Below are 141201 nucleotides of genomic sequence, written 5' to 3'. Positions count from 1 at the left end.
GGCAGGGGGTACTGCCTGCCTCTGAGAAGCCAGGGGTGGGGCGGGGGCACATCCTCTAAGCCCTTCCTCACTTCTTACCCCATACCCTCATGTGGAAAGAGCCAGCAACTGAGCCACAAATTTCCCCACCCCCCGAAAATCTAAGAGTCTCCAAGGAAATACAGCAACATGGCACAAGGGTTTGATGTAAGTTTTAACCTACATCAAAATAAAACATAAATATATGTAAAGTAATATATTCAGTTATCAACTCACACATAGTTTTCTTTTTTTTTTAATTTTTGTTTTGTTTTTGAGAGAGAGCACTAGCAGCAGGGGAGGGGCAGAGAAAGAGGGGGAGACACAGAATCCGAAGCAGGCTCCAGGCTCTGAGCTGTCAGTTCGATGCAGGGCTCAAACCCACGAACCGTGAGATCATGACCTGAGCCAAAGTCGGACACTTAACCGACCGAGCCACCCAGGTGCCCCTATAATTTTCTTATCTACAAAACGGGAAGGGCTGGTTCGTTACGGATATTTGTGATTCTGGGGTGCATTTTAGCATTTCTGGCTGATCTCCTGCCCTGGGATGCCTTTCCTCCACACCTCCCCCCACTCACCCCTTCCACCCCCCACCCCCCCAGTCCCTTCCTGACATTTACACCTCAAGTTCAAGCTCACCCCTCAGAAAGTACTTCCTTAACTGCCCACCAACCCCTTGTACTCCACACGCACTGACCCTTACCCAGTATCTTCTTGTATATTAGTTTATCTCCTTCCTTCTAGAATGTGCTGCCCGTGAGCACAAGCCTCTTGCCCATCTCTACCGCTGGCCCCCTCAGCAGCAGAAGGGTGCCAACACTCAAAATATATTGGACACAGTCTAGCAATTTTCCAGAAGGGCCAAGTGCCGCTGCAGATGGGTGGATGCCCCACGTCTCAGCCCGACAGCGTTTTCTGCGGAGCGTGGCGTGGGCGTGGCTACCGGCGCCAATGCCTTGCCCCTCGGAGACGAACTCCCCCTCCTGTGTATTAAGTTCTGGGACCGTTGGCCGGATGGCTTCAAGGGGCTCCTTACAGGCAGCGCTGTGTTAAGCTTTCTCAGTAGAGGGAGCTGGAGGGCCACGGAGAAGGAAGAGGCTTCCCGCTGCTTCCAGCCTCCAAGTGGTCTGGGCGGTGTGGGGACGTCCGCCACACCCCGGGACTGGTGCCCCTGGGGGTGACCTACGCTCGCCCAGCAGCTCCGGCGGCTCTGGCCTGGGCAGACCAGGAACCTTCCTGCTGCCCGCTGGCCGAACTGCCCCTTCTCCTGCCAGATCTGAACTCCTGAGTCTGTCCTTCCGTGGTGTTTCCTGGTGACTCAGACTTACTCTCTTATCACAGGGCCAGTGTCCTTTCTATTAACTGTGCCCTGTTTTGCCCACCAGGTGACTTCTGTCGCTTCACTGGACTCAGATTTCTAACCACAAAGGTCCTGCCCCAAAGCTCTGCTCAGGGAATGTTAAGTTGTTCTCTGCCCAGAGGGGGGCACGCATTTGGCCTCAGGGCAGAGCGACTGACCCCACACTGGGCCACAGGTCAGCTGGTGGGAGACAACGCATGGCCTGATTAACAAGTGTCAATCAACTAAAATAATCCTTGTCTCTCTCCAGCATTTGGTGGGGAATACAAACATCGGCCCGTCTTTATTAATTTTTTTATTTGGGGGAGGAGGGAGAGAGAGACGGTCTTAAGCAGGCCCTACGTCCAGCTCCACGCCTCGAGGGGGGCTCCAGCCCACGACCCTGGGATCACGACCTGAGCCGAAATCAAGGGGCGGACACCCAACTGACTGAGCCATCCAGGTGCCCCAATCGGCCTGTCTTTAAAAACAGACTAGTCATGACAGTAGCTGACCCTTAGGGGGCATTGGGGAGGTGACTCCCTACCGGATTCCCCTCTAGGACCGTACTTGTATTAACTCGTTTAACCATCACAGCGATCCAGGGATGCGGGTTACCATGATCAGCTCCATTTTATAGACGACGAAACAGAGGCCCAGAGAGGTCGTGTAACTACATCCAGGTCAACAGACGGGTCATGGCAGAGCTTGGGTCTGAATGTAAGCCGTGGGGCTCAAGAGGCCGCGTTCTTCATCATTACGGAAAATCAAAACGTGTGCCCGTAAGACAAGAGTATACCTTTTTAAAAGATCGCCCTCAATTAAATAATCCCGTTAAGCACATCACTTGAACATGATGGACTATGGAGAGGGGGCAAATGGAGATGGGGGGTGAAGACAGGAGAGAAATGAACACATTAACAAATAAAAAACAGCGAGAGAAGGGGCTTTCAAACGCGTGTGCACAGTTAGCACGCACGTGGTGATGGCTGTGATCGGCCCAACCCTATGTGCGTGGGCCGGCGTGCAACACATGCCCGCGGTTCGAGACGGCGGTGACAGGGATGACGCGTGCTTGACCACAACCCAGAGACCGTGTGGCGGGAAGCGGCCTGGCCTTGACCAAGTAGTGCAGGACATCTCTTCGCTCTTATAAAAGCAGAACGGGTAGGATGTGAGCTCCACGTGGTCGGGAGCTATCTAGAACACAGGTTGGCGCGCAGTAGGCTTACTATTTACCGAATGAATGACCTAGAGCTCCAGGAGCAACCCCCCCGCCCCGGGAGCTCACGCCGGATGGGGTGGTCGAAGACCCGCCATGAGGCGCACCCTCCAAGAGCGGGTGGACGTAGCTGTCCACGTGGATAAGGAAAAACCCACATTTGAGTCATCCATCTGAGGCAAGTGCCTTGCCTTTTTCCAATTTCGAAATTACGTCTTTTAAAGACCACGTGTTTTTACAATCCTGTCGGGAATGAGTCCATCAGGTGTTCGAATAAGCTGCTTCTCGTTCGTTTCCCCGCCCTTCGGAGGGTACCCGATATTTAACACCGAATCAACGCAAGGAATCGATTTCCAATGCTGATGAGAAATTGGCATACATCAAGCAAGGATGAGCATCTGAGAGATGGGGCTGTTGGCTTTGCCCTTGAGTCAGAAATAGGCCCTAGGACCTCACAGCACCTGTTGCTGGAGCGGGCCCGTAATTAATATGTGTCCCCATAAGATGCCCTTAATAAAATCTTCAGTGAAACGTATACAAGTCAAGCACACAGGAGTATTAAAATTACCTTCCGCAGACGAAGCACATGACGAGCTTTCTAAAGTTAGGGCCGCATCAGCACAGCAAGCCACACCCAGCACTAATTTTTTCCGTGTGGCCTGACGGGAAATATTCCCCAGTCCTTTCTCTCCCTCTCATGGCTTCAGTTACATCAGAAAAGATCGACTTCCGATATCCCGAGAGGTCTTTTCTAGCTTTTCCAAGCGGCGGTTTGAACCCTATGGACAACGTTCCATAATTGCTGAACATCTGGCCTGATATCAGTTTCTTGGGGATGAGAAGAAACAGTCGCCTTAGCCAAGGTCCCAATCTTGAGTGTCAGAAGCTAATATCTATCAGTTTCCTTTCAGACTCATGCGGTGCATTGGGATGCCTGGGGGGCTCAGTCAGTTGAGCGTCCGACTTCGGCTCAGGTCGTGATCTCGCGGTTCGTGAGTTCGAGCCCCGCCTCGGGCTCTGCGCTGACGGCTCGGAGCCTGGAGCCCGCTTCGGAGTCTGTGTCTCCCTTTCTCTCTGCCCCTCCCTCGCTCGCACTCTGTCTCTCTCCGTCTCTCAAAAATGAATAAAAAGGTTAAAACAATTTTTTTTTAACTCATGCAGTGCATACAGACAGGGCTATGTAATTACAATCAAACGGCGACCAGAGCGTGAGTCTTGAATTACTCGTCCTGGGACAGACAGAGCTATTTATAATCACACTGAGGCTGGGGAATCGAGTAATTGTGGACCAGGATGAATCTGTGGCTCAGGGACTGACATGTAAACGGGCAGCTGCCAGTTACAGGCAAAGAAGCCCACACCACCCACAGACCACAGGGCAGAGGGACACCTCGCACAAAGGGACACACCTCCTCCGGGAATTGTGTGGGGCCAGGCTTTCGGCAGCAAACCACCAGCTACTCTTGGCAGAGAGAGGTGAGCCTGGAGAGGGCACGAAGGCCTCTTTTGTTTGATTCCCTTGCCGGGTTGAGTATGTCAGCTCCTTGCAGAGGAGCAGAGGAGTGGATGCCCAAAGAGAAATTTTGGACAGGGCAGAGGCTCCGGGGTGTGAATAAAATCACTCTTTTTATACTAACAGGGCTGGGGTGTATTTCCGAGGAGGGGAAATTGAGAAGTTAAATAGGCAAACGGTTTATTGCTCGGAGTAGGGACTCCGGGATGAATGGACGGACTTGCTTGTCCCATTCATCCAGCAGCCAATCAGGGAGCAGAGGCCCCACGATGCTCCTGTGAGGTTGAGATTGCAAGGTGGTTCAGGCGCTGAGCTTTGGGGTCAGACGGGTCGGGGTTTGACTCCCACCTCAGTGTGAGCCTATTCAAATCCCCGAAATTTGTCTATGAAGTATAATGTATCTGGAAAAGTTTCCGTCCCCACTAACGTAGTCGATCGGTCCAGGATTTTTGCCTTAAAGGTCGCTGACATTCTGGCCCCATGGAACTGGGGTTCCCCTCCCTTACGCTGCGTGTCAGGGGAATGACAGCTCCTCCCAGACCCTGTTGCCCCATTCACATTGACATTCGGGACCCTTTCCTGCCTCCTCTCAGCTCTTTGTTCCAGATCCAACTTGTCAAAAATTGCAGGGGCCCCTGGGTGGCTAGTCGGTTGAGCGGCCGCCTTCAGCTCAGGTCATGATCACACATTTCATGGGTTCGAGCCCCGAGCTGGACTCTGTGCTGACAGTTCAGAGCCCAGAGCCTGCTCGATCCTGTGTCTCCCTCTCTCTCTGCCCCTCCCTCACTCACACTCTGTCTCTGTCTCTCTCAAAAGCTGAATGAACATTTAGAAAAAAAAAAAAATTTAATTGCAAACCACAGTGGATTGTTAGCCAGTTATCACCAACACATTCATGTCATACGACCTCAATTTCCTCAGGACTTTTTCCACTTAAGTCCGTCCAACACATATTTATAAGGTGCTAAGTTAGTTTCCTATTGTTGCTGTAACAAAGGACCACAACTTTATGGTTCAAAACAACACAAATTTATTCCTACAGTCCCAGGAGTCAGAAGACTAAGATCAGGAACACCTGGGTGGCCCTGTCGGTTAAACGTCCAGCTTTTGATCTCGACTCAGGTCATGATCTCATGGTTGGTGGGTTCGAGCCCCGTGTCAGACTCTACGCTGACAGTGTGAAACCTGCTTGGGACTCTGTCTGTCTCTGTCTCTGTCTCTCTCTCTCTCTGCCCCTCCCCCTCTCCATCTCTCTGTTTCTCTCTCAAAAATAAATAAATAAACTTAAAAAATGTTTAAATAAATAAAAAATAAAACCACTGTTGTCATTATGGTCACAGACTTAAAGCAAAAACATGAGCATAATGATGAACATATGAGGCATCTCAATAAACAAGAGGAAACTGTTTTAAAAAAGAACACAGTGGAAATTTTAGAACAGAAAAATACAGTGTGTAAAATAAAATACTCATTGGCTGGGTCTGGCCGAAGGAAACTGAAGAGGGCCTCCGTGGCCTAAAGTGATCTAATACACAAATAATTGGAGTCTCTGAAGAAGAGAAAAGAGATATTAGAGCATAAAAATTTTTTGAAGAAATAATGGCCAAATGCTCAGCCATAAAAAAGAGTGAGATCTTGCCATTTCCAGTGGAAATGGACCTAGAAGGTATTGCGCTAAGGGAAATAAGTCAGCGAAAGAGAAATATCACATGTTTTTGCTGATATGTGGAATTTATGAAGCAAACAAGCGAAGAGACAAACCAAAAAACAGACTCTTAGGGGCGCCTGGCTGGCTCAGTTGGTGGAGCATGTGACTCTTAAACTAGAGGTTGTGAGTTCAAGCCCCACGTTGGGTGTAGAGATTACTTAACAATAAAATCTTACAAAAAAGCAAAAAAAAAAAAAAAAAAGTCCACACTCTTAACTACAGAGAAGAAGCTGGAGGTTACCAGAGGGGAGGTGTGGGGGTAAAATAAATAAAAGAAATTAAGAGTATAGTTATCGTGATGAGCACCGAGTACTATATAGAATTGCTGAATCATATTGTACCCGTGAAAGTAATATAGCGCTGTACGTTAATTAGATTTCAATAAGAAAAAAAAGAAAAGAAATAATGGCCAAACTATTTCCAGATTTGATGAAAACAGAAACCCACAAACCTTCAGAGAGAATAAACACAAACATTCACCCCAAAGGTACATGATATCAGATTGCTGACAACCAGTGATAAATAGATCATCTTAAAAGCAGCCAGAGAGGGTACCTGGGTGACTCAGTAGGTTGAACATCTGACTTTTTTTTTTAAATTTTTTTTAACGTTTTATTTCTTTTTGAGACAGAGACAGACAGAGCATGAATGGGGGAGGGGCAGAGAGAGAGGGAGACACAGAATCCGAAGCAGGCTCCAGGCTCTGAGCCATCAGCCCAGAGCCCAACGCGGGGCTCAAGATTGTGACCGCGAGATAGTGACCTGAGCTGAAGTTGGACACTTAACCGACTGAGCCACCCAGGCGCCCCGAACATCTGACTCTTGATTTTGACTCAAGTCATGACCTCAGGGTTCCTGGGATGAAACCCCTACATCAGGCTCTGCACTGACAGCATGGAGCCTGCTTGGGATTCTTTCTCCCTCTCTCTCTGCCCCTCCCCTGCTTATGCACTCTCTCTCTCTCTCAAAATAAATAAACTTCAAAAAATAATAATAATAAATAAAAGCAGCCAGAAAAAAAAAGATCCATCACATAAGGGAAAGCAATGATAAGATATATGAACAGTCTCTCTTTCTCATCAAAAAAAAGGAGGCCATATGTTAATGGAACAACAACATTAACAAAAAAAAAAACAACACAGGAAAAGAATCCATCAACCTAGGATTTCATATCCAGAGAAAATATACCATTGAGAAAAATGAAATAAGAGCCTGTTCAGGCAAACAAAAGCTGAGAGAGTTTGTCACCAGCACACCTGTACAACTAGAAATATCACAGAAGTTTGTCAGAGAATGAAATGGTACCAGGTGGAAGTAGATGTGCTTGGAGGAAATACAGAATTCCAGAAGAGGAAAAGCGCGTCAAAAATGAGGGTGGGTTGGTGCCCCTGGGTGACCCAGTCGGTTAAGCGTCCAACGCTTGATTTTGGCTCAGGTCATGTTCTCACAGTTTGTGAATTAGAGCCTGGGGTCGGGCTCTGTGCTGATGGTACCCAGCCTGCTTGAGATTCTCTCTCTCTCTCTCTCTCTCTCTCTCTCAAAATAAATAAATAAACTTAACAATTTTTAAATAAACACTTTAAAAAATGAGGTAGGTATGGAATATTTTTTTCTCTCTCTCTCTTTTTTAAATATCTGTGGAAAGCAACAGTTCTAACTGTGGGGTTTGTAACATTTGAAGAAGTCGAACCTAAGGAGTAAATGCCAGCCGCTACGGTGCAGGAGGAATTACCCCCAAGGAGAAAGGAAGCTGGCGGTTAACATGAGGCGTCAAGGTCAAGGTCGGAAACAGAGCCCCCTCACCGCGGGAGAAGGCCGCCTGAGGTGGGCTGGCTGCTGCAGACCTGGGTATTAACAGTGCATTTTCAGAGAAGGTGCGCAAGCCAAGTCTTGAAGGAGAAGTCAGCCGGGATGGGTGACAGGAACGGGGGAGACCGCCTGGGGACAGCTCCACGCAGAAGGAACAGCATGTGCAAAGGGCCCAAGAATATGGGCGGAAGCATTCATGCGAAAAAACTGTGCACATTTTGAGGGCGCCTGGCTGGCTCTATGGGTGGAGTGAGCTGCTCTTGATCTCGGGGTCGTGAGTTCGAGCCCCACGTTGGGAGAAGAGTTTACTTAAAAATAAAAGGAAAAAAATGTGCATAATTTAAGTGTGTACTAAGTGTGTGTGTGCGTTACAAAAGTTCACCCACTTTCATTTAACTTTTCGGTCAACATGTCTTCCCTTCATGGAGCTCGGTCTCTTCCCTCTACCCTCTTTCCTGTCCCCCAGAATCCCCAGTTTTCAGCTAGATGGGGAAACGGACAAAAATCCTCACATTATGAAGCAGTGACGTCCTAGCAGGTGCATATCGAGGGCCTCATGTGCTAGGTTCCGCACCCCTGTGTTTCACGTGCACCGTGACTTTGATTTCAGCCCCGCGACAGCCCACGACTGCTCTGTGGGTGGGTACTATTATTGTCTCCAATCCTAAAGAAAGAAACTGTGGCCTGGGGAGGTTCGGTAGCTTGCCCGAGTCTTGCAGCCGGTGGGGGAGGGAGCTGAGATTAGGACCTAGGCAGTCTGGCTCCAGGGTCGAGGCTCACACTCTTAGCCATTAGGTCACGGGGCTCTCCTCGCAGAGCTAGGGTGCTGTCGTTCATGCTGTGCATCAGACACAGCCAGCGTGTGCGGAAACTGTAGAGAAACATCTACCTGTGCATCAGAGAGAGCTTCTCAGAGAAAGTGGCACTCTGGTTGGGAAGGATGAGTAGGAGTCAAGGGCAGGGAAGGGAGGAGTAGGGGAGGGGGCATCCCAGGCAGGTGTGTTTTTTTTGGGGGGGTGTCAGTGCCCAAACCCAGAAGAGAGGATTTTGGATGGGATGGACCAAGAAAAAAAGAAAACGGGGCGCCTGAGTGGCTGTCGGTTGAGCGTCTGACTTTGGCTCAGGTCATGATCTTGTGGTTCGTGGGTTCAAGCTCCGCATGGGGCCCTGTGCTGACAGCTCAGAGCCCGGAACCTGCTCCAGATTCTGTGCCCCCCCCCCCGGCCCTGCCCCTCCCCTGCTTGTGTGCTCTCTCTCTCTCTTTCAAAAACAAATAAACTTTGGGGAAAGTGGGTGATAGGCACTGAAGAGGGCACTTGTTGGAATGAGCACTGGGTGCCGTATGGAAACCAATTTGACAATAAATTATATTTAATATAAGATAAATAAATAAACATTAAAAAAAAAGAAAACAGTTCTCACCGGTCACAGATTGAAACAAATCCGTTGGCCTCTTCTGCTCAGGAGTAGCTTTTGAGCAAAACTATCCTCCAATTAGTAGGCAAAGAAATGTCTGCGACACGCTAACTCCCCTTCCTTCTTTTAAGTTATTTATTAAAAATGACTTTTTTTTAACATTTATTTATTTTCGAGAGAGAGACAGAGACAGAGCCAGAGCATGAGAGGAGGGGCAGAGAGAGAGGGAGACACAGAATCCGAAGCAGGCTCCGGGCTCTAAGCCATCAGCACAGAGTCCAATGCGGGGCTCGAACCCACAAACTGTGAGATCATGACCTGAACCGAAGTCGGACGCTTAACCGACTGAGTCACCCAGGCGTCCCAAGCTCCCCTTCTTTCAAGCCAATAATTGAGTTCTGGAGAGACTCAAGGGGTCAATAAAAAATTATTGGGAGACTGTTACATTCCAGAGACAGAGCTGGACCTAGACACGGCCATCGTTCTCTTAGAGCTCATAGCCTGGGGTGGGGAGAGACCCACAGCAGAAAACAGGTATATCTAATGCGGTCTGTATGTGCTAGGACAGGGACGTTCCCTGTTGTAGGCTTGATTCCTCCAGAGGCAAACCTCGAGACAAGAATTTGATCTAACCGTTCAGTTGGGAGGTGGTCCCACGAAGCACTGGTGGGGGGGACAGAGAGACAAGATAGAGAAGGAAAGGAGCCCTTGCATGGTGCTTGGTTGCCACGGTGAACATCCAGCTCCTTCCCGCCAGGGCTGTCTGGGTGACTGTGTAGTACGTGCCCCCAGGGTGTCCTGCCAAGGGGTTAGGAGCTGGGTATTTATCACCATCTCCCATCCACCACTGACGAGGGGCCGCTCCGCACACGCCTATAGCCGGCACATTCAGATAGCCCTGTGCTCTGGCTGTGCAAAGCCCTGGGACAGAGAAGCAGGTGCAAGAGTGAATGCTGCCTTTAGGCGACATAAGGAGCTCACGAAGGCTTCCTGGAGATGTTAGTGCATAAGCCTAGGTCATTCAGGTAAGAAGGAGGAGGGAGCAGAGCATCGCAGGCAAAGGAACATTAACCATATTTATCGGGATTATTTGTGTGAGTGACGTATTCCCCGCTGGGTGTAAGTTCCTCTGGGGCGTGATTAGATCTTCCTCAGCTAACCTTTCTCAAGTATGTGTTCCTTTTGTGCGGGGCTAGAAAAATCTAAGGTCAAGAAATATGAGACCAGGTATAAACGGGCCACCTGGTCTACCCCCGTTCTGGCCGCAGAGAGAGATGGTCACCAAGACAGAAGGACAGCCTGAAACTCCTGTCACCACACAAAGTTTGAAAAGGTTTCCCTGTGTGTAACTTTGTGTGAGAGAAGCCGCACAGTCTTTTCTTTACCAACTTCATTTTTGTACAAAAGAAAATATTTTTATTTTTTTAAACTAAAATGTAGAGAACGTGCATTTTCTAAAGGATTACATTTCACATGTTAATTTAACCTATTTTGTAAAAATATCAACAATATGCTATGGACACCATTTATAGCCACAGACCTATTTCTAGAAGGTTCTGGAATATCATATGTCAGATTCCTTTGCCTTTTCTTAACCGTATATTTATGTTAAGACCTTCAAATGAGGTCGATATAGGTAAATTGTTGCTTTCCATTTTCTTCAGTCCTTTGAATAGCTCTTGCGTTTTCTTTAAAATAGGCAGCAATTTCCCCCCACACACGTGCTCACGCTACGGCAAAGGCAGGAATATCAGATTTTGCCATGATTTTGCAGATCTAGGCCAGTCCTTTATTCTCAGGGCCTTCGATGTCTGAGGGCAGGTTTTCTTGAAGCAGTTCCCACCGCCCAGAGGCAGCTGCGACACCTACATTATACTGATGTCTGGCGGCCACTGCGAGGTCGTGGGTGGTAACAGCTCCTCAAAATGAAGAAAGACGCGGCGTTGTTTTCCCTGAGTATGCTGAACTCAGTTTTTATTCCATTTTTAAGGCTTCTTTTTAAATGTTTTTAAGGTTTATTTATTTTTGAGAAAAACAGAGCATGAGCAGGGGGAGGGGCAGAGAGAGAGAGAGAGAGGGAGACACACAGAATCCAAAGCAGGCTCCAGGCTCCGAGCTGTCAGCACAGGGCCCGACGCGGGGCTCGAACCCACGGACCGCGAGATCGTGACCTCAGCCAATTTTTCCTCTAACAATTTTCACCTCTAACAATTTTTCCTTTGATGGATGTGATTTTCGGTGGCAAGTCTGAAAACTCTTCCCCTTAGACCCAGAAGATTTCCTGTTTTTAATTTTTTTTTATTTTTTAAATGTTTAGTTTTGAGAGAGAGGGAGGGAGAGAGAGACAGAGAGAGAGAGAGAGAGAGAACATGAGCAGGGGAGGGGCAGAGAGAGAGAGACAGACACAGAATCCGAAGCAGGCTCCAGGCTCTGAGCTGTCAGGACAGAGCCCGCTGTGGGGCTCGAACCCACGAACCGTGAGATCATGACCTGAGCCGAAGTCGGACGCTCAGCCGACTGAGCCGCCCCGGCGCCCCCCGTTTTTAAGGCTTTGATCAAGATGCATATCAATCTCTCCAGCAGCTATGTCTCCAACTGAATGCTGCTACTTACGACGGGCCTGACCGACGCTGGTCATTGAGCACTGTCCTGGGAGCAGCCACAGTGGAAGAAATAGACGGATGGGAACCTCCCACAAACTGACCTATTTACCTTATTCTCACAAATCATCTTCAGAGCCTCGGCTCTTTGGTGTTCAGCAGGGGGCGTACGAAGGGTGGCAGAAGGGGGCACAGGGTTTATGATTTTTTTTATCCATATTCATCACCTTAAAGAAAATACTCTCAAAGTGGCACGCCGCAGAAAACAAGCCGGCCATCACCTGCCTTAGTCATTGACGTTTCGGCTGTGTGTGTCCCTCTCCGGCCATTGCCCCAATAATCCCTCTCAGAGAGTGGGCTGGGAGAACTTCTGGAAGGTGCTCCTGAACCACCTGCAGCAGAGTCCCGTGAGGCGGGGGTTCAGGTGCGGAACCCTGGGTTCCAGAAGCTGGAGCTCAGAATCGGGCTCCCTGCGATCAGGACTGGGCATCTGACCCCCTGCGGTCACCCTGGTGGATCCTTAAGTACATTCAAAAGTGAGGACCACCACGTAGGGGCTCTAACTCAGGACCGGGGATGGTGTCTTGTGGAAACTCGGGAGACTATCAGCAGAAACCCTCTCTCGGCCCGGAGGTCTGTAAGGCGATGGCCCGCGCTGCCCATCTCCCGGGCCCGCCTGTGCACGGACCTCCCCGGTCACCCGGAGCGCCCGCCACCCTTTAAGGGCAGCCGGGCTGCGTTGGGCATCTGCGTGCAGCGTCGGCTGCTGGTGACAGAGCCCTACCTCCTGCCTCCGAGCTGATGGCACAGAACACCGTGTTCAGGCCACACTGGGCCCGTCACCTCGTCTCCACCTTCATACCTGGCAGGTGGCAACGCCCCACACACTGCCCGTGGGCCTGCTGGCTCACGGAGAGTACCGCCTGCAGGCAAGAGGTGATGGAATCAGGGACACAGGCGACAGAGGCGGGGACCGAGCCGGGCTGTGTGAGGACATCTGGGCCAAGGAGCGTGCCCGCAGGAGCGTCCTCCCCGCCCGGGGAAGACTCCAGTCTGCTAAGCAGCTCTGTTCCCCTGGCTACCAGCTCTGTCTGATTCCCCTTGGCACAGACCCTTCCGGTCACGGGAATTTGGGGCTCCCGGTGGCAGGCCAGGAGCTCTGCTGTTGGAGGTGCGGGTGGGGGTCAATGGCTTCTCCCCATACTAGGCAGCTGAACGGCGGTCTGCAAGTGGCTATGGCCCGAGTCGCCGGTCCCCTGAGCTGGGGAGCAACCCAAAGGGTGCTCCCGGACCCTTTTCAGGAGAGAAGCGGCGAGAAGGCGGTACCCAGCCCGGGTCAGTCCGTGGTGTCCCCGTAAACAATCAGTCCGGGAAGGCGGGCCGGCCCTCCCACCTGTGTAACATCCCCGGCAGGCCCCGCGGAGGCCGGCCCCGCGCCGAGTCCGAGCGCTGGCAGGTGCAGGCCGGTTCCCCTTCGCACATTGGCTCTGCCCTGGTCGGAGAAAGTGGACCTCGGTGCTTCTGGCCGCTCGGGAGGGCTTGGCCTTCCCCAGTGTGGTAGGGGCAGCGGGACCATGGAGACCCCTGGGATAAGCGGACACAGACACCGGGCACAGATGTCGTGTCCAAGAAAAGAAGGGTGTCCACCATCTAGCTGGCTGAGAGAGCTCTGGACGTTCCTTGCTCCTCGCCCTGACTTCTCCCGGCCAGAGAGAAGGGGTGGGTAGCCCCTTCAGCTGTGGGATCTGGGCGCAGCCCCTCACTGCCCTGTTGCCACCCTCCCCCGAGGGCGGACAGTGGCCGAAGTTCCATCCCTCTGTTTCTGGGTTCCAGGCAAATGATAGATCCCGTGCACCCAGGACCTTGCCAGGCATCCTGGAGAGGGAGGGTCTCGCAGCCCCCAGGAGCCGGAGTCCGCCCTCGGAACTCCTCAGGTCTACAACGCCAGGGAGAATCAATCACAAGCCCAACGGGCACTTCCTGGCCATTAACCGTGCCCCAGCCCCCATCTGGGCATTCGGTCTCTATTCTCAAGCCGTCTCTCTGCAAAGGCGTCGCCTCCCTCTTACATATGTGGAAACTGAGTCTCAGACAGGGGACTGAACTGGCCCAGCGCCACCACTGGTTAGTGGCACGGCCCCACTTTGAACCCAGCTGCATCTAAGTCCCAGAAGAAGGCGGCGGGGGGCGGCGGGGGGCGGGGTTCATCCGCACGGGGAGCCAGGGTGTGCAGCCAGAGACAGACACGGCGAGGAAGTTGGAAGCACGACGAGGAGAGTCCCAAACAGGTCCCTGGCCCCCTGCCATGGGTTGTGGCCCGTGTTTATGGCTGCTTGCGATAGGATATCTCCTGGCCACCGCTCCCCACCCCTGCCCAAGAAGGCCGGGTCTACACAGCCACGCTTTTCTCCTGCTTTGTTTATTGCTGGATTCCCAGGGCCTCAACTCCTGTCTGGCTACCGTGGGCACTCAGTAAGTACTGGAATGACTCCATCAGTCAGTCACTGGGTGGCTGACCCAGACGGGCCAAGAACTGAGCTGACGAAAAACCCTGACAGTGCCTATTTACTCTCACAGAATTAATCCAAACGGGTGCTCCCTGCCGTCATTTTGAACATCCCTGCATAATATGTCTCCCACATGCACACACACACACACACACACACACACACACTCTTCAGCAAAAACCCCACCCACCCACTTCTTGAATTCTGGGCAGTGAAAAGTACAGGAAGGGTTTGGGCTTTGGGGTGAGAAACTCGTCAGTAAATACCAATTCCTTCCCATTTCTGCATTACCACTCCCAACATCTCATTGGGAAGTTTAAAATTGTGTCTGCCTGTGATACCTCTCAACACTGAAAAGGTGAAAGAAGGGTTGATGGTTTTTTTGTGTTTTTTTTTTTTTTTTTCTTCTCTGTGTATTTTGAAATCGGCTCAGCACAGTTTGGGCAAAATCTCTGTCCGTCTGCTGCCCGGCCGGGCTTCACTCAGCTGAACACTGCTCAGTCAGGGTTACGTGAAGCTGAAGAAATAATGGAAAAGGCACAGAAAACCTCATCCCAACCCACACGGCTGATCATTTTCCAAAACAGCATTCTTGCCAAATGGGCTTTTGGCTTGATTCGCTCAAACGACTTTCTTGCTCGCTGCTTAGAAGAGGCGTTTTGGCAGGAAAAGGGATCCGCGGTGTGAGTCTGACATGACATTCTCATTCTGATCGGGAGAAGCAGGGTAGGAAAGAAAGACTGTGAAGCAGGGAAAGTTCGTCCAGCGTTCCCTTGTGGGCACCTCTCCCCAAGCGCCTGTCCTGTCGCCCAGTGGCCCCAGGCAGCCGGCCCTCTGCCCCCGGCCGCCCACAGCCAGCTGCTTGCTTTGTACGTTCACCCCACAGGCATTTGTGTTTAGGACTTACAGTCAGCCTGTCCGAATTGCCGCTGTACAAACGGTGAGGTTGATGTTATTATTATACCCATTTGACAGATGAGGACACTGAGGCTCGCGTTCAGGAGCTTGCCTGAGACCCCACGCAGAGCCGGGCTTCCTACCAAGGCCTCTGCTCTGCTCCATCTGCTTAATTCCACCAGCACTGGAGCACTTCCAACCTTGAGCTGGACCGGCCCGATCTCGTCCCTCCAGAGCCTACAGTGGTCAAGGCGTTGGTCTGATCGCCCCTCTGCCATAGCGAGGGAGTGAAAAGATAGTCTCCAGAAGCATCTGCATCATTGGGGGCCATTTGTCCTTCATGCTGAGGGGCAGGGCTCCCAGAAGGAGATTTTTCTGACTACTTTCGACCACCACACATGCACCCCGGGGCCCCTGTGTCATGCGTAGAGTGACCACACTCGTCATTCTAGAAAATCTACGACAGAGCTTTTGTCCTTGCTTCCTTCAGAGGACCATTTGACAGACAAGGCTGGGGGGGGGGGGCAGGCACTGCATGTTTGGGAGGGGGGAGAGTTACTCACGTGCACTTGAGACTCTAAAGTTTGGCAATCGATCCTGTAGGAACCCTCAGGAAGCCACAGTTTCCAATGTCCTTGGTTTCATTGCTGTTGGTCACCATTAACATTTGCTTTGTGGATAATTTCGGCATTTATTTGGTTATAAAGGCCTATCGGTTTCCCACATAGCTAGCTATCCGGCCCAGAGCACTGTGACCTTAAAACCACTTGGAGCTTGATATGGAAAAGCAAGCCAGGGAAAATGGTCTTCATTTGGAGAAAAGAGGAGGGGAACAAGTAGGACAGACGCGTCCAAGGCAGAAAGGGAGGAAAGGGGCGACAACGAGAGTTCCAATTCTTGCAAGTAAGAATGGACTCCTGCCTGCCAGGGCGAGGGGCTGTCCGTACCAGCTCTGGCCACTGGAGCACATCTCTGCGGGAACCAGCGGCCATGGGACAGGACAGAGACAGCCCTGGGGGGAGGACAAAGGTGGCAGGGTGCCCAGGGCAAGTCGCAGCCCCTAGGAAGAGAGGAACGGCTTAAATCGACTGCGTGCAACTTTTCCCCACGGAACGTTTCCTTCCGGACATCTGACTCAGAAGCCAGCAGCAGGAGGGATTTTCCTGGCTGAGCTGGAAGTTTCAGGACCAGAAGCCACCCCCCGGCCTCCAGCCTCTGCCATATGGGGGCTGGGGGTCTTTTCTGTCCCCACAGCTCAGGAGCCCCTGCCCCACCCTGATGCTGGGGTCAGTTGGTCAAAGGGGCAGGACCGTGTCGCACACGAGACGAGGCCAGGGTGCCCCAGCCCCAAGACAGTGGTAGTGCCTGTCCCTGGGTTGGAGACGACAGCCCAGAACCAACCCCCAGGCAGGATTCTTGTACAAAGGTCCTGGGGCTGCCTTAATAAAGCCAACCGCGAGTCGAGCGGCTTAAAACGACAGAAATTTACGGTCTCTCAGTTCAGGAGGCCAGAAGTCTGAGCTCAAGGGGTCAGCAGGGCTGGGTCCCTCTGAGGGCAGGGAGGAAGCATCTACTCCAGCTCTCCCCCAGCTTCTGGGGCTTTGCCGGCAGTCTCGGGGGCCCCTTGACTGGAGACGCGCCACCCTGCCGTCTGCCTAAGGCGTCCCGCTGTGGAATAACCCGGGCCTCCCGCCCAGAGCCACATAAACCTCCACGGGCCCAGGGGCCCCTGGAGGACTTCGTTTGTCGGTCAGGCTTCTCCCGTTGAAGCATCTGTGGAGGATGTCACCAGCCTCTGGAGCACGGAGGCCTCGCTGGGCTCCTCCGGGGTGGGGGACCCCCCTCCCTGCTCATCCCGGGGCAGCCTTCCCCCCCACCAGGCCACCACCCCCGACTCCCGCTGCAGATTCCAGCAGGCAGCGGCACCCCCCACCCCGGGGGCAGCCCCACCACAGACCTTGCCTCCCGGCCCCTGAGTAAGGGAGTCTGGTGACCTCCCTGGTACTCAGCTCAAGGGCTTTGCCTAGCTTTTGCCACGTCGGCCCCAAATCGCACACCTTCTGTGTGAGCAGTGGCTTCCATGAATAGCACAGTGTCGGGGCGTCCGGGTGGCTCAGGGGTTGAGCGTCCGGCTTCGGCTTAGGTCACGATCTCACGGTTCGTGAGTTCGAGTCCCACGTCGGGTTCTCTGCCGTCAGCGCAGAGCCCGCTTTGGGGCCTACGTCTCCCTCTCTCTTTGCCCCTCACCCGCACACTCTCTCTCTCTAAAACAGATTAAAAAACAAAAGCAGAAAACGTTAGAATAAATAGCACAGTCTGGCAGGCCGTACAAACACATGGGTGACCGGAAGGTCCTGGCTGTGTGAGTTAGCAACGCTCGGGTGTTCGTTGACTGCCCGGGGACCCGGGGAGCCCACCGCGTGTCCTGAAATTGTTGTCAAGTCACAAAACTGGGAGTCACACTGCGCCATCATCTGGTGAACCTGACTTCACCAGAACAGAGGGCCCCGTGTGCCCTGGGTCAGCAGAAACAGGCAGCGGCCAGTAGGCGGTGGAAAAACCTCGCCCAACGGGGCCGATTCCCCTGGGTGCCGGGACCCGAAGCCCCAGCAGCCTCCCCGCGCTGACAGCCTGGCACTTGGGAGAAGAATCCAATCAGATGTCTAAGCAAACCTCCAGACTTTTCTCCTCGCCTTTAACCATGCCCACAACCGCGGCCTCTGAGGCACCTGGGCTTTCCGTCTACAAGGGAAGGTTTTCTGAGTTTTTCTTTCTGCACACAAGCCTCACGGAGCAGACCTGTGTCCTGATTTCAGGCGTGTTCTTACGGACAATTTTGTAAATGATTCACAGAATAAATTGTGCGTTTTCCCGGCGCCCTTAGTCCCGGGGCTAATGTGGTAGGAAGAGGGCCAGGGAAGCAAGGGCACATTGGAGGAGCCCCGCGTGCCAGGCCCCGTGTGCCAGCTTTTATGGGACAGCACACCGCGTCTGCCTGTCCCATGGAGGGGGTACGATTGTCCCAACTCACAGAGGAAGAAACCGAGGCCCAGAGAGGCTGGCACCAGGATGACCTAAGTCGTGGTTGCCTTCCAAGTCCACGCCCTTCCTAGACCCCAAACGGCCATTTATAACACGGTGCCGAGCACATTCTCGCCTCCACACCCTTAGAGAAAGGGACACAGCAAGTCAGAGGAGCCTCCCAAAACCAGTGTCACTACTCAAGGCCAAAGAGTCAAGAGCAGAAAGCAAATGCATGTGGGGAATCGTGATGAAGGGAAGTGAATTCTCCCCTTACAAACCCGACTGTGGGGTTGTCTCATGGAAAAGGAAACGGGAGGGGTGCCTGGCCTGCTCATTGGAAAAACACGTGACTCTTGATCTCGGGGTCGTGAGTTGGAGCCCCACGTTGGATGCAGAGATAATTTAAACAAATAAAACTTGAAAGAAACAAAGAAAGAAAGAAGAAAGAAAGAAAAAGAGAAAGAAAGAAAAAAGCAAAGGAAGAAAGAAAAAAGCAAAGACAGAAAGAAAGAAAGAAAGAAAGAAGAAAAAAGCAAAGGAAGGAAGAGAAAAAGAAAGAGAAAAAAGGAAAGAAAGAAAGAAAGAAAGAAAGAAAGAAAAGGAAACAAGAGAGGAAGGCTGAGTTAAAAGAAATCCCAGTGTGTCCAGTTTGGAACAACTGGGACTATGACCAGGAGGACGCAGAGGGCCTGCGGCTTTGTGCCAGGAGCCGAGGTGACAGATGTTTCCCGCAGCAAAGCATTCGGAACTCAGTTGAAAAAGTGCGACAAGAAGAAAGTAGCACGTCCAGTCACAAAACCGGTTTTTCTGGCATTTTCTCACTATCTCAGAGTGTGATCGGTGGCCCTGGGGACAAAACAGGCCTCCTCACTCAGCTGGGACTGATCGTCCACAGGCTAACCCCTGGCCACCAGCCGGTCCTCTGCCAAGGCTCTTGCTAAAGCCCCGTCCTGACTGTCCATCCTTCTCCCCTCCTTCCTGGTCCCTGGGGTGTCTCTGGTCCAGCAGCCCTGCTCCTCGCTTGCGTTCCTTCCTGCGCTAACCCTGCCGTCTCTCCGGGAGCCCACATGGGCTCCTGGGGTCCCTGGCGCCCCGTGTCTGCTGAGCACAGGGCGGGCACCCCATCCCTCCTCCAGGAGCTCCCGGCACACAGGACCGTGGCACTCAGCGTGGACCCCTGGTCACTGTCCGGTACGAGGCTCGTCATGCTGCTGACACGACCCTGCCCCCACCTCCGTGCCTCCAGTAGGGAAAAGCTGGGACAAGGATTTCCTTAAATGCCCCAATTACACAGCTGTTCTCATCTGTTCTCCATAAAGATTTATCCAGAAAGACTCCACTTCCAGCTCCTAAAGGTGAGTCCAGCCAGGCCACACTCTGCCACCTTTGGGGTCACAGCTCCGTCCTCGGGGGCCACGCCCGGGAGACTGGGGCCACCCGAGGCTGTGTGTGTATCAATCAGCGTATTGGCTTCCGTGTGTTAGAAAGACCACCACAGGCCGAAAACGGGGGCACTTGGGCCAAGCCACCAAACCAAGGCTTCATACCTAACCTAACTGCACTTCCGGCCCCTTCCAGAAGCGTAGCCTTAACCAGCCAGTCAGGAATTTTCAGTCCCCATCGCTGAGGTAACCGGTCTCCTAGGTCCTCTCCATCCCTCCCACCCAAAGGGAGCTAAGACCCCAGGGCCAGTGACCTTGCCGGAACGATCCTTTCTTTTCTTTTGCTAATAACTTCCACCCCACACCCCAGAAAACCCATTTTGTAACTAATTGCTGCCGAATTCTCGAATCGCTTAATAAAGCCAATTAGCTCTTCAAATGTACTTAGCTGAATTTTGTACAGCCCCGGGGGCTGGGGGCGGGGGGGGTGTAGTAGGGCACTAACTACATCCAGAATCCGTGATTTTAGACCAGAGACTGGGTCTTTGGTAGAAAGAGCCAGAAAATCTACAAATTCTAGCTGTGCCATCTACTAGTTATTTGTGAGTCCAAACGGATCGCTGAGGCTTACGTAAGACTCCGTTTGCCCAGTGCGGAAACCAGAGATGATCATTTTTGCTCTCCTTCCCTCCCAAGCTTGTGAAGACAATCCAATTATCGTGAATTGAATATGGGCTCTTTTTTGATGTTGTTGAATCTAAAGCACTGTGAGCATGCAGGGTCTCTTTTTCTCGCCCTGAGGTAAAGGGAGACTCGGAGGGATGGTGTACCTAGAGCCCCCGTCTAGTGCCAGGTTTTGTGACCGTGATGATGTCGTGTGGATGACTGCCCAACCCCCCAGAGAGAGCTTCTCGTCTATCGATCAATGGCAACCACACATCTTTTTTCAAATACGGGATGTCTGAGAAAAGCAAAGCGTTTATTAAATAAACGCTCATAAATGTGTCTATAGACACTATCCAGAGTCTACCTATTTCTACGTGGCTCTTGTGACAAAGAATGCCATGGGGCTGGAACCTTCTGTGACCTCTGAAGACCAGTCAGGTCTGGCCTCAGGGGTGGAGGCCAGGGGGAGGCCACCGTGCCGTCCAGGAGCCGCCAGGTGAGGTCAGGAATGCCACTAGAGGCTATGGGGAGATGGGATGGGGATGGGGTAATAACCAGGAGAGGGGGTAAGGTGGACGAGCACGCAGGGGACACAGCAGAGTCCCCTGGGCCCTGATGGATACCATTATCCTCCAAAGACTGGACCCCCAGACGCCCCTGAGCTGGGGACTTCCCTGGACAGAGGACAGGAGTATCCAGAGCCCCTGGCTCGGCGAAGGTCTGGAAGCAGGACAAGTTCTGAGACACCTGTCCTACCTCAGTGAACACCTGTCACACCTTTAGGCTCAAAGTCCTAGGAATAGCTATTTGCCTACCTTCTGCCCTGATCTGTGAGCCAGCAACTGCCAAACCTTGTCACCTCTCACTATTGTTTTCACGGATCCCACTCCGCCAGATGAATGCAATTATGGTGTCACCTTTGCATCCTGGAACACCTGCCAGGAGGGAATAATGAAGCAGGTGACACCTGAGAGGGTTGCAGGGTCAGATGACAGTCCCCCTGGGAGCTAATGACTTTTGGACAATTTCCTGGGGGTGGAGGCAGGATGGGCTGCTGGGGGTCTCCTGGGGGGACGTCAGTGCACAGCGGGGAGGTCAAATCCCGCCCCAAAAGGCCGATGGGTCATTAACCCAATTAGCATGATAAGCTGGTATTTCTATATGGCTCAGAGCCAGGCTTTAAAGCCAATGAGACCCCCCTGAGGGGTGGGGCGTGCACTGCAATGGCCCAAGTGCCCCCTTTCCCAGGGAAATTGCACCCCAGGCTATCCAGGGCCACCGGACTCCATCCAAAGGGGGGTCTCCAAGTTTGGCTCCTCTGGCCTCCAGTCGCTCAGGGTGGAGAACGACCCCGTGGACGCCTGCTAGTGACGAGAGCGGGAGGTCTCTCTTTGGGGAGGAAAGAAAATAAGCAGCTTCCTAGGAAATGTGGAACCCGGTTTCTTCAACTCAGCCCTGCTCTCCAGGATTCAAGGTCCTTGGCCACTTGCTTCTGGGAACTTACTCACTTGCCTAGAAATACGCCCTCTCTGTTGTTCCTTGAAAACAAAGCACGGAAACATTAGAAAAATCCTTTCATTACCTGGTACAGTGCTTCACATGAACACAGCCACGGGGGACAAAAACGCCCGGGCTTGTAGCCACGAACAAAGAAGGATTCATCGACCCTTCTGAAAGAGACGCACACAGACACAGACCAGTGCACGCCTCCTTTTTTTTTTTTTTAAATATATTTTTTATCTGGAAGATAAATATATTTTATCTGGAAGAAAAAGTTTACCTCAGGGGAGGAAAAACCAGTTGGGGACTGAACTTACTCAAACCGATCTGATAGCCACATCCATATTTTAAAAAGGAACCTCATGTGGGGCGCCTGGGGGGCCCAGTCAGTTGGGCGTCCGACTTCGGCTCAGGTCATGATGTCGCAGTCCGTGAGTTCGAGCCCCGCGTTGGGCTCTGTGCTGACGGGTCAGAGCCTGGAGCCTGCTTCGGATTCTGTGTCTCCCTCTCTCTGACCCTCCCCCGTTCATGCTGTGTCTCTAAATAAATGTTAAAAAATAAAAATAAAACGATGCTGCAGTGGGGGCGCCTAGGGGTTCAGTCGGTTGGGTGTCTGATTTCGGCTCAGGTCATGATCTCGCTGCTCGTGGGTTCGGGCCCCGTGTCGGGCTCTGTGCTGACAGCTCAGAGCCGGGAGCCTGCCTCTGATTCTGTGTCTCCCTCTCTCTCTGCCTCTCCCCTGCTTGCTCCGTCTCTCTCTCTCTGTCTCTCTCTAAAATAAAAAACATTTTTAAAAATTTAGAAAAAAGGGGGAGCCTCATGCATAAGCACCCTGGCGGCCCCAGGAAGGACCCCTGGAGAAAGGGAACAGCCACCACTAAAGCGATTTCCGGGAATGGGCCCTCGTGTCACTGCAGCTCATTTGTGCTGTTTCTGCAGTTCCGAAGGCGGAGTGCAGACAACACCCGGCTGGCCCCTCCAGGCGAGCAGACCCGCAGGAGAGAAAGTACCGGGCCTGGAGACCTGGCCCCCCCAAGCCTGCCCATTAAGAGATTGGAAAGGGGCAGCAACACTTGCAGACGACACGGGGTCCTGCCCTGGGTAGATGCATCTTGAGCTCACGAACACTAAGGTTTCCTCAAATGCAGCATTTCCGGTGAGCTCAGCGCCAGGCCTGCTGATGGTGAGCCGGGGGCGTGTGGAAGGTGGGCCTGGGGGCAGCGGTGGACGGCAGGGGGGCAGCTGAGCCCTTCCACTGCGGGGCAAAGGGTGCAGCTTGTCGGGGAGGACACCACCGTGTCCCTGCGGTGTCCCCTGAGAGTTCCAGATCGTGACCCCACGCGTCCAGAGAGAGTCAGACCAACGCGTCTCTGCTGGTTCTGCTTTGGGCAGACTTGCTTTTCTGCGATCGAGAAGCATCTGCCCCGTCAGAGCCCATTGAGAGTCAGCGTCAAGGGGCCCATGGCTTACAATCAATCAGCAGATCGTCTGCTCCTGTGTCGGGTGTGTGTGTGCGTGGTGTGTATGTGACGAAGGAGGGCAGAGGTTGCTGTGGACTGGGGGTTGAGAAGCCTTCCCGAGGGCATTGGTGTTGAGCAGAAAGAGAAAGACGAGACGTAAGAACAGTTATTTTAGGCTGCGGCCACCGTGCGGTCTATCCCTGGGAGAGGCCACCTTTAGGCGACAGGCTTGAGCGCCGGAATGTGGAGAGGGCCACGGCGAATGGCCACGGCGAACACCCGGCTAAATACAACCGGGCCCATCCGGCCACCGACCTCAAAGTATCCATAAGCCCTACCTGACCGATGGGCTACTTATACCCAGGCATAGTTGCCATAAAGGGAAGATCCTTCTTGTCCCCAAAGTTCCTCATCTTCCCCCTTTAAATACGGTCCCTCCTCTGCTGTCCTGCCCCCCAATCCCTTGCGGTCCCTCCTCTGCTGTCCTGCCCCCCAACCCCCTGCCATCCCTCCTCTGCTGTCCTGCCCCCCAACCCCCTGCCGTCCCTCCTCTGCTGTCCTGCCCCCCAATCCCTTGCGGTCCCCCCTCTGCTGTCCTGCCCCCCAATCCCTTGCGGTCCCCCCTCTGCTGTCCTGCCCCCCAATCCCTTGCGGTCCCTCCTCTTCTGTCCTGCCCCCCAATCCCTTGCGGTGTGTTCAGTAAACTTCTGTCTCCTTGGTTCTACCTCAGGTGAACCTACGACCCCCTGGGCAAACCGGCTTCCACCCGACTGTCACCCCACATCTGGGGACCCCCGTCCACGGAGACACACACCACATGCCTCACGGGCTCTATTTGCCCCAAGCACATTTTCGCAGAGCCTCCTGGGATATGTTGGAACTCCAGAACAGCCCCCAGCAGTTAACCATGTCCAGGGAAGAAAAGAAGGCAAGAACGAGCAGCCACCATCAGGCCAGGAGGTTGCCTTAATGGCATCAGGGACAATCCATCAGCCTCCGAGCTGGTTCCAACGTGCAGACTGGCGCCACACGTTCTTGAGTTACCAGTGTAGGATCTAACCCCCCACGAGCGCTCAGATCCCAGACCAGCGGGAGCCAGTGGGCTGATGGCCCCACACCCTGGCCAGCCCAGGGCTTCCATCATGGGGACCTGGACTCTGTCACCTTACGATGGCCTTTGCCCCAATTCCCGGCCGCACGCCCCATGGGGCAAGCCCCTTCTTGCACATGCATCATCCTTAGCTGAGCACGTGCCCCCGTTTGTCGTTTGAGGAGACACTGCTCTGGGACAGTTCCCCCGTGTTCTCCTTCGCTTGTTCCAGGAACGGCCTTCCTTGTCCTATTCCTGGGCTTGGATGTTGTGCCTTCTGGCTTGAGGAGGCGAACCCGGCTTCGGGTAACGGCCGGACTCGGCCGTGCTTCTCAGGAGGGGAGAGAGCGAGCCGGGCTGGCGCTGCTCTCTGGGAGATGTAGACAGAGGTAGTCCTGGCCGGCAGGAGCCGAGGATACCTCTGCAGAGGTGACCGGGGCCCAGCAAGGGGTCTCCTCACCTGTAGGGCGATGGTGCGGGGACCTTGGGCCTCTTGTGACAGTGGGGACACATAGGCAGCTCCTCTTATAGAGTAAGAGCTCCACGGTCACTAGCGAAGCCCTTAACGATACTGTTCACCATGCCTCGCAATATTGTTTTCCAGATATCGTAGAATACTCATGCAGTAGAATATTTTATTCGGGCATTGGAGTAATTCATTCTTCCTCTCCTCTACAGACGCACAGATACCGGAGCCCCGGTGCCTTCCTTAAATGGGTGTAGGATGTTACATTGTGCAAAAGGCTCTCGGCACGAGATCACCCCGCACCAGGTGCCTCCCCAGGGGTTACCGACTTAACCCCTCTGCCCCATAATTTCCTCTTCTGGGACACCGGGTCGATGGTTTGTAAATGACGCGGTAAAGGCGAGGCCCTCCAGTAAACGCTGGCCAGCCTCCCAAGCCCGCCTCCGTCGCACGGGTTCTTGGCTTTACTTCAGATGTTTGCACGTAGGGCCGGTTGGCCTGGTTGATAGAAGATACCCGCTCGAGCCTCAGAACGTGCCAAGGAGTGAAAAGCGAAGAAGACAGCTGGGCCACGTACGGGACAGATAAACAGACTGGGAATGGGCCCATATGCAATGTAGTGCGTCTCTGTTTTCCCCTTCTGCTTCCTTCCCGGCAGGATTTCCAGGCACGCGGCACTCTGGGTACACGTAGCATCTTCCTGTGTTCTCTCCCGCGGCAGGTACAGTCGAAAACCTTGTACCCGGAGATTCCATGACCAGACCCCCTCACAGAGCTTGCGTATCTTAATTCCAAAAGAACATAAGGACTTTTTATTTTATTTTTTTTAATGTGTATTTCTGAGAGCAAGAGAGAGAGAATGCGAGCGGGGGAGGGGCAGAGAGAGAGGGAGACACAGAATCCGAAGCAGGATCCAGGCTCCGAGCCGTCAGCACAGAGCCCGACGCGGGGCTCGAACCCATGGACCTCGAGATCATGATCTGAGCTGAAGTCGGACGCTCAACCAACTGAGCCACCGAGGGGTCCCAAGGACTTTTAAAAGATTTTTTAAAGTATATAAAGTATACTTAAAGTGTATAAGACAAATGTATATCATATGAGAAATTGTCAGAGCGAGAAATAAATAGACTTAAAAGAACCATGCCTTAGAAAAGTGTTTCCTGGGCCGCCTGGGTGGCTTGGTCAGTTAAATATATGACTTTGGTTCAGGTCATGATCTCACAGTTCGTGAGTTCGAGCCCCCCATTGGGCTCTGTGCTGACAGCCTGGAGCCTGCTTGGGATCCTCTGTCCCCCTCTATCTCTGCCCTTCCCCTGTTGGCCTACCTCTCTCTCTCTCAAAATAAGGACACATTAAAAAAAAAAAGGAAAAGTGTTTCCCATACAGAACCTGTGAATCAATCGCATTTGTAGGAACGTGTAAGAGAGGAGCTAGAGAATACCCTTAATATTTAGGGAGAAAGTGGTGAAAGATTGTATCACTCTTCCCCCCAAAATTAACTTTCCACGCCCACTCACTTGAAAATCACTTAAGGGCGCCTGGGTGGCTCAGTTGGCTATGTGTCCAATTCTCGATTCCAGCTCAGGTCAGGATCTCACGGTTTGTGGGTTTGAGCCCTGAGTCTGGCTCCGTGCTGACAGTGCGGAGCCTGCTTGGGATTCTCTCTCTCCTCCTCTCTCTGCCCCTCTCCCACTCCCACTATCGCCCACTCTCTCAAATAAACATTTAAAATAAGCAAATAAAGAAATATTTAAAAGCAAATCACTTAAACTCCTATGGCGTTAGTTATTTATTTATTTTGAGAGAGAGAGAGAGAGAGAGCACAGGAGAGTACAAGTGAGGGAGAGGGTCAGAGGGACAGAGAGAGAACTTCAAGGCTGGACCACGCTCAGTGCAGAGCCCCGCTCGGGCGGGACTCGATCCCGTGACCCTGGGATCATGACCCCAGCCCAAATCAAGAGTCTGACGCTCAACTCGCAGAGCCCCCCAGGTGCCCTCCCCCCCCAAGACGTTATGTTTAATAAAAGTTTTATTTACCAGGATATTCTTGTTAACATCTGCAGGAAGGAAGGGAGCAAGGCTCCCTCAGCAAGATGTCCTCAGCTTGTGCTTCTAGCCTTTTCTTGATAGTCTTTTCTTTTGTTCTCCTGCCAGAAGATGAAGAACAGGTTCCAACCACGGGTGCTGGGTCCAAGGTTCTGCCTCGTTCTAGAGTAGAGGGCCTCGCACCCCACCAGGAGGGATGCGGCCTCCCACTCCCGAGAGCAGCCGGTGGTGCACCCAGCACAGCCCACAGGGGCCAAGAGGACTTCTAAGGACCACCCGGGGAACACGATATGCTGGGACTCCAGGAAGCAGGAGAAGACCTGGGGGGATCTGGGGACCCCTGTAATTCCTTCCTTCCTTCACTAGTTCAATAAATATGCGCTGAGCACCTCAGCGTGCCAACCTCTGTCCTGGGCCTTTGGGATGCGTTGTACACAGAACAGGCAAAGACTGCGGCCCGCGTGGACCTTATGTGCTGCGGGAGGGAGGTGTGCCCCAGAGAGAGACAGGGGACGGTGGATTGCAAAGAGAATGAGGGACTCATCTGTATGGTTTATTATAAAGTGTAAGCGCTATGGAGGGAAAGGAAGAGGGAAGGAAAGGAGGGAGGGACAGGGGATAATAGGAGGGGGTAGGGGAGAGTGAGGAGGGAGGGAAAGGGTTAGAGGAAGTAAAGGAAGGGGGAGGGAGGGGGAGAGTAAGTAGGAAGGGAGAGGGGTGAGGGGCAGGGGTGGGGAGGAGGAAGTAGGGGGAGTAGGGAGAGGGAGGGAGGGGGTAAATTGAGGAAGTTGGGAAGGGAGGTTGCCACACAAAATGGCAGGGGAGCCTCAGGGTCTGGGGGCCCCTGGGCAGGGTGGGGAGGGGGCTGGCTGGCTGGGACTGGAAAAGAGAGGGGCACCCTCTGAGCAGGGCCTGTGGGAAGTGAGGGGGTGACGTGTGGGGGTCGTCACAGGGGCAGGTCCAGAGGGAGCGGAAGAAGTCCCCACTGTGACCGCCATGTTGAATTGGAGGTGTCCCATTGGGGGCAGCGGCCGCGGGGTCTCCGTGTTGGGAGCTGAGGCAGAGACGGCTGGGCTGAGCTGGTGACTCCTGCTCACTGATGGGCTACTTCAAGGCCACCTTCTTCAAGGTTCTGGGAGAGCCCCACAGGGCGGACCAAGTACCGCTTGGAGCCGGCATCTCCTGGGCTTGAGGCCCGAGGACAGAGGGAAACCGGGGCAGGGGTGGCAGACAGTCAGGAGAAAAGAGACCGGAGGCGGGATGGTCAGCCCTGGATCAAATGCTACCGAGGGCTCAGGTCAGGCGGGAGCCCCCAGACTCCATTCTGGGGCGCCGAGCCAAAAATGATTTTCATAACCTTGACTGTCCTTCCCTGGGTTGTGCAAGCCCGTCCCCAGGGTCCACACGTGGTTTCCATCAAGGGACTCCATCAGGCTCAATGTCCCATGTGGTGACAACGGGTCCTCAAGGATAGGAACTTAGTTATTTAGCCTCCACCTTCAAGTACAAAATGCCCCGGCCCAAGGTTATCACCAAGAGCTGGAAAAATAAAAACACTGCAGCCGTCACTTGCCGGAAAGGCGAGTTCACCACCCAATGGCGACATTCGGAAATAGAAAGCAGCCAGCCTCCAGCCTTCCAGAACCAGTAGGGCAAGATTGTTTCCATTTCGTGACTGGAACGCTACTGTTCCCTGCCCTTGTAAAGTACAGATGCATTAGAGGATTTTCTTTCAAAACCAAACCCCCACTGTCCCAAGTGACCCAAGGGAGGGATGTCCAGGTGAGAGCCCCAGGTGCCCGGGTCTCTGGGAGCGGCCACTCTGGCCCCTTTCTCCACATCAGGCAAGAGTATGGGTGGGCCTTTGCTGGAGATTGGATGGCTGAAGGGAGCAGCTGTGTACCTCGTTGGCTTGTCATTCAAATCCTGTGACTATGGTTTAAAAACGAATACTTGGGGCACCTGGGTGGCTCAGTCGGTTAAGCGTCCGACTTCGGCTCAGGTCATGATCTCATGGTCCGTGAGTTCGAGCCCCGCCTCGGGCTCTGTGCTGACAGCTCAGAGCCCGGAGCCTATTTCAGATTCTGTGTCTCCCTCTCTCTCTGACCCTCCCCCGTTCATGCTCTGTCTCTCTCTGTCTCAAAAATAAATAAACGTTAAAAAAATAAAAAAAATTAAAAAAAATAAAAACGAATACTTGCCGTCCCGCTGTGTAAACAGGCCTCCATCCTGCTCTTTGCAGGAAGCATAACTTTCCTGTGACTTTCTTGTTGGCTCTGGACTCGGCCCCCACCCACCTGAGGGGAAAGAGCCCCAACCTTCCAGAAAAACAGCAAACGAACCCCACCCACCATAACTGACCCAACCCAGCCCTGGTCAGCCAGGCTCCAACCCCACCCTCTTCTCCCAGGGCTTCCGGAAGGTGGCTCCTTCCACAGGACCAGGCCCGCACACGCCCAGAAGGGTACATTGAAAGAGTTTCTGGTAACCTTTTTTTTTTTTTTTTTTTTTTAAAGTAAGCTCTATGCCCAACATGGGGCCTGAACTCATGACCCCGAGGCCAAGAGTTGTATGCTCTACCGACTGAGCCAGCGGGCTCCCCAAGTTTCTGGTAATTTTTCATAATGACATCACTGAAATCCTAGGTTTTTAAATTAAAAAAAATTTTTTAAATATGGTTTGGCCTATGTTTTCCTATCACCATCAATAACAACAACTGTAACGGGGCGCTCGGGTGGCTCCGTTGGGTACGCGTGTGACTTCGGCTCAGGTCGTGATCTCACTGCTTGTGAGTTCGAGCCCCGCGTCGGGCTCTGTGCTGACGCCTCAGAGCCTGGAGCCTGCTTCGGATTCTGTGTCTCCCTCTCTCTCTCTCTGCCCCTCCCCTGCTCATACTCTGTCTCTCTAAAATAAAAAAAAACGTTAAAAAATTTTTTTAAATAAACAAAATAAAATAATAGCTAAAGTGCTTAAAATGTGCCAGCCCCGTGTGAGATGATTGGCATGTGTTGTGTCTTAATTTCCCAGTGTCCAACGAAATAGGCTTTATCTCCCCCCTCGAAGACGGGGAAGGCCGCGTCAGGAGGCAAAACAGATTCAGAATTCAGTCCCAGTGTGACCAGGGTGGTGTCCCTCCCTCTTCAGATAACCTTCCCCACCCTCCCGGCCACCAGCCCCACCCGGCCCTGCCCCACCCAGGCCAGACTTAGGCCTCTTCCTCCTCCTTCCCCCATTTCCCACCCCCCTCCCGCCCAATTAGGAGAGCTAGGTGAAACTTCCAGCAGTTTGGTTCTCCACCAGCCTCTTCTGTTTCAAGAATTCTTTCTCAAGCGTCACACGACTCACGTCTTCTGGTCATATTGTCCACAGCTGTCCAGATTCAACCGCAAGCTCAACGCTACCCTAGGTCACTCTCGCTTGTACACCTCCCCTCCCCGCACCCCGTGCTGTCCTCCCCTCCCTCCCGCGGGAAGGACAGAATCTGGGACCGATCTCTTTTTACCTTGGGTGCGTTCTGCGCCTGTCTCCCGCCACTCGGTATTCGAGAGAGGAGCCCCTGTCGTGGGGCACACAGTGCAAACAATTTCCTGTGTATCTTTGGAATTCCCAAGTGCCTTTTGAAATCACCCCACCCAGACGTTGGGGAACCCTTGTGGTCTGACGTCTGCAGCTCAAGGAACTCTCGTAGGTGTCTTCACCTCCGCCAGCTTCCTTCTCCCTGGACTTCTGCAAAGTCAAAGACAAGATCTGGTGGGTTTCCCTCGGTCGTAAATACTGCCTTTCGTGGCTCTCCCTCCCCGGCCCTTTTGCTCTGGGGTTGTAACAATTCCCCAAGTTACGAGAGTTATGTTGACCGGCTGATCTAGCACAACGGGCTTCAGCTCTCTCCTTTCTGCCTGCTGCTGTCCCTACTCAGCTTTTCATTTCTTCTCAAACATTATGCCTCTTTCTCCGAAAAACTCTTCTTGGAGCTCCAAGTGCCCATTCTTTTCAAAACAGTAAAATCTCGGGGCGCCTGGGTGGCTCAGTCGGTTGAGCGTCCGACTTCGGCTCGGGTCACGATCTCGCAGTTCTTGAGCTCGTGCCCCGCGTCGGGCTCTGTGCTGACGGCTCAGAGCCTCGAGCCTGCTTCACATTCTGTGTCTCCCTCTCTCTCCGCCCCTCCCCTGCTCATGCTCTGTCTCTCAAAAATAAACATTAAAAGAAATTTTTAAAAAATAACAAAAAAAAATAATAAACACAGTAAAATCTCTTCTTTCCTTCATGTAATAGGTTCTGAGACTTCCCTGAGGGGGAAACAATGTTAGCTCAAAGTTAGCTCAGGAAGTATTGGCTCCATGGCCCTCTTTCAGCCAGACTCTCCTCGTGAGTCTGGGAGCTTCTCATTGTCTGCGCACGTAAGCAAACGCTAAGACCGATGCATCTGGGGGGCTAGCCTGGACTCTCTCTGTAACCAGTGGGGGTCTCCAGGGGAGGGCGGAGAATGAACCTGGGGGTGGGGTGAGCTGACATGCTTCTCCTTGGAAATGGTGCAGAGACAGCATGGAGACAGGTGGGCAATGGCTAAGAGCGGCTGCCATTTTGAGCCCAGCGGGTGGTCCTGAGCCCTTGACTCTGCAGGCAAAGGCTGCCGGCCACCCTGTGCGCAGCACTCCGATGGGACTTCTGATGTTTCTACTGAGTGCTCCCATAGCTGCTCCAGATCTGCCCACCCACCCTTCCAGCCTCCCTCTGCTGATGGGACTCCAGGCATGTCTCTAAGAGGTCACAGGGAAACACCAGAGAAGCTCTTGGCAGGGGCCAGACAAGCTTGGGCCTTTCGGGGCTGCCCCAGCCTCCCTCCCCCTCCTTTTTGTTATGGGATCCCCATGTGACCTGCAGCCCTGTCCTCTCCCCTCTGGGTCCTGGCTGTTCACTAAGGGACCTGCCAGGCCAGGAGTTGTACCCCCATCCCCCAGCAGGCAGCCCACAGGGGCAAGCAGGTCAGATGTTAGGCTTGGCTACTTTAGGTACAGGGAGGGCCCTGCCTCTTTGTGGTCTAGGGGACCACCTGCCTTCTCCTCCAACCCTGCCCGGACCACCCACCGTGGGCCGTCGTACCCTGAGCTTGTTGGTTGGGGATGGGGTTCTGTACCCCGACCTTGAGGGGGTGGTTTCCAGGCCACATTACTTCTCCTTCCAGCGGAGATGACCCAGATCTGACTGACACTGGGAGCAGGGGGGGAGGGGGGCAGAGACTCGCCTGCCTCTTCTCCGCACCTTCTTCCTTGTTTGTCTCCTCCACTGCCTCCCTTCTGCACCCCTATTCTGTGCTCCGACAAACTCATAAATCCACACAGAGGACAGTCCCGTTCTCCAAATGGCCCCTGTCCAAACAGATGCTCGAATTTGTCTTCCTCCAGACTTTCACTGCGAAAGGGACGCAAAGCGGCTTTCAGAAGCTGACCAAAACAAATACGACACAGTAAAGAAGACGTCGTCTGTGGCCACCAACCCGCTTCTGATTCCGCCACTCAGGGACTCCGCCTGCCTTGGTGTTAATATCAATGAATCGTGATGATGTAAAATTCCAAGTACGCAGGAGAGCTGTGAACTCCGGAAGGATGTTCTGTGGCATCTGTCCCCCCACCCAGCATCACCTGTGGGATCCCAACCAAACCCCAGTCTCCAGAATGAGGACTGGAAGCGGTTCCCAGAACAATGGGAAGGACGGAGCCCCGTGGTTACAGAGAGGGAACGAGGCCATTCTGACCAAGCCCTGGAGCTGAGGAAGGCTGACAGCTCGGGTAGGCACCCCCCAGATCCCAGAAACACACAGCCCAGGGGCAAGTCTTAACATCCAAGACATTTTCGGGGAAGGTAAACGTTGACTGATCCCTACCTAGCGAGTACGCCCACATAGGTTGTTCTGTGCCGTTGACTCTCACGATGGTCAAATACACACCTGAGCAGAAAGAACCATCATTTCGTGAACCACAAAGAAAAAGATATGTTACCATTACCCCATGACATGAGGCTTTCTTATCACTTAGGGGTTTTGTTTTGTATCTTTGAAAGAGGTTTATAGTCCTACTTGGCCATTCCTGTGTGAACATAAAATATAGGTGAAATAGACTGGTGAGTTATTCCTTTCTTTAAATTTTTAAATGTTTATTCACTTATTTTGGGAGAGAGAGAGAAAGAGCTTGAGCAGGGGAGGGGCAGAGAGAGAGACAGAGAGAGACAGAGAGAGACAGAGAATCCCAAGCAGGCTCCACGCTGTCAGCACAGAGCCCGACGCAGGGCTCGAACTCACGAACCGTGAGATCATCACCTGAGCCGAAACCGAGAGTCAGACACTTGACCTACCGAGCCACCCAGGCGCCCCAGGATAGTTGGTATTTAAAGGGAAGCCTGACGTGAGTCTTATTTCCTCCTGTGCTAAAATGTGCCTGATTCGTCCCTTTGAGAAGGGAACCTCGTCCAGGTAGAAGAACCCAGGCTTCGGCGGCTGGCGAAGGCTTCAGATCCAGCTCATCGTTGTCTGCTGGGATCTGAGGCAGATCCTCAGCGCCCCCCACCGCGGCACGGACACGGGACGCCTGCCCCGGAGCGACAGAGGACGCAGTCAGCGCCCAGGACGCGGCGGGACCTCAGCGCCGCTGTCCTTCGCTGTCCCTCCGAAACGGGGACATCTGCCCTGCCTGCTTGTCACTGTGCAAGAGTCACATCGCTGCGAAAACTTAGCGGCAGTGAGTGGGCACTGAGCACACGGAAGGAGCCGCTGTGCACCTGTCTGGACAGCGCTGGTGAGTCCTACCCTCTCCACGCTAAATGCTAACTGCTCCCTCTCTGTGCCCCTTGTCCCCTCCTCATGGATTCTTGCAGCAGCCTTCTAATCGGTCCTCCTGTCTCTGGGCTCACCACCACCCATCTCTCCTCCACCTGAGCTGGAGTCGTGTTTCCAAAAAGAAAATGTATTTGTGGTGTGACCTTGCTAACCTGTCATCTCTGATGGAAGGGGCTATTTGTCCCATGTGGCTCCAGCTCTGATGTGGTCAGTGGCACAAAGGACGGCTCAGCATGTCTGTTAAACGAGCCACGGGGATGCCTTCTGCAGGATCACCTGGCCCTCCTCACCTTCTGTACGCTCCCCGGGCCCGTGTTCTGGGGTCCTCTCCAGCTGGACCATCCTGTGGTCTCTCAGAAAGGTCACATGATAAGGAGCACAGGCTGTGAGGTCTCCAGAATCTGAATCCCAGTCCCACCACTCAGCAGTCAAATATCAACTCCGGGGGCGCCTGGGAGGCTCAGTTGGTTGAGCTGCTGACTCTTGATTTTGGCTCAGGTCACCATCCCAGGGGCGTGGGTTGGAGCCCCGTGTTGGGCTCTGCGCTGGGCCCGGAGCCTGCTTTAGATTTTCTCTCTCCCTCTGCCCCTCTCCTCTGCTCGCACGATCCCTCAAAAAAAAAAAAAAAAAAAAAAAAAAAAGAAAGAAAGAAAGAAAAAGAAAAAAACCCACACAAAAAACAGATCATCTCTGCCTCCGTATCTCATTTGTAAAATGAGAATGATCATGGTGCCTGCTAACACTTATTATTAGGAGTATATATTTCACTGAGAGGACTGGCATGTTTTCTGCCAACCGATACTATTTTGAAATAAATCTCGTTTCATTCATAAATATTGCAGCATGTCTGATCTAAATAATATCTGTTAAACACACACACACACTCTCAATGCCATTACTCTAAAAATATTACTCTAAAATACTCTAAAAATATCAATAATAGTTCCATAACATCATCCAACCAGTGTTCAAATTTCTCTAATTGTCTTACAAGTAACTTTTCCTTTTTGTTTAGTCATGAGCCAAAGAAGATCCCTGTGCTGCAAATGACTGATAAGGGTCTCGGGACTCTTTTGATCTGTAACAAGACTTGGCAAACTTTCTGCAAAGGGTTAGACGGTAAACATGTTAGCCTTCGAAGCCACATGGTCCCTGTAGCAACTACTGAAACAGACACGGCTACGTTTCAATAAAGCTTTATTCACAAAAACAGGCAGCGGGGCTGAATTGGTCCCCCGATGTCATGTGCCAACCCGCGACGTAGAGGCTTAATCAGATTCGGGTTCGATTTTCCGGCGAGAACATTTCACTGGTAGCATTGTGGACTTCCACAAGGAAGCACGGAATGCTGGGTGGTCCCTCTGCTTTGTCTGTGAAGTTCTCAGCCAGGGATGCTCAGTGCCCAGATCCGTTACCCCCTTAAGGGCTGCTCAGTGACAGTGTTCCAAGCCCATCATCTTTCTTCTTCGTGCATCAGCTGCAAACCTTCTGTGAAGAGAAGTTTCCCCTCATCAATTATTTGGTTATACTGAGGTGTAGTTTGTACAGGAAAGTCAAGACAATAGATGCGTGATTCTTTTCCCTCTCTGCCGGTTTTTTTTTTTTTTTTAGCTTATTTATTTATTTTTTGAGAGAGAGAGAGAGAGGAGAGAGATTGAGAGAGAGGCAGAGAGAGAGGGAGAAAAAGAATCCCAAGCAGGCTCCATGCTGTCAGCACAGAGCCCGACCCAGGGCTTGGTCCCATGAACCCTGAGGTCATGGCCTGAGCCAAAATCAAGAGTCAGATGCAGGGCGCCTGGGTGGCTCAGTCAGTTAAGAGTCCAACTCTCAGCTTCGGCTCAGGTCATGATCTCGTGGTCCCTGGGTTTGAGCCCTGCATCAGGCTCTGCGTGGACAGTGCATAGCCTCCTTGGGATTATCTCTCTCTCTCTCTCCCCCTTCCCCTGCTTGTGCTTTCTCTCTCAAAATAAATAAATAAACTTAAAAAAAAATCCCCCCCCCCCAAAAAAATAAAGGAGTTGGATGCTCAACCGACTGAGCCACCCAGGAGCCCCTCTCTGCCAGTTTTTGAAAATAACGCATTGGGTTCCTTAGCATGTTTCCAAAATAATCAATGTACTTTTTCAAAGAACACTGTGATCGAATAGGTTTCAAGATAATTGAAGTGTTTTGAGCCATTGCAGTTACCACTTCGGATGCTGTTTGAATCGTCCAGGCTCTGCCTTAGCTCTGGACAGAGCCTCCAGAGCCGTTGATTACAGCCTTGCTTCCTGGTAAGACAAGACGCTCCAGGGTCACGATGCTCAGTTTCGTCCCCAGACCTGGGATCAGCCTTCTCTGGGGAGCCACCTTTTGCTTTACGGGGAGAGGGTGGGGGATGTGATATTCAGAAGCCCTAATGTAGGCACTACAGATGTTCATCGTATGTAGGCGTTTCCAGTAGACACAGCAAGGCTTCTTTTTTTTTTTTTTTTTAAGTTTTATCTACTTATTTTGAGAGAGAGAGAAAGTGTGAGCAAGGGAGGGGCAGATAGAGAGAGAGAGAGAGTCCCAAGCAGGCTCCACACGGTCAGCACAGAGGCCGATGCAGGGCTCGAATTCACGAACCATGAGATCGTGACCTGAGCGGAAGTCAGATGCTTAATAACTGAGCCACCCAGGTGCCCCAAGGTTTATTTATTTACTTTTTTTTAAGTAAGAACGACCTCAGGAGTACCTACTGGAATTTCCAAATCAATTCAGGACCACAAGTCTCCAGATCTCTTCAGTCGGACACCTTATTCCCTTTCTCCCATGCTCTATTTCCTGGTTCACCTGGGGAGCTTTTAAAACCAGCCGTTCCTAGGGGCGCCTGGGTGGCTCAGTCAGTTAAGAGGCCGACTTCGGCTCAGGTCACGATCTCGCGGTCCGTGAGTTCGAGCCCCGCGTCGGGCTCTGTGCTGACAGCTCAGAGCCCGGAGCCTGTTTCAGATTCTGTGTCCCCCTCTCTCTGACCCTCCCCCGTTCATGCTCTGTCTCTCTCTGTCTCAAAAATAAATAAACGTTTAAAAAAAAAAAAAAATTTAAAACCAGCCGTTCCGGAGGCCGGCCCCAAACCGACTGCCAGGTGGGATCCCACAGGTGCCTCACGGAGCAGCCAGGCTTGGTGCCCAGGAACCAGTGCTCGGGGCCGCCCGGGGGCTGGGTAGGAATAAAGCTGGAGACCTGTCTACAAGCCCGTCCATCCAGGAGTGAAGCTCTGTTAGGGTGAGGAGTGCAAGGAGGTAGAAGTAGAGATAAGGAGGCAGACAGCACCTTCCAGAAGGGTGGCTGCACAGGGAAGGAGATAAGCCAGCAGCCTTCACAAGTGGGGTCAAGATGGGTTTTACCAAAAGGGAAGTGGGGGCTGTCTGCATGTTTGTAAGTTTCTGAGAAGGAACCATGAGGCAGACAGAAAAGGAAACCACAGGATACTAAAGAGATGAGCTGATAAGATTCCCCTGGGCCGTAGGGGGTTGGCGTCTTGCTCCGTCTGGGAGGCCCTGGGAGAGACACAGGGAAGGGCCCTTTGATTCTCCGAGTATGGTCTGACCCTTTCAGAGGGCCCTTTAGCTCAACGCTATTTTCATGATGACGGTAAAGTGTTACTCGTCTTTTTCACTTTCCTTCGGTTCTGCGGGCTGGGTGGAATTTTCCAGAGGTTTCCGAATGGACGGAACGCAGAAGCGTATATGAGAATCCAGCTGCCTCCCGTTAAGCCAGATAAAGAGACTTGCAAAAATGCAAAATAATCATTCTTCTCACTTTTTGAAAAAGTTCGTTTTCGTTAAAATGGTATTTGATGGGGGCACCTTGGGTGGTTCTGTCGGTAAAAGTGTCTGACTTCGGCTCAGGTCATGATCTCAGAGTCTGTGGGTTCGAGCCCCGCGTGGGGCTCTGTGCTGACAGCTCGGAGCCTGGAGCCCGCTTCGGATTCTGTGTCTCCCTCTCTCTCTGTCCCTCCCCTGCTCACACTGTCTCTCTCTCTCTCTCTCAAAAATAAATATAAAAAAAAAATTAAAATGTTATTTTATGTTGTTGTATAATGGGTTTGTTACATTATTTTTTAAGTGCATTATTGCATATTGTTAACATTTGTTTTAATTCCTAATTTGGTAATTATTGATAGGTATGATCTACATAAACAAAAGTTCCTGGGGCGCCTGCCTGGCTCAGTCCGGGGAGCGTGCCACTCCTGATCTCCAGGTTGTGAGTTCGAGCCCCACAACTCGAGATGGTCTAGAGATTACTTAAAAATAAAAAGAAAATCTTAAAAGATTTTATTTTTAAGCAATCTCTACACCCAGTGTGGGGCTCGAACTCACAACCCCCAGGTCAAGAGTCGTATGCTCCACTGACTGAGCCAGCCAGGCGCCCCTAGGGTCCTTAGTTTTTAAGGGAGTAAGAGGGTCCTCAGACCCAAAAGTGTGAGAATTGTTGGTATAGAAGGAGCTCAGAGTTAGTGCTAAGAACCAATGAACGTCAACAAACACATCGGTGACAATCTTCGTGACCAAGCAACACGTATTCCTGGAAGGAATCCTTGGTGGGCTCCTTGGGCAGGAGGGCAAGACCCTTTCTCACCCTCAGCTGTGCCAGGCATTTCTGGGTGAGGACGTTTGCTCTTTGCAAGGAGGGGTGGGCCAGTCTCACTCGTAGGCCTCGGTTTCCCCACCCAGAAAGTGTGGCTGAAATGGTGGCTCTTACAGAGATTCTTGGGGAATGCTGGGATGCTGCAGGGGTGTGAGGGGTCCACCTTCTCCCTGCCGCTCACCAATGCTTTGGGACACAGCTTCTTTCTTAGAGAAGGGCTTCGGGGAGTGCGTAAAGAACCCCTAATTAGCTCCGGAATGACAGGCCTGCCACATAAGGTTCCAGGGAGAACACCTGGGAGGCAAAACTATTGTTTCCCAGACCCAGGCTGCACCCTCGTTGTGAGTAGGGGTCGGGTCCAGAACCGCGAGACCATTCGTAACAGGGACGGCCACGGGGACAGTCATCAGATGCCGTCACTTCAGCCCTATTCGTTTCTGAGAAGACCGCTCCAGCGTCCATGAAAACTACATGAGGTCCCCTGTGACCAGATCTTAATGCGTCTGTTTCCCCGTAAACTTAAACTGGTGTTTTCAAAGTGAAAAGCTCATGAATGCTCACACTAGGCGGGGGCCGGAGTCCCACAAAGGACACACCTTAATTAGACTTGATTTTCAAAATTTTCCCTGGTGGTTTTTAATTATGAGAGCAAATGTCTCTGATGTTGAACTTCCAGTCAGGTAGCCCCTATGCCAACGTCCTTAATAAATTGCATGTGCTTTTTTTTTTTTTCCCCCAAGGTTGTGTTCTTCCGACAACTGTCTGCACTTCTTTTTGGACCCCCTCAAGACTGGACACCAAGGAGTATAAATAATCATTCTTTAAAAATTATACTTCGTCTACAACCTTGAATTCGAAATGTGAATATATGAATATAATAGCTCTGGAATTACTATGCAGATTTATGGGGATATCAATTTAGGTTATATCACAGGCCCTACTAGGCCTTTCTTTTTTGAGGCTGGGGATTTGTTAAAGTTGGGATACAGTCTGGGGAAAATGTGATTTTTATACGCACAACCGAAGATCTCTGACATATGGGTCTCTTGCAGAGCGAGACCTGATTCTAAAATCGAGAAGACAGGAATAAAAATCAAATCTTGGCTAGAAGTAGCTGGAAATTACAGCGAGGAGCGAAGCTTTGCTCCAACCTTCCCACTGTTTGAAGACGGGCTTGTTTGTTTTTTAAAACAGCCGGCATATTTCAGCTGGAGGAGGTAGAAAAGATTCGCCTGCTCCTTGTTTCAGTGGAAATCAATGGACCTTAGTTTGTGTAACTGTTACCACCCCCCCCCACCCCCACCCCGCGTTTAGTACCTAAAATAAAATAACCCTCGTTGCTGGCACTGCTGAGCCCCTTCTTTGGTCTTGGTGTCTGCGGCTAAACAAGTATTAATTAGATAATCCGCCGGGAGCTGGCGGAGGGGGAAGCGGAGGGTTGAAAGGCAACGTGCAGCTTTGGCGGCCCTGATTTTTGCATCGTGACTGCAACTCGCTTGGTGGACTGAGGGAGTCCTGGGGGAGGTGAGGGAGCAGCTCCCGCCAGCTTCCCATCTGCATTACGGACAAGCGTGGGGCGGAGAAGCCCAAGCCCAAAGCCAGAAGCGGACACCACCTCCCGGGCGGTGACGGTGGGCGCCAGGGGGAGCCGAGGCTCGGGCAGCCAGCAGAGGCATCCAAGCCCCATCCCCTCCACCCCCAAGATTCCTAGGGAGAAGTCTCCAAAGCTCTCGCGTCCTCCCTGCCTCCCCCACCCCCGCCTCCACTCAGATTTCTTCCAAATCTGCCGGGGGGCCGGAGTGGGGACAAGGAAGCGGGAGTGAGCAGGCATGGGGGTGGGGATGGGGGTGGGTGTTCAGCGCACGGAAAATGCCCAGAGAGGCAGCCAGACTCCGCCGGGCTGAAGTGCTGCGGGGAGGAACTTGGCGAGGGGAGGCGCTGACTCCTGGTGACGCTCGCGGCTCTTTGACAATTCCCCACTCTCCTCTCTGACCCTCCACTCACCCCCCCCCGCCCCTGCGGGGCCCCCTCGCGCGCGGGGTCCCGGGGCCAGTTCAGGCCCTTGCTGCCCCTTTAAGGGTTCCCGAAACTTTCCCCCTGGTATCAGATGAGCCTCGTCACATCCGTTGGCCGTAGCAGCGGGGCGCGTTCCGAGGAAATTCGGGACTCGAGTTTCCCGGGGAAGAGGCGCGGCCCGAGACGAGCGAGGGCGGGCGGGGCGCGTCCGGGGCGCTCCCGCGGACCCCGCACTCCGCCGTGACCTTGGCCGCGGGGGAGGGGCCCGGCCCCTGCGGGGCAGCCGCCGCCCGCCAGAGGGGGCAGCGGCGACCAACTTGCTCAAGTTGGCGGCGCGGGCTGGGGCGGCTCCGGCTCCGGCGCCTCCTCCCGCTCCTGCAGTCCTCCTCCCGCGGTGCTCCTCCCAGCCGCCGCCGCCGCCGCCGCCGCCCGCCCGCCCCGTGCGCGCCCGGCCCTGCCCGCAGCCCCGCGCCGAACCTCCGAGCCGCCGCCGCCGCCGCCGCCACCGCCGGACGGGACGGGCCGGGCCGCGCGCGCCCCCCGGGCCCCGCCGCGGGCATGGGCGCGCAGGCCCGGGCGCTGCTGCTGCCGCTGCTGGCCCACTGGCTCCTGCGCGCAGCCCCGGCGCCGGCCCCCGCACCCCTCACGCTGCCCCTCCGCGTGGCCGCGCCCACCCCCGGGCCCGGGACCCCCGCCGCGCCCCGCGCCGCGCCCCGAGCCGACGGCCTGGCGCTCGCCCTGGAGCCCGCCGGCGGCGCGGCCAACTTCTTGGCCATGGTGGACAACCTGCAGGGGGACTCCGGCCGCGGCTACTACCTGGAGATGCTGATCGGGACCCCCCCGCAGAAGGTAGGTTGGTGGGCGCTCGCCCGCTCCCCACCGCCCCTGCGGTCCCCCAGGCTGCAGCCGCGGGTTTCCCGGGGGGCCCGTGGGGGGGGGTGGGGCGGGGGGCGCCCGGCGGTGCCCGCGCGCGGCTTAGCGTCGCCCCCGACCACACGCCGGCAGGGCAGAGCTGGGGGGCGGGGCGGGACGCCGAGGGGCCCCCGCCGGGCCGGGAGCGGGGCGCGCGCCCTGGGGACGCGGGGCGGCCGGGCGTCCTGCCCCGGGGCGCTGCCGAGGGCGTGCGCGAGTGTTTCAGAACTTGTGCGTCCTCCGCCCCGAGCCGCCGGGCGGCGAGCGCCTCTAAGGGGCAGCCCTCCTGGCGAGCGGGCAGCCGGCGCCGTGGGCCTCGGGCGCGATGCCGAGGCCGCCAAGGGGCTCGCTTCGGGTTCCTCTTCTGCTCCCCACGATCCCCCCACCCCCATGCTGTCTCATGGCCACGGGAGCCCGTGGCCGGCCCCGGCGGCGCAGCGCCCGGGGAGAAGGCTGTGTGCGTGCGCCCGGCGGAGGGGGCCGCGTGGCCGCGTCCCTCTCCCGGAGTTGGCGCGTTGGCGTGCTCTCGCCGGTCCGGCCGCCCAGCCTCTCTGCACCGAGCCCGGCGGCCGCACACGTGGCTGCCGAATGTATGAAAACGCAGTCCGGCGCCTGCGGAGCAAACGGGGGCTGAGCCAGGCTGCCGGGGACCGAGTGGCCTCCCGAGGACAAAATAAAAATAAAACCGAGCGGCATTCTTTTTCTCTTAATCTGATTTTCATTTATTAGCACTTTTTTTTTTTTTTTTTTTTTTTTAATTTTGTAACGAGAACCCAGTGGCCCCAGGCTCGGTAATCTGAAGAACAGGAAAATTTCAGGAGTCGAGTTGGCTCTCCTCCTCCTAACACATTACCTAATCCAAGTGTGATGTGAAGTCAGGTTTTTCTTATCAATTGAGTACAGTCTCAAGATACTTTATTTTTATTTTTAACGTTGTCATTTGGGTTTTAATTCAGCTATGATTCCCCCATAAATAGAACATACTCATGACTTGGGTGTAATTCTAATTAAATTATTCAAGACTTTTCTGAAGAGGAAAGATGCGCCATGCTAATTCTTTTAAAAAAAGAAACTCTGCAGAATAACTTCTATACTTGCTTAATTAGTTTAAAAAAAAAAAAAAACAAAACCCTTCAGAAATGTGTTCAGCTCAAAACTTTGACTCTGCTTTTTGCCTTTCGTCTAAGTGGTGGCTCCCGGGGTGGATGGTGGGGAGGGAGGAGGGGGAAGGAGTCAGCTGAGGAAGCTTAACTTGACCGCAGAGGCTGGTGCTGGTCAAAGCCACCACGTGAATACTCCAGCTGGTAGTGGGAACTTTGTACTTTTCTGCCTTCCCAAGATTTCTCAAGATATTGACGATCAACCTCTTTTGTGGCCTAAGGATGATGTTTTGGGACCGGAAATGACTCTCCCCTTGGGAATGTGTGCCTTGAGGGCAAGAGCTCCTGTTAATTTTTTGAGTGGAAAGGAATTCTTTGTACTGAAGAAAAGATGAGGGCAGTTTGGGTGCTGTGATAAAAGGGGGTTTGAAGTCTGCCTCCGGGGACTAGAAAGGGGATGGGGGAAAAAAAAGTCTCAAGAAAAGCTTAAAAAAAAAAAAAACAAAAAAAACTTTTCTCTGGGGCTCTCACAACAAAAACTTTCATAAATGATAGCTTTTCTTTATTAATTAATGCAGTGACCTTTCCTTTATTTTATTATTTTTTTAAGTAAGCTCTGGGTCCAACGTGAGCCTTGCACTCACAACCCCGAGATCAAGAGTCGCATGCTCTACAGGCTGAGCCAGCCAGGCGCCCCAGTGACCTTTACTTTAAAATGATGAAGTTTAAATAACAGGAATGTATTGAATGCCTCGTGTTTGTATCCTTACCTTGGCCAAGGGAGTAGTTCATTCAAGGTTATGTCTCAGTTAAAGATTAGCATGTTTCCAGGGAAGGCTGTTTTTAACAATCCAGATTTAATTTTTACATTTGACGGGGAATGAAATATTCTGTTCCTCCTTCTTGGCCTGATTTAGTAATAAGCTGTTTTATAGCAACATCCGTGTGTACGATCTTTCCAAATGCCTACTATAGGTGTTAGTGACAAGTGCACTGGGATTCATTTCTTCCCTGTCTCCTCCCGAAATGTCTCTGGCCACCAGCAGGGTGTTTGCAGCAGGCCCTGGGGTGACTTCTGAACTTGGAGTGAGGTTTCCTGCTCTATTAATGGCCAAGAGTTATGCATTTATTCTCTGCTGATTCTCCTAAGCCTAAAATAAAACTTGCTTAGGTGGAGAGAAAAATGAAATTGTAAATTCAAGCATTAAATAACCAAGAATTTTTGGAGAAGTAACAGTCGCAGATCGTTCGGAGGGCTCCCCTCGTGGCAAGCAGCCTGCTGCGTGTCTCACGGGTGCTCTCCTTGGGGGTTCTCACAACCACCTCCCAGTTCTGATGCCCATTTAGGGGATGGGACAACAAACCTGAGGAAGTTGAATGGCTGGCCCAGGGGACGGGACAAGAAAGAGAGCCAGAAATCGGGCCCAGGTGGCTGGAGTCCAGAAGCTGAGTTCCGAACCACTGGGCCCCTGCCTACCTGCTCCCTTTCCTTCCCGCCTCCTTTATTTTACTTTTCCCTTTTTAAAGTTTGTTTATTTTTGAGAGAGAGCAGGGGAGGGGCAAAGAGGGAGAGAGAGAGAGAGAGAGAGAGAGAGACAGAGAGAGAGAGACAGAGAGAGAGAGAGAGAGAGAGAGAGAGAGAGAGAGAGACAGAGAGAATCCCAAGAGGGCTCTGTGCTGTCAGCACAGAGCCCAACTTGGGGCTCAGACTCACAAACTGTGAGATCCTGACCTGAGCCGAAAAAGCAAGAGCCAGACGCTCAACAGACAGAGGCACCCAGGCACCCCTCCGTTTCCCTTTAAAAAGAAAAATTTGGCCTCCAAGTACCCTCCCTGTCCAGCCAGAGCTCCCTGGACCTTAAACCCCAAGGTGTCAGGGACTTAATAACGTGACCAAAGAGGGACTCCAACCCCCGCGGCCCCTTCGTCCTTTCCCTTCCTTCAGGGCGACATGATGAAGAGTTGGACCCAGGTGTGCCTGGGGGAGAGCCACAGGTCAACAGGAACCAGAGCCACGCAGGTCCCTGCTCTCCCAAGGGAGAGCCAACTGTTGGACACGCGCACACGTGCTCGGTCCCCGCATGCCTTAATCAAGAACTGGAGGGGGGGGGGTCTGTCGTTCTGCCTGACACTCTTCAAGACATCACGGGCATCTGCCCCGAAGCCCATGGGAGAGCAGGACCACATGGGCATGGGGATGCGGGCCAGGTGTTGGATACCATCATGTGACCTCGTTTGAACAGTAGAGAACCCGCCTCTGCTTGAACCATACGGTTTGGTCGTATTAATAATAATGGCATGCTAAAATGATGATAATTATAGCAATTTCCATTATTTAAACAAAAAAAAGGCTTCCATGCTGACACGATAAACCCACTGGAGATGCTAGGGGGTCTGCAGCTCTGTACCTGGTAATGGCCTCAAAAGGCCTCCGGGGTTTCTGTTGAAGGATTGTTCTGTCCTCTCTCCACCAATAGGGATGAAACAGACAGAAATACGATCTTCATACTTAACCATTCGAATGTAAAGAGCTACAAAATTATTTTGGGGACTCCCATTTTAATCACGGCATGTTGGCTTATCACTTCTTAGTACACAATTGTTTGGAAGACTTTGGATTGAAAATATGTGCCAAGGATATGCAATTTAGGAGTTTGTCTTTTTTAGAACAAGCAATCCAGTGTCCCTGAATTACATTAAGCCTCACTGCAGGCAAGGCTGGAAAAAGGGATGGGCACCGAGAATAAGTGTTGTTGTTTTTTTTAATGTTTATTTTTTAGGGAGAGAGAGAGAGAGAGCATGTGTTTGTGCGTGCAGAGAATAGGGCAAAGAGAGAGAGCGAGAGAGAGACAGAAATCCAAGCAGGCTCTGAGCTGTCAGCATAGAGCCTGATGCGGGGTTCAAACCCACAAACCGGGAGATCATGACCTGAGCCGAAATGAAGAGTCGGACGCTTAACCCACTGAGCCGCCCCGGCGTCCCCCGAGAATACATTTGCTGGAACACAATGAGATGGTAAATATTACGGACAATGACGTGTCTGGGGTTAAAAGAACAAGAAAGTCAAGGCTAGGTTCCCACCAGCTTCTGTGAGTGAAAGGTGCCAGCTCCTGAGCTCTAGAGAAAGAGTTATGATCCAAGTCCTCCTGCGGAAGATGGAAAGGCCAGGCCGAGACATCTGCGCAAAGCACCTTAGAGGGACCGTCTGAGAAGTCGCTAGCAACTGTTAATATTAATAGCCAACCTTTATTTCAGGCTCACTGGATGTTGGGCCCCACGCTAAGCATTCTGCACAGGTCACCTCCTCTAATCCTGCAAACAGCCCTGCGAAGGGCGGGTAAGTGACTTGACTTAGTAGTTTTCAGATGGAGAGAGCGAGATCCCGAGAGGCCCAGCAATCTGTCCGTGGTCCCACTGGTGAGAGGCCCAGCTGGGGTATCGATCCGTGGGGTCTGCCCAGCTCCCCGGGCCACTACCCCTCTTTTGCATCTGGACTTTCAAAAAAAATACCTGGGTTTTGCGGGGAGCCTCCAGGACGCTGTGGCATCACACACTCGTGACCGAGGACAGGCGATCGGCCGCCCTGTGCTGCCCTGCTCTTATCGGTTGGCGATCTTTTTGAGTTCTTAGTTTCCTGCAGCTGCTGTGACAAATGGCCGCAAACTAGGTGACTTTAAACAACAGAAATACATTCGCTCACTGCTCTGGAGGGCGGCCATCCGGAATCAAGGTGTCGCCAGGATCCCGTTCCCTCTCCTGCCTCCCCCAGCAGCCAGCCTCTGCCTCCGTCTTCACAGGAAATCCCCCGCCGTGTATGTCTCTGTGTCCAAATTTGCTGCTTCTTAGAATGACACCGGTCATCGCATTAGGGTTCACCCTGATCCGGTCTGACCTCATCTTAGTGTCTTCACATCTGTAAAGACAGGCGCCAGGGGTTAGGATTTCTACATAATTTTTGTGGGGGAAACCGACTGAGCCACCCAGGCGCCCCAGCGGGACACGAGTTTTAATCCAGAAGTTCATTCTGAGTTTGTCATTCTGTGTATTTTCTTTCATTCTATCCCATGTTTCAGTTGCCAATAATTTTATTTTTATGTATTTATTTATTTTTAAATGTTCATTTATTTTTGAGAGAGAGACAGAGTGTAAGCGGGGCAGGGGCAGAGAGAGAGGGAGTCACAGAATCCGAAGCAGACTCTGGGCTCTGAGCTGCCAGCACAGAGCCCGACGCGGGGCTCGAACTCTGGAACTATGAGATCATGACCTGAGCCGAAGTCTGAGGCCCAACTGACTGAGCCACCCAGGTGCCCCAGGACTCAACATATTTTTTAAACATTTCTTGTCACGTTGCACAAATTCTCGAGTTGCCAGAATCATTGCCTAACTTGAGCAAAGTCCATTTGTGTAAGCTCGGATCGCTGGTATTTTAAATACCTATGACTAAGAAATACTCATGTTGGGAACAACAAAGATGTAAAAGGCTTGAAAGCTTGTATTTCATGTTTTAAAGACTATAAGGCATGTGTCACCCGTCTTTATTGAACATATTAGATACAGAATACACACCTTTCACTTGTAGTACTCCTACCTGTCATATCTAGCCCTTTCTCAACTTCTGACTTCCTTTGTTGCAGATAGGTGGGCTTAACCTCCTTTGGGCTTCCTGCTTCTTCCTGGAATGATTGCTGGCGTCTCCTAACTAAAACTTGAAAAGGGGAGGTTTAAGGTTAGCTGGCGAGATGAGTGATTTCTCCACGGTGGTAGTCCATGCTGTGTTGAACCCGAGGACAGGAGTTTCAAGGCGGTGGCTTTTTCCCTTCCCTGTGGCGCCTGGCAGCCCTTGGGTTTATTTTATATCACAGACACGGTATGAGCAGGTCAAGCCTTTGGCCCGGGTTTCGGGGTCCACCTAGGCTGAGCGTGGGGGTTGGTGGGCGCTGACTTTTGCCCCAGCCCCAGGCAGAGTGCAGCAGGAGTAGCTGGTGCGTCCATTGCGATGATGTTAGAAATAAGCCCACCGACCCAATCAAAGGAGGGATGCGGAGGGGCGCCTGGGTGGCGCAGTCGGTTAAGCGTCCGACTTCAGCCAGGTCACGATCTCGCGGTCCGTGAGTTCGAGCCCCGCGTCGGGCTCTGGGCTGATGGCTCGGAGCCTGGAGCCTGTTTCCGATTCTGCGTCTCCCTCTCTCTCTGCCTCTCCCCCGTTCATGCTCTGTCTCTCTCTGTCCCAAAAATAAATAAAAAACGTTGAAAAAAAAAAAAAAAAAAAAAAAAAAAAGGAGGGATGCGGAGACTCAAGCACAGTGAAGCGAGGCTTTAATCAACGTTCTTGCAAGAACAGGTGTCTGATGGACAGGCACACTCAGGGCAGTTACAGCAGACAATTTATCTCCTCGCGTGCAAGTCCCTCCCCTGGTTCCTCATTGGCTGAGCACTACAGAGGTGAGGCCCTCCCTGGTTCCTCATTGGCTGAGCACTACGGGGGGTGGGGGGGTGGGGGGTGGTTACAGCCTTACCGGGAAGTCGCCTATGCCCACGGAAAGCCAAAAGTGGTCTGGTTGGAACAAACGTACATTCCCTGAGGTGACACAGAGACTTTCAGTCCCTCCTCCCTTTGTTCTTTGGTGCATGCTCATTGCAAAGCCCCCGAAAATAAGCCCGTGAGACAGAGGGGGGAAGAAGAACCAGAAGTGAAATGTCTAAGGGTTTGGGACTCCATTGTGGGGAAGGGGGGTTGTACATATTTCCAATAGGTTATAAACCTACTATTTAACTAGACAGCATGGCGTTTATTTGGTATTTCTTTAAAAAAATTTTTAAGTTTATTTATTTAGAGAGATAAGAGAGAGACTGGGCAAGGGGCAGTGAGAGAGTGAGAGAGAGAATCCCAAGCAGGTTCTACACTGTCAGTGCCAAACCCAATGCAGGGCTTGAACTCACAAACCGTGAGATCATGACCCGAGCAGAAATCAAGAGTCAGAAGATGCTTAACCGACTGAGCCACCCGGGGGTCGGTATTTCTAACAATGAATCCTCTCCCTTCTCACAACGATGGGCACTTCTGTCTCCAACCCAAGAGCCTCCTTGTATGACCAGCAGTGAGGCCTCTGCTCACACTTGGCTCCATTGCCATATGCCATGGATTCCTCCGCTCACTCTGTTCTGCTTGCCCAGCCTGGGTTCGATGTTGACCGGGGCTCATCGTATGCTAGTGACCGTGGATACTACCTGGAAACAGAATGGCTGTGAGGCAGGTGGATGGCCCCGCTTAGCTTCTGTGACATCGTGTGTATTTACGTCTACCCGTATTTACAGGTAGAGTATGAGTAAGGGTGTGTGCCGGTATCCTGAGCTCCTTTCCTGAGCCGTGGAGAACTGGTGTGTGATGCATGGCTGGATTGGCCACCCCTTGGGGGTCCTCTTCTGGCCCAAACGGACGATTTGATTATTTATTTATTTATTTATTTATTTTTTGCCCATTGCTGTTCGGTAGCTTTTTTCGCCCCTGGGATCCCCAAAGAGGACAAAATGCTCCTGGCTTGCTGGTGTGACCACATTCAAGACACTCAACTAGGAGGTTTGTTTATCAGTTTGTGCACACCAGCCAGCACCGGTCACAGGTTGGACGTTTTGGGATCTTTATTATATGGCACGTCATATACCTGTACCTGGTAATACACAATCTCAGCACTGCCGTTTTAGGAAGATAGAGAGCACTGTCTGAAGAGTAAAACGGTGCTGCCCTGGGCCAGCTTCATCATTCCAGGGAGCCGTAAAGGGCGGTGGGAAACTTCTCTCCTTCCAGCACCACGATTTATACCTGGCCTCGCTAAGGCCAGGCTCGCGCTCCCCGGTGCCAGGAGCGCCTCCAAAGCGCACGCGCGCTGAATAAGTGGCCTTATTGGCGGTATGTGGGGGGACTGCTTCAGTTTGCCAGCCCTGCAACCCACCCCAGAAACAAACAAAAAGTCAGCCCACAAGCCAGGCCCTCAGAAAGTGGTGCCGTGGAGGAAAACGGGGGAAGGTACCGAATCAAAAAGTTTTCCCGGGAGCAGAGAGGTTAGGACAGCCAGGACCCTGGTGAGAAGACACGCTCCTCGGGGAAGGTAGGTGTGGATTCCAGAAGCCTCCGTGGGCATCCAGAGCCCTTTCCACTACATCAGGCCGCGCCCGGAAACCATAAGCTTTTTTCAGCCAGACAGGCCGCTGGGGAGCCGGCAGGAGCTGTGCAGTCATTTGGGAAGCAGGTGTTTGGGTGCTGACCGTAGAGGTGCTGCTTGCCAAGTGCTGGTGTGGGAGAACCTCTCAGAGCCTCAGTTTCTTCATCTGTAAATTCGACCTGGTGACTTGAGATCCCTTCAGAGGCTCTAACACGCAACGTTTACAATCTGTTTCAGTTCTGAGCGCTCGCGAAAGCTCTAATATTCAGCTGTGTGCAGTCACCCGGGCATCTGTTAAAAAGCAGAATCTGGCTCCGCACCCTGGGGGGAGGGGAGGGCACGGGTCACAGGTCACAGCTGGCCGGGAGGGACTAAGAGTGCCTGGTAGGGCTGGGTCGAAGTAGTTTCCCAGGACCCAGCCCCCGTGTCATGGTTGAGTCCTCTGCATTTTGCCCCGTTCCCCTGGTCCCCCTTAAGTAGGCACTCGGCCCCAGCCCGGGGACGCTGTTTGCGAGCGGGACAGAGGCCAGCTTCTCCTCTGCGTGGTGGTTGTCTGCGTGGAACCTGGAATGAGTCGCTTTTTTCATCTTCCTAAATGTTATTTGGTCAGTGTCTCCTCTGCGGGTTCAGCAACCTCAAGCAGACTGCCTTCCAGAAGCCTCCTGTGTTTGGCAGGTTGGAAACGAGGAGAGCGTTTTCTCCAGGGACCGTGCTCTCACGGCGCGTGTGCTGACGGTGTCCTTTTTAACTTTTCAGTCTGTCACGGGGCAATAATTTGTAAAGCGATAAAAATGAGTTAGTAGGAGAACAAAATGGAAATTAAAAAGTACGTAAATACAAGCGCTCCTTTTTCAGTTCCTGGGTGCAGCAGACATCCGGTTTCCTGGTTGGGCTGATGTCTGTTTCAAGGCTTCCTCTCCCATCCTGTGGCTACCTCGTTGCCGATCAGCCCTAACTGTTGGGCTTGTGGATCGGGCAGTCTGGGGAGGCCAGACTTCTCACTGATACACGAGTTCCAGAAAGCTTGCTCTGTAAGACGCGGGGCAAGTCAGAAGTTATTAGAAGTGGTTCCAGCCACTGATTTTGTTTTGCTGTCCCTCCCTTTAGTGGGACGGTGGTTATTTTTGCTAAAGTGGAAAGGGAATATGGTGGTGCTGGTTTCTGTGCTTCCCAGCCCCTCTCCAGTGGGGGTGGGAAGAGAGCTTTTACACCTGGCAGCAAATAGGTCTAACCCAGAGGTTTTCTATCCCAGGATGTTGTGCCTTCTCGGGGACATTGGGCACTGTCTTGAGATGTTTTTTGGTTGTTACAACTTGGGTGTTGCCACGGGCATCCAGTGGAAGCCAGGGACGCTGTTGAACATCCTGCAAGGGAGGCACGGGACGGCTCCCCATGGCAGATGATGGTCTGGTCTGAACTGTCACCGATGCCAAGGGTGAGAAATCCTGGTAACTTGGCCTGCCACCCGCGCCGGCCCGGGAGCAGTGAGGGGAGAATGCCCACGAGAAGCATCTGCTGTGGGCACGCGCCAACAGTGGCTGCTCGTGACGCCCGTGGACCTCCCCTGATCTTCAAAGCCCTGTCTTGTTCCAGCACTGCGGGTCTCCTCCTTGGGCACATTTATTGAGTGACTGCTGTGTGCCAGGCCCTGTTCTCTGGGGGGGCGGGGGCGGGGAGTGCAGTTTGGCTGCGGCCAGCAGCGTGGGAAGACGTGGAGGGAACCAGGTGAGGCCAGGCAGGCGAAGGCAAGGGCTGTGCACTGGGCAGGGTCCCTCACCGCGAATGCACGTGGGCCCTGGGTGCTGCCGACGGATGCATCGGCCTTGGGAGTAGCTCATCTTTCCTCTATTTTCTTTTTTTAATTTTTTTTTTAATTTTTTTAACGTTTATTTATTTTTGAGACAGAGACAGAGCATGAACGGGGGAGGGTCAAAGAGAAAGGGACACAGAATCTGAAACAGGCTCCAGGCTCCGAGCTGTCAGCACAGAGCCCGACGCGGGGCTCGAACTCACAGACTGCGAGATCATGACCTGAGTCGAAGTCGGCCGCTCAACCGACTGAGCCACCCAGGCGCCCCTTTTTTTAAATTTTTTTAATGTTGGTTTATTTTTGAGAGAGAGACAGACAGAGCATGAGTGGGGGTGGGGCAGAGAGAGAGGGAGACACAGAATCCGAAGCAGACTCCAGGCTCCGAGCTGTCAGAGCCTGACGCGGGGCTCGAACCCACGAACTGTGAGATCATGACCTGAGCCGAAGTCCAGCACTTAATCGACTGAGCCACCCAGGCACCCCTGTCTTTCCTCTATTTTAAAATTGCGCTTTGGGGTTAGATTTTATTAGAACAGAGTCCTTAGAGAGGCAGTGTGTGTGTGTGTGTGTGTGTGTGTGTGTGTGTGTGTGTGTGTATGCGTGCGTGCGTGTGCGTGTGTGTGTGCGTAGGGAGTGAAGAGTGGGTGGGGCGAGCTAACCATGGTTAGCCAGGAATTTCTGAATTAAAAAAGAAAATTACGGGGGCGCCTCGGTGGCTTGGTCAGTTACGGGTCCGATTCTTGATTTCAGCGCAGGTCATGATCTCACGGTTCGCGGGGAGCCCCGCGAACGGCTCTGCGCTGACAGCACGGAGCCTGCTTGGGATCCCCCCCTCTCCTCCCTCTCTCTCTCTCCCTCTGCCCCTCCCCTGCTTGTATGCTCTCCCTCAAAATAAATAAATAAAACTTAGAAAAAAAAATTTAAAAAAAGAAAGCAAAATGACGCTCAGCATGCCCAAGGGAGGTGGGACGCCAGACGACCGTTGCTTGTTTTCTAACAGTGCCTTCGGTCAGGTTCCCCAGGGACAGATGGAGCTAAGCGTGTGGATGGGTGCTGTATTTGGCAGGTGGTCCCGGGATTCATGTGTAGAGGGTGGGGGAGGGGAGAAGGGAAGGGGAGTGTGCGGGCAGAGGTTGCAGGTGTGGGCAGCGGTACACGAGCCCCCTGAGGGTCTCTGAGAGGATGCCCAACGGACTGGGGGTCCCAGGTGAAGGGCAAGGGCGCTGGGCTCCCCCACCCCCACCCCTGCTCCTGCAGGTGTGTGCCCAAGGCTGCTCCAGAGTGGGCGAACTAACGGCTAACCTTTGGCATTTGTGGTCCTACAGCTGGTTAGAGCAGGCCTCCAGGCGGTCACAGGGGCCGCGCACTTGGGGCTTTGAGGGTCAGATGCACGGAACTGTTGGCTCAGCACGGGGTTTGCTGCGGCTGCTGCAGCCCTCCCACTGGAGCTGTGGCTGGCACCGGTTAGGCCAATATCTGGGCAAGGAAAGAAGGAATACGGTTCCGTCAGTGAATGTACTTGAGGGCATCATTTCGGCCTTTCACAAAGCAGTTTGGAAACGCTGCTTTAAAATCCTAACTTCCTAAAGCGCTCTAGAATCTAACTCACGGAAGCCTCTGTGAGTCAGTCCAGAGTGTGCTTCTCATTGAGACGCGTACTTTGAACTTTTTTCCAGAAGAGGAGGATGTGATGTGTGGGCACTGAGCAAGGGAGAATGCTTGGTGGGGGGGAGGGCAAAGGGAGATGATGTTTTGAGGTTAAAAACAACCACAAAACCTCCTTTGAAGGTCGAGTGCTCTGAACCCGAGACTTCAACACTTTTGCGTGCCAGGTGCCTTGCGATGTCTGAAGGCAGTGAAGCAAGGGGTACAGGACAGGGTCAGGTCCCAGACACCCTGACACTCTCGTGAAATCCACAAGCTTACCGAAGCCTAACGATTTATCATCCAGCTGTGCACGTATAGCGTATATAACACCAATTAAAAAATTTTTTCTTAACGTTTATTCAGTGTTGAGAGACAGAGACAGAGCTCGAGCAGAGAAGGGGCAGAGAGAGAGGGAGACACAGATTCCAAAGCAGGCTCCAGGCTCTGAGCTTTTCAGAACAGGGCCTGACGCGGGGCTTGAACTCATGAACGGTGAGATCATGACCTGAGCTGAAGTCAGACTCTTAACCAACTGAGCCACCCGGGTGCCCCACCACCAATTCTTTTCTCTTTTCTTTTTTTTTTTTAAGTTTATTTATTTATTTTGAGGGGTGGGGGAGGCGGGCAAGCAGGGGAGGGGCAGAGAGAGAATCCCAAGCAGGCTGCGCGCTGCCAGTGCAGAGCCCGACGCGGGGCTCGAACCCACAAACTGGGAGCTCATGACCCGAGCTGAAATCAAGAGTTGGGCTCCACTGAGCCACCCAGGCACCCTGTCTGACACCAGTCCTTGAATGTACGCTCATTTCAGAAATACCTAAGATATGTTCTGTCGCCCTAAAGTCTGTAGACATATGTGCATTTTGGCCCCTTACCCCTGCGTGGGACCTGGTAGTTTCTGTGACCCCATCTGCCCCACCCAAATGGGAGAGACTGGTGGTCTTTGGGTGGGTGGGGTTGCAGGCCTCGAGCTGGGCTCTTTATAGAGGGCGGAGACCATCCCCACCTTCCCCTCCACCTCTGAGCTGGTGCCTCGCTGGCTCACTCACTAGCTCACTCACTAGGGGACCTGTTCATCCCAGTCCTGGGTTTGTGAGCCATGCCGCTGGCCGGACAAGTGAAACATCCTAGTGTTTGTGTTCAGGCCTCCAGGGAGGCGGGGGCCTGCCCAGCCTCCGATCTCAGCCTCACGCTCCACCCCAGCTCTGCCAGTGCCGTGCGTGGGGCTCCCAGTCAGCGGCACACATTTCCTGTGGCTGCCTGGGGGCCGGCCCCACCTCAGGTCCCCCCTGCCCCCCGCCCCAGGAGTGAATACAGACCCAGCCGTTCTGGCCCCTCCAGCCGGACAGACAGCATCCCTCCGCAACCTGCAGGGTCACCTTGCCTTCCACACGGACGCTGTTGCAGCTGTGGTTTGTGATTCTCTGTTTTTCTTTCTTTGAATGTTTATTTATTTTGGACAGAGAGAGAGAGAGGGACAGAGCACGAGCAGGGGAGGGGCAGAGAGAGAGGGAGACACAGACTCGGAGGCAGGGCTCCAAGCTCCGAGCTGTCAGCACAGAGCCCGACTCGGAGCTCGAACCCACGCACCGTGAGATCATGACCTGAGCCGAAGTTGGACCGTCAACCGACTGAGCCCCACCCCCCCCCCACCCCCCCCCGGCACTCTGGTGTCTGATTCGTTGTAAGCGAACCAAGTGTGAGATAGTGAGCTAAGGGAGATACCGGAAAAGCGGCGTTCTGAGGTCTGGTTGTCTGAAATTTCATGGCAGTGTGCCTTCGAATGGCTGTTTTTGTTGGTTGGTTGGTTGGTTTTTTAATGTTGGGCACGCCGTCTTTTCGGTCTAGAAGCTCAGGATGTTCAGTTCTGAGGGATTTTCTAGTTAAAATGTCCGCTCTCTTTTTGGGGGGACCAAAAAGAGTTGCCCAGATGTTGAACTTCTGGTTCGGTCTCCTGTCCCCATCCCTTGGTCTTTGCTTCTATGGCAGATTCTCGGCTGCCACCTTCACTTTCACTTTCGAGAGCGCTTTCTTGTTCCTCTGAATGTTCCGTTTCATGCTTGTACTTTATTCTTGTTCCAAAACTGCATATCTGCTATTTCTCTGAGGAAATTACTTGCGATTTTTTTTTTTTTTTTGGAAATTTTCTTCCCGCTTCCTGCCTTTTCTCTGCTGCCCCTGAATCCTGCCCTTAGGGGCCTGGTCTGGTCTGTGTCACACGCCACAGACTTTCTTTCCTCAGATGTCCGGGGATTAGTGGCTGACTGTTCATATTTAAAAGGCAAGTGTTGGGAGTGCCTGGCTCAGTCGGTAGAGCATGTGACTCACGGTCTCAGGGTTGGGAGTTCAAGCCCCACGCTGGGCATGGAGCCTACTTTAAAAAAGTAAATCACGTAGGGGCGCCTGGGGGGCTCAGTCGGTTGAGCGTCCGAATCGGGCTCAGGTCATGATCTCCTGGTTCGTGGGTTTGAGCCCTGTGTCAGGCTCTGTGCCGAGAGCTCAGGGCCTGGAGCCTGCTTTGGATTCTGTGTCTCCCTGTCTCTCTCTGCCCCTCCCCTGCGCACACTCTGTTTCTCTCTCTCTCTCTCTCAAAAATAAAGATTAAAAAAAAAAATTAAAGTAAATCAATTAAAGGGAAGCGTTAAAAGACCAAGAGGAAGGCTGTGTGTGTGGACCGCGTATAGAGTGAGTTTTTGTTATTTACATGCGTGCCTAGGTTTTGAAACATGGCGGTGACAGTGACCCTGTTACCTGACCAGTGAGCGATACTTCCACTTGGGTGGTCAGATCAGAACACCTTCCCAATCCTCTCCTCTCTGGCCTGCGGCGGCCTGTGTGACTCAGCCCATAGCGGTGGACGGTGGGACGTAAATTGGGGTCTCCTGGACGATTTCTGGGAAGCTTCTCCTGATCGAAACAATGGATGTGGCTGGGATTATAATTTCTGCTCCTTCCTGCCATTGATGAAGGTGAAAGCCTGTCAACAGGTAGCCAGCGTCTGACCTTGAGAGACAGGTTTGGGGGGAGCAGCAGAGATCTGACGCTGGTTTTCTGTGAGGTGTTGATCTAATACCAGTTCTCTCTAGACACTTCTGGACGTGGAGAATAATCCCCACTTGTTTGAGCCGCTTGAAATCTGGTTTTTACTTGCAGCCAAAAATGTTCCAAATGATGTGCCATCAGAAGTTTTTGGGAAAAAAATAGCTTACTAATTAAAAAAAGAAATACTTGAGGGGCCCCTGGGTGGCTCAGCGGGTTGTGTCCCGACTCTTGATTTCAGCTCAGGTCACGATCCCAGGGTTGTGGGATCAAGCCGTGCTTTGGGCTCCACGCCAAGCATGGAGCCTGCTTAAGATATTCTCTCTCTCTCCCTCCCTCCCTCCCTCCCTCCCTCTGCTCCTCTCGCTTGCTTGTATGCTCTCTAAGGTAAAAATTAAAAAATTACTTAATGCAATTTGTCATTCTTCTTAACCTCTCCCAAGAAGAGGAGGACAAGTCTAAAAAAGTCTTCTCCTTAATGTCTTTATTGCTGCTATTGGCCAGACGCTTAGGACCACCAGGAGGAGTGAGAGGGCGAGCAGACTAAGGCCCATGGGCCAAATCTGCCTGTTTCTGTAAAGTTTTATTGGAATGCAGCCATATGGATGATGGTTATGTGTTGTAAGTCGTCTCACCCTACAGTGGCAGAGTTGAGATGAGCGGGCCTAGGTGGCCAGCTGGCTGGCGGTGGTTTTGCTCACACCGGCAGGTGGGAGCTCTCTGTGGTGGGCATGGGGGCGGGGGAGCTCCCGGCTCTCTGAGGAACCCACCGAATACCCCGCAGGATGAGGGTTGAGGGTGTAGACATCGGCCACCTCCAGGATGTACCAGTCGCGAAGTCAGGTGAACGTGTTCTTCCCTCAACCCCCCCTTTCCTTTGGCTCCAGTCCTGGGGAGATCACAGGCATTATTGTGAACCAGGTGGGGAAACAGAAGTAAATCCAGTCATGCCTCCCCTTCCCCAGGGTGGATTTCTGAGCCTAAGGCGGGCCTACCATACTGGACGAGCTTGAGTTTTGTCCTTAGACAGGGCTGGGCCGATCATGCCCGAAAATGAATGAATTCCCACAAAGCTTTTGGAAGAATGCAGCCTTTGCCCAAGACTTCATTCAAGGATGGGGAAGAGCAAGTTTCAGAGCGTGTTTGAAGGCAGTCGTGTGACGACAACGTTCTACCAAAATATGACGCCATCATACAAAGGCTATGGAGGGGGGTTGGGGAATGTCTCAGAATTATGTACGCATTTGCCCTTTGGCTCACAAATTTGCTTCTGCGGGTTTACACAGGTTATGGGGGGAGGGCATGAAAAGCATCCCCCAAAGCTATGGTGATGTCACCTGCAGCCGCAAACCGTTGGAGACAACCCGGATGTTTGTGGAAAGGCGACTCCCGGAGGGAAGTGTTGGTCTACACTGTGGGACGCGATGCAGCTGTGAGTGAGGACTGTCGTTCAAAACTTCAAGTGAGGAGGGGCTCCTGGGTGGCTCAGTCCGTTAAGACCCTTGATTTCGGCCCAGGTCGTGATCTCCCCGGTTCATGAGTTCGAGACCCACACCAGGCTCCGTGCTGGCAGTGCAAGCCTGCTTTGGATTCTCCCTCTCCCTCTGTCTCTGCCCCTCCCCTGCTTGTGCTCACTCTCTCTCTCAACATAAATAAATAAGCTAAACAACAACAACCACAACAAAACATCTTCAAGTCAGGAAAGCCAGATGGAGAAAAGAGGGTAGCATGCGTCTAGGAAAGCAGGTAGGCGTGTGTAGGCGCCTGTCTCCCCTCCCCCCACCCCCCTTGATGGTGCGGGACAGAGGCCCCGAGAGCACTGCCTTTGTTCCGTCACCTGTTCTCTGCTGACAGCCCGCAGAACATTCTGCAGGCTCCAGCACATTATCCGTCTGGTATGTTGGAAAGATCAAGACCTCTCAAGATAAAGTTACGTGCTTTCACTTCCCAGAAAGCCACCGTTGCAGACTGGCTGGCTTTTATTGTGATTACAGGGTGACTGGCAGTGGTTTGCTACTTAGCAGATACTGACAAAAAATAATAAGCAATTAAAACAGGTCCCTTTTTAAGGTGATATTTTCACACCGCATTAGAAATGGCTTTTTCGTAAGAAACTCCTAAGGAGAGAAGTCTCCTGAAGATGGTATCTTTACTTATTTTAATTTAATTTTTTAGAGAGAGTGGGAACATGAACAGGGGAGAAGGGGAGAGAAAGAGAGAAACCCAAGCAGACTCCGTGCTGTGTGTGGAGCCCGATGTGGGGCTCAGTCGCATGACCCTGGGATCATGACCTGAGCCAAAATCAAGAGTCAGACGCTTAACTGACTGAGCCACTCAGGCACACCCCCAAAGATGATCTCTTTAAATGTTTCCATCATTGTTTAACTTCTGCCACCGGAAGTGGTATGTTTGCTATGTGCATAAACACTTTTGAACCCTTGGAGACCATTTATTACCTGTGTAGAAATCTTCCAAAGAATTTTAATTACTTAAGGAAACAAAAAACAAAAAACCAACCACCTAGAGAGAAGTAGCGCCTTCTGGTTAGTTTGCTAGAACTACTGATTGACATTAGGGAAGGTGAAAGTTTAGGATTCATCATCCCCATTTCACAGATGAGGAACCTGAGGCATAGCTGGTGGGTGAGCAGAGCCAGGATTTGAAAACAGCTGGTCTGGGCCCCGATCTTGTGCCCTGAACCACTGCTAAACTTGCTCTTAGCATGTAAGTCCTAGATGTATACATGCATGGGGCTGAGTACTCAAAACTCTTTTTCTTTTTTAAAAAACTGTTTCTAATGTTTATTTTTGAGAGAGACAGAGAGGGACCGAGTGCAAGCGGGGGAGGGGCAGAGAGAGAGGGAGACACAGAATCGGAAGCAGGCTCCAGGCTCTGAGCCGTCAGCCCAGAGCCCGACGCGGGGCTCGAACTCACGGACCGCGAGATCGTGACCTGAGCCGAAGTCGGACCCTCAACCGACTGAGCCACCCAGGCGCCCCAAGAATATTTTTCTTGACGGACTAACTTCTCCACCAATTTTCAGAGTCACTAGTCTGTGAGAATTCGGGTGCCCTGTAAGGGGGGGTGGGGCTGGTTCCATTCAAGAGAAACTGCTCATCGATGAGCTGAGTTCGTGGGTGTCTTGGAATAGCATAGACGCCCAGGAAAGAGGCATTCGTTGGTTCATCCGCCAGCCTGTTCGGACGCCCGGCCTTCTGGAAGATGTGCGGGCTGCCTTGTTTAATAAGCGCCTCTCCCGGAGCAGCCCCAGGATAGCGCCGGGCGGTCGGAAGCTTTATCTAAACCATAAATATCAACTCCCAGCAGCGATGGCCGGGCAGAGCCTGCGTGTGGTGTCTCCCCTTTCCCATCGGCGGGTGTCACTTACGCCCGCCTGAGTTGTGGCGCTGTCCGCTTTTTTACGGGCAACCGCAGAAGTCAGGGTGCGGCTTGGATTTGCTTGACTTTTCCCACCTGCGTAGGTGGGGAGGCGTGTGGGCACCCCCCCCCCAGCCTGCTGGCTCCCCTCCGTCCTCCCTCTGGTTCTCACTCCTGCCCGCCTCCCTGCCTCCTTCTGGTGGATGCTGCTGGAAAGGGGAGGAGGGGGAGGAGGCCGGCTAGGAGCAAGGTGCTAGGGACGCCTGTGCGGGTGGCATCTGATCTGGGTGACCGAGTGCACATGGCACCACACGGGGGGCCCCAAGGAGGAGCTGGTTTTCCTGGGACGCGGTCTGGGGGCCAGCTTCTATGAACTGCACCGCTCAGGCTCCCTTTTCCCTTGGCTTGGGATGAGGGGTGAGAGAAGCTGGTGTGGAAATCCCACCCCCTCTCCCCTCCGGGTTCAGGGTGGCTGGGCTTCCCTCCAGCACGGTGACTGTCGAGCCCTGACCTCTTCCAGGACCCGGCCCACCTTGCCCCTCCTCCCTGGGCCACAGGCCCCTGGACACCTGGCTCTGTGATCCTACCCCTTCCCACACCCCAGCAGACAGCCTCTCCCCCACCACCCCTGCAGACAGCACCCCTCCCCCCCCTGCGGACACCCCCCCACATCCCTGCAGACAGCCCTTCCCTCCTCCACACCCCTGTGGGCAGCCCTCCCCCCCTCCATACCCCTGCAGACAGCCCCTCCCTACCCCCCCACACCCCAGCAGACAGCCCCTCCCCCCCACTCCTATAGACAGCCCCCACCCCCTGCGCACACCACCCCCCCCCACATCCCTGCAGACAGCCCCTCCCACCTCCCCACTCCTGTGGACAGCCCCTCCCTACCCCCTACACCCCAGCAGATAGCCCTCCCCAGCCACTAATGCTGACAGCCTCCCCTCCCCCTGTGGACAACCCCCCACATCCCTGCAGAGAGCCCCTCCCATCTTCATACCCTGTGGACAGCCCCTCCCCCTCCACACCCCTGTGGACAGTCTCTCCCTACTCCCCACACCCCTGCAGACAGCCTCCTCTTGTGAACCCTGAGTAGAATCCCCTCTCCTGCTATGTGTGCTCAGCTTCCTGCAGCTGGTGAGGGGGACACGCGAAGCACTTTGCTTACTGCGTGAGTCTGTCCAAATCTTTGGAACTCGAGGGGCGCCTGGCTGGCTCAGTCGGTAGAGTGTGCAACCCTCGATCTCAGGGTTGTGAGTTCAAACCCCACTTTGGTCGTGGAGCCTACTTCAAAAAAAAAAAAAAAAAAGGAACAACAAAAGGCAAATCTTTGGAACTTTAAAATCAGGCACCGCGTGCCTCAGTTGGTCTCTGGCAAGTGTCCTGAGCTGCAGAAGCTCCGGGAAGCAGAGAAGACAAGGGTCATCCCATCTGTCCTTCCCGTCTTACTCTGGGTTTGGATGTCTGTGCATGCTTGCGCATGGGGACTTGGACTGAAACCGTGTGATCTTCGGGCCGTGTCCCAGCGCTGTGTGGGCCTGGCCTCTGTTAGGGCTGCATTGTGTGTCTCCCCTGCGTGCCCCCCCTAAACCCAGTACCTCCGAATGTGACTGTATTTGGAGGTAGGGCCTTTGAAAGGTGCCTGCATAGAAGAGGCTGTCAGGCCCTAGTTCTCTTTGCCCCGTGACCTTCTGAGAGGTGAGGGCGCCGGTGGCAGGGTGCACGGGCACAGAGGACCAGCCACCTGGAGAGGCAGCAGGAAGGTGGCCATCCACGGACCCAGGAGAGAGGCTGCAGAGGAAACCGGCCCTGCTGACTCCTTGACCTTGGACTTCCAGCCTCCAGAGCTATGAGGAGATGAATTTCTGTTAAGACACTAGTCGGAGCCAACTGACGCGCCCTGCCTCCGTCCCAGTGCAGGATGGGGTCCTAGCGCACGTGGCCGTCCGGAGGTCTCCCCGCTTTTCCCACACTGCCCTTGGTCACCGGGCAAGGAAGGAGGACGGGGGGCGGGCCTTCCCTGATAGAAATGTTCTTTTGCTGTGATATCCCATCAGGCTTTATTTTCTGGACCATAAAAAACAGGTCTGGGGCACCTGGTGGTTCCATCGGTTAAACATCGACTCTCATTCTTGGCTCAGGTCATGATCTTGTGGTTCGAGAGTTCGAGCCCCGCATGGGGCTCTGTGCTGATGGTGCGGAGCCAGCTTGGGATTCTTTGTCTCCTTTTCTCTGCTCCTCCCCTGCTGGTGTTCTCTCTTTCTCCCTCAAAATAACAAATAAAAAACCCCAGCTCTTATTAAGTCTTTTATTCTTCAATCAGCGAATGCTAAGATAGCACGCTACAGGTCAAACGACTGTGTTCTTACTGCACTAATGGCAGATTTAAGAGAAACATTTTTTGAGAGAGAGGGTGCAGGTGAGCGAGGGTCAGAGAGAGAGCGAGAGGAAGAATCCCCCGATGGGCAGAGAGAGAGGGAAGGAGAGATTTGGTCTCACCCAGGGCACAAGCTCACCGCTCGTGGGGCAAGGGCTCACCCATGCGGGCTCGAACTCACAGACTGTGAGATTACAACCTGAGCCAAAGTCAGATGCTAATGACTGAGCCGCCCCTGGCGCCCAGGAGAAGCACATTTAATAGAGTTAAGCTTATTTATTTTTCGCGAATCAAGACACATCCACTTGGGAGAAATTGTGACATTCAGGTGCATCAGAAAATTATGGCTTCTTTTATGGCCAGTGATCCGGGGGCCGGGGCCGGGGCCAGCCAGCCACCTGCCTTTCTGAGCAGTTGAAACCAGAAGGACTGGAATGTTTTGTACGAGGCCTGGCACTTAAGCGTATGAGGCTTTCAGCTTGGACTCTTACCGTCTCGCCTGTCTCGCAGCTCATTGATCTCAAACCTGGCAGAGGCATCCTCCGGGGAGAGGAGATTTAAGACAGAACGGCCGGTGCGAACGTCCACTTTGTGCGGGAGCTGCGAGGTGTGCCTGGGTGCTGGGTAGGAGCTGTGGGCCACGGCCGCGGGCTCCCGTGTAAATCAGAGCAGGAGATCGGGAGGTGGCATGCTTTTCCCAAGTGTGTGTTCACACTCGTCTCTGAGGCCTAGCCATTCTGACAGCGGAGGAGAAACAGTGTGTCAGTTTCTGCAATCGCAAGCATGTAATCCATATTCTCCCGGCATCCTTTAGGCCTGTTGTTAGTGATTAACGCCAAAAGTTGATTGTTTGTTTTTTTTTTAAGTTTATTTCTTCATTTTTGAGGGAGAGAGCGTGAGCAGGGAAAAGGGGCAGAGAGAGAGGGAGAGAGTCCCGAGCAGGCCCCACACTGTCAGCCCGGAGCCCGACGCGGGACTCGAACCCACGACACCGTGACCTCACGCCCTGAGCTGAAACCCAGAGTCCGACCCTTAACCGGCTGAGCCACCAGGCGCCCCTAAAAGTTGATTGTTTTAAAACCTGCGGGGGATGCTAACAGTTCCGTGCTCCGCACAGGACAGCGTGCTTGGGAGTGTGCGGGTCTTTATCAGGCACAAATCCGGTCTTGGCTGATGTTGGCTTTCATGTGGTTTTTAATGTCGTAAGGAATAGTGAAATCACGTAAGACGACTTTGACTGTGAATTGTTTGCGCAGGCGTTTGTGATAAGTGGGCGGGGGGACTGTCATCCAGTGTTGTGTGTATCGTGGCACGGGTGTGCGGTGGACGCGGATCGTAGTCGAGAGTCAGGTGCTCTTTACTGAAGTATAGTTAACACAGTGTTACGTTAGGTTCCGGCGTGCCGTAGAGTGATGCAGCCATTTGGTACGTCACTCAGGGCCCATGATGATGAGTGTCCTCTGCATCCTTCCTGTATTAAAGAGAAGGAACACTTCAGGGGCGCCTGGGGGGGCCCAGTTGGTTAAGCGTCCGACTTCGGCTCAGGTCGTGATCTCGTGGTCCGTGGGTTCGAGCCCCGCGTCGGGCTCCGGGCTGACGGCTCGGAGCCCGGAGCCCGCTTCGGATCCTGTGTCTCCCTCTCTCTCTGCCCCCCACCCCACTCGTGCGCTGTCTCCTAAAAATAAATAAGCATTCAAAGAATGGTATGGATTCCAAGTTCTGTTCTCTGGGTTGGAGATTATATATAGTGGTTCCTGGGATGATTCCAGTGGACAAAACGGTGACCCCTTAGATTCAGTTCTTCTGTTTTTATGTTTCTCAATAAAATGCAGCCTGGTGTCCGAGTTTGGTTAACTGGTAAGGCAGTTACTCTAACTCGCTTGTCACAAAGCACACTCAGCAGATATTTGATGCGCATCGACACATGTCAGTGGTCATGTGACCCCCCTGGGGGGGTGCACCCCCCCCCCCCAGGCACGGAGGGTACAGCAGTGAGCCACAGCCACAGTACATCTGGTGTTACATTTAGGGAGAAGAGACCGATCCAGTAAATACGCTGCTACTTGGAAGGTGGGTTGAAACGCAGACAAAGGCATGCTGGGCGTGGGGGGTTGTTCTTGGGTGCTGCGGGGTGGTCAGGGGAGGGGTCTTCAATGAGGCAGCCCTGGAGCAGAGGCCTGAAGACCGAGGGAGTGAGGTATGTGGGGAAGGGTGTTCCAGGCGGAGGGAACAGCCGGGGCAAAGGCCCTGAGGAGGATGTGTGCTTGCGTGTTGGAGGTGCCCCCAGGAGGCCCCATGTGGAGCACGCCGGTGTGTCAGTAAGAGGAAAGGTGGCTGGCAGCTACGTGGTCAAGAAGGTAAAATTAGGAGATTAGTCTTGGAAATGCTAAATTGAGATCCCTTCAGTGGCAGCTGAATATGCACGTGGCGTTCCACAAGAGTGTCACCGTGAGAGCAGCCTTGTGAAGCCATGAGATTAGACGTGGTCTCCCGCGGCGTGAGCCTGGATGCAGAGGTGAGGTCCGAGGACGGGCCCTGAGACACCCCAGAACTTGGAGGCTGGGGAGGTGAGGAGGAATAGTCTGGGGGCCCGAGGAGGAGCAGTAGGGGGATGGGAGGGGAACAGGAAAGTGGTCGTGGGGGGGGGGAAGGTGGGGACTCAGGAAAGGTCCAAATGCCCTGATGGCCAAGGGGCGGGAGGTCTAGTGGTTGGTCTTGGCGTGTGATGTGGGTAAGAGCTGTCCCCAGTGGTTCAAGAGAGAAGGAAGCAGAGGGCTTTGAAGCCGTGAATAAGTACAGTTACCTCTTTCTTTGAAATGTTTTAAGTTTATTTATTTTTGAGAGAGACAGAGAGGAGGGGAGGAACAGAGAGAGAGAATCCCAAGCAGGCTCCGCGCCATCAGCACAGAGCCCCACGTGGGGCTGGAACCCACGAACCCTGAGATCGTGACCTGAGCCAAAACCAAGAGTCCTACGCTTACCCCACCGAGCCCCCCAGGCGCCCCAAGCACAGTCACCTCTTGCAAGGGGTTTCCCTACAGGTGCACAGGGGCCACGGTTGTAGGAAGCTCTCAGGCGAAGACAGTTGTGGGTTGTTGCATTTGTCCAGATGGGAAATGGAACAGCCAGTTTGTAAGCAGGTGGGAGCGATCCTGGGGGGATGTGCTGACGATGTGGAAGAGAGTCTGGGGCATCAGTGCTGTGCCATCCTGAGTGGGTGGTGGTGGCTGTTGGGAGGGGTGGGTGGGAGTTGGGAGGGGTGGGTGGGATCTGTCTCTACCTTTGCTGCATCAAGGGCATTTAGATGTCATACAGAAGGGTTCTCTCACACGTATGTCGGAGATCTTGCCGAGGTTAGTATGTTGCATTCTTTTTTAGCCAAGTCTTAGTTTTTCCTGCCTCTAGAATGTTCTGGAAGATTTGTGTGCGGCTGTTCTGTACCCTAATTAGGGAAATATCTGTATTTCACTGGCGTGGAGACAAAAGAGGGAGGCATCTGTCACTTCTCTTTTGGGTTAGCATTCTTTCAAAATATCTGGACACCGTAAAAATGTGGAGATCAATGGAGATTTAATGTCTTTCCTGAGAGGAATTTACTTGGAAGGGCTTTAAAAAATCTTTTTAGCGGAGAATGATCTCTTTGATCGCCATATGCCTATTAAAACACTTTTTTCCCCTCGTGGGTTTCACAAGAAAAGACCATCAAAGCCTTTTACAAATCACATAGAAGTAGCCTGTTTCTTAAATGGCTGGCCTGAAATTAGCAAAGGCCAGCAAACCCAAAACAATGGCCTTTCTGGGTGACACCTTCCCGGTTTGGGCCCATCAGACAGCAGTGCAAAGACATGATGCAAAACGGACTTAATGCTTTCGATTTTGAGAAGGTGTCGTTGCAGAGGCTCGGTCCCGTTCCACGGTAAGCTGAGTACGAGGATTCTTACCCTGCCCCTCATCACGTAGAAGCATCAGTGTCGCTAGATGGCTTTCGTGCCTTTGCGACGCTTAGGGTTTAAGTCACACTGTCTGCTTCCAAAGCACTTCCATGATCGTATTGAACGTGTATTTTCATAAAACTGTGTGAGGCTAACCTGGCAAGTCCGTTTGGCCAGTGAGGGTTTTTTGTGTTTTTTTTGGATCTTTATATTTATTGCTTTTTGTTTCAATTTTATTTTTTTTATTTTTTAAAAATTTACATCCAAGTTAGTTAGCATCTAGTGCAACAATGATTTCAGGAGTAGATTCCTTAGTGCCCCTCCCCCATCTAGCCTATCCCCCCTCCCACAACCCCTCTAGTAACCCTCCGTTTGTTCTCCATATTTAGGAGTCTCTTCTGTTTTGTCTCCCTCCCTGTTTTCATATTATTTTTGTTTCCCTTCCCTTATGTTCATCTGTTTTGTCTCTTAAAGTCCTCATATGAGTGAAGTCATATGATTTTTGTCTTTCTCTAATTTCGCTTAGCATAATACCCTCCAGTTCCATCCACGTAGTTGCAAATGGCAAGATTTTATTCTTTTGGATTGCCGAGTAATACTCCATTGAATATATATACCACATCTTCTTTATCCATTCACCCATCGATGGACATTTGGGCTCTTTCCATCCTTTGGCTATTGTCGATAGTGCTGCTATAAACACGGGGGGTGCCTGTATCCCTTCGAAACAGCACACCTGTATCCTGTGGATAAATGCCTAGTCGTGCAATTGCTGGGTCGTAGGGTAGTTCTATTTTTAGTTTTTTGAGGAACCTCCGTACTGTTTCCCAGAGTGGCTGCACCAGCTTGCATTCCCATGGCCGGTGAGTTTTAACTCGAGTTCAGCGCTGTTTATTCACAGTACAGTAACAGGTTGTGTAGTCGGCATTTCACGTCCCTAGTCTCATTCTTTTGTGTTTCACACACTTAACATTGACTACAGTACCTTTGACAAACAGCATCATAAAACAGAGGGAGTTATTTTTCTTAAGTGTGTTGTGTAGCAGGGGAAAGGACTTAGACATTAAACTTTTAATTCATTGGATAAACCTCAAGTAATTAATCTCTGATTGTGTGTGCTTCATTCATTTCCCGTCCTACAGTTGATTCAGCAGAGACTGAAGGCCATCATAAAAGAGAAAGCTGTTTTTAAAAGACAATTTTTTTTAATGTTTGTTTATTTTTGAGAGTGAGGGAGACAGAGCGTGAGTGGGGGAGGGGCAGAGAGAGAGGAAGACACAGAATCGGAAGCAGGCTCCAGGCTCCGAGCTGTCAGCACAGAGCCCGATGCGGGGCTCGAACTCACGAACCATGAGACAATGACCTGAACTAAAGTGGGACACTCAACCAACACCCAATCTTCTTTGTCACCGTGGCCCCGGGCACATGGTAGCTGCTCACTAAATATTTATCGGAAAAAACAATCTTCCCCAAAGACTTGAAACAGAATTTCGAAGAGATATTTGCACACCCGTGTTCTCAGCAGCCTTAGCGCCATAGCCAACAGGTGCAAGCAGCGTGGGTGTCTGTTGGCGGACGAGTGATAACCACGATGTGATATATCCATACGGTGGATTATTATTCGGCCCTGAAAAGAAAGGGCATTCTGGACATTCTGACACCGGTTACAGCGTGGATGAACCTCGGGGACATGATGCTGAGCGAAACCTGACAGACACAGAGAAAAACTGTGGGATCCCACTAGAGAGTCAGAGTCCCAGCGTCGGCAGGTAGGGTGGTGGGGGCTGGAGGAGGGAATGAGGCGTTAGTGTTTCCAGCGGACAGAGTTTCAATTTGGGGAAGATGAGTAAGTTCTGGAGGTGGACGGCGGGGGGTGGCTGTTACAACGGTGGGAATGGACGTAACAGCGCTGACCTGCAGACTCCAGAATGGTTAAGAGGGCAAACGTTATGTGTATTTCACCACGATTAAGAACATGACTCTTACTGTCTAGAATAATGGCCAAAAGTAGCCGTTTTATAATAACGGTAACTTGACGGTCTTGCCTGTTGCTGCAGTAAAAGTGTAAACGCTTTGTCTTTCTTCCTAACGTTGAGTAAAAACTGGCAGTACTTGAACGTGGGAACCTGGGCGAAGTTAATCCCGTGTCTGTTTTCGGAAAGTTTAGATCTGAAATGGCTTCTCAATTGCGGTTACCAACTCTTGAGCACAAGGGAGCATTTAGTGAAACTCCGGAAATATCTTGAGAGTTAAGACGTCATACCTTTGATGAGAGTCTGCTTAACCTCCTTCGGAAAATGTGCAGAAAGGGCTGATTTTAAGCTAAAACGATGTCTCCTAAGATCCCTGGAAACCTATAACGGATTTTGGGGACTGAGCGGTTAGTTGTCTCTTTGGGAAGGAAGAGGCTACCTTGCCTTCTGGAAATAGAAGTTTCCCTCCCTCCACAGTCACCCGAATATGGGACATACCTGCTTTTGAGCTTTTTATTTATTTTATTTTGTTTAATGATTTTCTTTAAAAAAATTGTTTTAATGTGTAGTTTTGAGAGAGACAGATAGAGAGTGAGTAGGGAAGGGAGCAGAGAGAGAGAGGGAGACACAGAATCTGAAGCAGGCTCCAGCTCTGAGCTGTCGGCACAGAGCCTGATGCGCGGCGTGAACCCACGAACCGTGAGGTCATAACCTGAGCCAAAGTCACTGAGCCAGCCACTGCTTTTGAACTTTTTAATAGTGCTTTCTTTAAAAAGCGCCATTTAGCGTGAATTTTCTTCTCCATGACAAAGAGAATCATTATTATCATTGGCCTCAGTAAACGAGGTCTAGCCTTGTAACTCTGGCACGTGACTGCTTAAATATCCGCCTTCCTCTGTCAGTGTAATTGCATCCTGACAACAGGTAGCTTACATAAGCCCAGAGGCCAAGGGAGACTCCAGCCTGGGAGGTGTCCAGGGCTGTGACATCTCCATAGAAGAGAGGCCTCCACCTCCCCAGCCCCCTCCCCAGTTTACCTACAAGAGGGAGGGGCCGGGCAAGCAAATGGAATCATCCAGGCCACCTGTCACGGAATATCCCTTTGCAAACAAGCGAGCGTTGTGGCTTCCAACTGCTCTTCCAGAAGCTTGGTCGATGTGAGGCTGCTTATGGCAGTGCCCCCAGGAGTCTGTGCTTGACTTCTGTGTCCAAGGGGCAGAGAACCAGACCCCCGGACTGTTTTGATTCTCGAAGATGTAGCCAACAGCCCACCCTTCTTCGGGCTTGACACCGGCTACGGTGAGCCCAGTGACACATGGGCTCCTGATCCTGGCCCTGGCGCTGCTGGTCACCGGTCAGGGCAGCCCTGCGTGCCTGACCACTCCCAGGACTTGGCGTGTCGACGTTGTCTCCAGTCTCTGCCGCCTAAAGCACAGGCGGAGGCCTAGAACACCACGTTCATAGGTGAGGCTGAGAGCAAGAGCCGGAAACCCACAGACACAGCTTCCTCAGGGCTTGGAGGTGGGTTTAGAGGGTTCTGTTGCCTCTTTCCAAGTGCGCTCTGAGGCCGTTGCTACTCACAATGAAAACTGTCCTTGGACCCGGGAGGCTGATGCCCTGTCCGGGCTGCCGGGGGCTGAGCCTTAGGCCAACTCTGCCCGGAGGAAGCCCAGCCTTGTGGGGTGTGCAGGGGCACACCCAGTGTGCAGGGGGAGACCCAGGCTCCAAATGTCCTTCCTTGTCTGAATTCTGTGGGCAACAGCTAGACTTAGGCGCACAGATTTCGAAGGCTGAAACTATTCCCTCCCGTTTTACAGATGAGCAAACTCAGGGCCAAAGAGGACTGTTCCCCGGGGCGCCTGGCTGGTTCAGCTGGAATTGCTTCCGACTCTTGATCTCAGGCTCGTGAATTGGAGCCCCACGTCGGGTGTAGCGATTACTTAACTGCATAGAACTTAAAAGTGACTGTACAGCCAGCTAGTGGCCAAGTGGAGACCAGATCTCACCGCTTCACTGGGGGGGCCTCTGTCCCTCGCCTTTGACGCTTGGGGAGGCATCTGGCTCTGTCTGCTTTGGGAGACAGGCCCAGGCCTCTGCTTTGGAGACTCCCCATTTACGAACCAGGCTTAGGTACCTACTGAGGTTCTGTTCAGAGGGAAGCCCTTGGAGAAGTGCTCCTGGAGCACTTGTCCAGCCGAGAGGGCCGGTGTGGGCTGGGCTCCGAGGAGCAGGCTCTGAGCAGAGTGTAGCTGCGGGGCATTCATGGTAGTGCTCTTAGGATCCACGAGGGGCCGAGGAAGCAGGAGTGGGCAGAGGGTCCGATGAAGCCCAAAGGGCCTCAACTGCCCCGCCCCGGGGCACTCGGGCACTAGGAGGGCCCTGCAGAGCCCTCCCGAGTTGGGCGGACGTGGCCAGGCCTTTGTTATCCAGTGTCACTCGTCATTATCTGTGGCTGTCCCCAGGAAGGGCGTGACCTTGGGGGAAGAGGCCAGGTGACCTCTCGCAGCCGGGCAGTGGGGAATCCGGGCAGCGCCCGCACGCTCTACCGCCATTGCGTCTTCCACGGGGGACAAAAGGGTATTTGAGACCCTAGGTGCTTAGAGGGTTCTTTTGCCTTGTGGGGGCGGGGCCAGGTCACGTGGACTTCCCATCAGCGGGGAAAGCCCATCTCTCTGCCGCCCTCCTGCGCTCCCGGGGGCTGGCTGGGAGAAGCGTGTGCAAGAACTCAGAGCTTCAGAGTTGTGCAGGCTGTTCACCAGGATCTTGTTCACCAACATCACCTTTGCTGGTTAGCCTTGAGGTGCGAAGGGCGGTTAGGCTGCTGAGGGTGGGGCACGGGCCCGGTGGGTCCTGCCACAGCCCCCCTCCCCCGTCACCCATCACCCATCACCCAAGTGTGAGTTCCACTCCGCGGTGGCCCCAGAGGGTAAGGACGGCCACGAGAGGCGCCGTGGGAGAGAAACCGGGAGCCCAGTGGAACCCCCGAAGCCCTGAGGGAATCAGACCCTAGGAAAACCCATCTGGAGGGCGGAAGTTAACTGACTCCAGCTCTGAGTACAGATGGCACCACTCATTCATTGACTCAGCAAACCTTTATTGAGCTCTGTGCTCAGGGCTAGTGCATCGAAGCCGCTGGGGTGACCCAAGGAGGCAGAGGAAGCGGAACAGCTTGAGGAAAGGTCCGGCGCGTGGAACATACGGGACACAGAGACTCGTGGAAATGGAGGCAGAGGGAAGAGGAAAGGAGGTGGAGGGTCCCAGTTCCCCAGGGGACCGAGTGTGGAAGAAGGACTGGTGGAGTGAAGCGGCCTCGCTGGCCCTGGGGTTTAGAGTCTGAGCCGAGTGTGGGTGCTCCTGGCGCCCGGGCCAGCACCCCGGTGTTTCAGCACATGGCCACGTTCACGCGGGCACCGCCTGCTACAGGGGAGTGGCTGCAGTGCCCCCCCCTGGGGAGGGCTGCTGGGGACCCCGTGCCAGTTCTGGCGCTGATACACCGCGATGCAAGTCAGCCCGCAGACGAGGGCGGACAGAGTCGCTCCAACCCCTTTGAGAAGTTAAAACATCCCGGTGAGCAGGGCACAATTCTGGGCGCACCACACGTGAACGATCTCAGGTGCCCCTCAGAACAGCAGCCTTTAGCCTTCCGCTTCACGGGTGGATGAGGACGCCAACGCCCGGAGAGGGTGTGTCATTTACCTGAGCTCCCACAGCCAGCCAGTAGGAGGCTAAGCCGGCGCCCAAATCCAGGCGTCACAGACCCTGAAGCCACTGTATTGTCATGCTGCTCTGCTTTAGAGAAGGTGCAGAGCGTATCCTGGGACCGTATCCTGGGACCGTTGGCGGAAAATGAACCTGAAGCCAGCAGCCTATGAGTGGACACCATTAAGGGCCCGGGCTCTGGATGTGTGATGAAATCTCCCCCACCCTTCGCCTCTCCAGTCTTGCTACCGGGGCGGGGGTTGTGTCTGGAAAGTTTCAAAACTCAGGGACCCTCCCTCCCTGCGGTAAAACCACCCCGGGGATGGGTTTTCACTGCAGAGGGAGCCGCAACTCCTGTGTCCGGAAGGAGATCAGCCGTGTCTGATCTGGGGTTCACTTCGGTTCTTAAGACAGGGACCCCCCGCATCAACCCTCCCGCACCCCAGATCCCGCGCTCCTAACCTCCACCTGTACGGCCAGAATTAACCTGCCAAGCCCTGAGCACCCTGTGGAAAACCTTCACTGCTGGTTTTTTTTTTTGTTTCTTTTTTCCTCCAAAAGGAGCTGAGGAATCCATGTGGCCCTTGACGTGTGTTTTTCTAGTAGGAGCCTCGTTGCAGTAGTGAAAGCCCAAGCGTGCGTGAGCGCGGAGCCTGAATAAATCGTATAATCAAGCTCCTCTTAGCTGAGTTCGGTAACATCTGTTTGTGTTAAGTGGAACCCTTTGAAAGTGATTTCCCCCCCCCCCACCCCGTTCTTTATAAAACAACCTTAATTTTAGATTGTGGAGAAATGGCGCGTGGCAATTATTTTTGCTTTCTTCAACAAGATGTGTTTAAGTAAATGAGATTCATCTCCAGAACCGAAGCGGAGAAAGAACCTGGTTAACAAGATCAGCGCCTATAATCACGCGTAATAACTGTGGGCAAACAGCCCGCGTAGCTGGGCCAGAAAATGCCGCTGCTTGCGGGTTCTGCTTGCCGGCCGACTTCAGCAGATGGGCGGCTAATGTAATTAGGGATCGTTGTGTTCAATGAGCCATTATTTAAACGATCTGCTCATTTTCCTATCTATTAACCTGCTGAAAAAGAGACAGTGATATCTGAGAGATCTCCAGCTGCTAATCGCTAACTGGACGCGTCACCCAGTTCTTTCCTTTAACGCGATGTTTTGCCCTCCTGCAGTGACGAGCAAATGACTTTCTGCAAGGTGATTGCCCCATGCATCAGCAGAAGATTAAGGAGGGACAGACAGTGGGAGACACGCACAGTCTGGATGTAGGTTTCGGCTGGTGGTAGAACGGTCAGGTGGGTCGTCTTGGAGGGCTCTTCGCTTTCCTGACCACACTTGGCTTTCGTTCCGTTCAGGGTCTCTGAGTTTAAGCATATTTGGTCTCTGGGGTACATAAGGCAAGGTTTGCCGGAGTCACCCTTCTCGCGTTTCTCCCTGCCCTGAGACACTGGTGGGGGCAAGGCAGTGAGGCAGGGAGGAGCCCGTGACTGCAGGGAACAGCTGGGTCTGGGGCAGCCCGGACTTCTGGGAGGCGGCAGAGCGCGCTGTCCAGCTGTCCAGGTGAGGAGCCGGCAGGTGGAGGTCTCAGGCCATCCGATGCTGTGTTCACTTCCTGGCACTTCATGCCGCCCTGGATGCTTGAAGGGTCTTTGCTGCTGCAGCTAGAGAATGTACCGGAAGCTCCAGTAAATACCAGGGCACATGAGAGGGCACCAGAACCTCTGCTGTTGTCTTAATTCCTTTAAAAATGTTTTAATGTTTATTTATTTTTGAGAGAGAGTGCGAGCAGGGGAGGGGCAGAGAGAGAGGGAGACACAGAATCCGAAGCAGGCTCCAGGCCCCGAGCTGTCAGCCCAGAGCCCGTCTCGGGGCTGGAACCCATGAACCATGATATCTATGACCTGAGCCGAAGTCAGATGCTTAACCGACTGAGCCACCCAGGTGCCCCCATCATCTTGATTCTAACATTGGTTATCCTTGGATATTTAAGAGGTAAACGTGTGGTTATTTTGTAGAGCACCTGGGACATGAAGTGAGCCCACCCTAGCCATTTCTAGAAAACCTAGATACTTTGCGCACACATATCAGGAGTTTGATCTCGATCTCCCTCCAGCTTCTTGGCAGGTGCACCTTCTCCCAGGTGTGTTCTTACCCCTACAGGTCAGCTGATTAGCAGATGCCTGAGGTAGTCATTGTGGGGAATGACAAAAGGAGGCAGGAAAATCTGTTTTGCCCTCAAGCAACTTTCAAGCTCTTTGAAAGGAAAGCTACTTGGAGAAAAGGAAGGCCAGTAAAGACCCAGACAGCCCGGACTCCTGTTGTCGTCACACCAACACACAATGAGGAAAATAAAACCCCACAGCAGGTGCCATTTTAAAAATGAGTGAGCTTTGTCTAGGCAGTCCATGGTGTGAGGATAAAGTCCTGACTGTCCCCAAGGACACTCCTAAAGGGAATGTCCTGAAGAACCCGTTAGATTCAAACTGCTCTGGAACCAGTCCTTGGCCAGAGGTCCCTTGGGATGTCCTGGAGTTTGTGGTGGTGGCACCGAGGACTGACCTCAGTCTTCCCGCCTCCTGCAGAGAGTTGCATGTGTGATTGGCACAAGCAGGTATTGCTGGCTCACTGAGAGTCTGCACCAGGGAGCAGCGAGGCACAGGCAGCGAGGTGGAGTCCTGCCCAGATGCAGGCTTGTGAGAGGTGGGGCCCCCTGGATCCGGGGCTCTGTCACCGCTCAGCAAAGTGGCTCAGAAGCACATTGTCGTGAAGACACTGGCTGTTCACACTTCGAAACCTGTCCAGTCCTCACCCACCAGTGTGCCGAATGGTGTCCTTGCTTCAGGATTATTTTGTAGAATGGCATCGCGCGGGTTTAGCTGGGGCTGCTGGGCTTGGAGAATATCGTTGAAGAAGTACACGCCAAAGGGGAAAGTGTTTGCTTTAGGGGTAGTAGGAGTCTCCTACGTCTTCTCTCTCGTCTTCTAGAATAGACGGTCTCAGATCTTTTGCCTTCTTGATATTTTGCGTATTATTGGTGGGTGTGGAATACAGACTTGCCTTATAAATGAATAAACAAGTTTCTTTTGCCCAGAATACGCAGCGACTTGTTCACGGCTTTCCAGCGGCCAAGATGCCCTGGGCGCTGTCCAAGGTACTGGGGCCGAAGCGGCGAATCCCACCCAGGCCCTGCTCCCCTGCAGGGTGCCCCGTGCTGGGATGTCCCCTGGAGAAGACCGTGGGGGCGCCGTCCAGTGTGGAAATGGTGCACCAGGGGCTGGGGACACAGAATTCCTAGGAACAACGTGTACGGCGTTTCCAAGAGCACAGAGGAGGGAAGTATCTGCAGGGGGGATGAGAAAGGAGGGCTGTGGTGGGAAAACTAGGAAGGTAATATTTCTGGAGCTTCCAGGGGCACTGGTCAGTAGTTGCCTGTGCTGCTTACACGCTTGTAATCGAGACGGAAGTTTAGCTCAGTGATGCCTGGCCGTGCTGGGAGGCACAGGGCAGTGGCTCCAGGGAGTGTTTGGAGTTTTTATTGCTTTTACGGAGTGACAAAAAATTTGTCCTGTTAATTCCTGCAGTTCTGGACCTTTTTTTTTTTTTTTTTAAATGTTAATCTGTCTGCATCTTCAACGTCCCTTGATGGGGCTGAGCGTCCTGGGGTTTAGACCATCATGGGTGTGTGGACTTGAACCCAAGGAGGCAGAAAATGCTTTTGGAAGTTCAGGATGAAGGATGCCGCAGAAGGCAGTGTGAATGCGTGAAGTGAGGCTCAGAAACCGGTACCCTGAGCCTCGGAGGTTCAGCTTGTTGCAGAGCAGAGGCACGGGGCAGGTGGCACTACCTTTTTTCCCTTGTGGCTTGGATTCCTCCCAAAAGGGGAGCTCTGGCGGGACGTCAGCACACACGACGTCTGTCTCCAGCATCGTCGCACAGAAAAAAGTGTCGGCTTGCTGCTGTGCAGAGACGTTACTTGCAACACAAACCCACGGTGGTTTCCCTGGACATCCGTCCCTTGCCTGACTTTGGACTGCCTCATTTATTGGGGTGATTTCTCTCCTCAGATCCTTTGCTCCAGAAATGACTGAGGTGGCCGGCTTTGCCGAGCCATGACTCGAATTGAGTTTTCTTGCAAGCTGAGCCCTGCTGAACTCGCTGGGAAAGAGAGGGTCGTACCAGATGCCTGGACGGTTAGGAGTCGGCTGCGTAAAAGAACGGAGTCTGTATTCTGGTGCAGCTTTCTCTGCTTTCGTGTCCCCCTGCCTCTGCAAAACAGGGCTTTGTTTGTTGGGGTAGACGTAAGCGCAGGGGTGTGTGAAAGTTCTGGTAAGATGCGGAGGCTGTTGGGGGGTGGATGTCTACCCAGAAATTCTCCTAGGCGATTGTGCCTCTGACCACGCTTGTTGTGAAAAAGCACTCGGTGTGGAGGTGGGATGCCCCCAGGCAGCCGGCCTTTCCTGCTGGGTGGCTGGGTGCGTGGAGACCCGGAAGCGCTCATAAAGGTGGCACGCTTTTCCTGACCGACCATGAGTGTGGGCAGGGAGGATGCTCATGTTCAGGATTCTAGAGTTTTCTCGTCTGTGATTTAATGACAGATGAAGTATTCCTCACTGTTGTGAAATTGTTTTTTGTTGTTTTGTTTTATTTTTCGGGTGATTGATAGGTCTTGCCACACTTTCTTCTTTTATTTATTTGAGAGGGCGCGAGAGCATGAGCATGGGAGGGGCAGAGAGAGAGGCCGAGAGAGAATCCAAGCAGGGTCCGCGCTGTCAGCGCACAGCCCGACGTGGGGCTCGAACCCGTGAACCACGAGATCATGATCTGAGCTGAAATCAAGAGTCGGATGCTTCACTGACCGAGCCACCCAGGCGCCCCTCACTCTCTGTTTTTAAAGGTGTCGAATTCCCCGATTGGCCTCATGAAGGAGTCCTGGGGTTTTACCCTTCTCCTTTGTTTCTCTGCTGCTTTCCTCCAAGCAACTTGAGAAGCTCTTCTTGTCCTCCGGAACCATTTAAATCTGGAAGCGGGATCCCGTGTGTTGCACGGCTGAGCGTGTGTCAGCTTGGACCCAGTGTCTGCTGCTGGGACAAAAGCCTTGGTGCTTGACAGGTTGCATTTTGGCAGTTCGTTCCCAGGATGGGTAAAGGTGCCATCCTTTGCTGTTTTCACATTGGCCATATGTGATACTGCGACTTACTAGAAGAAATCTATGTTTGATCTTGGTCCAGTTCCTGGCAGAGCTCCTGAAACCCGAGGAGCTCCCCCAGGGATAGGACTGCTATTCAGAGCAAGCCCCCGTCCGCCCACACCTGAGTGACGTTGATGAGCTTGCTCTTGGGACGGGGAACCAACCTGGGAGGAGAGTTGGAGTTCAGGCTCGCCTCGGGAGGGCAGACGGGCTGGAGGTTGACCCAGTCATCAGCGGCCGACGATTTCATCAGCCATCCTGAGTGTGAGGCCTCCATGAAAACGTAAACTACAGGATCAAAATGGAAATGGGACATGGGAAGCCATAGGATTAGGAAAAATGTATTGAGTTGGACGTATGTGGGATGGGTTCCTGTCTTAAAAGAACTGATTTTGAGGGGATTGCTTTTACGTTTATTTATTTATTATTTTTATTTTATTTTTTAAATTTTTTTTACGTTTATTTTTGAGAGAGAGAGAGAGAGAGCACGAGCATGAGTGGGGGAGGGGCAGAGAGAGAGGGAGACAGAATCGGAAGCAGGCTCCAGGCTCCGAGCTGTCCGCACAGGAGCCTGGAGATCATGACCTGAGCCGGAGTCGGACGCTTAACTGACTGAGCCACCCAGGTGCCCCAATGTGAAGGGACTTTTTAAAAACCTGCACAGAGATTCTGATAAGCCTGCTTTGAGGATCATGTTGTGTTGAGTCACTGACACTGAGAGTGGGAGCGGAGAGCTCTGCCCTGTAGGAATATCCGGCCCTCCCGGCTGACCTGCGCACGAACTCCTCCCCCGGGCGCACCTGCCCTGACTGCTGGAGGCACTCGAGGTCTCTGCAGCTCCTTTCCGGTCCAGCCCAAGTACACGCAGACTTGGCGACAGCCTCGGGGCTGTTGGGCATCACATGCTTGAACGGGGGACCAGATGATTTTTATTCAAACTGCAGGCTGTCTGACATCTCCTCTCTGTAGGGGAGTGAGATTTTGCACCTTTTCCAGTGACTCCGTGTTAGTAGATGCAGACGAAGGGCAGAATTCACTTCCTGAAGTTAAGGCGTATCGAGTGATTTTTATCATCTCGTTATTCAGTACGTTTTAGAGTCACGTCAGGCCTCAGGCCCCAGATCTGCCCGCCATTCCGCCAAGTGTCATGGATGGGATCTTCAGTGCTGGGAAAGGGCACCCTCTGAGGTCACAGAATTGGCTCTTGTTTGGGAAAACGTGGGCAGTGCATTCGCTGTGCCCACGGCTCCAGGGCAGGTGCTCCCAGGACGGGTCGTTACTCCCGGCCATTTCCACAGCCTCCTGCAGGGGAAGGCCAGGGCACTTCGATCGGCGAAGCGGGAGCCAGAATTGCTGTCTGCCTGGCAGCCTAAAACAGGGCCTCCACGGAGCCTGCCCACAGCACGTTCAGGCGCCCCAACTGTACCTTGTTTATTTTTTCCCGAATCTGTATTGTCTTTCAAAGGAAAAGTTGGTGTCTTTGATTTTTTTTTTTAACCTTTGAGAATCATTTAGCTGTTCACTCAACACATATTTGAGCGTCTGCTCTGTGTCTGGCCCCGTTCCGGGCACGGGGACAGAGCAGCGAACAAAATAGCACATATCCCTGCCTGAGAGCTCACACGCTAATGGGGTGAAGGGGAAATGGGCAGCTCCTAGAGCCAGGAAGTGGGTAGGCGGGTTAAAATAACGTGTTTGGAGTAAGACGGCGTGGGTTCAGACCCGGCCCTGCCACGCACACACCCGCGTGTGACCAGGTTGGTCAGCCCCTCTGCACCTGCTTGCCCTATCTGTGAATAAGGGTGTCGACGCTGCCCTCAGAAGGCCCTTGTGAGGGTTCAACACGTTAGTGTCTATGCAGCGCTGTAAGGAGTCCCTGGCACATAGTAGGTGCTGAGTCCTTGGCACATAGTAGGTGCTGCTAGATGCCTGCCATTGCTGTTGTTACCCCAGGAGGGCATGAGCGTCATGGGAGCAGAGGGAGGAAGGGAAGGGGGTGCCCAGCAGAGGCAGGGAGTTGCCATTCAGAAGGGTACATTGAGAGGTGCCCGTTGAGTAAGGCCTTGGAGGACATGGGGGGATGTGCACTGCGGCTTCCCTGGGAGGGCACTCCGTGACCCGGGTCCTCCCGGGAGGGCACGCCACATCCTGGGTCCCCCCGGGAGGGCAGTCCACTTCGGCACAGGCAGCGGGTCGGGGGGCAGGGACGGCCCCAGTCTGGAATGTCCACGGAACAGCATGGTGGGGGTGGAGTGAAGTCGGGGCGCCGGGGACTTGGCAGCCGGTGTGAGGACTGAGGCTGTCGAGCCCAGGGAGGGCAGGGGGTGGTGCACTCTGACTTACACTTTTGTAGCGTCACGGTGGCCACTGGGTGGAGTGGACCGAGGGAGGAGACGGGGACGCTGGTTGGGAAAGGCGGGAGACGGTCACGCCACTGGCCACGTTGGTCCCAGCAGAGGTGACGAGAGACGGGCAGGCGCGGAATACAGCCCGGAGGAGGGGGTCTGGATGTGGGGCCTGGGGGAGAGAAGCGGTGAAGGTGTCGCCACGCTGTCTGGCCTGAGCTGACGCGACGGAGCCACCGTTAACAAAATGGCAACAAAGTCTATGGACGCCGCAGGCCTGGGGGTGCCGGGGGCTCGGTTCTGGACACGTCAGACGTGAGACAGTGTGTTTGTTTCCTGGGGCAGCCATAGTGAAGCACAGACCGGGTGGTCTGACACAGAAATGTCTCCGCTCACAGTCTGGAGGCCAGAAGTCTGAGGTCAAGGTGGCGGCCGGCCCGCCCTCCCTCTGGGACTCTGGGTCGAGTCCTTCCTTGCGTCTGCTGGTTGCCGGTGATGGCCGTTAGTCTCTGGTGCCCCTTGGCTGCACCTGCCTCTGTCCAGTCTCTGCCCCTGTCCCCTGGCCTTCTTCCTGTGTGTCTGTATCTTCACATGGTGTTTTCCTCTTGTAAGGACCGCAGTCCTGTCGGATGACGGCCACCCTAATGACCTCATCTTAATGGCATCCGCAAAGACCCTATTTCCAAGTCAGGTCACAGTCACAGGTTCTGGGGGGTTAGGACCGTGGTGTGACTTTCTGGGGGACACATTTCAACCCCTAACGGATGGCTGTTGGGCATCCAAGTGGAGGTGTTGAGCGGGGAAGGCCTGGGGGTGCCCGCGTGGGAGATGTAGGGGAGTCACGGGCGTGTGGAGGGCAAAGCCGTGAGACTGATGAGGTCGCTGCCACGGGGCGAGTGTGGCTGGTGCCTGGCGGTCGCAGGGCCAACCTGTGGGGGACTCCCGCACACGGGGCAGAGGAGAGGCACCCAGCAGCGAGACTGAAGTGGGCAGGCAGGAAGTCGGAGGAAAACTGGGAGCGTAGAGTCCCGGAATCCAGAACGAACACCGTATTTCCAGGACAGAGTGGCTGACTGGGCAAGATTCTGCTGAGGGAGGGGGTCAAGTGAGAGAAGCGTGGAAAACACTGGATTTGGCAAAACTGAGGGTTTTTCCCAGAGCAGCTGTGTAAGTGTTGAGAGAATTCTAGGTAAATACTTACCCACCTGGGTTATCTCATCAATAGCTTATGTTTCTTAGCAGTTTTTTTTTTTTAAGGTTTGTGTATTAAAAAAATCTTTTTTAATGTTTATTTTCGAGAGAGAGAGAGACACACACACACACAGAGTGTGAGTAGGGGAGGGTCAGAAAGAGAGGGAGACACAGAATCCAAAGCAGGCTCCGGGCTCTGAGACGTCAGCACAGAGCCCGACACGGGGCTTGAACCCGCAAACTGTGAGATCATGACCTGAGCCAAAGTCGGACAGTTAACCGACTGAGCCCCCCAGGTGCCCCTCCCTGCTGTTAGCTTCTTAATGGACTGTTCAGATTTCAATTTCATAACGACTTTTAACACAAATTTCTCATTGATACAAGTTTTTTTCCAAGCAATACCTTGTTCTTGGTGCTTAGTTTCAGAAAGAATTCTTCGAGAACACTGCCTTCTTCCAGTAACCTGATAGTTTCTATTTTTTCCCCTTCAAAATAAAAGCTGCAGATTCTCGTGGACACTGGAAGCAGCAACTTCGCCGTGGCAGGTGCCCCGCATTCTTACATAGACTCGTACTTTGACACGGAGAGGTGAGTGACGGGCGCGTGGCTGGGCGCGGCAGGGTTTCGGGGCACCGCGTGAATACTGAGCAGACACTGGCATAAGAGAAGCCGAAAGGCTGTGTTGTTTAAAGGGGGGGGTCTGTGTATGTATGTATTCGTGTGTCTGTGTAGACATCTGCGTGTATATTTGTATGCCTAGATATCTGTGTATATGTAGACCTGTGTGCATGCATCTATTTGTGTAGACATTTGTGTGTATATTTGTGTGTGTGTGTACATATTTCTGTGTATGTATAGACATTTGTATGGTTGTGTGTATTTGTGTGTATATATTTGTGTAGGTGTAGATATCTGTATATGGTTCTGTATGTACTCGTCTGTGTGTGTGGTTGTGTGTATTTGTATTTGTAGACATCTGTATATGTAGATATTTGTATATAATTGTGTGCGTATTTGTGTATATGTGTAGATACTTGCATACGTGTGTATGGTTGTGTATCTATTTGTGTGTATACGTATATGGTTGCATGTCCATTTGTGTGTGTATTTGTAGATATCTGTGCATGCATATATGGTTGTGTGTATGTGTAGACATGTGTGTATGTAGATATCGTGTGTGTACGATTGTGTGTATATTTATATGTATCTAAATATTTGTGTGTGTAGATATCTGCGTATGTGTGTATGGTTCTATATATGCGTATATGTGTATATAGTTGTGTATATATCTGTGGGTATGTGTATGTGGTTGTGTGTATATCTGTGTGTATATAGATGCACAGATACCTGTGTAAGTGTATATGGTTGTATGTGTGTAGATATCTGTGCATATGTGTATATGGTTGTATGTATATTTGAGCATATGGTGTGTGTATATCTGTGTATGTATATATTTGTGTATATGTATAGATATCTGTGTATGTATGTGTGTATATTTATGTGTATGTAAATATTTATTTGTATATGTAGATAGCTACATACGTGTGTATAGTTGTGCATATGATTGTATATTCGTGTGTATGTGTATATGGTTGTGTATATATCTGTGGGTATGTAGATGTGTAGATATCTGTGTATGTGTATATGATTGTCTTTGTGTATATGCGCAGATATCTGTGCATATGTGTAAATAGTTGTGTGTATATTCATATGTGTGTATGGTTGTATGTATATGTATATATTTGTGTATATGTATAGATATCTGTGCATATGTATATATGGTTGTGTGTATATTTATGTGTCTATATGACTGTGTATCATTGTGTATGTGTAGACATCTGTGTATATGTACATATCTGTATGTGTCTATGATTATTGTATATTTATGTGTATGCATATGTTTTTGTGTTATGTGTAGATACCTGCATATGTTTGTATGGTTGTGTATTTGTGTATATGGTTGTGTGTGTGTTTGTAGACATCTGTGTGTATGTAGATATTTGCATACGTGCATATGGTTGTGGGTCCCTTGTGTGCATGTGTAGACATCTGTGTGTATGTAGATATTTGCATATGTGTACACGGTTGTGTATGTGTCGATCTCGCTGTGAGAATATGGTTGTGTGTTTTCCTGTGAGTTGTGTACTTGTCTGGGTATGCGTGTACACACAGGTATGAACTCCTGCCAGGGGAATCCACAGGAGGATTCTCCTACCAGCTGTGGTGCCTTCTCCTGGCATCGACTTGATAAAAATCTGAGTCAGCTGGCCTTTTTGTAGTCACACCCGGTTTGCAGACAGCACACCGTCCTCTGACGGTCCTCGAGCCCCTCTAGTCCTGATGTGGCAGGGGCTCGAGCCGGGAGGGGAGCGTTAGGCATCAGCGTGAGGCTGTTCCGGGCAGCGGCCTGGGCTTGCTCGGAGACCCACGTTTGCTGTCCCGAAGTTCAATGGTGGTCAAGGTGTGGTTCACTGGGACCACTTCTGTGACTCGCTTAGAAAGGAGCACAGAACGTTCGGCCTGAGGACAGGGCTCCAAGCCTGCCGTTGTGGGGCAGGCACCTGAGAACAGTGTGGAGCCTGGATGGCATCGGGCAGCCCCCGCTGGGCTCCCGGGACGGCCCCCGGGGCCTCGTGGCAGCGTTGGGCCCCAGAGGAGCCCACGGGGTCAGAGTCGCCGTCTTCTGGGTGCCGTTGCTGCCCAAATGCCATGCACATTTCGATTTCACATCTCTTTTTGTGACCCTAAAATTTAACCTTAAACAGAGAAAACAAACAAGGGGAATGCGGTTGGCTCTTCGGGCTGGTGAGCCGTTGCCAGACCCTGAGCTTCCACATTCAGTGCCCTGCTGCCCGTCCTCTACGTGCCTCCCTGCTCACTTTCCTCGTCCACAGTCTCTGTTCCCCCAACTTTGGTTGAGGGAAAATAACAATTGGGAAGCTTCAGAAAACTGTGGGCGTCGATAGTAAGGCAGGAGACGTCGCCCCGTGTGGGAGAAGTGCCCGCCTGTCTTCTCCCGATGCCACAGCTCGGTCTCCATTTTGGTGGCACAAGAGATGTGGTCCTCTGTAGGCACAGCTGGAGAGCAGTGGTGGCAGGTGCTAGGCAGGCCTCGTGGGGCCACCAGATACCCCGTGGGCCCGTCCTTCGAAGAGCCTGTGGCTTAGTGTATGACCCCGTGCACCGAGAACCTGTCATTACTGAAATTCCGGGGCGAACTTCCCACCCAGTGACCGTTTATGACAGAAGAAGACTTGTGGGTGCCCCAGAGCTTTTGCTATAGCCACAGATGCGCAGCAGGGGGGCGTATGTGTGTGCACGCGTGCGTGTGCACGGGGCTGGGGGCTACCCTCTGCCCTTTCCCCTTCTGACGGGCCGTCCATCCACATCCTCTCCCCCCAGCTGCTCAGTCTGGACCGTTTCGTCCTAGAGCAGGACTTGGACTTGGTCCAGACCTTGATTTTATTCACGTAGCACAGGAGGCCCAGGAGGCCAAGAGACTTGTCCAAGATCAAGCTTCTAGGTCAACAGTTCCTGAACCTTCAGCCCTGGCACACCCCCTTTTTCTAGCAAGTATTTGGGAATGCCCTGAATGAATTGGAAAGGCAGTATCGCTTACCTGCATATGTTAAGTCTAGACGCCCCGGGACCGTACGGGGAGGATGGAAAGTGGTCATGTGGACAGAGGTGGTCGGTACCTTGGTCTGTGCACACTCTGGGTCGGCTGCAGGGGGAGGGCTGGGAGGTGGGGGCACACGAGGCTGTGAGCATCCCCGGGGGCCTTGCAGCAGCCAGTGCAGACGGGGAGAAGGGGGGTTGAAGTGGACTCGGACCCCCAGAGCGGCTTGGGTTGGTGACATGATTCAACAAACAGGCGAAGAATCTTGGTAAAGTTGTCCCTCCCCCAAAAGTGTCACCTTCCCCGGGTTGACTCGCATTTCTGGAAAGTGCAAATGCATATTAAAAATACGTAAAAAAATGTATCTGGGTGGCACAGCAACCTTAGCCCTCCGTCTTCTTCACACTGCAGGCTGTAGTCGCGACACGTACCTGGTGTCCCCACACCTACCCTGTGCTCAGAACACGCGTGTGCAGCACACTCCCTGTGCTCTGAACCTCGTATTCGAGGCTCAGCTGTGTCTTTAGTGGCTTTCCTCCCCTGGGGTAGTTCTGGTTTTCATCACGGATTTGCAGACATGAGAGACAGTAGGAGAAAGTTCAGCAGAGTGAAGCCAACATTTGAGAGACGTGTGTACTCACATTAGATTCCAGGATGCAATGTTTAAAAAAAGTTTTTTTTAATGTTTATTTATTTTTGAAAGAGAGAGAGAGAGCACGAGCAGGGGAGGGGCAGAGAGGGAGACACAGAATCCGCAGCAGGCTCCAGGCTCCGAGCTGTCGGCACAGAGCCCGACGCGGGGCTCGAACCCACGAACCGTGAGATCATGACCCGAGCTGGAATCAAGAGTCGAACGCTCAACCCACTGAGCCACCCAGGCGCCCCTCAAGTGTGCAGATTTAACCCTGTGGATGAGTGTTCCCTTCCCAGTGGGTAGACGGTAGTGCTCGGGCAAGCGCCCGCAGCCAGGGATCAATAAAGGCCAAAAGAGCACTTTGCAAGCCAGTCCCTTCTGCCGCGCAGATGCGGTTATTGAAACCGGGGTAGGTCGCAGGCAACGTTACAAATAACCGTGTACGGTATTTACCCGACCGTAGCCTGCGGGGGTCTTTTCTCGTTTACCTTTTGCTTTGTTCACGGTTTGGCCGGACGGTGGTCCCGTCTCAGGCTTCGGGAGGCCACGTCTTTCTAACCTCGCCGCTAACCTTGCCGGCCGGGTTTGTGGTCAGGCGGCAGATGTTTCTGTTTTTCATATTTAGGTGTTGAGCCCCGTTTAAGGTGAAACTCGTGAGAACGTCTGTAGCTCCCCCGATGGCCAAGCCTTCCCTCCCGCTAACTCGCACAGGAGGGCTGAGGGCTCCCTGCCAGCTTTTGGGGCCCTCAAGGGTCTCCTGGGCTGTCCACACGTGGACGAGCAGAGATAACAGAACCTACCAGCGGGCGGGGGACGCCCCTGGCTCTGTCGCCCAGACCGGAGCCCACCTTCTTGGTTCACAGGTGATGCTGAAAAGTTCTCAGTACCCAGAAGACATCACCCACATTTTGGGCCTCTGGCCGGCCTTTTAAGAGGACTGTTCCGTGAAGCATCACATGTCTGAGTTTGGGGCCGGTTCTGCTCAGTCAGTGGCGCCCCTACTAACAGCGGGCGTCTGCAGGTTAAGCCCTCGCTCAGATTTACGCCAACGTTCTTTTCTCTCCCTTCCTCTGTGCCCCCACCCCCCGCCCCGCCATGTTTCTCCCAGGCTTCTCTTTGACGCAGATTTAATATTGGAAAGATAGGAGCGTTTTCTGTGTAAATTATGTATTACTAATTTGCCTGTTGCTTTGAGCTGACTTTACAGTTGGCTTACGGTATGCTTTCCCCCATTGTATTTGATGGATGCCAAGAGAACGTTCTCCCTTCCCTTCTTAGTTTCTGACAAAGGGTTCTTTTCTGAGATGTAGCTGCCTGCTCTATGATGTTTCTGTGTTTGCCTGTCCCTCTGATCTCCCTCAGTTATAATAAGGTTCCTGGTTGGGTTTGTCAGCCTCTGATTCAAGTCCCCCAGTCTTTGGATATTCAGGTTTAATGCTTCCTGAAACATTTCCCAGTAATTGGAGCTTTGGCTTGGGGTTCTTTGACAAGAGTTCTTTGATTTATGGAATGAGCTGTCAGACTACCATTAATCATTTGTGTAGCTTTTTCCCATCAGAAGCCCGCCTTTCATGGTGGCAAACGTTCCGATGAATTTCTACATGGCAAAAAGAAGATTGTGTATTTCTTTAGATGTACTTCTTTTTTAGCCAATAAAATAGCCTCCGGCCAATTGGCTTGATTAAAGAGCCAACATACTCATTCCCCTGACCTTCTACTAATCTCTTCGGGAAATTAAACATCTTTCCATTAAAATGTCTCCTCCTCCCATACTCCATGCGGGGGGCGAAGCCCCCAGGGTAGTCGTGGCAAAGGAGCAGTCGATGCCTGTCGGTAGAATTAGGATGTTAGGGGACTACCGGTGACCAACTGAAGGAGGCTGAGCTGGACCCCTGACGCCCCCAAGAAATGCCTCATGTCTCTGTGTGCGACGATGCGGACATTTGATGATTTAGATCATTTCTCAAGCCCACCCATTGTTTGCCTGTCCCAGACGGGACTGTTGGAGCCCATGAGCTTTGGCCACTGTTGAGGGTGTTGACGAGTCTCCAGGATAGACAGGCTAGCTGAGCAGCCCCAAGGGCCATCAGTCGCCCCACCCACTCTGGTCCGGTCACTCCCAGAGCGAGCAGAGAAGGGGAGGGAGTATCTGGTCACTTGGGCCAGCCCAGCAACCCCAAAGGTAGGTTCCAAACCCCCAAACAGGCAGAAGAGCCCCTGGCTGCATTCTTCCGGAGGTTCCACGTTCCCGGGGTGCGGTGGTTTAAGAGAACCAGGTCAGACCTCAGGACCCCACTCTTCAATTCTGCCCTTACACCTTCTCTTTTTATGTCCTCTGAAAACGACAGGGGGTTTCTTTCAAAACACTACAATGTTCTGTGGCTCTTTTCTCCTCTGCTCGTTGATTTCACTTTCCACTCCTGTGTTCGGGCAATACTCAGAGGCAGAATGCCTCCTGAACTGGGTTCCAAGTGGGTTTTTTTTTAATGTTTATTTATTTTTGACAGAGAGAGGGGGGCAGAGCGTGAGTGGGGGAGGGGCAGAGAGAGAGGGAGACCTAGAATCCGAAGCAGGCTCCGGGCTCTGAGCTGTCAGCGCAGAGCCTGACGCGGGGCTCGAACTCACGAGTTGTGAGATCACGACCTGAGCTGAAGTCGGTCGCCCAACCAACTGAGCCACCCAGGCGCCCCCGGTTCCAAGTGGGTTTTATTGCCGTGGGCAGACTTTTTCCTGGCTGCCTGCATCCTTGATGGATTGGGGTTTCTGAGCGCCCAGAATGGATGCCACGGGAGGAGCCAATGTGGGGTTCTCTCTCAGTGTCGCTAATTAGTGAGCGGAGCCCTTGAGAGCCACAGCATTTTAGTGCCAACGAGTAGGATGTTAGAGCATGAAGGCAGAGGAAGACTTTTCTTTTTTAATTCAGTCCTGGAAACTATACGTCCATAACCCTCAGCGTTGCTTACCATTCATCCCTGAGGTGTTTGCCCTTTGAGGTTCGTTTCGGGGAGCTCGGACAGCGTGCATTTACTTTTTTCTCGCGTTATCCACAGCTGTGCTTTCTACAGGGGTGACTGCTAGCCGCATGTGGCTGTTGAAAATACGCAACGTTAGGTGAAACCAGTTTACCTCTTCAGTCACCCTGTGATCGTATTTTACCGCTCAGTGGCCCCTACGGTTACCATGTTGGACAGCACCGATCTGCGGCCAGTTCTGTTGGACCGCACCCCTCTAGGACTCAGGAGAACTCTGCCTTTAGACACCAAGCCCCCTCCGCCGCTCCTGACCACCTTAACCAAGCCGTTCGACAGACTAACCCCCTTTCCGAGGGATGGCTGGACTTCCAAACGAGACCGTTTTGGGTATTCAGTAAGAGTAACTCTGTAGGAGCGTTTTCAGGGAAAAAAATTCTTACCTCTTCTAATAGTAGTTCCTAGATTGAATAAAGATAGCAAGTGATTAGATAATTATCATAATGGCAGCTATTTTTGTTGCGTACCTGCTGTGTCCCAGGGATTTTGTTCTAAACGCTTTCCAGTATTAACTCTTGTTCCTCAAACTTAAACCACCGCACGAGGTGTGGTGCTATGTTGTCTCCTTTCGGCCAGAGGCACAGAGAGGTTAAGCAACCTGGCCCGTATCACACAGCTAATAAGCGGTTGAACGCAGTCAGCGTGACATCACCTGCCTCTCAGCTCTGCGGGTAGCACTGAAATATCCAGAATGCCTCCCGCATGAGGGGAGTAGCAAGCTGGTCAGGATAGTGTCGAAAACACGCCAAATACATGTAAGAGGCTGGCTCAGACTCCGACGATATTAGCAAATTCTAATGAGTGTTCTATACTCTGGGCACAGTAGAAATAAAACAACTTCTCAAAAGACAGTTGTGGTACTTCAGGTGGTTTTGGGGAGATAACTAATCATTTAACATTTATTAAGGCAGACTTTTTATTTTATTTCTAAATTTTTATTTTTTTATTTATTTTGAGAGAGAGAGAGCGTGAGCAGCAGAAGAGCAGAGAGAGAAGAGAGGGAAGAAGAGAATCCCAAGCAGGTTCTGCCCTGACAGTGCGGAGAGCCCGACTCGGGGCTCGATCTCGTGAACCCGCGAGATCTTGACCTGAGCCGAAGTCAGACGCTTAACTGCGCCACCCAGGCGCCCGAGATAATTAATCTTTCAGATCGGAAGTTGGCAAACCAGGACCCGCAGGCTACGACCCAACCTGCTGTTGTGTTTCTGTTCATAAAACGTTATTAGAATACAACAGCGGGCCTTGTTGATGTACCGTCTGTGGCCTCCGTCCTCATTAGATTTGCATAGCTGGGGAGTTGGAACAGATCACATGACCCGCCAAAGGTAAAGCACTTGCTTCCTAGCCCTTTCCAGAAACAGTGTGCTGACCCTGGAGTGGATCCTAGGTAGCCGCTCTCGTTAGCACTGGTGGATTTGCGGACTCGAGGAATGACCCGAGATTGTCAGCAGGGCCCGAATAATTCTGTGGTTTCGTTGCGGGTCACCGTCGCTGCGTGCAGCCCCTGCCACACACCGGGCACCCCTGAGTTAGTGCTCGCGGTAAACTGGGCGTCACAGCGACCCTCGGGTGCCCGCGTCTCAGCGACCTGACTGCCTGATACGTGCGACTTCTGATGGGTCCCCTAGTTCTCCGCGTGCGTGGACCCCTCCACCCTCACTGTTCTGTGCTCTCCCTTGTCAGGAGACAGGTGCACACGAGTCACTTAATGCTGCCGCCCCTTAGAGGTCATGGCAGAGCGATCTAAGACGGCAAATGTTAAAAGCAGCCGTTCTGTACAGTTTGTATCCCATTACGAAGCTAACGTAGATCAAATTTCTCCAAAAATCTTCTGCCAGTTTGTAAAGTTTATTATTTGAGGGAGAGAGGGCACTCCGACGCATGCCAGCAGGGGAGGGGCAGAGAGAGAGGGAGAGAGGGAATCCCAAGCAGGCTCCACACTGTCAGCACGGAGCCCGACGCGGGGCTCAAACCCACGAAGTGCGAGATCATGACCTGAGCGGAAATCCAGAGTCAGATGCTTAACTGACTGAGCCACCCAGGTGCCCCATGTCTGCCAGACATTTTAAAAATAACTCTTTTTTTTCTGATTGTGGAAGTTAAGTATGCAGAAATTGTAGATGGGCCTAAAAAACGAGGGGAGTCTCCCCTACACACCCCACCACCCAAGGGAGCCACCGACATTTTTCTTGTACCTTATTCCTGTGTCGTTGAAAATGACTTAGTCTGTTTCGGTTTTATGTAATATTCCATCATAGAGATATGGTTTGCTAAACTGTTTCCTTTTTACTGGGGCTTAGGTTGTTTCCAACCATTTGCTATTATAGATAAAACATAATGGCTGTCTTTGTACCTGAGTCTCCACCTGCATCATGGGCGTTTCCTTAGGATCAAATTCTCAGAAGCGTGATTACCGAATTAAAAACTGTCAAATATATTTAAAGCTTAAGAGATGTGCGCACCACCCCCCACCCCACCCCCCACCCAAAAGAGGTCATATCATCTCCTATTTAACTTCCTTCCTGACCTCAGGCAAGACTGCATTAGTCCATGTAATCCTACAACAAGGACTGAGTGTTCAGTGATAAATCAGCGAAATAAAAACCACAGGCAAATGGGGGCACTTTCCACTGATCTGTTTGGTGATTTGACACTTCTCTGAGGAAGTGGACAGTTTTCCTAGGGTGAGTGTGGTGTGAATGCTCAGATATTTGCCTAGAGACCTTCTTTGGGTCCTTTGCTGTAAATCAGCAGAGTTTTTAAACTCAGCGGGGTAAGAGAATTACTTTACAGGTTGGGACACCACAGGGCCATGACACCTGCTGTCCTCCCTCCGGAAAGTCCTTCCTATGCGGCTCGTTGGCTTTGTGCGTGTCTCACACACATGTGGTTGCTTTGCAGACGCCTGGGTCACCTCCACGTCACTGCCAACCCCCCCTCCCCCCACCGATTTATTCTCTGGAGAGTCCTTAACACTCTTTATCACCACTTGGAATTTTGTGGATTCGTTTGTTTACTGTCGGTCTCCCCAAGGGCAGGATTCTCCTCTGCCCTGACCATCGTCTGAATCCCTTCATGTTTTGGTATCCCCCATATTTTGGCATGAGTATAATAAGCTTTGGAGCCTTGGGGACAACCGGGAGAAGGAGCCTGTGACATCAGGAGGAAGGCCGTGGAGGTGGAGGGGATCACTTGGTATTTTCACACTGATTGTACATGTGAATCTGAACCCCGGGCCACAGCCCGCGGCCCCTCCCTGTGTCACAGAGAAGCCACTGCAGGGCCCCTGTGAAGCCAGAGGGCCAGGCAGATGCCCAGGTTTGATTTCTGCCTTCAAAGGCTCATCCAGTTAAGTAAAGCCCCTGACTTACTGGCTTCACAGGGGCAGATGTCGACCCCAGTACCTCCCTCACACGTGGCACGGAACCACTGCTACCCAAATGCTAGTGATCGTGTCTTGTGGGAAATGCCACTTGGTCAGCAGGGCCACTGTTAGTCCTGAAGAGTTGACCGTAAACCCCCCCCCGGCGCTTAGCACAGCCGTCTCCGCCACGGTGACCGGCCGCCGTGTCAGCACGCGGGTTCACAGACGAATACGATGCCTTCCCTCGTGTTCCGCCAGGTCCAGCACGTACCGCTCCAAGGGCTTTGACGTCACCGTGAAGTACACGCAAGGGAGCTGGACCGGCTTCGTGGGGGAGGACGTGGTCACCATCCCGAAAGGCTTCAATAGCTCATTTCTTGTCAACATTGCCACTATCTTCGAGTCAGAGAACTTCTTTCTGCCCGGCGTCAAATGGAACGGGATTCTGGGACTCGCGTATGCTGCCCTGGCCAAGGTAAGGCCAGCGTGGGCCTGAGTGCGTCAGAGGTGGGACGCGTCTGGGGCCAGTGCTCGGATGCGCGGCAGGTGGGTCCGGGCCGCGGGGCGCAGGCGGTCCGTGAGACTCCCGTGGTGGAGGCAGACCGTGGTCACACAGTGCATCGTGTTTCTGGGCATCTTTGAAGCTTAAGGTAAACGGTGCAGTCCTTCGAACTTTCCTGCCAAGATACACCCCAAGCATCACTTTCCCTCATTTGTCTTAGTTCTGCTTATTTTACTTCTGCCATGTAAAAATGTTAACAGAACCTGAATCACTTGAATTATGGTGGTGACGGGTTTTTCTTCGCGTAGGGTCAAAAGAAAACACATTGTTTTTTTTAACGTTTATTTACTTTTGAGACAGAGAGAGACAGAGCATGAACGGGGGAGGGTCAGAGAGAGAGGGAGACACAGAATCTGAAACAGGCTCCAGGCTCTGAGCTGTCGGCACAGAGCCCGATGCGGGGCTCGAGCTCACGGAGTGCAAGATCATGACCTGAGCCGAAGTTGGATGCCCAACTGACTGAGCCACCCCGGCACCCCGAAAAGACATTTATTAAACTCGCATCTTTGCGTGGAGACACGGAGCCTGCAGGAGGTCCTGAACCTCAGCCGGGAGGCTCCCCACCACGGAGGAGAGCGTCGTGCTTTCTTGCTGTGGCTGCAGACACCCCTGCGGAGCCCCCCCCCCCCCCGGAGCCCGAGTGGGGCCTGAACGCACGTCCTAGGGACCGCCAGCCAGTGGCCCAGGAGGCGCGGGGGGAAAGCGTGGAACCCTCGCTCTCCAGCATCAGAACCTGCACAAAATGGGAAAGACAGAATTGAATGTTCTCCAAACATTTGGACTCAGGCCGGCCCAGAGGAAGGGACGTTGGTGTGCAGGAGTGTGGGGGGGCGGGCTTGCTCACAGGCCGGGGGATTTCCATCAGGAAGGGAGCCAGAGGCCAGCAGATTAGGACCCAGGGTGTGCCCGGGGCTCGGGCTGTGCACACCTGAGCAAAGCGGGAGGTCACCCCACCTAGTCTGCAGTGGGCACCACACCTTGCCCTGCTCATTGTTCGGTGCCAGGCTTGGAGCCAGAGCGGAGTGTGAAACCACAAGGCACACGCATGTAGGACCTACCCACCCAGTAACGGCGGAGCCCCCCGCGGTCCGTGAGGGCCCAGGAGGGGAGGCCTGTTTTCTCTCCCTGCAAGGACGTTTATTCCAGCCCAAGCCCGCTAGTAAACGGTGCAGGGGGGCCAGGCGGGGAGGGGGCAGCAGGGAGGGGTCGGGGGAGGTTCCCAACCCTGTGGCTTCTCAGAGACAGCCCGTGAGGCACATCACAGGATGTTGGTTCCCTTGAATCTCGAGACCTCCCCATGAGGCCAACTTTGGAAGGCCGTGTTCTCCCATTTTATGGCTGTGCAGACTGAGGGTCAGAGAAGCTTACCTTCCTTGCCCAGAGCCCGTCTGCAGACCCGGGGGGGTTCTGGAGCCCCCTTTTCCTCTCAGTACTGTGTGGCGAGCTTAATGGGAAATCTGCAGACTCTTGACCTACATTCCTTTTTGTTAAGTTTATTTTTATTGATTTTGAGAGGTAGAGAGGAGGGGGAGGAGCAGAGAGAAAGAGAGGATCCCAAGCAGGCTCCCAGCTGTCAGCACAGAGCCCCACACGGGGCCCGATCCTATGAACCACGACGAGATCAAGAGTCCTACACATAACCGACTGAGCCACCCAGGCGCCCCAATCACCTACCTTCCTAAATGCGATTTCCCTGACAGCGTGACCAAGGACAAACCATTCCGTGTTTACCTGACATTGACCGCGAAAGGTGTGCCCGGTTGGTGTCACGGCGGATTATTTGGAGGATGGTAGAATGAAGCTGAATTTCCCGGAATTGATAATGTTGATAATAAACTTCCTGGGAAGTAATGACTCCGGGGTCCCTTGGGGTGTCCGGACTCCCCACGTGACCTTTTTGTGCGTGAAATTCCGAGATTACCAGCGATGGGGTCCCGTCCCAGCCTGGGGGAGACAGTCGCGGGATGGGTGGGGCGAGGCGCGTGGCGGGACACCCGTGCCAGGCGGCGCAGTCTGGATTGGGGTCTGGAAGAGACTGGCCGAGCCACTCAGCGGCCACCACAGCGTGTGGTGTCTCGGTCCCCCTACACGCCTCCTGAATCTGGTTCTCTTGGCTGATCCTGGCACCTGTATGTTTTTAAACCTCAAGAGGGATCCTGAGGCACCGTCCTCCTGAAAAGTGACTCGACAGAGTAACAATGGATCCCTTGCCGGGCACCAGGCACTATTCCAAGTCCTTTGTGCGTATGGACCCATTTGAGTCCCACGACAGCTCTAGGAGGCTATTATTTTCCCATTTTCCAGATAAAGAAACAAAGGAACAAGTCACACGGCTGGCAAGGGATGGAGCCAGAATTTAGTTCCAGGCAGCGTTTATTTACTTCGCTGCCTCCCATGCGGGTGACCGGAGGCACAGCGGCCTGGGTCAGCACCACACCCGGCCTCCTGCAGGAGGGGACTTTGTCTCTCCGTCATCGACCCAGATGCCAAGTCCTCTGCCCACCTCGCGTACAGAGATTGTGCCGACTCCTGGCAGAGAGTCGTGGAAGCAGGACTAGGAGGCCAGAGACAACAGAGTTAAATACGTGGGAAGATTTCTCTTTGCCAGCAGGCTCTTCTCCTACTCCCTCCAGAATTTCAGTTTTAATTCTTACAGGTAGCAAATAGTTCTGACGGTGACCGTCAGTGGTCAGAATGTGCCAGTGGCACCTGTGCCACCACAGGCGAGTTTCTGTCAAAAACCAACAACTCCGAGGGGCGCCTGGGTGACTCGGTCGGTTGAGCGCCTGCCTCTTGGTTTCGGCTCAGGTCATGATCTCACGGTTTGTGGGTTCGAGCCCCGCGTTGGGCTCTGTGCTGACCCCCACGGAGCCTGCTTGAGATTCTCCCTCTCTCTCTGCCCTTCCCCAGCTTGCTCTCTCTCTCTCTCTCTCTCTCTCTCTCTCTCTCTCTCAAAAGAAATAAACTTAAGAAACTAACAACTCCAAGTGATTGGTATCTCCCAGTTGTCAAAAATCTGCCCGGAGGTCCCTGACCTGCCCTGAGACCGCCAGGGGGAGGCCCATCCCCAGCTCAGAGCTGCTCGCACACCGTGCCTCTTCCTCTGAGTCCTGGAGACTTGGGGGTGCCCAAGTGACTGCCAGCTCCACGGGAAGGGAGGCACGGGCCGCTTGGGCCCAGCAGGGAATAGGGGCTTTTCAACCTGAGGATCCCAGGACTGTCCCTTCCCTGCTGCTTTCCTGCTCCCCGGCGTTCAGTGGGTGCTGTGATCAGAGATGTCTCGTGGCGCCAGACGACCGTGGCTGAAAGGAGTGAGTGACGTTTTCTGAAGCCACAAAGGCCGCACCTGGAGACCGTTCTCTTGTTACTCTGAGATGGCCACGATTAGAGTTTACCACCCATCTCGGCGACCTACTTCCACGTCTTACCCCTGCCTCCCGGAAAGTCGTGGTGACAAATGAGACGGTGTCGTGCTTGCTCTACAAATACCCTCTTCTTTTTGCGTGCCGTCCCCGCGCAGGGGCCTCGCCAATCTACTGTATCGCTCCAATTTTAGAAATACTGTCTTATTTTTACAACAGAGCCGCTCCAGCGGGGAAAATGCCGCCTGGTGGGAAGTCTGTTGTAGGTTTTTCTGAATTACTGCAGCTTGTTTGTTGTTTAGCATGAGACAAATTAGGAAAACAGTTTGTACGTCACGCGTGGTGTCTGCTTTGGGTCACTCATCTGTTCTGTCGCCGTTTTCCCTCCTACAGCCGTCAAGTTCCCTGGAGACATTCTTTGATTCTCTGGTGGCACAAGCGAGAATCCCCAACGTGTTCTCCATGCAGATGTGTGGGGCGGGACTGCCCGTCGCTGGATCCGGTACCAACGGAGGTAGTCTTGTGGGTATCTTTTAGTCTTAAAGGGGGGGAAAAATCACAAATCAATCGGGCAGTTTTTTCTGTTTTATTGACACCCTGATAGGAATAGGAGACGTGGGCGCATGCAGAAGTCCTGTGGAATTTTGATAACCTTTGTTCTAGAAGCTTTAGAAAACGGATACAATTGGGAATTATTTTTATCTTTCCTAATTACCTTGCCATCCAAAAGCTGATGATTGTCATTGCTTCCCCCAAATCCATTAAAGCTTCTTAAAAAAGTTTTTTTCTTTGAAGGGTAACAGTTTTTGGCGGGTTGGGGAGGGGCAGGTGAGGAACCGTAGGGGGTGCGGTGAGCGGGCTTTTCTCTGCCTTGGGGAAGCAGAGGGAAATGCTGGTGATGTCATCAGTGCGGTGGGGAGACAGGCACACCTGTATATCCTTTGTCTCTCTGTGCGCACGCGTGCGCGCACAGCGGAAAGCTTTCTATTACACAGACAGATCAAAGCCATCAGCGCTGTGGATATGCTGTGGCCTGGGTGTCCCCTCAATGAGCCCTGCACCCCGATGTCTAAAGCAGGAGGTGACAGGGACGATGTACAAGAAGGGCACCTCAGGGCACGTGCCCACAACCCCTCTAATCGAAGCAAGCCCAGTTGCTTTCGTTTGCTAACAGTACACACAGTCTTTTTTTTTTTTTTAACGTTTATTCATTTTTTGATAGAGACAGAGCGTGAGTGGGGGAAGGGCAGAGAGAGAGGGAGACGCAGAAGCAGAAGCAGCCTCCAGGCTCCGAGCTGTCAGCACAGAGCCCGACGTGGGGCTCGAACTCACGGGCCGTGACATCATGACCTGAGCCGAAGTCGGACGCCCAACCGACTGAGCCACCCAGGCGCCCCGAGTACACACGATCTTAATACCTTATGTAGCCCCTTTTCTGGATAGAGGGCAGCCTAGGATTCATGGGGCGATGTTTTATAGTTTGACAGCGTGCAGTTTTGGGTAGGGAAGCTCTTTTGTTCTGCTTTCCACGCACAATTGCAAGACAGTAAGTCTAAGTCCTCTGAGGAACTAAATTCCCGTCAATCAATGCAGTTAACTATTTCGCTTCATGTGTTTGGAGGAAGCGAAGTCTCGAGACCAAAAGGCTAAATTGTGTGTACTTCCTTTACATAATGGAAACCCCCAGAGCATCTCGATTAGACTAGGGTATGATATTGTTGGACCTTTGGATACATGGCCCCCAAACGTTCCTTGTTTAATTTTCAAGCATAGCTATCTGTTTTGTAACATCACAATAATGTGAAGGTACTGATCCCAGTGAGGATTCACCTTCTGATCTCATGCTTTCTCTGTGTAACGTGTTGCTATGCCTACGTGTTTTTTCTTACCCCCGTAAATATTTTTCTTCTCAGGTCCTGGGTGGAATTGAACCAAGTTTGTACAAAGGAGACATCTGGTATACCCCTATTAAGGAGGAGTGGTATTACCAGATAGAAATTCTGAAATTGGAAATTGGAGGCCAGAGCCTTAATCTGGACTGCAGAGAGGTATTTGCACCATGATCTCTTTGTGTCTACCCTTGTGTGGCTGGGTCGCTTAAATACTACCGCTGGGACCCGAATAGAAAAATAGAAGGTCCGTTACATTAAAAGATAAATCAAAGATTCATTACATTAAAAGTTACAGGGCCTTTTTGTATGATAATGAACTCCTCCTTCCAGAAAATTTGTTTCCTTCCAGTCACTTGGCTTCGCAGGGGAAAATTAGCATAAAATGGTGTGTGCGGAGGAGTGTCCAGGGGCCACGGCTTTCACTGTTCGTCTGGGCCTGATGGTGACTGGACTGTGTTGAAGAGAATGGAATAAGCAGGTTTCGTCAGTGCGACGGGGAAAGGCGGCGGGGGGGCGGGTGGGGGCTAGAAATAAGCAAAATGAAACTCAGATCATCAGCTTAATCCTCCATTCGCCACCCCCCCGCCCCCCCCAGCGCTCAGCTGTCACTCGAGGGGGCGCACCTCGCCTGTCCTCGCGGGAGGCACACGTGTAGAGCTGGGGCACCAAGTCACGTATGAGCCGTATTCACACCCTGTCTGCGTTTGGCTCCTTTGTGGCCACGATGGCATTATGAGGAGGACAACGTGACGAGGTGGGCCTGGTTTGTAGAATGTTCAGGATGAAAAATACAAAACCAAACGAGCTTTCAGGATGGTTTCTAAAAACCACAGCATTTCATTAAATCCCCACCTGCCATCGCTTCCTTACGGTCCGTGCCTTCCGCCACCAGTTCCCAAACGCACGCCCGTCAGAGCTCGATAAAGCGGTGCTCCCTTGCACTGCGATAGGCCCCAAAGCCGGTTTGTCGCCAGAGACCCTTATCTGCCGGTTTGTCGTCAGAGACCCTTATCTGCCGTCAAAGAATCCGGCGGTAGAACCAAATGGGAGGGCCTACAATAAAATACAACTTCCACATGTGGGTGTGAGAGCCTTTTCCTGAACGTGGCTGTGCTTCCGTCAAATGCAGGTAGCAGGTGTCTGTTAAATAAAGACTGTCTGTCCTTCTCTTTCTCCATTTGTGGGATAACACTTGACTGTAGGATTTGTATACGTGGTAATTAACATGTCGCGCCCGTCTGGAAAGCCAAGTGGGTCTTTGCCCTCGGGGGCTCCTCCGAGGACATTTGAGCGCCCCCAAATGGGGGAATTTCTGCATGGAGAGAGCTGTGGACGGCGGTCACGTCACTTCCTTCTCCTGGCCTCAGTTTCCTTATCCGGGAAGTGAGCATTTGGGCTAGTGTCCAAGTTCCAAGAATAGGAAAGGAATTTAGCCACCAGTGAGGGACCACGGCTGCCTGGACCTGTATGTAGCAATGACAGCAATAGCAGGCTGCAGCCACGCATCGATTATGGAGTTTCATGTCTGTGCCTTTTCCCCGCCAACTCTCCTCTGTTCTAGTACAATGCAGACAAAGCCATCGTGGATAGCGGCACCACACTTCTGCGCCTGCCCCAGAAGGTGTTTGATGCGGTCGTTGAAGCCGTGGCCCGCACGTCTCTGGTGAGTCCTCGGGGCGCTGATAAATCTCGGGGACCGCCAGGTCATGACCACGTGCTGAGGGGTACTGCTTCGTACTCCAATAGTCGTCATCCGAGGATTTTGAGGGGCTGGGTTTTTTTTTTTTTTTAAACTATGACTTATTAAATTCACAGTCTTACTCTTAACCAGCAAAGAATTTCTTCACTTTAACCTCAGAGGACTTGGATTTGAAGGTGCAATGCTGTTTAGTGTTTCAAATAATAGTGTAGTGGATGTAGGACTTTTTTTTTTTAATCTAAGAAAAAAAAATCCACTTGGTAATACTCTGTATTAAAGTACACGGTAGACCAAGGATATATTTGCAGCCTGTAAAACAAAACAAATAAACCAAAAATTGTACTCTTTTTTTTTTTTTTTTGGCCTTCATCCAAGCTGTGCTGGAATTTTAATTCCTTACTTCTGTAAAAGAATATGATTCACAGAAGACGAAGGTCAATCAAAATCAAGCCCGCGTAATCATGATTAAAACCACGGCCAAGGGCGGCATGCATTTTGGAGAACTGGCTGACGGGTGTTCCAGTATGGCTCCAACTTTCCAGTTGGTTCGGGGCAACGGGATGGACCAAAGGCATTGACTGGGGAAGAGCACAGCTTCAGGGGTCTGATGCGCTTGAACGTAGCTAGGTGCCCGGGGTGGGATTCGGGCCCTCGGAGTCTCCGTGCCCTCGTCGCCGGGCTGTCGTGAGGGCCGAGGTAGAAAGCCCCCACACGGTGATGCTCGGGGAGAGGAAGCCTCTGTTTCATGTTCAAACCACGGTGCCGCTGCTGCTCCTTGTTCGGACGCGTGCCAAACGTTTCCCTCAGCTTCTTGGGTGTTTTCATAAGCCTCTGTCTGCACAGGGCCACGCTTGCAAGGTCACCAAAAGCGCGCGTCTCCCACCCAGAGTCTTTCTCCTGGTACGAATGCCGGCCCGACCGTCCCACTGCTCCACTGGCCGGATTCGAAGAACCAGTGATCGGAACATGCGTAGCAGTTGCTTTGTGACAGCTTCTCGAAGAAGCATGGGGAGGAGCACGGGGCTTTTGGTCGTCCTGAACCAGACTTCAAGAGTCCGAGACCGTCATGGGAAGAGCGGCAGGTGATCCGAGAGGACGAAGAGGGGCCGTGAAACAGACGTCGGGCCGAGGCCCTTTTTGAGCCTGAGAGGATTTCCAGGCAGCAGCGGTCAAAAAGCCAGAGTAAAGCTCCTCTCTTGTCTCGTATCTGCTGAATCAGAAAAAAGTGGCAAGTAAAGTTTTTAGTGCCCTAAATTCAGAACGCTGGCTGAAAATCAGACCATGCTTAAAATAAGGAGCCATATGCTGATTTTCTTCAGTAGTGAAAATGTCCTCAGCAGACCTGACATGAGCCTCTTCAGACGGAGTATTCTGGGCCGTAAATGTGTTCGGGCTTATCCTGCAGAAATGCTCGATGCGTGTGTGTGTACGTGTGACCCCAGCCAGCCTGTGGCCAGCCCCGGCCTGTGCGGGGCCCACGACCCCAGCCCCTGTGTGAGCCCCGCGGGGAGAGAGCGGGCCACGCCTGCCAGGCGCTGGGACCCCAGACGGCGTCACAGCCCCCGTTCAGCGGCGACGGACTTTGTGAGAAAAGCAGGAGGTAGAAGGAATGAGATTACAGAATGTGTTTGCCGTGTCTAAAATTACCCTGTGACCTCAGAGCCTGTGTCAGGGAGGGGAGGACCCGGGCAGGCTCTCTGTCTTGGGCTGAGAAAGTCCAGGGAGGGCAGACGGGGTCCCTGGGTCAGCGCACGTGGACCACAGGTGGCCAGTGTTCTCGCCTGTCGTGGCGTAGGGTTTCTTTCCAGTTGAGGGGATGGCTGACTTCTTTTTTTTTAAGTTTATTTATTTTTGAGAGAGAGAGAGTGTGTAACAAGTGGGGGAGGGGCAGAGAGAGAGAAGCCCAAGCAGGCTCCACACCATCGGCGTGGAGCCCGATGTGGGGCTCGAACCCACAAACCGCGAGATCATGACCTCAGCTGAAGTCGGACGCTTACCCGACTGAGCCACCCAGGCGCCCCGGGAAATGGCCGGCTTTGGGGAGTTAGACGCAGTGCAGATGTTGGGCTCGTGGCCTGGATTGTTCAGCTGGGATTTTGGGAATGTGTGGTTTATAGGTCTGTAATTTGAGAGGAGCCTCATGGGGAGTTCCGTGTATGGCAGAGACCTGGGCTCCCCGTCCTCCTAGGGGAAGTGCCGTTGTGTTCTGCCCAGCGCTTCCCCATCTGTAAAATCCAGAAGCGGGACGACACCTGCTTTTGGATGACTTCTGACCCCAAACTCTGTGATCTGAGGGTCAAAACTGTCCCCCGAGGACACGTAACTTAGCCTTCCGGGAGGCCCTCGGACTCACAGACACCTCTTTGGAGGTAGATGGTCCCCCATCCGATTCAGAGCTATACCCCTTAGGTGAGTTACTGGGCACCCCCCGGGCCTGATCCCTCCGTCTGCACATCGGAGCCGCTCCCAGCACTGACGTGGGGCCCCCTTCCCCGGGTGCAGGCCCGGCCGCCCTTGTCTTAGCTCATCCCTGGGTCCAGCAGATGACAGCCCCACCCTTCTCAGCTGCACTGGCAGGGGATTCTGCCCTCTGATACACAGTTCCACTCGACTTAACTTTTATAAAAGGTGAAAATATATTAACGCCAACATTAGAAATTTTACAGATCAGTCACTAAGTTTCGTGATGGATGTTCCGTGGGAGGACGAAAAACTTTGGGGCATTTTCTCCCCATTGTGTGGCCCAGAATGGGGTGGAGGGGGGCTTGCACCTGCCGGGTGTGGTCCTATAGTACACGGCACTCAGGGTTCGTGCAGCAACACCCAGTTTTCTCAGTTCTTGCCCCGATTGGCCTGCACACCATCCCTGCTTACCTGTCTTACCTCCTCTCTGCTTCCATAACACCCTCCTCCTGGACTTCTGGTCCCTGCACCCTCTTCATGGGGTCTCCTTTGCCAGCCTGATCCAGGGTGGGTCCTAGGCCCCTCCCTTCTCCCTGTGTTCTCTCGGAGGGATTCCATCTATGCCCCATCACCACCCATCAGTGACTCTAGCCAGGCCCGCCCCCTGGAGTTGAGACTCGAGAACCAGTGGCCTGTGCAAATCCCACTTGGACCCCTTACTGGCTTGCCACAAAGCTCAGATCTCTCTTAATGGCCTCTGGTGAAGATGCCAGGGCACTATCATTTCCTCTGTCTCCCCTCTGTTCCTTCCGATCCGCCCCACCGGCCTCCACTGCTGACCTCGGTTTTACCCATTGAGGCAGCTTCTCTGCGCGTCCTCCCTCCCTCAGACACATCTCGTGCTGGCCCCCCACCCCCGCCCTTAGCTCAGCTCAGGTTCTTGGAGATGCTCTCTTGACAGTCACCTGTTACTCCAAGTCGGTGCTCTCCTAGCTTCACCCCCTCCCATGCCCTCCTGGCTCCGCCCCCTCCCATGCCCTCCTGGCTCCGCCCCCTCCCATGCCCTCCTGGCTCCGCCCCCTCTCTTGCCCTCCTGGCCCCGCCCCTTCCCATGCCTCCTGGCTCCGCCCCCTCCCTTGCTTTCTTGCCTTTGCTCCATCGCACTCAGTCCCAGCCGTGCCCCTGTCCCAGGCTCTCCTAGATCTGTTCCTGTCACATACACTCCCAGAGCTCTTCCTGTCGCACACTTCTCTCGTTCTGACCTGAGCTGGGCCCTCGCTCTGCCGGCCGTTTTCGAAGAGACACACCCGGCACGGTTCTTCCCTCTTTGAGCTGGCAGGTGCGGGTAGATGTCCTCCGGAACCTACGCTCGCCCTGGTGAGCTGATGGGAGTTAGTTGCGTTTGACTTGTGGACTCGGCAACTGGTGGGCATGTGCCGGTGGCGTTGTCCGTCCAGACCCGGGGCGGGAGGCCCAGGTGGGCGCTGTGTGGCCTTGGCTGTTCGCTTTTCGCGCGAATGCTTCCTGAGTCTCTCCTGGGGGCCCGGTGTTAGAACTGCCAGGTGGGACAGACAGCAGGCCTCTGTCCTTAAAGGACTCGGACTGTGGTGCAGGAAACAGAATTTCGGCAGGTCCACCAACGAATGTCAAATTCTAACCACCGCAGGAAGAAAGAGCGAGGGGGAGAGCTGAATGACGGGGTAGCAGCACGGTGGGGAGGGTTTCCTGGACGGGAGGGCGTCTGAGCTGACGTCTGGGGGAGCAGAACGATATCGCCGGAGAGCAGAGAGCCCCCCACAGGGCTGCGCACCGGGATGAGTTCCGCGCTTGGAGTTCAAAGGAGAGGCGATGCCCGAAAGGCTCGGAAGGTTCTCTCTCCTAAAGGGTCCTTGGCCACTGCTGTGACCCTGGGCGCGTTACTTCACCTGTGCTCCGGTTTCCTCGCCCACAAAGTGCTGGGGGGGTGGGGGGGGGGGTTGGGTGATACTGTGCTGGTGGGGTTTTTTGAGAATTCAAGGAATTGCTGCTGCAGGGGGCTCGGAACAGCGCCTGATACTTAGGACTCCGTGTGCCTGCGGGATCTTAATAGCTGGGGATTCGTCATCACCGCTCGCCTTCCAGAAGACTGCCGTCTCGGCCAGGCCGTCCCGGGGAAACGTTGTTTACCGCCGCGGGCATCTGGCGAGGGGAAGAGGAGAGCTGGGAGCGGTTTCCTCTTGACGCGCCAGCCGAGTCATGGTTTCTCACGTGCTCTCTTTCTGTCCAGATTCCAGAATTCTCTGATGGTTTCTGGACTGGGTCCCAGCTGGCTTGCTGGACGAATTCTGAGACGCCTTGGTCTTACTTCCCTAAAATCTCCATCTACCTGAGAGACGAGAACTCCAGCCGATCGTTCCGCCTAACCATCCTGCCTCAGGTACGAACCGGCCCGTGTGCTTTTCTCCCGGAGCGCGGCCCGTTGCGGAAGTCAGGCACTTGGTGCGGGACGTGCCGGTGCAGATAGCACATCTGTGTGGGGTGTCGATCGCCACGGTGATGCCGTGTGACAGGTGACCGCAAAAGCCAGCAGCCCTATCCGCAAGCGTGAGTCTGGGCGGGTTGCCTGGTCTCCGCAGGCTCGTCGGCGTGCTTGGCCGGGCCTCGCTTGGGTGGTCTAGGGTGGCCTCGCTCACGAGTCTAGTGGCTCCCAGATGACTCCCACCGTCCAGTGGCTGACGCACGGGGGTGGCGGGGCTCAGAGAGAGAGGGGAGACACGCAGGAGCCCCCGGAGCAGGCGCACAGCTGGCCATCACCTCCCGTGCACTGCTGTCCCTGGGGGCCCGGGTGGGGGAAGTGCGCCCACCTCCCAACAGGAGGGGCAGCGCAGTGCCATCGCAAGGGCCCGGCAACAAGGCAAGGTCGGGAATTGAGGACATTTTTGCAGTATCCACCAAAGCACCAGTACGTGTTTTGGTTTTTGGTGGTTTTTTTTTTTTTTTACTTTATTTTTAATTTTTGTAATGTTTATTATTGAGAGACAGAGAGAGACCGAGCATGAGCTTGGGAGGGGCAGAGAGAGGGAGACACAGAACGTGAAGCAGGCTCCGGGCTCCGAGCTGTCAGCACAGAGCCCGACGCGGGGCTCGAACCGTGAGATCATGACCGGAGCCGAAGTCGGACGCTCAACCGACTGAGCCCCCCAGGCGCCCCCTCCTCTTCCTAAGCTTCTAATCGAGCAGCATTTTGTGCCCTGCTCCATCTCGCTCTGGCTCTCGCTCTGGTCCCCCTTCGGGAACCTCCCAAGTGCCCTCCATGTACCCCAGCCCCCTTCTTTCTCCCCTAAAAACATTGCCACGTAATCTTCTATGTGGCCGCTCCGAGCCTGCTCTGCCTGCCGTGAGCCATCAGTGGTCCCCGCTCCGTGCGTACTGACGTCCTCATTCCCGGTGGCTTTCTGGGCCTCGCTGGACCCTTCCTCGCCCTCCAGCCTGCGCCCTGCTATGCCCTTGACCCACCACTCACCGGTCACCGTCCTCTAGGGCTCTGTGCTCGCTCCGATCGCTTAACCTTTGCTCCTGCCAAGCCCCTGCCTGAAATGCCCTCTCCTCCCCACTCCCTCTGCATATTGAGATTCTTCCCATCCTTCAAGATCCAACTCAGACAAACCCTCTTTTGTTGACCCTCCGCTGAGCAGAATAACCCGTTGTGAGGCTGCCCTTCAGACTCATAATGCATGTTGTTTAGTCGTGTCTGTAGGGTGTGTTTTATGCTGCTGCCTTTTTCATTTGACTTCTGTTTTCTTTAAAAGCACACGCACACACCCTTACAGTTCTCCCTCAGCTACATTAATTCCTCGAAGATAAGAACCAGGAGACTGAAGACCTTGTTCCTTCCCAGGAATGACTGGGCCGGGGAGGCTAGTGGGTAGTAACTTTTTTGAACAGACCGGATGAGTGTGCCTTTGTTGTGACTTGGTGAATTGGGGATAAAGGATGGGATGGGGGGGGGGGTAAGGAAGGAGGAGTCATTTCAGAGGAAAAAAGGAAGTGATAATATTGCCTTTTTCCTTCTCGACTGTATATGGGGGGAGGGGGGATGTGCCTTTCAGGAATGGAGGGTTAGTGGGGAAGAGCCCAGAAGCCTCGGGAGAAGGCTCCACAGAGGATGCACGCGGCCGGAGCCCGAGGCTTCGGTTACGTTCTCAGCTCTGCCCCTGACTCACACTGTAACTTTGAGCAGATCGCCTCGCCCTTTCTCCGTCTGTCCCTTTAACTATAAAAGAGGATTCATGATACTTGCCAGAGACATTTTCACTGCATACGGTGCTGTGTTTTCTGTGTCTTTAAAATAATTGCGCGCCGTGATTGCATTTTGGGCACACCTCGAGAGGTAGGCATCATTTCATCAGCGTGGTTTGTAACTAAAGTTGAATCCTAGCTTCAGGACAAAGGTGAGCACGTAATGGTAAATTAATGGCATGGGGTTGGCTGCCAGAATCAGGGACTCCTAAGAAACCAAGAAAACAGGCATTCGGCGGAAAATCTGTTATGTCCACAGCAGGCGGTTGGATGGGCAGTTGTGAACTGTCGCCTGCTGAGAATGTCACAAGCTCTGGGTGCCACTGACACACCCCTCAGGGTCAGCGCTGGGGGTGGGGGGGGGAGCATCTCCTAATACGCCTGCCCCCCACTTCCTAACATTTAGGGCAACCATCAGGGCTCCTTGTCCCCAAAGTTTTACAATGGGGGGCCCCTGCCTAGGACCTCTGGTAACAGCAGTACTGGAGGGGCATATGCTGGCTAGGGCAGAAAAGAGTTGTGTCAGAGGCATCCCTGAAATTTTGTCCGTCTCCGGCGCTCTTTTCCAAAAGCACATGGGCTGAATCTGTTTTGGCCAGTTTTCAAAAGCGGCCCCCAACCCCAGCCCACAGGCGAATTCTGGTTTTCTTTTCCCCAGAACCCTAAAAATGTAAATAATGCCAGTCTACCCCTGATTGGTCTATGGGTGCTATTTTCGCGTGAGGCAGACAGTTTATTCTGAGATCTAGCAATACTGCAGCTCTCCTAGCATGTTCCAGCATCTACAGTCTGGAACCTTTACTGGAAGTCGTCCGGGAGACGCGCAGGAAGAGTAAAAGATCCCAGATTCAGTCTGCGTGTTTTTGTATCGGTAGCGTCTGTTACAGGACAACGTGATGATTGATTGGGTTTTATTATAGAATCAGTTGGGGGAGTGTGTGTGTGCGTGTTTGTGTACTTTCCTAGGGCTTGCTTACAGAACCTTAGGTGAGGGTGCTTTGATGGCAGGTAAGTGTATCTGTCCCCTGCCTTTGCCGAATTTAAGTTGATCCTGGGAAGTCGTGCTTTCCATTTGGTGTTGATGCTTAGCCCCTCTCACTCAACGTAGCACACACCTCCTGAGGTCCTCCTGTGTGCCTGTCGTACCCTAGAAGCCTAGGCACCAGGATACAGTGAGGAACGGAATGAATGGGTCCTTGTCTTGAAGGAGGGCTTGGAGACAGACAGACCAGTCGGGCAGGGTTCTAAGGGCAAGGCTGTTCCCTGGACGCAGCAGCCGCTCCCTGTCTAGCAGGCGATGTCCTTGCTCGCCTCCCTGCCTTGCAGCCGCCCTCCCTCTCGCCTTCTCTGCACTGACCGGGGCAGTGATGTTCCTCTTCCTCAGGGGTCCTTTTGATCAGATACTCTCTCTGCAGCCTGATTTCTTCTGGTTTCCTTTCCTGCTCTCGTGTAGTCACTCCTTGTGGCTGGTGCTCTGTCCTGCCTCCTGCTATCAGGGTGTAGCCTGGAGGCAAACCATTCCTTCCTTGGGACAGCCCCTCCCTGCTGCCCCCTCTGAAAATACCCGTGCCCCCCCCCCCCCACACACACACTCCTTCTGGCAATGAAACCCAGGGCTCCAGACCTTTCCCTCCAAATCTTTCCTCGTGCTTTTGCCCTTTAGGGCCGGTCAGTACTCACAAGAAGGTCCTTCTTCCTACTTCTGTTGTAATCTTACGCTTTATTTTCCAAATGTTTGGTATTTTGTGTTACTAAGCCACTGTATTCTCTCGGTTGCCTGCATTTGAATACTTTGCTGTTAAAAGAACAAAGGGAGCCTTCTTACTGATGCAAGGATGATTTGCTCTCTGATTGTTTTAAGTTTTGACTCATTTCCTCTGGAACTCGTGCCCCACCCCTCCGTGCCCTGCCCCCCCCCCCCCAAGGACCTCAAGGGCCATGTTTGTGTTTATTGAACTTCACAGCCCCTGCGAGAAATGGCCCTCAGCCATGACAGACCCTTCTTCCACGAGGCGTGCTGTATCTTCTCTCTGACTCTGACGGCTTCTCTCTCTTTGACTGAGGGAATAGATCCTCCTGCTTCTGCCTTGCTGCCTCCTTGGAAGCTCCCTTTGGCAGAGGATGACAAGGACAGTGTCCTAGGCCAGTTAGGAGCCTTTGCCGTTGCTCGGGAGAGAAGATGATGCCGATGGTCCAGACTGGGCGGTAGCCATGGGGATGGGAGCGATGATTGCATTCGGATTCCATTTCAGAGGAAGGCCTGCTATGTAGGGAAAGAGATCCTGGCCCGGTGTTGTAGGGCCTGAGTCACTGGGTGAATCACGGATTTACTGAGACAGAAGACCTTAAACAAAAGGCACATTTGGGGGAAATGTTCCCAGTTCAGTTTTTTTAATATTAGATTTGAGATGCCGGTTGAGTGGCGAATGGGCAGGAAGACATAAGAGTGTGGCTATAGCAGCAGAGATCTGCCTGGAGGTCAAGATTTGGGGGTCAGCATAGAGCCCAGGGGTGTGCTTAGGGTCACGGGGCCACATGGGTCACCCGGGGGGACAGCCAGAAGGAGAGGCCAGAGCCCTGGAGTTCTCCGATGCTTGCAGTGAAGAAATTAGCGGCCAGTGAGCTGGGAGGAAGAGGAGAGAGCCCTTTCTCAGAAGCCAAGCGAAGGAAGAGGTCTGAGGGGGAGAGTTCGCTGGGCGACATTGCCGTGGAGGGGCCTGTCGGAGCGGTTCCCCCCGACTCCACATTTACCTCCTGCCTCCTCCGTAGACGGGGAGCTTCGAGGGGGCAGGCACGGGGTGTCCATCAGCCCTGTGGTGCTGGCCCTGAGGCAGTATCTAAGCCATGCCAAGTGCTCTGTCAATAAGAGCTGGCTGGTTGGCTGGCCGGACGGACCTCACCGTGGCGCCCCCGTGGAGTTACAGGTGGAGCCTTCGTCACTTTCAGCGACGCTTATCACCACGCTTGTGCTCTCAGCTTCTGGATGGCAGGGTGATGTCCCCCGCACCCCTCCCCACCCCACCCCACCGTGTATCTCCCCACAGCACCTGGGAGGCGGGGGCGGGGGTCCCGAACGCGGCGTGACCTCGACAGCTCCGCGACGCTGCCCGATTCATGCCCCTCCTTGTTTGTTTGCTCTGTCCTCTTATGTAGCTTTACATCCAGCCCATGATGGGGGCTGGCCTGAACTATGAATGTTACCGATTCGGCATTTCACCTTCCACCAACGCGCTGGTGATCGGTGCTACCGTGATGGAGGGCTTCTACGTGGTCTTTGACAGAGCTCGGAAGAGGGTGGGCTTTGCAGCAAGCCCCTGTGCAGGTAAGCGACGCGTGCGTTGGGCAGAGGACCCTAACCGGAGCGCTTTATTGGAAGCGATTCTTGGTAGCGTGTCAGTTGCTACTGAATTGTTCGGTGCGGGCCTGTCGTCACTGATCGGTCTTACCAGTAAGACGTACGGTAGGATTGTGGAGAGGGGTAAGCGAGACAATCCACGTAAGACGTTTAGTCCTGTGCTTGACACATGCGGAGTGCTTGTAAATGTTAGCGTGATAGTTGTCTCTCGGGTTAAATTTAGAATGGTATCTCAAAGGGGCGCCTGGCTGGCTCAGTCAGTTGAGATTCCAACTTCGGCTCCGGTCATGATCTCACGGTTCGTGGGTTCGAGCCCCGCGTCGGGCCCTGTGCTGACAGCTCAGAGCCTGGAGCCTGTTTCACATTCTGTGTCTCCCCCGCTCTCTGCCCCACCCCCACTCTCGCTCTGTCTTTCTCTCTCAAAAATAAATAAACATTAAAAAAAAAAGGGTATCTCACACCATAGAATAAACATACGTGGCCTTGGGGATGAATTACAGGGTTTTTGACAGTGAAATCAAAATAAATAAAGCAGATTCATGGGTAAGCTGTGTGTTTTTCTTTCCCTCCAAGAAATCTTCGTTGTGAAATAAGTCAATGCCTATCATTGCTATTTCTTGAAATCCTAAAATAATGAGATCAAGGAGCGTGTTTTTCTCCTAGAATTCTTTTGGAGAGCTGGTTTGAGGGTGAGTCAGCAGCGTGGCTCTGCAGAGCTGAGCTTGAGAGAGTGGGGCAGGTGTTCAGAGAAACCAGGAGAGGACAGGAAAGATGATGGGTGGGTAATCCCCCCAAACTCGAGAATGTCTGTAGATGAACAATTTGCTAGAATGGGGTGTCCGCACAGCGCATGGTTTAGCGGGGTGGGGGCGGGGGGTCGAGTACGTCTAGCAGTAGCCCAGGCTGGTGTGGAAAAGGCCAGGGCTGGAGGTGGCTTCGGATGGAATCGCCCAGACGCATGGAGAGCGCATGAGCAGGCAGTGGCCGGGTGCCACGGTGCTTCTGGGTAGGATTCCAGGGAACTCACAAATCCTGGCACTTTGGATTCAGAGTTGGTGGGTAACATGCCAAGGGAGAGGAAAAAAACTAAGCAGACGTGAGGCAGCCAAAGAGTGGGCAACAGGGAGGTGGAACCGAAGAAAATTAGAGGCTGGGGTGAAATACAAGACCACCATGCAGTGCAGGGGTGGAGGTGTGTGGGTTAGATGAAAGCATCCTTAGGCACTAGACGTAGCGACAGGATGGGCAGGAAGGCTGACTAACTGTGCTGGTCGCTTCGACCCTGACCAGACCTTCCCTGGGATCTAAAACCAACGGGAGAATTTGGGGGAGAGTGTCAAACGATCTCCGCTGATTTATTCCGGAGAGGGAGGTTTCAGTTATTACTCGCTACCCAAATCGTGGTCGTAACATTGGGATCCTTGTTAAGAAGGCAGGTCAGCGATGCGTCACGGTGCATCACAGCCTCGTTTAGACACATTGGCGTTCTTGAAGGGTAACATAACAATTTGGAGAGTGGGTGAAGAGAAATAGTGAAAGGAGAACTTACATCCGGAATATTGGCCCTACTCATGTGCTGTCTAAAAAAAAACCACCCTGGGGCACCTGGGTGGCTCAGTCGGTTAAGCGTCCGACCTCGGCTCGGGTCATGATCTCATGCTTTGTGAGTTCGAGCCCCGCAGTGGGCTCTCTGCTCTCAGCATGGAGCCCGCTTTGGATTTTCTGTCCGCCCCCCTGCCCTCGTCTCTCTTCCCCGCTTGCTCTCTCTCTCTCTCTCAAAAATAAAACATAAGAAAAAAAAAAGAAAATGCCCAACACCACGTACATATTTGTTGCAAATACCTTCTTAAACGTTAACGCAGATTCCTCTGACTTTATTGATGAGCAGGCTCAGAGTCCTTGAGATAATGTTTATCTCTGAGAGCGCATTAACTGTTTTTAGCCTGTGAGGTATCCCTGGGGGAGACCTTTCTCTGGGCACTACCTGGGAGTGTATAATCTGAGATGCTACTCTGTCTCCTGGATGTGAATATTCTTTTTTTTTTTTTACTTTTTTTTTTTTACATTTATTTATTTTTGAGAGACAGAGAGAGCACAAGTGGGGGAGGGACAGAGACAGAAAGAGACACAGAGTCCGAAGCGGGCTCCAGGCTCCGCGCCGTCAGCCCAGAGCCCGACGCGGGGCTCGAACTCACGAACCGTGAGATCGTGACCTGAGCCGAAGTCGGACGCTTCACTGACGGAGCCACCCAGGCGCCCCTGAATGTTTTACTTCTTATAACCCAGAGAACTAAGAACGAAAGCAATTTGCCTCACAATTTCTGTTCTCTTGTTAAATACCATTAAAGTAGAGGCTACTATGGCAACAGCCGTGTATCGTCCACTTAATACCGCAGGGAGCGGAATCACCGTGTCTCCTAAGTGAATTGCTGTTGGAAATAGTTTAGTATGAAGCGTCTCCAGGCAAAGCAACATTCGTTCCTGCGTTTCAGCATGAATCCTTTGGTAGGTGTGCTTAAAGAAGTTTTTCTGTTACTATTTAAAAAATATATATTTAGGGTTTTGGTACTTAAACATTTGATTTCACCAGCCATGGGAATACACGCGGCTATGTCTCCTCTCCCGTGCAAACCGTTTAGCCATTAAAGTAATTCCTTCCCTCCAAGCTGCAGTTAGGAGCCAGACAGTGGTCTGTGGTGCTGTAATAAATGGAAGAGAGACACCGCTTTTTTTTTCTCTTTCTAGAAGTGTTTATTTTTAATTCCTAACCTGCTTTAAATAACAAAGAAAATGATTTAAGTCACAGGAAATCATGTGCTTTGTACACACTTTTGGAACACCCAGATTTAACAAATGCTAACGTTTTTGTCGTATTTTCTTCAAAAATTTGTCATGGAAACAAAGTAAATGGAGTTAGAGCCCCACCCCACTGCCTTCCCCAGAATTACCCTTTAGCTTGATACCGGTGTACGTTCTTATAATTACTACGCACGTAACATTTCACTACACAGGTATGAGTACCTTGCATTCATCATCTCTTGCTTGGTAACAACTTAGCCCCCAGTTTAGCAGTACTTGATGACCTTGTGCAGGTGCTGAAGGTCAGCAGCCGAGGAGTGGCTTAGCTGGTGGTTCTGGTCTAGGGTCTCCGTGGTCTAGGGTCTCTCGTGAGGCTGGAGGGGACTCTTGGAAGCTCACTCCTGTGGTTGGACCTTGCCAACCGGACCTTACTTGCCGTTTGGATCTCACACCAGGCTTCCCTGAGCACACTTAGGACAGTCGTCTGGTCACCCGGGAGCAAGCGATTGCAGGGAGTAGAAGGGCAATAGAGCAACCAAGACAGAAGCCACAGTCTTTTTTCCAACCAATTTTGAAAGGGCATACTGTCGCTTCCGCCCTATTCTGTTGGTTGCACAGAACCACCCTGGTGCACTGTGGGAGGGGGATTACACAAGCGTAAACACCGGGGAGCGGGGATCGTCGGCGTCACCTTAGAAGCTGTCTCCCATAGACCTGTAAATAAGTACCATATAACAACCAACATAGGTTGGTTGGTCGTGGGTTTTTGGTGTTTTAAAATGTATACGGGGGCGCCTGGGTGGCTCAGTCGGTTAAGCGTCAGACTTCGGCTCAGGTCATGATCTCGCGGTCTGTGGGTTCAAGCCCCACGTGGGGCTCTGCGCTGACAGCTCGGAGCCTGGAGCCTGCTTCGGATTCTGTGTCTCCCTCTCAATCTGCCCCTCTCCTACTCACACTCTTTCTTTCTCTCTCCCTCTCTCAAAAATAAATAAACATTAAAAAAATTTAAGGAAACAATTATTGAAAAATAATAAAATGAAATGTATGGGAATGCTACACAATACTGTATATAATAATATATATCTTTTGTCCACCTGCTTTATCGGTCAGCATTACATTTACTAGATTTTCCGTGTTGATGGGAGATCACCCGTTTTGACTGCTGTATAGTATCTTCTTGTATGAATATACCCAGATTATTTACCCAGTCCTGCCTTGATTAACATCTGGATTGTTTCTAATATTTGCAGTTATAAACACTACTGCAGCGAACATCTTTCTGCCTGTGAATGAGATCTTCTGAAAATGGAATTTCTAGATGGTTTGGTATGCCAGTCTTTGGAATTACTGGCTGCTGTTGGATTTATCCTCAAGGTAGCTGGACCATCAGGATTCTACAAGAGTTTTCATTTCCTCAAACTATTCTATTCTATTTGTTTTGTTTTGGTTTTTGCTTTTTGCCAATCTGTATGTGTGAAATAGTGTCACAGTTTGATTACTTCTGAGATGATGCAACTTTGGATGTTTTCGGGGTGTCTGAGCTTTCTCTCTTATGGTGAATTTTTCTAATAGCTTATGGACATTTTTCTTTTTTTTTTAAATTTTTTTTAACGTTTATTTATTTTTGGGACAGAGAGAGACAGAGCATGAACGGGGGAGGGGCAGAGAGAGAGGGAGACACAGAATCGGAAGCAGGCTCCAGGCTCCGAGCCATCAGCCCAGAGCCCGACGCGGGGCTCGAACTCACGAACCGCGAGATCGTGACCTGAGCCGAAGTCGGACGCTCAACCGACTGAGCCCCCCAGGCGCCCCAGGGACATTTTTCTACCATCTCTTTTATTGATGGCTACACAGTCTTAATATTTGATCCATTAATTCTGGGGGGCTAATGTGTGGTAAATATCTGCTAGTCTCTGGATTTCTCTTACTTGTTTTTATTAGCTTTCACTTACATTTATCGACATTTAGGGAAATAAAATGTATCAATCTCTTCTTTATGGCTTTTACTCTGTACCTTATTTAAGAAATTTTTCTTTAATCTAAGAAAATAGAGATTTTTTTTCTAAAGATACTGTATACTTCCCCTCCCCCCATTTTCTCATAATGTGAAGTAGGAATCTGATTTTTATAAGGGCATTCAATTTTCTCAGTACCATTTATGGAATATATTTTCTCCTCTGATATTTTCAATATTGTATTATAAAAAATTTTAATATACGAAAAGACTAAAAATAATGACATTCTAAATACACACTATCTAGATTTAATAATTTTTATATTTTGATATATATTAGTATACGTATGTATGTAGTTTTTGTTTGAGCCATTTGCAAATAGGTTGCAGATATCATGACATTTTACTCCTAAATATTTTACTCCATAATACCTCATCCACAAATATCTCTTAAAAATAAGGACAGGCTCGTATATAACCATAATACCATTATGACTCCTAAAAAACCAACAATATTTACATTGTAATATTGTGTAGTATCTAGACCATATTCAGATTTCCTCAGTTACCCCCAAAATGATATTCTTAGCTGTTCTTTTTTTTTCCAAAAGACAGTTGTTTTGTAGGATATATTTAGATTTGTCTGGATTTTTCCTAATGGTATCATTTAACATGTTCATTTAACCTCACATTTCTATAAATTTGGCTTGGTTTGGATTCAAGTTAAATAATTAAATAATTTTAATAGCATCTTTGTTGTATACCAAGACCCAGTATAAATCTGGATCTATTATTTTTTTTTATTTTAAGTTTATTTATTTATTTTGAGAGAGAGCACAAGTGGGAGAGGGGCAGAGAGAGAGAGATTCTGTGCAGGCTCTGTGCTATCAGTGTGGAGCTGAACTCAGGGCTTGAACCCACGAACTGTGAGATCGTGACCTGAGCCGAAACTAAGAGTCTTACCCTCCACCAACTGAGCTCCCCAGGTGCCCCTGGATCTCTTATTTCTGAACATTCTCTTTTATCCCACTGGTGTAGCTGCCTGCCCCTGTGGTATAACATATAGTTTAATATCTGTAGTTATAATAAGACCTAATATCCAGCAGGGGCTCACCTCTTCTCCTTATTCTTCTTTAGATGGTCCTGGCTACTTTTGTCCTTTTGTTCAGCTTGTCAAGATCTCTGAAGAACCTTATTGGGATTTTGATTGCAAGTGCACTGGATGTACAGATTAACTTGAGAAGAAATCAAATCTTTATTTACTTTTTAATGTTTATTTATTTTTGAGAGAGAGAGAGAGAGACAAGAGTGCGAGCAGGGGAGGGGCAGAATCTGAAGCAGGCTCCAGGCTCTGAGCTGTGAGCAGAGAGCCCGACGCGGGTCTCGAACTCACGAACCACGAGATCATGACCTGAGCTGAAGTCAGATGCTTCACTGGCTGAGCCACCCAGGCGCCCCCAAAATCAAATATTTATTATACAAGTCTTCTCCTCCTGAATGTGCTAAGTCTTACTTGTTTAGGTCTTCTATTATATCCTACAGAGTTTTTGCAGTTTTCTTCAAGAAGTTCTTATGCATATACCTCTTGCTTAGGTACCTATTTTGATTGGTATACGGGCAACACAGGGTTTGTTTGTATATTAATCTTCTATCCAGTCACGTTGCTAAAATTCTCCTTTTAAAATAGTTGTTAGTCACTTGGATTTTTTGTGAGAGCAGTCCTATAGTCTGGTGCATGGAGTAGGCTCTTGGAGTTCCCTTCTAATCCTCCGTTAAGGGATTCTCACTTTGCTGAAATTGTTTAGTATGAATGGAAAAACGGTTTGACATTTTCTGCTAATGTTAAACATATTCCTACTCTATGACTCAGTAACGGCACTCTTAGGTAGATGCAGTGAGGAAATGAATGTGTGTTTCCACCCAAAGACCTGACCAGAAGCAGCTTTATTCATAAAACAAACTAAAGCACATCATTCACTAATTACATTGTTACATAAAACCGCCATTTTCATCAAACTAAAAACTGTTCAAAGCTCAACAAAGGAAAATGGATAAACATTATGACACAGCAGTTTTCCTTATGCTGAAGAATGTAATTTAGGATTTCTTTTAAATTTCATTTTTCCCCCAAGTTAAAAAAAATTTCTAGGGGGCGCCTGGGTGGCTCAGTCGGTTGAGCGTCCATCAGGTCATGATCTCACAGTTTGTGGGTTTGAGCCCCATGTCGGGCTCTGTGCTGACAGCTCAGAGCCTGGAGTCTGCTTCTGATTCTGTGTCTCTCTCTCTGTCTCTGCTCCTCCCCCGCTCATGCTCTGTTTCTCTCTCTCCTCCAAAAATAAATAAAAATTAAAAAAATTTTTTTTTTAATATTTACTTTTGAGAGAGAGACACACACAGCATGAACAGGGCAGGTGCAGAGAGAGAGGGAGACACAGAACCCAAAGCAGGCTCCAGGCTCTGAGCTGTCAGCACAGAGCCCTATGTGGGGCTCGAACTCAAAAACCGTGAGATCACGACCTGAGCCGACGTTGGATGCTCAACCAATTGAGCCACCCAGATGCCCCTCATTCATCCCTAATTCTTGACTCATAATTTAACTATGTGTGGAATTCTAGGGTGACCGTTTTTCCCTTAGTGTTTTGAAGATGGTATTTCAACATCTTCTGGCCAACATTACTGCTGATGAAAAGTCACTTTCAGTTGTGGTACCAAAAGGGGTCATCGGTTTCCTCTGCTTGCTGTTCAGACTTAGGTTAAATTTTTAGTCTTCTGGAGTTTCACCATGATGTATGTAGGTATAGATGGTTTTTCATCTTGCTCAAGACTCATTGTGCTCTCTGAATCGAAGGATTCGTGTTTTTTATCACCAATCCTAGAGAATTCTCAGCTCGTGCCTCCTTCACTATTACCTCACAGCCATTTTTACTAGTTCCTTCTTTTGGGTCTCCTGAGATAAATTTCGAGATTTCTCCTTATTTCCTCCATGTCCCTTGACCTCTCACTCATACTTTCTTCTCTTTACCTTTGCTGTATTCTGTGTAGTTTTCCGCAGATACATCCCGTAGTGCCCTAGTTCTCTCTTCAACTGTTTTCAGTCGACCACTTAAACTATTCAGTGAGCTTTTAATTACATCGACTGTATTTTTCATTTCTGGCAATTCCACTGTGTACTTTTTCAAATAGACACGTTTACTTCTCTGTAAATTTTGTTCTGTAAATATTGTTGTGACTTGTATTCCCTTTATCTCCATTATTTTATTTAATTTTTGAAAACGGCCAGATCATGTTCAAATCACAATGCGTTAGATAGCGCCCCGCTCTGTTAGAGGCAATTATAAAGACTTCAAGTGTTCCCTCATTATTTTCTTAAGTTTATTTATTTTGAGAGAGAGAACGAGCAGGGGAGGGGCAGTGAGAGAGGGGGACAGGGGATCCAAAGTGGGTTTTGCACTGACAGCAGAGAGCTCGATGCAGGGCTCAAACTCTTGAACCGCGAGATCATGACCTGAGCCGAAGTTGGACACTTAACCGAGTGGGCCATCCAGGCGCCCCCTCTCCCCATTATTGTTTGAGCCTCATAATCTTCTGTCGCTCTTCTTTAATTCATTTAATAATTCCTTATGGATACATTGAAGTTGTTTCCAGTCTCCTGTTGTTATAGACAGTGTTGCAGTGGATGCCATTTGTCTGTGTTTATTCTCACATATGAAAGTACAATTGCTGGGTTAAAGGGTATAAACATATAAGAATCTTTTCTTTCTAATGTTTATTTATTTTTGAGAGAGTGTGCAGGCAGGGGAGGGGGAGAGAGGGCGGGGGGGCGGAGGATCTGAAGCAGCCTTTGCCCTGTCAGCAGCAAGCCCGATACAGGTAGGGCTCGAGCTCACGAACTGTGAGATCGTGACCTGAGTCGCTCAGCCAACTGAGCCCCCCAGGTGCCCTAAGATTTTGTCATCTTGATGGGTATCGTCACATCGCCTTCTAAGGAGGTTGTGCTCTTTTCTGCGTTGGCTGTACCGTTTGTCTAGCAACGTATACTGTGGCCTGACTCTCCAGTCAGCGTCACCAACAAGGTGTTGTCACCCCTTTGGGAATTTTGCCAATCTGATGGATGAAGGTTATCTCAGTGTAGTTTTTAATTTGTATGACTTTGTATGCGTGAGGTGGAGTTTATTTTTATAAGTAAATGTCTAGGGCATTTGTTTCTCATTTTCTGTGAACTAGGCACTCATATCCTTTCCCCTTTTTTTTCTTTCCTGTCGGATTTTTAGTTGTTTTCTATTGATTTGTAGAATCTCTGTGGTGTAATGGAGTAATTAGCTATTTGGAGGGAAAAAAGCTATAATCCATATTTCAATTCTACATTATTTAGAAACTTTGCTGATAATGGATTTTTAAAAAAATTTTTTTTAACGTTTATTTATTTTTGAGACAGAGAGAGACAGAGCATGAACGGGGGAGGGGCAGAGAGAGGGAGACACAGAATCCGAAACAGGCTCCAGGCTCTGAGCTGTCAGCACAGAGCCCGACGCGGGGCTCGAACTCACAGACCGCGAGATCATGACCTGAGCCGAAGTTGGCCGCTCAACCGACTGAGCCACCCAGGCGCCCCTGATAATGGATTTTATTGAAAAAATGCTTTCATGTATTTAAATATGTCAGTCTTTTCCTTTAAGGCCCTTAGGTTTAAAGCCACATTTTAAATGACCTTGTTTATTGAAATTATTTCGTGATTTGTACAAGTACTTCTATGTTTGATTTACCTTGACATAGTTTGTATGGATTAAACCTCCCCCCATATGATTATCCCATGTTCCTATGACGTTTTCCCAAATAATCCACATTTTCTTCACTGATTTGAATGTTATCACATACCAAATTCCAGTAAGTATTCGGGGAGATAGGTCTGTATGTCTGGATTTTCTATTCTGTTCAATCGATATATCTTACAGTATTTTTTTTTTAAATTTATTGCTCTTGAGAGAGCAGGAGAGAGTGTGCGCGCATGTGCTCACACATGCATGAGTGGGGAAGGGGCAGAGAGGGCGACCGAGAATCCCAAACAAGTTCCACGCCGATAGCTGGATGAGGGGCTTGATCTCATGAACGGTGAGATCATGACCTGAATCGAAATCAAGCATCAGACGCTTAACCGACTGAGCCGCCCAAGCGCCCCCCCCCCCCCCGCCCCGCTGTTCTTTCTCAATTTTATTTTCCTTTATGAACTTTTCAATCAGCCTGATTAAAAAGCCTTGGTAGTATTTTAGTGAGTTTTTAAACACCGCTATTGTGTAATCTCCAGCATATTCTGTTTTCCTATCGTTTACGGAGAGCTGATCTCTTTGGTTTTGTGTCTGCTGTTCTCTCGTGGCAGATTTTCTTCTCACTTGGTTTGCAACTACTTGTTGTGAGCTTATCTTTAGTGGGAAAGCTTTTTTTTTTTTTCCCTTTGGAGAGAGTTCAGTGCACCTTGGGTTGTAAAAATGTTGCCATAAACCAATTTTGCATTTGTTTCTGCTGAGTGTGAGGCGATGAGCACTTCAGGATTTCTACACCAAGCTGTGTAAATTTCGATGCCAGCCCTGCTCCAGGCGGTGGCAGGGAAGCTCTGCTTCTCGCAGGAGGTTCTTCCTTGCCCTTCCGGCCCCCAGACCTCGGGCAGAGTCCGGCTTCCTGGTTGGCAGAAATTTCCCGGCTCCCTCCCCCAGCGAGCCAGCCTCTACCAGCCCCCTCCGTGGTGCCGGGGTCAAGTCTTTTTCCCATCCCCCTCCGCACCCCTGTCCCTGGGCTTTGGATCCCCAGTCCTAGCACCTATTTCCAGGCTCATCTACATATTTAAAAATATGAGTTTATCATCTTTTCTCTGTGTGGGAGGAGGAGGACGTTCTCTCTCGGTGCCAGCTAGCACTTGGTGGAGCCCAAACCTTTGGGAGCTTCCCTTTTCTCTTGATGTCTTTTATTGGGTTTCCGTAATAATTGGTGTTTGTCACACCACACTCCGCCATGGGATTCGGCTTGTCTCTAAGGGTTGGGACAGGGTGGGAAGGAGAGCAGCGAGTGGGAGCTCTTTGAGGACTTTGCCGGGGAGCTTTTTAAAATACAGGATGGCCCACACCCTCCCCTCCTTTTTCAGCCAGGGTGTATCAGAATGGTGGTAGGTGGGAGGGTGATGGTTATTTTGGAAAAAGATCCACAGATGCTTCTCTTGTGCTGCCCTGCCTCTCCTCGCCTCACCCCCCCCCCCAACCCCTACAAAGAATCACTATTCTGGTCTCAGATCGGAGCCGGATAAATACGGCGGTGGTCACCGCGTGTCATAGTGCTGGCCGGCCTGGGGCTTCAGCGTACAGATAGTCTCACAAGTCAGCAGCAGACAGACAGACAGACAGACAGACATTCAAGGCCGGTGCGCTTTCAGATGCCTCTGTGTTGGCTGGGCCAAGTGTCCTAGAGCTAGAAGGATAACAGAGCGTTAAGATTGACAGATCTCTCTTAATGTATCCAAAGCTTCTGAAATACCACTCATGTCTTTTTATAGATTGAGACATTTAACACCCAAGAGCTGTATAGAGTTGAGCTTTTACAACTTGAGACGTACCATGGATTGTGGCAGTCGTTTCGCTGTGAATTTCCTTGTGCAGGTTGAAAGTGGATCATCTGGTACATATTCATGTTTAAAAATAGGAAAGTTAGCTGTTAAGAACAGTTTCAGAGCGAGGCCTCTGCCATCTACTTAGAATATAATCAAAGGATTGCAAAGCCAAGGGGCCCCAAAGACATGAATCATGCGGTCTCAAAAGAACACCGAGGCCTGGGGTAGTTAGTAAGAGGTTTTCGTGTAGTTGCAGCACAAAATGGCCCTGGGTCTAGAATGCCTGTCCTGGAGCTCCAGAATGTTCTTCCAAGTGAACCACGGCTGCTCGAAAGGCGTCTCGGTACCATCACTTTATTTTACATGCCATGGCAGAAAAGACCCCAGCCATGATAATTTTTATAGTTGGTAAGTTGATGGATCTTCCTCAGGTGCTCATTATCAACTGGGTCTTCTGGAAGATAGAACCGAGAAAACACATAGTTACAATTTTAACCCAAGACATTGATGAAAGATTTAAAATAACAAGATATTAACACGTGGTGCTTAGGAAGCACTGCCCTTACCCCAGGCACTGTACTAAGTGCCTTCTATTAGCTTGGTCCCCATTCACTAAGACTGTGATTTGTGGGTACCATTGCCATCTCCCATTTTACAGATAAAATACCTAGGAGATCTGGGCTTGGTTTTGGTTTTGTTGTTGTTTGGTTTTCTCTTTTAACCTAAGTGAAATCATATCATGTGTGCTGTTCGTTGACATACTTGACTGCCCCGTTCTTTTGATTTTTCTTTCTTTAATTTTTTAGGCTTATTTTCAGACAGAGAGACAGAGAGAGAGAGAGCGCGTGCGTGCACAAGCGGGGCAGGGGCAGAGAGAGAGACAGAATCCCAAGCAGAGCCTCGTGTGGGGCTTGAACTCACGAACTGTGAGATCGTGACTTGAGTGAGCCAAAGTCAAGAGTTGGACACTTAACTGCCAGAGCCACCCAGGCGCCCCTCTGTTTCTGACTTCTTACTTAATTCCACTGTGGTCAGAGAACACAGTATGAACTGAATTCTTTTTTTTTTTTTTTTTTATTAAAAAAACTTTCTTAAGTGTTTTTATTTTTGAGACAGAGCATGAGTGGGGGAGGGGCAGAGAGCGAGGGAGACACAGAATCGGAAGCAGGCTCCAGAGGCGGGGCTCGAACTCACCAACCGTGAGATCATGACCTGAGCTGAAGTCAGACGCTTAACCCACTGAGCCACCCAAGCGCCCCTGAACTGAATTCTTTTCAATGTCTTGAAACTTGTTTCGTGGCCCAGAATGTAGCCTGTGTTGGTTAAATGTGCTCTCGAAAGCAAGGTATATTCGGGGCTCCTGGGTGGCTCCCTTGGTTGAGCGTCCGACCTCAGCTCGTCATGATCTCGCGGTTCCTGGGTTCAGGCCCTGCATCGGGCTCTGTGCTGATGGCTCAGAGCCTGGAGCCTGCTTCGGATTCTGTGTCTCCCTCTCTCTCTCTCTGTCCTTCCCCTGCTCACTCTCTGCCTCTCTCTCAAAAATAGACGTGAAAAAAAATTAAAATATTCGCTGCGTGGGCGGAGTAATTGCCAGTGACGTCAAGCTTGCGTCAAGCTTGCGGGTCGTACTGCTGGGGTGGCCTCTACCCGCACTCACTTCCTGCCCGCTTCCGCTCTTGCTGAGAATGTAAGGGCGGGTCTCCCTAAACTTCTGCAGGTTCCTTATTCTTGTTTCCTACATTTCAAAATTCTTAGGAGGCGTGTAAACCCTTAGTATGGCTGTGCCCTGTTGGTGCGTTGAACCTGAACCCTTTGGAAATGAGTGCCTTCGTCCCTGGCAGTCCTCTTTGCTCTGAGTCTGTGGCGTCTGATAACTGACACGGCCACTGCATTTCTCTTGATTACCGTTAGCCTGACCCGTCTTTTTTCCACCCTGTGACTTGCAACGTATTTGAGTGTTTGTATTTAAAGTGGGCTTCTTACAGGTCGCGAGTAGTCGGGTCTTGCTTCATATCTGATTCCACGGCGTCTGCGTTGTCGCTGGGGCGTTGAGACCCGAGGTTGGCAGATGGCAGCCCGCAGGCCGGATCTGGCGGGTGGAGGTCTTTTCTACGACCTCTGAAGATGGTTTTACATTTTTTTAATTTATTTTTTTATTTTTTTAATGTTTTATTTATTTTTGAGACAGAGACAGAGCATGAACGGGGGAGGGTCAGAGAGAGAGACAGGGAGACACAGAATCCGAAGCAGGCTCCAGGCTCCGAGCTGTCAGCACAGAGCCCGACGCAGGGCTTGAACCCACGGACCGTGAGATCGTGACCTGAGCCGAAGTCGGACGCTTCACTGACTGAGCCACCCGGGCACCCGGTTTTACATTTTTAAAGGGGTGTGAAAATAATCAGGACAGAAGGGGACAGGAATCCTAGGCGGCCCCAAAATCCCTAACACATTTGCTATCCGATCCTTCCCAGAAATGTTTGCCGACCCCCGGCTTAGATTATATTTAATGTGATGATTCATGTGGGAATGAATGCTGTTCCTGCGTTGCTACCTGTTTTCTGTTGGCCTCTTCTCTCCCTTCCCCGCCTTTTTCTGCTGCCTTTGGATTGAATATTTTTGTTTCTCTTGATCTCGGCGAGTTTATGAGCTGTGGCTGTTGTGTGGTGGTGGTTGCCACAGGGTTCGTAGCCTGCGGCTTTGATTGACACAGGGGACCGCTTCGGGTAGGAAAGGGACCTAGAGTGTTCTTGCATGGTCTCTCGCCATCCTGTCCCCCGATGTTGCTGTCACACGTTTTACTTAGGCATGTGTTAGAAACCGCCCCCTACACTGGTGTTATTTTTGCTTTCAGCCAGTTATCTTCTTCAGTGTTTAAAATGAAAAGGAGAGACGTTATAATTGCCCGTGTGGTCACCGAGTCTGGGCTCGTCTTCCCTTTGTGTGGATCCCAGTTTCCATCCGACATCACCGATTTCTGCTCGAAGGGCTGGCTTTGCCGTGGTTTTGGTGCAGTTGGCTGTGATGGTTTCTTCCTTTTTTTGGTCAGCTTTATTGAGATATAATTGACAGATGAAAGCTATATGCATTTAAGGTATACAACTTGATGCTTTGATAGATGTGTATGTTGTGGAATGATCCCTGGAAGCTAACATATCCATCACCTACCTCACAAAGGTACTGTCTCCTTCCTTTCCTTCCCTTCCCTTCCCTTTCCTTTTTCCTCCCTCCCTCCTTCCTTCTTCCTTTCTTTTCCTTTCCTTTCCTTTCCTTTCCTTTCCTTTCCTTTCCTTTCCTTTCCTTTCCTCTCCTCTCCTCTCCTCTCTCCTCTCCTCCCCTCCCCTCCCCTCCCCTCCCCTCCCCTCCCCTCCCCTCCCCTCCCCTCCCCTCCCTTTCCTTTCCTTTCCTTTCCTTTCCTTTCCTTTCCTTTCCTTTCCTTTCCTTTCCTTTCCTTCTCTTCCTCCCTCCTTCCTTCTTTTCTTCTTCTCTTTTCTCTTCTCTTCCTTTCTTCTTTCTTTCCTTCCTTCCTTCACTTAAGATCTACCCCCACAATTCTACTCTCTGCTGCTGAGTTGAACTATTTTAGATTTCACGTGTAGGTGAGATCCAGCCAGATTCTCTGTCTGGCTTATGTCACTTAACATAATGTCCTCCAGGTTTATCTGTGTGTGTGTGTGTGTGTGTGTGTGTGTGTGTGTGTTAAGTTTATTTTGAGAGAGAGAGCCAGGGACAGGCAGAGAGAGAGAGAGAGAGGAAGAGAGAGAATCCCAAGCAGGCTCCTTGCTGCTAGTGCAGAGCCTGATGCGGGGGCTCAGTTCTCATGACCCTGAGATCATGACCTGAGCTGAAATCAAGAGTTAGGATGCTTAACTGACTGAGCCACCCAGGTGTCCCAGAATTTCCTTCTTTCTTAAGGCTGTGCGTGTCTCTTCTTGTGATAAATTCTTGCAGCTGGTGTATGTCAGAAAACATCTTTATCTTCACTTTGAAAGACCCTGTTGCTTGGTACAGAATTCTAGATTGACAAGGTTTTCCCTTCCGGCACTTGAAAGCTGTCACTGCACAGTCTTGTCGCTTGTGTTACTCCTGACGTGAAAGTCGCTCTAATTCTGTTTGTTCCTTTGTACAGAATGTTTCGTTTTGCTCTGTATGCTTTTAAGATTTTCCCTTTGTCACCGGTTTTCAGCAGTTCACTGGTGTAATCTGCTTTCTGCTTCTTATGCTTGGGGATCTCTGAGCCTCTTGGATCTGTGACCTTGCTGGTTCCTTGAAGTTTGGAAAGGTTTGGGGTATCATTGTTTCAGATATGTTTTCTGCCTCCCATCCCTCCCCTCATCTGGGTCCTCTGAGTGTGGCCCTACAGTTTACCGACGTTCTCTGTTTATGTTTTCAGGATTTTGCCCTCTCTGTGTTTCATGGTTAGTTTCAAGTTGTCGAGTTGACTGGTCTTTTTCTCCTGCGGATACATATTCCATTAATATCATGCAGTGCATTTCTCCTCTTGCACATTGCAGTTTTCATCTCTAGAAATTTGACTTAGGTCTTATAGCTGCTGTCTGTCTGTTTAACACGTCTGACGTGATTATAGCTATTGTGTCTCTATTCACGCCCGATATTCCCTCCAGCATCCTGAGTGGAACGCAGTTATAGTAGCTGTTTCAATATCCTGTCTACGAATTCCACCATGGGTGTCATTCCTTTGCCAAGTTTCATAGGATTGATTCTTTCCCCCCTTGGTATGAACTGCGTTTTTCTACTTCTGTGTGAATTATGAATTGTGTTTTCCTGCTCCTTTGCACACTTGGTGATTTTTTCTTTTTTTTTTTTTTTATTGGAGGCCAGACATTGTGAATTCCACCTTGTTGGATGCTTGTGATGTTACAGGTTACAAGAAATATGTGTTTGGTATTTGCCTCCATTTCTGGCACAGAGCTCCTTAAAACCCTGGGAATTTCCAACGAGGAGTGTTGTCTTTTGTTATGTTAGTGAGGTGACTTTGGAAAGCATCTAAGGGTGGGGCTGGCCTGTGATTAGTGTTGGAACTTCCCGTCCCTCCCCCTGGCCTGCAGGGAGGGAGGGGCTGGTCACCGAAGCCATCTCCACTGGCCAGTGACTTCATCCATCGGGTCTGTGCAGCGAACCCACTATGAAAATCCAAAAGGAGAGGGTTCGGGGCAGGTGGATGTGTGGAAATATGGTGAGAGCGGCACCTGCAGGCACGGAGGCTCCTCCCCCTCCCCCCACACCTCCCCCTGGCCACCTCTTCCATCTGGCTGCCCCTGAGTTTTGTCCTTTTCTAGTAAACCAGTAATTCAGTAAGTACCCAGTCTCTCTGAGTTCCCTGAGCCTCTCTAGCAAATGAATGAAGCTCAAGGTGGGGGTGGTTGGTACCTCCAGTCTGTAGTTCATCAGTCAGAAGCATAGGTAACAACCTGGGCTTTTAACTGATGTCTCAAGGTCGGGGGTTGGGGGACAGCTTTGTAGGACTGAGCCCTTCACCTGTGGGATCTGATGCTGCTTCCGGGTAGACAGTGTCAGAATTGAGTTGAATTCGTGGACACCCAGCTGGGGTGTGAGAATTGCCTGTTGGTGACTTAAGCCCCAGCATGTTAAAGTTGGGTCCAGGTATCCAAAACAGTGCTGAATACTCCTGTATTCCTGCAAATATGCTTGAGATCTGTTCCTGGGTCACATTTAAGTTAGAGTCCTGCCTTGTCTTGCTTTTTTTTTTTTTTTTTCCTTAATGCTTATTTTTTTTTATTTTCGAAAATAGAGCGGGAGCAGGGGAGGGGCAGAGAGAGAGGGAGAGAGAATCCCAAGCAGGCTCTGTGTTGGTAGCGTGGGGCTTGATCTCGGGAACCCCGAGATTGATGAGGGAAACAAAGGCAAGAGAAATGTAGCTGAAGTTAAATCTCCTTACAGCTCGCAGCCCACTGACACTGACACGTGCCGAGTGTGACCTTGCTCAGGGAGCTCCTGGCTGCCTTACTGCCTTGGTGTTTTTGTTTTATCAAAGACCGAAGGTAACCTCATCTTAGCAGCAGCGAGCCCCTCAAGGTCCTGAAATCCTAGCTTCCAAGTTCCTTAGAGACTTACGCCGCCCCTCACCCCCACTAACTTAGAAGTATATGGCCACTCACTCCTCACAAGCCCGGTGCAGCTCTTTCTGCCCCCGGGTCCTGTCCCCGAGCTGGAAGAAAATCACCTTTTGCACCAGAGATGTCGCAAGAATTCTTTCTTAGCCGTTTGCTCACGAACCCACTCCGTAATTTCATCGTTTCGGCGCCCTTACGTGGGGCTGTGAGTCTTTCCATCCTCTGGGCTCTGCGCCTCGGTGTGAACCAAGTGAGTCCTCTCTCTTCTTCCTTTACTCTCATTTCAGGGGCTTTTCGAGAAGTTTGGTCCTAATGGAACACTTTGATGTCAATCGCTCGGGCTGTAATCCTCTAGTCCAGGGCTGCTCCACGGGGAGGACAAAGCCGGCCCTTTGGCTGGAAGTTAGGACCCTGGCCGATTTGGTAGTAAGACCCAGGAGCTGGAGGCCCTCTCTTTATCCCTGTCCTTGTACGACGTTGTCTGTCTTGGGCATGGGACAGCCACCTAAGTCACCAGGACGGCTGCCAACCTTCACGACTGCCGTATGAGATTTCCTCCTCATTGGTCTGATGTGATCCCCTCCACATCCCTGGTCTGGCTGCTTCTGGCCCTGGGACCTCCACTGGGAGCCGGCCGAAACTAGGACCCGACCGACTTAAAACCCAGCCAAGGACTGTTTCCTAGGAAGTGGTCTGTAAGGACTATATATGTGTCGGAATGTGGCTTGGACCATGATGGAATTCTGCCTTTACTATTTTTCATCAGAGTCCCCTACTGACTACTGAAGTCCTCTCTTCTGCAGGAAACAGAACAGGTAGACTGAGGTACCCTGCGTCCAGCTGTGAATGGCCCTAAAGCAGGCTCCCGATCTCAGGGCCTCTTGCAGAATGTGTTTGGCTACTAATCAGGCTGATAAACTGCCTCCGGGTATATTGGATGTTTGTCTAAACGGGCCTCCTGCGGAGGAGCCCCTCCCCGGTAGCCAGACTCCTTTGGTTTCATTCTCGACCTAATCAACCGGGTGCTGGGACTGCTGTCAGCCCTGATCGTGGGTTCCATCTGCCATAACGCGATCCCCGCGTTTTAGAAAAGCGGTTACAAGATCATGACCTGGGCTGAAACCAAGAGTGGGACGCTCAACCCACTGAGCCACCCAGGCGCCCGTGGCCCGTGTTGCTTTTAAGCCTCTAAGATCAGACCAGAGCGCTGTGCAGTCTATGGTTCCTTTCCCTGTGATGGAGGAGAGACCCTTAGTACTCTGATTCATGCCCTGCGAGTTGGGTTTGGGTTTTTTTCCACTGGGACACGGCGTAGACAGGAAGCGGTTGGCAGTAGATACAGTAGTCAGCTCTGCACGGGAGCTCCAAGCCCTGTTCCTTCTAGGCCTTTCAAGTGGATCTTGGGCCCTCCGCTCAATTTTGTCAGCTCTCTGCTGAAGGCTCAGCGGGGGCCCTCTGGAGGTGTGTGGAATTTCTGTCTACAGCTGCCTCCTGCCCTTCACTGCCCTTGTGAACCCCAGCAGTCCCCAGCCCTGCCTTGCCCCCCACCCCCAGCCCTGCCCTTCTGCCCTGCTTCCCAGCCCTGCCCTGTCCCTGCAGCCCTGCCCCTCTGCCCTGCCCCTCCCCTCAGTCCTGCCTGGACCTCCCAGCCCTGCCCCGCCCCCGCCCCAAAGGCTGCCCACCTCTGCCCGTGTCCCCCTCCCTGCACCACAACCCAGAAACGTTCTCAAGGCCACTTTCCTCTATCCGTCGGGATTTAGGCTCCTTGCGCAGTTTGCAATACCTTCAGAATCTTTGTTTCATCACATATTTTGTCCAGTATTTTAGTTGTTTCAGGTGTGTGGGGGGGTAAATGCGGCCCCTCTTACTCCATCTTGAAGCAAAAGTGGTTTTAGGTGATTTTCATCGCCTCACGTTCTGCACTGGTGCTGGTTTTGGTACGTGCGCTAAGCATGCTTCCCAATTTATAAAGTAAACACGCTTTTTAAAAGACAGAGGACCTGCTCTGGAAAGGCACTTGCCACTTGTTTCTACTACGTGAAGGATTCTTACGGCTCAGGAGAAAAAGGCAGAAATTATAATCGAAATATAAATGGCCAAAGAGTTTGTTGTTTAAATGGTGACCACAGCCGCGGCACCTGCCGTCTGGACGGACAGGAGGCCAGCGCCCCTGTGTTCTTGGGTACACACACACACACACACACACACACACAATCCCCATGAGCAGGAAAATGTTCCAATCACGTCTGTTTCTTCCCCCATTTTAAACCCTTCTTCTAAGGCCATCATTCCATTGTTAGTTTGACTTTTTCTTTCCTCACCAAAAAAAGATGTTATGTGGCAGACCTTAGGGTCTTGAGGCTTCCAGTTACAGAAAAATCAAATGCTTAGTGACAGTGTTTTTTGGCGCCTCAATATGCATCTCTGCGATTAAACATGGGTGAAGCGGGTGGCAAGACCTTTCTCTTTTTCCAAGTAAAACGTAAAGTGCCACATAAATTCTGTGCTTCTGAAAGGGGCAGATAAATCTGATGGTAGAGAAATGCAGTACTGATAACCCCCAGACTTGCTTTGAGAAATCCTCTCCGGGGCGCCCGAGTGGCTCAGTCCCTTAAGCATCCGACTCTTGATCTCAGCTCAGGTCTTGATCTCAGGGTCATGGGTTTAAGCCCCATGTTGGGCTCTGCTCTGGGCATGGAGCCTACAATTTGTTTTAATTAAAAAAAAATTTTTTTTTTAAATGTTCGTTTATTTTTGAGACAGAGACAGAGCATGAGCAGGGGAGGGTCAGAGAGAGAGAGACACCGAATCCGAAGCAGGCTCCAGGCTCCGAGCTGTGAGCACAGAGCCTGACGCAGGGCTCGAACTCACGGACCGTGAGATCATGACCTGAGCCGAAGTCGGACGCTTAACCGGCTGAGCCACCAAGGCGCCCCTAAAATTTTTTTAATGTTTATATTATTTTTGAGAGAGAGCGCACGAGCGAGCGGGGGATGGGCAGAGAGCGACAGAATCCGAAGCAGGCGCCAGGCTCCGAGCTGTCAGCACAGGGTCCGACGCGGGGCTTGAACTCATGAGCCATGAGATCATGACCTGAGCCAAAGTTGGTCGCTTAACTGACTGAGCCCACCTGGGTGGGCTCCCTGGGCATGAAGCCTACATAAAAAAAAAAAAAGAAAAAGAAAGAAAAAAGAAAAAGGAAGGGAGGGAGGGAGGGAAGAACGAACGAACCCTCCTGACCTCGTGCGAATTCAGTGTCGCACTCACATACCGTTCCTGATTCTGGGCCCTTCACACACTGCAGGGGGGACGCGGGGCAGGGAAGACTCTCTTGGGCAGGCCGGTCTGGCCGGCTGGTCTTGGAGCCCAGCGGGAGTGTGGGGCAGGCTGACGTGAAGGCGGCATGAAGTCAGGTGGACTGCACCGGGGACATCCCCGAGCTTCGGGCAGGCTCTGCCGAGCTCCTCGCCGTAGATACCACTGTCCTCCCTACTTCCTTCCCCTCCTTCCCTCCCAGCCGCCCCGTCTCGGTCGTCCTCCCCAGGCGCTGGGCGATGCACCCTCGCCCGCCGGGCCCCGCGGCCCTGCCAGGCCTCGCCGGGGCCCCCGAGGCTTCTGGATGTGCCCTTCTGCCCATCGCTCTCCCCCACGTGGGTGCAGCACCTGCAGACCGCGGGACGTGCCGTGCTCGGGTGCGGGCACTGAACGCCGTGACACCGTGCTGACGCAGAGGTCCCCTGCCTGAGCCACTGGCTCCTGACCCGTGAGGCCACGGTCTCACAGAGCAGGCGTTCTCTCTCTCGTTACACGGCGGAGACGGGCTGCGCCCCTCACAGCTGTGGATTTTCCCCCTTTCTGTCTCCCCAGAAATTGCCGGTGCTCCAGTGTCTGAAATTTCTGGGCCTTTCTCAACAGACGACATAGCCAGCAACTGCGTCCCCGCCCTGCCTTTGAACGAGCCCATTTTGTGGATTGTCTCCTACACTCTCATGAGCGTGTGTGGAATCATCCTTCTTACCCTGATCGTCCTGCTGCTACTTCCTTTCCGGTGTCGGCGCCTGCCCCCGGACCCCGAGGTTGTCAATGACGAGTCCTCGCTCGTCCGGCATCGCTGGAAATGAAGAGCAGGGTCCGAGCTCGTGCGCGACCTTGAACTCTCTGTTAGGAGAATTCCGTTTCAGGTGCAGCAGCCGGGGTCATAAGGCAGGGTTCCTTCCTGTAACCACTAGTCTTAAATCTGTTCTGCTCCCAGATGCCTTCCAGATTCACTGTATTTTGATTCTTGATTTTAAAGCTTCCTTCTTCTCCCTCACTTCCAAGAAAAATTATAATAAAAAACACCTCATTCTAAACCAAAACAGAGTGAATTGGGCTTCAGGCTTTCTGTGACTGGTTATGCCAGACTGGCTAAGTGTGCGGCCAAGACCCGCTTTGGCTCATTCTCCCCTTCCTCCCGTCTCCGGAGAAGGGAGTACGTATGGTTCGTAACTCCTCCTAGCTGATGGGAAGCTTTTCATATTAATTGCATGGAAGGGTATTTTGCGCCAGGCCTCAACGTGGATCAGAGTGTACGGAGCCTTGCAATATGGCGGCAGGAGGAGCATCCTGGGGCCTGATGATATGACCATCCTGCCCGCTTCGGAGTTGGAAACAGAACCCTTTTCTGGGTCTCTCTCTGGTCTGAATGGGAGCGCGAATCCTCCGGGAGAAGAACATCCCTCCACGGTCTTCACCAGCCTCTTCTGAAGACGGGAAGCGTATTGTCCATCAAGGGAAGCCTCCTCTTTTGTGCTCGTACTTGTGTAGTACCGTGGGTCTGAAAATAAGAAGCTACCTCTGCTGAGACTTTGCCCGGGGCCCCACGCCCGGGTGGGGGCCGCAGGCAGCTTACTTGCTGCCCTTGTTGCCCTCGGCTGGAAGAATCATCATTCCGCTGGGTGAGAGTGACAGGTGCTGTTCTGTCACCCAGCTGGCCATCATCCCACAGGCGTACTCGTACTTAAAATTAACAAGTGGGGTTTGGGTGAGAAAAACAGATCCTATTTCGCCAGCTTGGTTGTTTGTTTTTTCCAGATCTCTGAAGGTAGGTTGGGTTATTACCTTTTAGGAAGGTAGGGAAATGGCCGAATGCCCGTCCTGGTGACCAACACTCAGGGGGAAGGAAGACACAAGATGTGCGGAGGACTTGAAGGAACTTCGGCTTTTCCCGTGCTTCCAGACCATGTGTCCGCATCTGCAGAACCCCTAGACTCCAGTGTAGCCATCTGAACCCGCGAGAACAAATCCGTGACCTGCGCGCTGCTCTCCTTTGGCGTGTTCGGTCTCCGGCGACGAGGTGGGTGTGCAGTGTGATCTTTATTTGGGGAACCTCCCTCTTGCTATCATTTATTTGATAAACTAATTTCTTCGCAAAAAAAAAAAAAAAAAAAAAAAAAAAAGAAGAAATCCTTCATGCTCTGTAGTCAGCCTGCTGTGATCAGATGTAATTAGAAGCGTTCACAGCTCAAAGCCAATATCCCCTCTCTTGTTTGGGTGCCCAAGTCCATGTTCACTTTGCATTGCTATTGGGGTGAGTTGGGTGGATGCAGGAATCCTACTGGGAGGGCTAACTGGCATTTCTGCTCTGGCTGGACCGTCACGTATATTCAGAATAGGCTACATCGCGGTGGTGGGGGGGGGGTCAGCCATCTGCTCTGCTCACTGGACCAGGGCACATCCGTCCTGAGGAATAGACAACCACAGAGATGTGGGGCCACGTATACGTGTCATGGTGTCCTTGTGGACACTACAGCAACAGAAGGTTTGAGTTGATCTTAGAGCGTGAATCTTCTGTGCTCTGTTCAGGAAACAGCTGGAACATGGCAGGTTAGGAGGCCCTCTAGAGATGGGATGGCAGGAGGGGGGTTCCCTTATCGGATGCTCATCATCAGGTCCGGTCTCGGCTAGGTGACACGTAGTAATCATGTAGTAATCACGTTTCAGAGTTCGAAATCTCTGGAAGCCTAACTCTCTTGTCCTGTTGGCTTTTTCATGGGTTCCCGCTTTGTGGTCCACTTCGCACGGAAGTGATGGCGGTCCTCCCAGACCGGGTCTTCCCTTGGCGGTGAAAATCCAAGCTCGTGCACTAAAACGAGGGAACTGCAGAGGTGACCCGGGCGGTTTTGCTGCCTCGTCCTTCACACGGATATCTTCTGTCCAGTCTCTCGTGTTGGGTTTCCGGGCTCGTGTTAGACCAGCAGGCACTGTCCCCAGAATGCATGATGACAGCAAGTCAGTTTCAAGCTCTAGGGTAGCTGATGAAGTTTGCTGTAATGCTGTGGGTTTCCTATCAGATTTCGCCACCTTTTCATCCCAGATGTCATGGGATGTGACATTTTAATGGAAATGCTTAGATTACAAAAGTGTACGTTAGCAACCAGAATGAAATAGTGGAATGTGGGACATTTTTCTGGCATGCTTTGCTGTCGAAAATTGGACGTTGAGTCAAAACCCTGGTTCATGACACCCACCTCCTCGAGTTATGTAAATTGATACGGAGCTTGGGAAACCTTCTAGCCAGCCTGCTTTGAACAGGAAGGGAAGTAGCAATTGTCTGACCGTGTCATTTTTACCTTATACCACGCTATGGAAAATGCTGGAAGACAGTCCTTTCTTGAAAGCTGCAACTTAGCATTATGCTTTTGTCAAACCTTGTCAACCCTCCCATGAGAAGTGGGATGCTTCTCCGTGAACCATAGGTTTGTTGTTGTTTTTTTTTTACTAGGGTGATATTTTATATTCTCGGTAAGTTATTTGGAAGTCCCAAATGCAGTCCTGTCTTCAGTCTCTAGAGCTCTTTGAAAACTAGCAAGAAACAAGATGAGGACTGAGTCCTCCCCCCGCCCACCCCCGGGAGTTTTAAAAAGCGCCACAGTGATTGGTACCACACTATTCTGTATTTTTTCTAAACCAAAAACCAGTATCTGGCATTAAAGAAACGGGTCCCTTGCATGAGACTTCTGGGAATGCTGTCCTTCGTGAATGCAGCCCACTCCTGAAAACTTGGAACCAGACTCCTTGTGAAATGTAGAGTGTTGTGGTTGGAGATCAAGGTGGGGTCAGTTATGGCTCAGAATCACGAAAGTCATCCCCAGCAGTGCCCCCACCGCTGACATCTCCGCAGAGCCGTGGGTGATAGATCTTGCAAACAGTTCTGACTTAGCATTGTCTTATTTAAGAAGTGAGGAAGGACTGTTTGATCATTTAATAGGTCCCCGTGGAAATGAAAATTTGTCACGTTCTTCTCTCCAGGTCCCTGTGTGGTGGATTACCGTCACAGTTCAGTTCTGAGTTCTGGCCCAGGGCCTCATGATGACACGGGAGATAAAACCCTGCCCCCCCCCCCCCCCCCGCCGCCCAAAAACCTGTTCCATAAGCATCAATAATAGAGTTTCACCAACTTATTCTTCTTAGTGGAAACCAGATAGTTGGGTGGACTCCCCAGATGTTCTTGTCTTGAACAGACTCATTAGAATTGATATCACAACTGTTCAGAGCCAATACTTTGCCACCAAGAGGTTTTTTTTTTTCTGTTTTAGGAAAAACAACTAAACATTATAAAATGTAGAATTTGGGTTTTGCCAAGAGAGGGACTAGGTTTTTAGCGCCAAGAAGACTCCATACAGCAGAAGCTCTTGAATACATTTGTAGTAGGTTTTAAGAATTTCCGATCAGAACTTCTGTCGGTTGACCAGTTACGTGGCAAAGCTGGAAAAATACATTTTGCGAGTGGGGAAGGGAAATAAACACGTAATCCAAAGTATGGCGACAACATAAGCGGAATTCGCAGTTTGGGAAAAGCTGCTCGAATTAATTCCGGGAATCCTCACGTTTCTTACCCTTAGAGTTGCTGAATCAGTGGCAGGTGGGATTTACTTTCTACAGCAGCAAGCCCGAAACTTCAAGAACATTCAAGCCGGAGTCACGGGTCAGGTGTCAGCATGGGCAACGTGATAACGCGGCCCCTTACACTTCGCATTGCCCAAGCCAGGTGAAGATTGGTTCATTCGAGGACCAGGGAAGGGGTGATTGGGACTTCGAAGGTTCTAGAATCTGAGAAGGGAGGTGGGGTAGGAAGCCAGATCCTTTGTCGGCAGATGGCTGTGAAGGATCTGCTGGGCAAACTGAGGACGTCCCAGGATGTCATAGGCAATTCATTTCCATCCCCTGGAAATGATTTTTTTTGCACCCATACTTTCCAAGAATTTTCCAAAGGAACCTCTAAAGGGAAACTTGCTTTACAGCCATATTAGAACACCTGTATTCTAACGCAACTAGAGACACATGAACTCCCAAGCAAGACCTAGTCCTTAGGCTATAGACTCAAGGTTGTACACTGGGATGTTCCTAGGGCAGGGTCAAGGGGCCGAAGCCAGAGCGGGTGGTCGGCAGTTACCTTAGGGGTGTGGGCATCAGACAGTTGCCTTGAAAGCCAGAGCGACTCAGACACAGTCACGTCCGCCCAACCCTGCCGGGCAGCCCCCTGACTCAGGAAGAATCCGACAGGTCCCTGACCGCACTCCTCCTCTGGGGACGCCTGCTGTCGGAGACACTTGCAGAAGGAAACGTCAGCCCCTGTGCCCCTGTGCACAAGCGTGGCCTTGTGGCATCTCACAGGCCATACATCTCGCAGCTCACCCTGGTTCTGTTCAGAATCAGCGCAGTTCCCTAGGCTCCCCACGTGTCTAGTGAACCCCAGCCGCCGTTTGAGCCCACGCCCTGCTTCCACGAGAATGTCATCCTGGGGGCGGGGCGGCCGGATTGTAGTGACAATCGGATTGTAGCCAGCCTGTCTGCGGAACCTCTAGTCTCGTGAGTTCCCAGGGTGAGTTTTGAGTGTCATGAAGACACGTGACTTCAGCCAATCAGTACAGCGTTTCTCCCTAGTCTTGAGCCTTCTCTGGGTTTCTTAGCGTCAGTGTTACGTACACGTGTCTGGCGTTTCTCAACTTCATCGTGCTGGGTGATGTGGCCGCACGTTTTTCTCTTGAAGATCTGCCCGTAGCCAAAGGCTGGGCCGGGAGGGTCCATCCGCCTTCCTAAATAACCGTGTGTGCTTTGTGGCTGGGAGTTACAATCGGGATCGTTTTCTCACTTTCCTAATTGGAGGCCATGCAGCATCTAATGTGTCACGTGTAACATTCTTGTATCCGTGAGCTTGGCAACCCTATTTAGCCCGGGAGGTACCTGGAACCCGGGAGGAGGCGGCCTGAGCGAGTGCTCGTAGGTCAGCTGTACTTTGGTAATAAGCGTGTTTCAACCCCGGAGCGATGGCTGGGATCTGCTACGCGCGAATGAAAGGTGAATTTTTGCCATCCGCGATGAGGTATTTCCTACTGCTCCTGTTCATTTGCACAGTCGGGGAGACTTCAGGCTTAAAATCTCCACGTCCGGTCCCTGGAGGCGGTGACTTTTTTTTTCCCCCCCCGTAAGAAGGGTGACTTTGCTGCCGCCTTGGGGTGTGCCTGCTCGGGCCGGGAAGCTGCAAACCTCGGATTCTCAAGTGGTGCCGACCGCAGCACTTCGCAGACCGTATTGGCGTGCGTGTCTCAGATGAACAACTTCCGTGCACGGCTCCGTGCAACTTGCATTTCTGACAAGGCTGAAGGTTGTCTTTTGTGTCCCTCTTGGGATGTCCCTCCGTTGGGGGCGTGCCACGGTGATCGAAACCGAGGGCGCGCCAGGCCAGCAGTTGGCGTGAGGAGGTACGCGCCCCGCCTCGGAAGTGGCTTCGCAGCCACGGCCACGGTCCACGTGGTTGGGCACCTCACAGTCGGGTTTTCTAAAGCCCTTGTCTTTTTATACTTGTGGCCTCCCCCACTTTAAGATGTATCCCGTTGGGAAGGAAACAGAGGAGCTTGGTTTGTTTGAATAAACACCGCTTTCGACTTAACTGGGCTTGGAGTCGTTTTCATGCTTTTCGAGTCACACTTCCGACGTGGCTGGCCGTGGCGCGTGTCATGTTCCGCTCGCCTCCACTGCTGCCAGATGGGTTCCTGGGAAGCGTGAAAGATAAAATTGAGGGTAGGGGGATGATGTACCTGGCGGAGAATAGAGCACTTCGGGACGTGAGGCCACGTCTAACCATCTAAACCATGTATTATAGATCAGCATGTTTAAGGGGTCACAAGGACTGGACAGGATCCCCTGCCCGCCCCGCCCTGTTCACCCTGCAAGGAGATGGTGTCCGAATCCGACAGACCAACCAGCCCCAGGTCACACGCTCAGGAACACACAGCCAGAAAAGTATTCGCCTGGGAAGGGACCCTGGTCTGTCCACCTGCCGAGCAAATCTGCACCACACTGTCTCACCAGGTGCGGTGCCGAGCCATAGCTTCCAGAAGCATCGGGGGCCAGCCGAGTGGGTTCAGCTTCCAGACAGGGATGTTGCCAACTTGGGGGAAGCAGAAGTAATGAACGAAGACAGATGTCACCCGCGAGCTGTGATCTAGCCGCTACGCCAAACCTTGAAAGACCCCCTTTCAATGATAGATGCGTTTGGTGATACCTAGGCAAGAGGGGGTGGGGGAGGAAGGGAATTTCAAGCCATTAGTAAGTGAAGCAATAGTCACTGGAGAAAGAGAACAGGACGTTTGCTTCCTTATAATGAAAGAGATCATTTGATTTCAGTGTGGTTTTTTTTGCTATGCTGGTTTATCATATTTTGCCCTTCCTTAAGCGGTGGGTCGTGTTGAAGATGTGGTTTTGTGTGCTCATCACTAGGTGGTGCTGTTGCCAAACTTTGTGAAATAACATTTCTGCTTTTAATTATTTATTTTTCATTCTGTGTACCTTTGTTGGCAAATTTCATCAAGTGTGTGCATGAAATGAAACTATACCCCACAACTATCCAAGGATGTTTACTCTTCCTTTCTACTCTGAAGTAGAATCTTCGAAAGATGCTAGAAAATGTAGTAAATCTTGGGGGGTGATCCCCACATGTGCATTTTCACCTCCTAGCCTATTTGGCTGCCGCACAGGGAAGGAAACTGAGTCACAGGTGCCGTAAGCTCTCCGGGTTCTCGCTGTCAGTGGCAGCGTCCAGATTTGAAAAACCACCTTGTCTGATTACCAGACCTGTGATCACAACCATATTCTGCTACTGTTTTCATGAGGTTAAAAATGGAGAATCAACAAGAAAACTATTTTTAAAAATGGGAACTGATGAATGCTAGAATAAAAACGCTACCTGGGTAGGTATTGGGAGAAATATCTGTGTATTTACACATTGGCATATACGTATGTATTTATAAATAGAAGGATGAAGCAAACATTCATTGGACGATGAATTCTGGCCTGGCTGATCAGGTACATGATGACATTTCCTTCCTCAGATCAGGCCCTAAGCAGGTACACATCGTTACTAAAAATATCTTGTGAACTGTGCGTGGAAGGCAAGGGTACGGAGAGGACAGATGACAGAAATTGAGAGGTCTGGGGAAAGGAAGCTCTCGCCCACAGGAGAAGAGTCCGTAGGCCAAGGTCTTTTTTTTGGGGGGGGGGGGTGCAAAGGGGTGACTTTATTAAAGCACGGGGACAGGACCCGTGGGCAGAAAGAGCTGCCCATAGGCCAAGGTCTTAAGCGTGTCATCATGGTAAGAAAAGAAAAATAGTAATAAAACCAAAAGACCTGCTGCCCTTCGCATACAAAAATTTCATGCCAGTAAAGCCAAAGGTACTAACCATGTCTTTATTTTCTGTGTTCTGACGCTCGGACATGTGGTACCTTATTGGCTGTGGAGAGACTGGGCTCCCGGAGTTCGCCAGTTCCTAGAGAGAGCAAGCAGCTCACTCCAGAGTAAACGACACTGGCTCCAAATGTGACCCAAGCAAGCCAGAGCCCATACCCCGCAATGGTCTCCTTTATCTGGTTCCCACACTCTGGGCCACTGTCTCCCCACCCCCCCTGCCACCCGGATCACCCCAGGGTCAGGTACCAGACAATTAAGGACAACCTCTGTGCCCCAGGGCCTGCTGAGATCATTCAGTCTGGCCAGACAGCCCCTTTTAACCCTGCCTTGCCCATTCCTTCCTCTGGAAACCAGAGTGAAGGCTCTTGTTTCCCCCTCCTCCTCCCTCTGCCTCCCCCTGTGGCCCTGAATGGCATGCCACGCCTCCTGTCTCCAGGGATCTTCCTTCATGACAGCCCCTTCTGCTTCTGCTGTCTTACCATACCTCATTAAAACAAACCTCAGCTACCCGTTAAAACACCAAGAAGAACATGAGAGCCAAGAAGAAAAACACAAAAGCTGGCAAATGGGAAAATGGTCACGAAACGTGAAATCGCTTGATCGATCTTACAATGTGTGCAGAAGTTTACATACTTAGGAATCAAGTGAACCCAGTTTTTAAAAAAATTTTTTAACCATTTATTTATTTTTGAGAGACAGAACATGAGTGGGGAAGGGGCACAGAGAGGGAGACACAGAATCCAAAGCAGGCTTCAGGCTCTGAGCTGTCAGCGTAGAGCCCGACACGGGGCTTGAACCCACAGACCATGAGACCATGACCTGAGCTGAAGTCGGACGCTCAACCAACTGAGCCACTGGGGCGCCCCTAGTGAACCCAGGTTTTAATGACCAGTCGCTGCCTACGAGGTGAGCCATCTACGGTGCTGGGGCAGCGTGTAAGCTGGGGCAGGCATTCCAGTGAGCCTGAAGAATACCCACGTCCCCTCTGAATGGATACTTCTGGAATCTATCCTCAAGAAATAGCAATGTGGACAAACCAGGAAATGATGCAGACAGAGAGGCGGTTTGCTGAATGATTTGCCAGTATCGCATCCATTTTTCAAGAGAAATAAACGAATAGGAACGCGAGTGTGTAAAATGTAAGAATCTAGTGAGTATATGACATTCACCAGAACCTGTTACCTCAAAAATTGGGAATCCTGGGTGAAAGGAATAGTTTAGGGATTTTTAATTAGTTTTTATTCAAGTCCTACATTGGCATCATTATTAAAAATTCAAATAATCTCAGGAGGCTTTTCATAAAAAGCAGTGGTCCCCCGACTCACCCCTACACTTATTAATACGGTTTTAACATATAGGATGGTTAATGGAATTAATATAGAATTAATATATAATATCCCCCCCCCCCTTAGTCATCCTGCTCAACGTTGTATACTGATTCTCCTAGATATCCTTTAGAGATATTGGGTGATGTTATTAAAACTATCCTGTTGAGATTTGTTTTGGAACCGTGCTAAATGTATAGATAAATTTGGGGAGAATTTACATCGTTACGAAATGAAGACTTTGAACCCAATGGAGCGGGTTGTTTTGTCTCGACTTGTCCTCTTTCCTGTCCCGAGCAGACTTTATTTCATGTAGATCCACACCTATTTCTTGATAACTTAATTCCCCAGGGTTTTGAATTTTCTGTCATCATTATGAATGGGATTTTTCTATGTTCATCCTGTAATTGACCACATCAGTCAACTTATTGTTTCTAACACGTTTTGTTCTGCTTTGACTTGTCTGGGGGGGGGGGGGGGGGGGTTTCCAGGAAGACGATGAGGTCATCTTCAAATGATGGTAATCTTATCTCCTTTCTGAGATCTGTGCCTTCTGTGTTCTTGTGTGTGTGTGTGTGTTATGGCATAAAATACAATGTTTGAGCTGTCGTTTTCCCTACTTTTTGCATAGGTTGTATGTTCGCAGAGTTCAAAAACCAAAACACAGCGTGATGAGAAGTCTCCTTCCCACTCCCGACTCCTCATCTGCCTGGTTTTTTCTCTTCTGTATTGCTCTCCACCTCTCCCAAGGTAACCTGTTAGAGGAGTTTGCCGTGTAGCCTTCCAGTTTTTCTTTAGGCATTGATCAGCACACGCTTTTCTTTTCTCTCTCCTTTTGATATAAAAAGGTAAGTGTATACACCATTCTGCTTCTCTCTTTTTTGCCCCCCACATAGCTCACCTTGGGAGATTGCTTCCCGTGTATTTCCCAGATGCTCCACGTCTGCAGTATGCATGTACGTTCTTGATGCAACTGGTCCCTTGGTGACATCATCTGGGTTGTTTGCTCTCTTTTGCTTCTACAAACGTGGCTGCAATGAATAACCTTGTACAAACATCGTTATGTGGGCAGGTCCACGTGTACGGTGAGTTTCCAGGAGGGGAGTTGCGGGGTCAGAAGGCAGCTACGTGTGTAACCCTCACAAGCGCTGTCGAATTGCCCTTTTTAAGGGTTATTCCAGATTACGCTCCCACAAGTAATGCATGAGTGTGCCTATTCTCTCATCAGGAAGCTGGTAGCTTAACTTGCAGAATGTTTGCCAAGCTGATGGGTGGAGGGTGACATTTCAGTGTAGTTCTCATTTGCATGTCTTTTATTATGAGCAACTTTGGATATCTTTTTATGCATTTAAAAGCCAACTGAGTTCTTTTGGGGCGCCTGGGCGGCTCAGTCGGTTGACGGCCGACTTCGGCTCAGGTCATGATCTCACGGTTCATGGGTTCGAGCCCCGCGTCGGGCTCTGTGCTGACAGCTCAGAGCCTGGAGGCTGCTTCGGATTCTGTGTCTCCCTCTCTTTCTGTCCCTCCTCCGCTCATGCTCAGTCTCTCTAAAATAAACATTAAAATTTTTTTTAAGCCAACTGAGTTCTTTTCCTATGAGCTGTTCACATCTTTTGGCCATTTTTCCATAAAACTCTTTGTTGGTCAACTTCTGGGGAACCATCACGTGTATATCGGTGTATATTACAGGATTTACATACCGAAGTCTCCTTACATGTTAACTTCATGCTGTGTGATTTTGGCAAACTAACCCTTCCTGCTTGAATTTCCCAGCTGTGAAATGGTGTTAATGCTAACGCTCCCTCCCAGGGTTGGTATACAAAGTAACTGAGCTAATCTTGGTAGCATAAGAAGTCCCGCCCCCCCCGGGATGATGGCTTTTTAAAATGATGGCTTTTAACATTTTTAAGATGTTAGGGGAGGGCCTGGTGGTGTGCACCTGGTGGCTCAGTTGGTTAAGCATCCGACTCTTGATCTCAGCTCAGGTCTCAGCCTCGTGAGTTCAAGCCCCACATTGGGCTCTGTGCTGGGTGTTAAGCCTACTTAAAAATAAATAAAATAAAATAAGATAAAATAATAAAGTAGACAGGTTGGCGGGGGGGTTCTTATCAGTCGCAATTTTGTTTTCCAGTTCGTCACGTCTTTTGACTGAATATGATGGGTTTGGGTTGTTGTGTTTTGTTTTGTTTTTGCCTTTGAGAAAGGTGTGCACTCTCACACATACTCAACTTTACACAATGTTTTCTGATAAGCCTTCTGGATTTAAGTCTGTTAGAAAAGCCTTCCCACCTGGGTGTTTATAAAGAGACTTATACACATGTTTTCTTCTGATTATATCTGTGGATTGCTTTTTTGGTAAACATTTCACCTTCAATCCATTTGGAAGAAGCTCATGCAAGGTGTGAGGTGTGGCGTTCCCATTGGGAGGTGCACCCAGTTCTCACTCTTTTTCAATAGCTCACCCTTTCCGTTGACTTACGATGCCTTTTTATCGCACACATCATTGTTGTGTGTGGTTGTGCCTCCAATGATGCGTGGGGTTGTGCCTCCTTCCGGACTCTGTTCCCTGTGCTGTGCGTTCTCTTTCTTTCCCCTGTGTTTCTTTTCCATTGGTCTGTTCTGTGACTTGCC

The 141201-nt window shown here is 51.7% G+C and overlaps 1 protein-coding gene and 1 long non-coding RNA gene across 11 annotated transcripts; one reads left to right on the top strand and one right to left on the bottom strand.

Annotated features, from left to right (window-relative positions):
• Positions 1-24785: 24785 nt before the first annotated feature.
• Positions 24786-30337, bottom strand: LOC107180397. Its single transcript, XR_001511166.2, has 3 exons — positions 30169-30337; positions 26658-26767; positions 24786-25404 (listed from the first exon to the last, which is right to left on the bottom strand). It is a non-coding gene; the product is annotated as an uncharacterized LOC107180397 (long non-coding RNA).
• Positions 30338-40680: 10343 nt separating this feature from the next.
• Positions 40681-134981, top strand: BACE2 (beta-secretase 2). 10 transcript variants are annotated; one of them, XR_006222150.1, is made up of 10 exons: positions 40681-40971; positions 80382-80470; positions 90787-91003; positions 94846-94974; positions 96366-96500; positions 97906-98007; positions 102713-102862; positions 107878-108046; positions 129384-130851; positions 133400-134981. XR_006222150.1 is itself a non-coding variant. In XM_042998942.1 (10 exons), the coding sequence occupies exons 2-10, from the start codon at positions 72367-72369 to the stop codon at positions 129635-129637; spliced, it is 1302 nt and encodes a 433-aa protein (XP_042854876.1). In that variant the 5' UTR covers positions 71762-71840; positions 72331-72366; the 3' UTR covers positions 129638-130940. The 10 variants fall into 10 exon arrangements, 9 of the variants coding, with proteins under 9 accessions (XP_042854871.1, XP_042854878.1, XP_042854874.1 ...); XM_042998942.1 differs by lacking the exons at positions 40681-40971; positions 133400-134981 and adding exons at positions 71762-71840; positions 72331-72423 and having other exon boundaries at positions 129384-130940; XM_042998943.1 differs by lacking the exons at positions 40681-40971; positions 133400-134981 and adding exons at positions 71767-71835; positions 72331-72423 and having other exon boundaries at positions 129384-130940.
• The last annotated feature ends 6220 nt before the right edge of the window (positions 134982-141201 follow it).

Source organism: Panthera tigris, chromosome C2 (assembly GCF_018350195.1).
Source record: "Panthera tigris isolate Pti1 chromosome C2, P.tigris_Pti1_mat1.1, whole genome shotgun sequence".
Lineage (NCBI taxonomy): Eukaryota > Metazoa > Chordata > Mammalia > Carnivora > Felidae > Panthera > Panthera tigris.
The sequence above is the reverse complement of the archived record's forward strand: the minus strand, read 5'-3'. Positions and strand labels throughout refer to the sequence as shown.

Excerpts from the sequence above, each read along its gene's own strand:
- BACE2 (XM_042998937.1), top strand. The coding sequence starts at position 40,681 with ATGGGCGCGCAGGCCCGGGCGCTGCTGCTGCCGCTGCTGGCCCACTGG. Across the intron at positions 80,471-90,786 it reads TCGTACTTTGACACGGAGAG|GTCCAGCACGTACCGCTCCA; the intron begins GTGAGTGACGGG and ends GTGTTCCGCCAG. Across the intron at positions 98,008-102,712 it reads CCGTGGCCCGCACGTCTCTG|ATTCCAGAATTCTCTGATGG; the intron begins GTGAGTCCTCGG and ends CTTTCTGTCCAG.